General features: G+C 45.0%; 2 protein-coding genes across 3 annotated transcripts; one reads left to right on the forward strand and one right to left on the reverse strand.

Moving 5' to 3' along the window:
• Window positions 1-4,265: 4,265 nt before the first annotated feature.
• Window positions 4,266-40,574, forward strand: FAM234B (family with sequence similarity 234 member B). 2 transcript variants are annotated; one of them, XM_081249967.1, is made up of 13 exons: window positions 4,266-4,349; window positions 13,441-13,839; window positions 17,339-17,437; window positions 21,216-21,404; window positions 22,881-23,011; window positions 27,704-27,851; window positions 28,179-28,320; window positions 29,311-29,454; window positions 29,630-29,711; window positions 32,149-32,304; window positions 34,888-35,005; window positions 36,503-36,723; window positions 37,787-40,574. In XM_081249967.1, the coding sequence occupies exons 1-13, from the start codon at window positions 4,313-4,315 to the stop codon at window positions 37,790-37,792; spliced, it is 1,872 nt and encodes a 623-aa protein (XP_081106093.1). In that variant the 5' UTR covers window positions 4,266-4,312; the 3' UTR covers window positions 37,793-40,574. The 2 variants fall into 2 exon arrangements, with proteins under 2 accessions (XP_081106093.1, XP_081106092.1); XM_081249966.1 differs by lacking the exon at window positions 37,787-40,574 and having other exon boundaries at window positions 36,503-37,744.
• A 790-nt stretch (window positions 40,575-41,364) lies between these two features.
• GSG1 (germ cell associated 1) lies at window positions 41,365-57,521 on the reverse strand (the record flags this gene model as incomplete). The annotated part of the gene is given in 8 exon segments (XM_081248519.1): window positions 41,365-41,444; window positions 41,447-41,530; window positions 41,533-41,711; window positions 43,621-43,732; window positions 44,387-44,539; window positions 45,224-45,394; window positions 46,549-46,867; window positions 57,474-57,521. Coding segments are annotated over 8 exon segments (1,146 nt in total).
• Between the last annotated feature and the right edge of the window lie 86,658 nt (window positions 57,522-144,179).

Genomic DNA, 144,179 nt, shown 5'->3' on the forward strand with positions numbered 1-144,179 from the left:
TTTATGAGAGGATGCTCTGGGAACATAAACCCGTTTGTCTTCGTGATAAGCCACGCAACTCCTGGTGGTAGAGTCAGGTTCTCTGTGATGAGAAGTGAATATGCCTCTTGTACCTGCCCTTTTTGAACTTCCTGATCCAAATGCAAGGCTGATGTCATAGGATCCTTGACATCTGCATCTCACCCCCAAATCTTTGCTGAGCTCCTCTTTTGCTTTTCTCCATCTCCCTGCTGTCATTGCTATTTGCTACAGTATTTTCGTTTTGCTTTTTGATCTCATACGTAGTGCTTCCTGATTCAATCTCTTTGGCACCCCTGTAGCGGAGGGTACTGCTCTGAGCCTGAGGTGGGTCTACCAGTGAGTTCAGACTTGTCCAGGCCCTGCTGACTGATAGAGGAGTGGCCACCCTTGGAGGGGCTGAGGAGCCTCCCGGGAGAGCTTAACTTTAGACGCATGGCAAGTCCTAACTCAGGACAGCAAGCTCAGCTCAGGAGCTGAAAGGTCCCTAGAAGAGGAGGGCAGTTCCAAGTAGAGCCGAGCCTGAGGCCCCTCCCCTTCACCAAGAACTTAGGTCTGTATCCTATAAATATGTGGGGTGACTAGTGTAGCAGAGACTGGCTTGATGCTTACCAAACTTTTCCTTTTCTTCCTCGGCCCATACCTCCCTGGCACACATATTTTGTGTCTAAGTTCTGGCCAAATAAGTGTGGGTAGAAGTCACATATACCACCTCCAGGCCTGGCCCATAAAACTTCCTGCATGATCAGGAGATGCAATGATCCAGTGGGGGAGTTGAAGGCCCTGGGATGAAGAAGCGCCAGGCAGAAGGAGCTGGGCCCCTGAAGGAACTGGAGGAATAGAGGGTCTCAGGGCTGCCTGTCCCTGCCCTCGCCTTGACCGTGACATGAGCAGAAATGAACTCTTATTCTTTAAAACCACTGAACTTTTGAGGTTGTTAATAACAGCAATAACCTTGCCCCGATTGACTCACTGGGTAAAAATAAATAGCACTGTTTAATGAAAATACTGCATTTGACCTTGAAGAACAGGCAGCACAGCATTTATTTTTCTAATCAAGTGTCACTTAAAAAGAAGAAAGAGACAGTCTTCCCCAGTTGTCACTGCACTGAAGAGCTCTGACATTTCAACAGCACTCAAATAGGAAGTGGCAGTGACTGGTGGGAGATACAGGAAGAAGTAACGGTTTTTGAAAGGAGGCAGAAATGCCCATGAGGCTTGGCGGTTATGGCAGTGCTGGGAGGGAGGGGTGGCCGCTGTTGTGCACACAGTGGTACTTGTTCCAAGAGGAAGTGGTAAAAGCTAGTGGGAGGGGCCGGACCAGCAGAAGAGGCCATGGTGTCTGGGGAATGGGAAGTACCAGATGATCAGATTTGCTTATGAACTCATGTAGGACATTTGGAGATTTTTGAGCAATACTTGGGGCATCACAAAGGTCATAAGAACCAGCAAATATGGCTTCCCACCACAAAGCATCGGAAGCTTGGAAGGTTAGGGAAGAACCATCCCACTGCAGATCCTTGTAGGGAGAAGAGGCTCTTCTGGCTTCAGCTGTGATCTTCAGATATAGAGTTTCTTCTCTTCATGGCAGGCACAGCGGTCAGGCAGGGTAGGCTGTCCACAGGCTTGTCTCCCCAGCCCACCCTTGTTTCACTCCTCTGGGAGGTAAGCCAAGTTGGGAAGTCAGGAAGCCTGGGCGTCCTCAGCGGGTGTCTGTGCAGCAAGGCACTCAGTCAGCCAGGAGACTAGAGAGGATGTCACAGCTTTTCTTTAGGTTAAAGGCTAGGATTCTGATTTGTTGGGTGGCTGCTTTGAATTTTTTCCTTTAATTGAAGAAAAGGACATCAAATGTGAGAATCACTGTTTTAAGCTGTGGTCCCCGTGTTAAAATGGAAAAAAAAATGTGGAGGGGATGGGAGAGATTTCTGGAGGGGGCCAGGGTGTCAAAGAGGAGGAAAGGTCAGGGAGCCAGAGGGAGGGATTCCTGGCATCTGCTTCCCCCTGAAAATCATTTGGGCAAAACTGGGGTGATGATTGGGGGCGGGGAGAGGAAATGCCATAAAGATTAGGCATAAAAAGGGGCTAGAGATGTCACATCTAGGGGATGCATATACCCTTACACATGTTTATGTGCACACATGTAGGTGTGTGTACCCACACGGGTGCTTTGGGTGACGATACAGTTTGCAGCAAAGTTTTTTTGTTTTTTTTTTTTGCGGTACGCGGGCCTCTCACTGTTGTGGCCTCTCCCATTGCGGAGCACAGGTTCCAGACGCACAGGCCCAGCGGCCATGGCTCACAGGCCCAGCTGCTCCGCGGCATGTGGGACCTTCCCAGACCGGGGCACGAACCCGCGTCCCCTGCATTGGCAGGCGGACTCTCAACCACTGCGCCACCAGGGAAGCCCTGCAGCAAAGTTTTAAGCAGACTTTGTACAATTTTATTTTACTTTCGTCACATAAGAAGGGACTTTCCCTAAGAAAAGTGGACAGATTTTTCTCCTTTCCTTCTCTCCTGTGTAACCTGGCTGTTTCAGTCCACCTGCACCCTCTCCTAGAAACCCAAGTTCCTAGCCTACAGCAAAAACGGATCCTACTCACCTTAAAGGTTATTTTTCTCAGGCTTCATATCTCAAGAATGTGTTCCACTTAGCTAATCTGATTTCAGGCAAGCCTCTACTGGTTTATCGTGACCTGTAATGGTGCTTCTCTTAGATGACCCTCATAGATATAAAATGTGTTTTGTTTTTTTTTTTGAGGTACGCGGGCCTCTCCCTGTTGTGGCCTCTCCCGTTTCAGAGCACAGGCTCCGGACACGCAGGCTCAGTGGCCATGGCTCACGGGCGCACCGCTCTGCGGCATGTGGGATCTTCCCGGACCGGGGCACGAACCCGTGTCCCCTGCATCAGCAGGCGGACTCTCAACCACTGCGCCACCAGGGAAGCCCGTAAAATGTGTTTTTAATCATACCTCCAGAGAAGTGCAAAACAGCAGAAGCTTCAGGTATTGTAGTATGCAGAAAGAATAAACAAATAGAATATTAACCCATTAAAGTGTTATTAAATTTATTATTAAGTCATTAAATTGTCAAAAGTAATAAATTGTTAATAAAAAGAAGTGCTAACACTTAGAAAACACGAGGTGCCACACACTGTTCTAAGTGCTTTGCACGTGTCCATTTAATTCTCAAGACTGCTCGGTGGAATAGCAACTATTTCATCCCCAATTTGCAGATGAGGAAATCGAGGCAGACAGAGATTAAGCAACTAGCCCAGATCTAGCAGCTAGGAAATGGTGGAGTCCATTTGAACTCATGTGGCCTGGCTCCAGAAATCTGCGCTCAGTCGGAGTGAGTGACATTTTTGCGTGGGGAAAAGGGTGGTGAGGGTCGCTGTTAGAATCTCTGGGAGTGTAACTGCAGCACTGTCCTAGGACAGTTTCTCACGGGAATGAAGCGGTCCAAGTGACAGGTATCTTAAGTCACATCACCTTTATAGATCTCAGTTTTCTCTTTAGTAAAACAAGGAGCCTCTAAGGTCCGTTTCAGTTCTAAGATGAATAATATCTTCAGCATTCCTGGAGTAAAATGTCGATCGCCTGGTGCCTGCGGGGAAGAAGCAGGCCTGTTCTTGCTTCCTTAGACCCTTCAAGCTAGAAGCTGTGGGGTAGGGTGCTGTGTGGATTACCTGGAAAGAACTGGTAACCAGAAATGAGGCTTAGAGCTCCAGGAAACCTCGACTTTTACCTAAGAAACATAGAGAAACACATTTACTAGGTGCCTACTGTGTGCTGCGTGTTTTAAACAGATTATATAATATCATCCTCACAATACGCTCATGAAGTAGGTGGTACTGTCTCCATTTAAAAAATGAAGCGGAAGCTTAGCGATACCGAGTGACTTTCCCAAGATGGCCCAGCGAGTGATGGATGCAGGCAGGATTCAAATCCCGTCTGACTCCAAAGCCCACACGCATTTCACAACCCGGCCCTACTTTACTATCTATTATCTCATTCCATGCTCACTGCAAGCCTTTGCGATGTATTATTTCCCCATTTCACTGAGGAGGAGAGTGAGGCTCCGAGTGACCTGCCCAGTAAGGGGTCTGTCCCCGAGGAGGCTGAGGAAAGCGGAAGGAGTGCTCATGTGGGCGCGGATGCCGCAGCCCGGCCCCTCCTCCCGGCCCCGCCTCGCGGTCCGGCTCCCACCTTTCCAGGTCCTGACCCCGCGCACACCGACTGCGAACTACACTTCCCGGCAGGACGTGAGAGCGCGCACGCGCACCGGGGCCTCCGCCATGGCGACCGTGCTGTCCAGGGCGCTCAAGCTCCCGGGTAAGAAACCGCAGCCCCGCGACCACCCCGCCCCTGCCAGGCCTGGGGAGATGGGGCGGCGAGACTCTGGGGGCGAAGCCGATCGGGGTCTGGCCCCAACCCGGGCGCAGCTGCCGGCGCGGGGAGGCGAGGCGGTGCAGCCCCCGCGGGCTGGGGTCCACGCGCCACCAGGGGGCAAATGAGGCGTTCGGCGGGTTGGGGGTCGCCGGCGCTGGGCGAGCCTGGGAAACACGGAGGGAGGGACGCTGGAGGCGCGTGTGGATGGTGGCTCGGCGCTGCGGCGGCGGCGAATGTCAGGGCGCGCGTCGCCACTGTCCTCAGGGCAGGGCGGTGAGGTTAGCATCCTTTCCCGAGCTACGCGAAGGAGGTACCGCAGGGTCTCCAACTCCTTCCGTCTTGGGCTGGACCTGGGCGGGGTCAGGGAGCGGCAGGATGGCGAGTGACCCCTTGGAGCAGCCTCTCCACTTAATGACAACATTGATGCTGCCTTGAGGTAGGTGGGACAGGCATTTCCCCTCCTAAAAAATGAGTTATTTGGCAAATTGACCTGTCCAGGGTCGCACAAGCAGTGTTGGAAAAGCTTGGACTTGAACATGGGCGGGGGGGTCTTCTGACTCTAGATACTGGGCTTTTGGTTCCACTTGTTCGGCCTCTGGCTCTCGAGCCTGAGCATTTATGAGGGAAATTATTTGGCACCTGCAAGTTGCAGATAATGGATGGAATATTCTTTCAGGAGGCACTCATGGTGATGTCAACTTCCAGAGCTAATTCAGTACTTTGGGCAGCAGCTCCAAGTTTTTTGTTTTTGTTTTTCCTCTTAAACCTCCAGCATGGGACTGTGCTACTAGAAACGTGCTATTTTAATAAAAGTATATTTATTCTGCCCAAATAAATTTTAGACGTTAAGGCTTTAGAAAAATTTATGGTTTAACCTAAATAAGTTTTAAATATTAAGCTGTAAACATTTGTTTGTTGGTAACTTAAGATGTTAGTGGGAAAAACAGTTGTTTTCCCAGCTTGGGTAGAAAGTGCTAGTTGGGTTTCTGGCGGACATCCAGCATAAGGCTTCAGGGGGATTACCAGGTCCTGTTTCTCAAGGATTTCCCAGTCTGCTACATTGTGCCACGGATGACACTGGGTTGGCTATGAATTTGGTATGAATTTTCATTTCTGTTCCCAGATTTCATGACCTCAGACACCTTTTTTTTTTTTTTTCCACATGTGCTCATTAGAACATCGGAAGGAACACTGATAATATCTCGCTTGGAATGTGTATGTAACATTGGAATGGAATGGGGGACATGTCCCTCTGCCTGCAGGATTAACTTTGAAGAGAGTAGCCTTGTGTATCCTTAGTGTAGGATGATATCCTCCCAAGGGGTAATGGGATGTCAGACATATTTAGCTTTATTTCTTGTTTTCTTTTAGATTCCTTGCCCGCCTGCTTCCCCTCCAGCATAGGTAATTGTCATTCTCAAAGACTGGGAATGCAGACAGAATCCTGCTTTCGAAACTCTTGAGCTCTTTTGCATGCGGAGGCTTTGGTATGATTACTCCTGGAGTATTCAGTTGCAGTAACTTGGTCAGCCGACAGGGTAGGGGAAGCACAGTCTGGTCGTTGGGCCTGAGTTTTGGTGGCAGCAAGGCCCTGAGCACTCAGGAGCGTTTGATACTTTTAGGCCCAGGTACAAAGGCCATATGTTCTTTTATGTGATGTGGGGTTTTTTTTGTATTTTGCTTGTGCTTTTGCTTTTCTCCCTCTTGCCCTTTTCTCCCCTCCACCCCAAATACAATTTTTAGGTAGAAGTTGCTTTCTTATAGCTCTTTTTGGATCCCCTGTAATTGGGTCTGTGAAGCTACGGTCCTGTTTGGGCTACTGTATCATGTTACCTTCGTTAACATTCTCACTATTTTTTTTTTAATTGAGTATCATTGACATATAACATTATACTAGTTTCAGGTATACAGCCTCATGATTTGATATTTGTAGATATTGCAGAATGATCACCACAATGACATCCTCACTATTTTTACGTGTAGGGAAGCAGAGTAGAATGGTGGTGAAGAGCATGCGACAGACTCGGGTTAAATCCACTCTTATCAGATGAGTTACTTATTCTCTTTAACCTTTAGTTTCTTCATATGTAATAATGTTATTGTGGAACATTCACTGTATGCCACACAGTAGGGTTATTTGGCATAGTAAAAGAGATGGATGTCCTTAAGAAGTTTGTTGACACTTGACATGTGTTAAGTATTCAGTAAGTGTTAATTAACCATTCTTATCTTCGTCATTAGCACCATGATCTTTACAAATGTGTTACCTTGAGGAAGACCTGATGTAATGTGCATATGACAGATGTCCATCAACCTGGTGAAGAAAGAAAAGTTGCTGGGGACGTATTTCAGTCTCGTAGCCTTTCACCAAGCTCAAGATGGAAAGATGTTTGGTCCACATGCATAGAATGAGGTTAATTAGTAACAGAAGGGCAGTGTGACAGTCATAAAGCAGGGGGTGGGGTAGCTTATCTCTTAAGAATGTATATTTTTAGTCCATTTAAAAGTTTAACGGTCAGGGCTTCCCTGGTGGCGCAGTGGCTGAGAGTCCGCCTGCTGATGCAGGGGATGTGAGTTCGTGCCCCGGTCCGGGAGGATCCCACGTGCCGCGGAGCGGCTGGGCCCGTGGGCCATGGCCGCTGAGCCTGCGCGTCTGGAGACTGTGCTCCGCAATGGGAGAGGCCACAACAGGGAGAGGCCCGCGTACCGCAAAAAAAAAAAAAAAAAAAGTTTAAAGGTCAAACACTGAAGGGAGTATAAGAGCATAATGTTATTGTAATGGTTTGTTTCATTATATGTAACTTGGAAAGATTATGTGCCCTGGATAAACTAATTCATGATGCGAATGATTTACCTTTAGTTGCAGTAGAGTGTATAGGATAGTCTATGTAAGGTGTAGTGTCTTGGAATAGTATATATTATAGTATGTTTTCCTGAAAACACTTGGGGGTGGTACAGTTGCATGTCTTTCCTACTGATGTTTTCCTCTATCCCATTTTGGGAATGCTATTTACCTAGTAACCCCAGTCTTCCTATAAGGAAAAGTGACAACCATGGAAAGCTCATTTATGTTGATTTATTCTGAAATCAGTGTCCTCTCTTTATTCTTTGAAAACCTTTCATTGACTAAAAATGTGAGTGGTAGCTGAAATCAGCAGACAAGAGGGTGGGGAAGTTGAAGCAAGGATTTGGTGTCTACTCCTCAGCCTGAATATAATTTTAGGCAAGTCAGCGTACCGTATACCTCTTTTTCTGTGAATAGACAGAAAAAAAAAATTTACTTAGGACTTCTCTTATTAAAACTTGCAGTCTAATAATTAAGCTGAGGCTTGTCTTTGCAGTTTCTGGAAAAATATATATTAATAGTGTTAAAGTCAATATTTATCTTCCTCTGTAATTTGGGCACAAACACGTCACAATCTTCTGTGATCCCTTAAAGAAAGCCTCTGCGTTCTTGCACGCTTGCCTCTGTACTTCAGAAGTGTCGTGTGTGGGTCAGTTCTTGGACTTTGCGGCCCCCTGTTCTTTCTCTGAGGATTTTTCTATTTTGCCACAGTGTTGTTTAGAAAGGTATGTTACTGTGGAGAAGGCAGCCTGAGTTTTGTCCCATCATTAGTGACTTGATTCTTTTTCCCTTGGCCTGCCTGCTCATATGATTCCTTCTTTGTCCTTGAAGTTCAGTGCCTTTACTAGGATATGTTTCAATATTGATTATTCTGTATCAGTTTTTCTTGGGACTCAGTGGACCCCTTATTCTGCAATTTTAGGTCTTGCTTTACTGCAGAACCTTTTTGGTATATCTTTTAAATGTCATTTTTGGTTCCATTTTCTTTTCTGTTCTCTTCTTTAGTTATGCATATATTGGATCACTTTTGTTCTTTATATCTATCCCTTTCTCTCTAGTCCTTTTTTTTTTTTTTGTATTACGTGGGCTTCTCACTGCTGTGGCCTCTCCCGTTGCGGAGCACAGGCTCCGGACGCGCAGGCTCAGCGGCCATGGCTCACGGGCCCAGCTGCTCCGCGGCATGTGGGATCTTCCCAGACCGGGGCACGAACCCGTGTCCCCTGCATCGGCAGGCGGACTCTCAACCACTGCGCCACCAGGGAAGCCCCCTGTTCTCTTCTTTAGTTATGCATATATTGGATCACTTTTGTTCTTTATATCTATCCCTTTCTCTCTAGTCCTTTTTTTTTTTTTTGTATTACGTGGGCTTCTCACTGCTGTGGTTGCGGAGCACAGGCTCCGGACGTGCAGGCCCAGCAGCCATGGCTCACGGGCCTAGCCGCTCCGCAGCATGTGGGATCCTCCCAGACCGGGGCACAAACCCGTGTCCCCTGCATCGGCAGGCGGACTCTCAACCACTGTGCCACCAGGGAAGCCCCCTCTCTCTAGTCCTTTTAAAAGCTTTGATCTTTCCCATGGGAAGCACAGAGATGGTTAATCCAGGCTTCAGGCCAGACTGCCTGGGTTTGAATCCTTGTACTATCACTTACTTGCTGTTTAACTATGGGCCAGGTACTTAAACTTCCAAACCTCAGTTTCCTCATCTTTAAAATGGAGATAGTACTGTGTCTACCTTTAAGAGTTGCTATGAAGATTTACTGAGCTAAGACAGTAGAAGGGTTTGGAAGAGAGCATAGTAAGTGCTCAAAACTGCCAGCCACTGTTGTTATTTCCATTTCATCCTGCTTGATTTTCACAGTCTATCCTTTAAGTCTCTGACGCTGTTTTTAGCCATGTCGGTTCTTTTTGCTGACCCCAGTAAGGGTATCCTTTCTAAAATTGTTTTTTTTTTAATATTTATTTATTTATTTATTTAGGCTCTGCCACGTCTTAGTTGCGGCACACGGGACTTCGCTGTGGCCCGCATGTGGGATAGAGTTCCCCGACCAGGGATTGAACCCGGGCCCCCTGCATTGGGAGCGCGGAGTCTTACCCACTGGACCACTAGGGAAGTCCCTAAAATTGCTTTATTTTCTTCCATCGTTTTCCTGAGCTCTCCTTGTTTACTTTTCCTCTTCTCTATTGCATTGTCATTTCTTCTTAGAGCTACTATGTTTTTCTTATGAGCCCTTATTTCAGAGAAGACTATTTCTTGAATTTCTTGGATCCCAGGGGGAAGTATAGGTTCATGACCTCTTCCGTTTGGTGGTATAATTTGTCCAGCATTCATTCTGTAGCCGGTTTCGTTCACTAGGTTTTGTTGTAACTTCTTTCTTAGGTATTTGTAGAACTTTGCAGTAGCTTATGGACCAAGTACTTACTAGTGATGGCTCCTGTCTGATTTCTCTTCATGTGTAAATGGGTGGCTGTTTTACAGCCAGCCGTTGGCTGACCCGTGGGCAGAAGCTGAGGGAGCTGGGGCAGCTGGAGGCTGGAACCTAATTTAGGTTGTCAAGTCAGATCCCTTTCCCATCAGTGCTCTTCCTTTGCAGATGTTCCTCTCCTGGCTGGCGTTCGTCACAGGGCCTTAGAGTGCCGACTTAGTGTTTACTTCTCTTTGCTTCTTGTACCAGTTATCAATTTGTTGCCCCTGAGCTGCACATTCAGTTCTCTTGCCTGACCTGTGAAAGTGGATCTGGACCCTTTAAATACCACGTTTGTCCTTCCCGGGATACAGTCTCCCCATCCTAGGATCCCTTTTGGATTTCTCTTCCCATATTTGTATTTACTCTCCTATCACTGTCTAATAATTCTTTATATGAAACTGCCCTCTTTGAATGACTGCCTGCTTTCTGTCTCCCTGTCGGACCCACACTGTCCAAACAACCCTCCTCTCGAAAACTGACAGTGCTCCAGCGCTTTGTCTAACCTGCCGTGCTGCCAGCTGCTTCTTATAGAGACAGAAGCTTCTGCTTTTTCTCCTTCAGCCTTAACCTCGCTTTGACTCTGTGGTGTTGAATGGGGCTCACTGGTGCTTCTGGGACCCCAAACTTTGTCTTTCTGAGCAAGAGATTATTTGGTTTGGCTTTATATCCGTGGAACACGGGAAGCAGCGTAACTGATCGGTTAGGACTGTGGACTCTAATCAAATTGCCTGAGGTTGAATCCTGGCTTTTCTTGTTAATTCTGTGATCTCAGGCAACTTACCTCTCTAAATTGTCATCTTTTTGATGAAAATGGGAATAATAATAATACCTACCTCTTAGAGTTGCTGTGGGGATTAAATGAGCTAATCCCTGTAAATGCTTGGACCCGTGCCTGGCATAGTAGCTCTCAGTACATTTGCACTTGTCATCCGCGTCATCACCATTATTAATTCTGTGAACTCTGCTCTTTGCTGGAGACTTGAAATGTATGTCCCTATTCTTACTGTACTTACTCAGTTGGATACAAGTTTCACTGCCTTTGGCAACGGTTCTTCATAAATTCTAGTATGGGAAGGTGGCTGTTTCCCTTTTTCTTTTTTTCATCCCCCTAATTTTATTTTTTTTTATCCCCCCGCCCCCTGGTTTTAGGAAGAGACAGACAGAAAGGCCTTCCTTTGCCATCATTAACTAGAAGCACATAATTTTGTTAGAGGGGTCAGTTCAACAGTGGCTTTGTTTTTCAAAGAATGACAAAGTGAGAGAGTGGCATGGACATATATACACTACCAAATGTAAAATAGATAGCTAGTGGGAAGCAGCCGCATAGCACAGGGAGATCAGCTTGGTGCTTTGTGACCACCTAGAGGGGTGGGATAGGGAGGGTGGGAGGGAGGGAGACGCAAGAGGGAAGAGATATGGGAACATATGTATATGTATAACTGATTCACTTTGTTATAAAGCAGAAACTAACACACCATTGTAAAGCAATTATACTCCAATAAAGATGTTAAAAAAAAAGAAAGAAAAAAAGAATGCTTGCAATTTATTTTTATAGATTTATTCAAGAATTTACAGATTTCTGCAGCGTGTGCACTCGAGCTTTCTTCCTGCCTGTGATAGTATATCATATAATAAAAGTGCATTTCCTTTAAACCGTTTTGTTCGCCAGTGTTTCATTCATGATTTCACTTTGGCAAAGGGGCCGTTGTAGGCTGTGTTTGTTGCAGGGTGGAAGCTGACTAGCAAGATTGACTAGCAAGACTGAATTCAGTAAGTGTCGATGCTGAATTTTTCACTAAAAATTGTGCAATTATAGGACAGCTTGAGTGTGTGTAGAAAGTGCGTGGGAGTTTTAGTTGAGTCAGTTCTGTGATGGGGCTACCAAGGAAGCTGGCCTGATCCTAGGTTACAGGAATTGAACTGTAGTGTCCTCTCTGACTAGGGAGGACGCCGTGCTGCTCTTCTCTGCCCTGGTCACACTGCACCCTGGGGACTGTATTCACGTCTGGGAACCATCTTTTTTTTTTTTTTTTTTTTTTTGCGGTACTTGGGCCTCTCACTGCTGTGGCCTCTCCCGTTGCAGAGCACAGGCTCCGGACGCGCAGGCTCAGCGGCCATGGCTCACGGGCCCAGCCGCTGCACGGCATGTGGGATCTTCCCAGACTGGGGCACGAACCCGTGTCCCCTGCATCGGCAGGCGGACTCTCAACCACTGCACCATCAGGGAAACCCCTATATGTCTTCTTAGCAAAGGATTTAACAATAGAGTTTACATTAGTGATAGCTTACCAGGTAATTTCCAAAACCAGAAACTTTTTCTTGGTTTTTATTTGGCTATAGCCTAAAATAAAGGCATAAACTCATCCAGTCGCTGGCTGCAAGGGCCAGGGGTGGCTCAGGAAGAGGTGGGCTTAAGCCTCCCGTAATGTCCGCCTCTTGCCACCCCTGCAAAGATATGGTCTAAGTCAAACCATGGTGCTTGTTGTGTAAACCAGCCTCAAGACAAGTCCTCCACCTCCTTGTGCCGCTGGATCCCAGTCCTCTCGGCATGCAGGCTCAGAATAGCAATTTTAAGGTAACCACTGTTTACTGAAACATGTACTGAAAGGGCGATAGACTTGCAGGAAGTAAGTTTTTGGTAAGACATCTCCAGATGACTTTCAGCATTTGACTTTCTATGTGGTTTCCATAGCGACAACAGGGAAGCCACACATATTGGCCTGTGAGGAGCCATGTGCAGAGAACGGTTGTTCTAAAGGTTTAGTGGAGGGAATTACCTGGTGGTCCAGTGGTTAAGACTTCGCCTTCCAATGCAGGGGGTGTGGATTCAATCCTTGATCAGGGAGCTAAGATCCCACATGCCTGGGGGTCAAAAAACTGAAACATAAAACAGAAACAATATCGTAACAAATCAATAAAGACTTTAAAGAGGGACTTCCCTGGTGGCGCAGTGGTTGGGAGCCTGCCTGCCAATGCAGGGGGCACGGGTTGGAACTCTGGTCCGGGAAGATCCCATGTGCGACGGAGCAACTAAGCCCGTGCGCCACAACTACTGAGCCTGCGCCCTAGAGCCCGTGAGCCACAGTTACTGAGCCTACGTGCCACAACTACTGAAGCCCGCATGCTTAGAACCTGTTGTCTGCAACAAGAGAAGCCACCGCAATGAGAAGCCCGCGCACTGCAGCGAAGAGTAGTCCCTGCTCACCACAACTAGAGAAAGCCCATGCGCAACAATGAAGACCCAATGCAGCCAAAAATAAATAAATTCATTCATTTAAAAAAATGTTAAAAAAAAAGTTTAGAGGAGTCGCAGGAAAGATCGGCATATCACCAGTCTAAGGTAATCGAAGGAAATATGCACATCAGGTGTATGGAAGAGCTTTGATCTTTTTCGTTAGTGAGAGTCACACAAATTAAGAGAGGGCTTTTTTAAAAAAAACCAGCTAAAATGTATTTGAAATTTGCTACTTTCTCTGTTTCTTTTCCAATGTTCTTAAGCTCATGAAAGCAATAATTCTAGAGCACTGATTTTCTTTTTTTCCCCCATTCTTTCCCCCTTTTCGCTGGAATCTATTTTATAGACGGCTCCAGGGTTCAGGCTTGTCAACGTAGATTTGTTCCGTTCTGTTCTGTGTGTTCTCCTAGGTGTTTACTGTTGCTGTGGGTTTGCCGAAGGTCCCTCCTTCCAGGTTCTCCTTGACCGGCTGGCTTTCTGTGTTTTCAGGGAAGAAGAGCCTGGACTTGGGGGAGTATGACCCCCTCACGCAGGCCGACAGCGACGAGAGTGAAGATGATCTCGTACTTAATCTGCAGCAGAAGAACGGAGGGGTCAAGAACGGGAAAAGTCCGCTGGGAGAAGCACCAGAGCCCGACTCGGATGCTGAGGTCACAGGGGCTGGGAAGCCCCATCTCTCGGAGGTCACCACAGAGGGCTACCCCTTGGAGCCCCTGGGGGGCCTGGAGCAGAAGGCGGCCTCCTCCATCGTGTCCTACATGCGCACATCCGTCTTTCTGCTGATGCTGGTGATCTCCATGGTCCTGGTGCTCGTGTGTGCCTTCCTGATCCCCTGTCCCCCCCGAGACCTGCACAGCACGTGGAGCCGCCACTTGGGTCCCCAAGGAGGTGAGCTGCGGGATTTTTAGCTCTAAGTCTGTAAAACTTCATGATCGCATGTCATTCCGGCAAGCTTCTGATTATGTTGAAAATTTCCTCCAAGTCTTTACAAATTAACGTGTGTGTCATCTAGCATTTCTCCTCCTGTGTGTGGAGGTGGTTAGGAGGTTAGGATTTGAAATGAGACAGAAAGATGGGTCTGTATGGCTCCAAAAACTTGGGAGGATCGCTGCGCTGTGTGTCTCTGGGGAAGGTCTTAATTGGGCGCAGGGAGGAGAGAACCCTGGTTTGCTGAGTCCTGCTGTGCAGCCGAGGCTACATCAAGGGAGAGCAAAGCTGCGGGAAGGGCGGTTTACAGAGAAAAGTGAAGCTCCAATCCTGGCCAGGCCAGAGGCCACAGCTCCTGTAGGGCCCTTGGGGTTTTGTTGATTGTAGAAGCGTGATCTAAATTGAATTTTCAAATAATTTCTTTTTCTTTTTATTTTTTATCGAAGTATAGTTGATTTACAGTGTTGTGTTAGCTTCTGGTGTACAGCAAAGTGATTCAGTTCTGTACACATCTTCTTTTTCATATTCTTTTCCACTATGGAAAAGATTTATTACAGGATATTGAATATAGGTCCCTGTGCTAGACAGTGGGACCTTGTTGTTTATCAAATAATTTCTTTTCAAGGAAAAGAGAGTTGCTTCCTTGCTGCAACTTTTCTTTCTTGCTCCTAACGGTTGGGATGGTGCTACCCAAGTCATTTTGGCTATTTTGTCTCATTTTGGAGCAGGTTTCTTTATTTTTTATTACTATTCTTTTTACTGAATGAAAGAGTCTTTAAATTTTACCGTGCTTTCCAATTTTCAAAAGTTTCACACACGTAATTTCTTGTAAACCCCTTTTTTTTAATCCCCTACCCCAACATTGCCCCTCCTCCTTCCCTCTCCCCACTGGTAACCACTAGTTCTCTGTATCTGTGAGCCTGCTTCTTTTTGTTATATTCAGTAGTATGTTGTATTTTTGAGATTCCACATATAAGTGATGTACAGTATTTGTCTTTCTCTGTCTGAGTTAGTTCACTTCGGATAACACCCTCCAAATCCATCCATGTTGCTGCAAATGGCAAAATTTCTTTCTTTTTTATGGCTGAGTAATATTCCACTGTATATGTGTACTGTATCTTCTTTATCCATTCATCTGTTGATGGACATGTAGGTTGTGGAGCAGGTTTCTTTAAAACAGCTTGCTCTGGGTCAAGATAGGGGATCTCATCTAACTGTCGGTGCTGCACGGTCCTGTCCCTCGAAAACTGCACCAGGCTGAAGGGGCTCAGAACACACCAGCCCACCGTGGTGCTTTGGTGTATTGACTATTTTGAGTTAAAGGCATTTGACCAATAGCACGTGCAAGAGGGCCACTCTGACCTTCGATTCTTCCTGAAAGCAGGAGATGAAACTCCCAGGTGAAAGATGCCCTCCCTATTCCAGGAGGAAAGAACACTGTTATCACCAGAGACAGGGGGTTGAGGCAGAGAGACATTTGTACAAACAGACCTTGTTAGAATAACTCTTATCTTCCTGTAGTTCCCTCATACATTTTAGTTACTTTTCCAGTCTCCACTCTTCGTGCTATGCGGGATATAAACACTGCGGCCTAGCCACTTCTTTGGGTCTTCATTTAACTGTGGGAACTCCCATGCACATGCACAATTTTATTAAATAAAATTTGAGTGCTTTTCCCTTGTTCATCTGTCTTATGTCAGTCTCAGCTAGAAACCTGAAGAAGGCAGAGGAAAAATTTTCCCTTCCCTACAGTATGCCCACACCCCTGCATCATCTTGATCTAGAAACATTTTCTCTCTGACCCTTCTCTGATCCCAGCTGAATTAGCTTCTGATGAGTTCTTTGTTCTCATCTTTACTTTCTCTTAAGGCAGAACTGGGTGGATATGTCTTACGATATGTTCCTACACATAGAATGTCTCTCCCTCTCTTCCTTCCTTTTTTGTGTTTTCTAAGTTAGCTCTTGTAATATTTACATACAGCGTAAAGACTAGTAATGAATTCTTGGTGTATCCACCACCGAGTTTAAGAAATAAGACCTTGTAAAGATCTTTGCAATTCCCCATGTGTCGCTACTCACCGTATCTCCCTCTCCCCGCCAGAGGGTTCTCCTCTCCTGAGTTTTGTGTCGTTATTCCTTTACCTGTGTTTAAAGTTTTACCACATAGATATGCATCTCTAAATGATATATTCTTTAATTTTGCCTGTTTTTGAATTTCATATAAATATTGATATAATCATGTAGTTGTCTGTGACTTGCTCTTTTGTTCAGCATATTTAAATAATATGTCTGAGGCTTATCCGTATCAATGTACTGTCACTGGAGTTTATTTTCACCACTAACTTTCCATGGTATGAATGTCCTATGATTTATCGATCCACTTTACTGTCGATGAGCATTTAGGTGACTTCTGTTTTCTAAAAAACAAGTAATGCCACTAAGAAGATTCTTGTGCATGTTTCCTGTTGGAGTGTGTAAGGATTTCTCTAGGGCATAAACCTGGGGGTGAAATGGCTGGGTTACAGGGTATGTACACGTCCAGCCCTAGGAGTTTCTGTTCAATTATTTTCTGTGGTGGTTGTACCAGTTTACACTTCCACTAGCCACGTGTGAGTTCTCTCCAAATTTGGCAAGCATCCTCTGACTCCACACTGTTTGGACGTGTGTGGGGGCATGACACTACCTACCTTGTCACTGCCGGGTGGAGATGGAGGTCCAGGCTCCCATCAGGCCTCTGCTGACACCAGGGCTGGGCGGCTGCCCCGTTTATGCTTGGTGGAGATAGAACCGTAGGCTTCCCTCATGTGTGGAGGCCTGAGTGCTGCTAGGTGGGGATGGGAGTCCAGCCTCCCCACCCGGCCTTCTCTGACCTGACCCTGGTGGGGTGAGGGGGACCTTGTTACAGCCCGGCAAGGGTTTCCTCTTGGCCTTTGCTATGGGGCTGTCTGGGACCACAGTTTTATCTGTGGCGTTTGGTTGGACTAGAGCAGTTCTTGTGGAAAACTTTTCTGTCTTGCTAGGCTGTGCCTTTCCTGTCCTTTGGCTGGGGACCAGCTCTTCTGGGGCCTTCTGTGTGTCCCTGTTGTCTGGGTTGCCAGCTTCTGCAGCACCCTGTCTGGGATATGAGGCCAAAGAAAACCCAGGGGAGCCACCAGCTTGTCCTTCCTTGGGTCTCGCCATCCCCAGCCAGTCTGCCTTCTCTCTGCCTTCCAGAGTCTTCTCATGTTGGTTTTATGTTTAATGCCCAGGGATTCTAGCTGTCCTTGCACAGGCAGAAGTGGGTCTGTGTATCTTAGCTAGGACCCAGAAGTCTGCCTGGTTTTTATGGAGTGGGTCTGTGTATCTTGTCTAGGACCCAGAAGTCTGCCTGGTTTTTATGGATCATTCCCTTTCCAGCCTGGAGCAGGGGGCTGGTCTGTGTAACTTGCTGCGGACCCTGTGTTTCTCATGTGTCCATCAGGTGGGGACCTGTCTCCACTGGACCTGGCGGACGTGAACGGAGACGGCCTGCGTGACGTGCTTCTCTCCTTCGTGACGTCAGGGAACGGGAGCACTGCTGGTAAGAGGGTGTCTTGGGAGGCCTCGGCGGGAGAAGCTGGTTGACTGGAGGGTGTGAGCTCAGAGGATGCACTGGGGCTGCCTCCTGAGCGGGCTGCAGTGAGGAGAAAGCCCTCGGGGACCCGGCACACACGATGGGCCTCGTCGGGAGGCTCCTGCATGTCCATAACACCTGGTTCAGGGAATCACAGAGCACGAGAGCTGGAGGGCGCCCCGGTCCAGGGACCAACCTGAGACCCAGGGAGGAGGTTCCTTGGCCGCACGCCTGCCCTGAACAGCACCAGCACTTAGGTTGCTTGAGTTTTCTCTGAGTCGGTTCTCCCTGGCCTCTTAGATGATGATAAACATAGACTCTATTTACCTTCCCCTCCCTGGCAGAAAGCTTTTGCTCACGTTCTAACATATCTTTATACACATACCTCTTGGCTGGGTGTTTTCCTTTGACCCCGTCTGTTTGCTCTTCCATCTCCGCTCTCCATCCTGCTCCCCGCGGGACGGGAGGCTGACCCATACGCATCACGTCAGGTCCCAGGCCTGCAGACTTCCACTGGGTTTGGCCAATGGGGAGCACAGGCCAGAAGCTGGAGGAGAGGAAGAGAGTGACCAGAGGGTATTTATTCCCCTGGCTCCCCTCTGCCCGGGCCACCTCAGGATGGCTACATCCTTGATCAGAGGTCACAGCCTCTCTCAAGGTGGTCCTCTTACAGGACTTTCTTTTTCTGGATTCCAGGAAATGCTTCCTCCCCCTGTCTCTTTGGGCCTGGGCGTGGCAACAGTTCTGAGGGGCTGTACTATCTCTTGTGGTTTCCCTACACCTCGACCACATCTTTGTAAACAGTCTCTTTATTAAACCTCCACAGCTTACCCTAATTGAGTGAGCTGGGGTTTTTTGGGACCCCAGCCGATACATGTCAACTGCAAAAACAAACAGTTGCATTTTCATTATAGGTACATGGGGCTTTGGGTTTGTCCTTCAGCCTCCATGTCAGTGCATTCGAACTGAAGTCTGTAAACTGATACAGGAACTCTGGTTTGAGGCTGAGGATGGCCTACCAACTGTTTTTTAATCATTAAGGCCTTGGAATAAACATTTAGGTATGTTATAGAGAATTCTAGGCTGCATGCCTCTCTGACGTGATTAGAAATACCTTTCTGGGGCTTGTGCAATATGCAGAAGCAATTTGGGCATAGATTTGTTTATGGGAAGAACCTCCAGCCTAGAAATTGACTTTTATATGATTCAACCTTAATTATGTTTTTTTTCTGCCTAGGACTCATTAGCCTTTGAAGTAAAAATTTCCCCCGTCCACTTTTAGAGATTTTTTTTCAGTCATTTGGTATTTTACATGGTTTGCTACATATCAGGACTCACGATGGCAAGGCCATGAGTTTGGACACAATATGGACCAGCCTGATTTGGTTATAGATTATAAAAATAATAATAGTGCTAACTAAGTGTACTAACATGGTACTTTGTATGTGCTATGCACTGTTGTAAGTACATAACATATTATGAATGAATTTATCCCTCAATGTACCTATAATGTGGACTAATACTATTATCCCCTTTTGCAGTTGGGGAAACTAAGGGATAGTGAGGTTAAGGAACTTGATCAGTCTCACAGCTGGTAGCGGTAGAGCTGGGATCCAAATGGTATAGCCGGTAGACTCTGGAGTTCCTGCCCTTGACCCTTGTGTGAAATTGCTGTGCCCATAGCCCCAGCCAGTGGGTCCAAAGATCTGTGCCACTGAACATGAGGATTGTGTTTCTTATTTGTTTGTTCATTTGTTCATTCATCCAACAACCTGCTGTGCACCTTACATAGAGCTGCACTGGTTCTTTTGAGCTAAACCAGAGGAGTGTGGTCTCTGCCTCAAGGAGTCGTGGCGTGAAGGGAAAGGGATGACCCGTCACCACCGGGAAGAAGACGAGTCACGCAATTGATGTGGAGTCGATAGGGTCATGAAGGAGGAAGGACAGCACAGTCTATTAATCAGAACATCCCTGGGAAGTCCGGGGGGTAACATACATCGCTGAGATTTGTCATGTAAACCGCTGCTTCTGGCAACAAGGTCTGAAAGGGCAAACCAGTTTGTCACTTGTTTTTAGGTCGTATGTTTAATTAGCAGTTCTGAGGAATAGGTACAATGAAGCTCTAAAACCTACATGTCCTTATCCTTATTAGCTGTTGCTAGAAGTGAAAAGTGGAGGTGTGTGAGGTGGACCGTATCCCTATCCTGAAAGTGAATGTGAAACTGGCAAGAGAGAAAGTTATTATTCTGATAGGTTAATTGAGTGACATAAAGGATTGTTTGTTAAAGAGGTGAGCTGCTCGGATCCTTTGCCAGCTAGGTATTAAGTTTGCACAAGTATTCTTTCTTGACTGGTGCCAGATCAGCTGATTCTCTGGAACTCTAGACCAGGAGGACCTCCTGATCTTTGCTAAGTATAATCGTCAGGGTTTTTTGTTTGCTTGTTTCACTTTTTGGCTGTGCCACTCGGCTTGTGGGATCTTAATTCCCTGACTAGGGATCGAACCCATGCCCACTGCATTGGAAGTGTGGAGTCTTAACCTCTGGACCGCCAGGGAAGTCCTCAGGTTTATTTTATTTATTTATTTATTTATTTATTTTAACATCTTTATTGGAGTATAGTTTTACAATGGTGTGTTAGTTTCTGCAAAGTGAATCAGTTATACATGTACATACGTTCCCATATCTCTTCCCTGTTGCGTCTCCCTCCCTCCCACCCTCCCTATCCCACCCCTCCAGGTGGTCACAAAGCACCGATCTGATCTCCCTGTGCGATGCAGCTGCTTCCCACTAGCTAGCTATTTTACGTTTGGTAGTGTATATATGTCCATGCCACTCTCTCACTGCGTCCCAGCATACCCTTCCCCCTCCTCATGTCCTCAAGTCCATTCTCTAGTAGGTCTGTGTCTTTATTCCTTTCCTGCCCCTAGGTTCTTCATCACCTTTTTTATTCCCCAGGTTTATTTTTTAAAGAGATTGTTTTTTGCTCTCAGGGAGCATTTGCTAGTGATGATTAGAATTCAGGTACTTTGCTTCCTGCTCTATACATATTCTAGATCAGTGTCAATTTTCTGAACCTAGCTTTGCTTCCCGTTTTTTTTTGTTTGTTTGTTTCCAACCACTCCTTTTCCATATTCTTTTTTTTTTTTTTTTTTTTGCGGTACGCGGGCCTCTCACTGTTGTGGCCTCTCCCGTTGCGGAGCACAGGCTCAGCGGCCATGGCTCACGGGCCCGGCCGCTCCGCGGCATGTGGGATCTTCCCAGACCGGGGCACGAACCCGTGTCCCCTGCATCGGCAGGCGGACTCTCAACCACTACGCCACCAGGGAAGCCCTCCATATTTTTGATTTTGCTCCTTTTATTCAGAAGGCACTTGGCTGCTAGATGTGCTCGGCGCTTTGCAGAGCACGGAGGATGCAGAAGTGAACATGACAGGCTTTAGCCTGAAGGATGTCCCTGTTCAGCGGGGGCTAAGGTGACAGACACGGCAACAAGTGTGTTGGGAGAGTAGAGGTGCACACGGGTTGCCTGGAGGATGTCGTCCTACATGCGAGATGTGTTGAACAGGTGTGACAGGTACTCTGTTTGCAGACCTTGTTGCCAGAAATACAGGAGGGAGCTGAGCACACAGGTCTGAGCTGCTGCCTTACCTCTGTTTCCTTTTGGTTTTCTAGCCCCGCCCCCGCTCATCTCTCCCTCTTATCTCCTCTGCCTCCTGCCCTTTCTTGTCTCTTATGTGCTTTTAGGTGTCTCAAGGCCACCTGCTGTCCTCGTGTGCCTTTCGGGGATGAATGGCAGTACGCTCTGGTCTAGTCCCCTCCCCGAGGAGGCCCGAGATATTACCTGTCTGGATCTAATGCCAGGGAGAGTGGCCGAAACCATCTGCCTTGTGACGGGGACACACAAGATGTTCGGCGCATTCAACGCGACATCAGGTAAACATCACTGACTGCGGGGCTTCCCTGGTGGCACAGTGGTTGAGAATCCGCCTGCCAGTGTAGGGGACACGGGTTCGTGCCTGGTCCGGGAAGATCCCATGTGCCGCGGAGCAACTAAGCCCGTGTGCCACAACTAGTGAGCCTGTGCTCTAGAGCCCACGAGCCACAACTACTGAGTCCGTGTGCCACAGCTACTGAATCTGCGTGCCACAACTACTGAAGCCTGTGCGCCTGGAGCCCGTGCTCCGCAACAAGAGAAGCCACCGCAATGAGAAGCCCGCGCATTGCAACGAAGAGTAACCCCGCTCGCTGCAACTAGAGAAAAGCCCACGCGCAGCAACGAAGACCCAACACAGCCAAAAATAAATTTAAAAAAAAAAAAAAAAAAAAAAAAAGATCACTGACCACGAGAGGTCCCTGTTCCTGGGAGGCCTAATCTCAGGTTAGAACAGTCTGGTAGGGAAGGGACCGTTCCACTCTCCCATGGTGGGAGGTCTGATTTCCTCTCTGCAAGGTGGATATTAAGGGAAATAAGGAGAAAGGGTTTGAGCAGCGTGAGTAATAGATCCATGGTTCAACCTGCTTGGTGATAGGATGGGGCTAAACTCAGTTATCCAAACAGAACCTATCCCAAGGCTTTCAGTTTCTAAGTAATCTCCCTTCTCTGTTCTTTGCATGGAAGACCATGGAGCTTTTTCTCTTTGTATTCAATATTTGACACGCAAGGGTTCATATGTAAACTTGGGCGTTAACCACTGAAAAATATGCCAGTGAAGAAACTAAGGTTTGTGGAGGCATGTTGATTTGGCCTCTTTTATCTTTTTATCACATTCAGACATACGTGACAAAAGGAATGGTAGAGAATCAAATATAATGAAGGCTCCTTACAGAGTCTTATACTTCCAGTATGCTCATTAACCTTCGACTTGAGTGAAGCTGAGTAAAATAGCCTCCTTCCTAGTTGTAAAGGTTGGAATTTGGGAGTGGGGTTCTTCTGAGTGAAAAAAAATTGCGTGTGAGTTAACTCCAGCACTGAATTCATCTTGAAACCCTTTTATGATTTCTCTACTTATATGAACATATGGTAGAAGCAGCGAGTTGAGCTTCTGTTTGGCTGCCCAAACAGAACCCTGGATGGTTCCTTAGGAGTTGGAATCATCTCTAACAGATCAATTCCTCCACCCCAGACAAGTGGGCTCTTCTTTCTTAGAGAGTCTTCAGCATGTCCATGTTACCTAAAAAATTCAGGTGTGAAGTTATTACATGGGCTTGTTAGCCAGATACTTGAGGATTTCAGTTCATACTCCCTGCTCCATTTCTCCCCAGTAAGATAAAAATGAAAGGAAAAAGTATGTAGGAGTTGCTGTCTGTCATTCAGCCTGTTGAGTCTCTTTTCTGGCCTGGGAGCATTGCATCTGCCTTTTGCAGAGGCAGAAATCCCTAATTGTGATGAGTGTACTTATCTTTCCCCAGGGAAAGCCATTTGGACTTTAGACCCACACTACTTACCCAACGGTACCCTGGCTGCCCCAGGCGTGGTGCTGCCAGACCTGGATGAAGATGGCATTAGAGATCTCGCAGTTCTGGTCATTGGGGAATTGCAGGTATGCTCCATGTTAGGTGGTCCTTGTCTCTTACAGGGAAAGTGTCAACTTTGGTCATTTCCTAGTATCATCATTAGAAATGCTGCTTGAAACCTTCTCATTACAAGGGCTTAGGTTTAAATAAATTCTCTTTGTGAAATTAAGTGAATAAATTACCATTATGAACCCATTTTCCAGGTTCCATTGACCGGCATGGCAGAGCTTGGGAGCCAGATAGGTCTATGTTTGAATTCCTGCTCTACTGCCCTGTGGCCTTGGGCAAGCCATAGAGCCTACCCCAGCCCTGGTTACTTCGTATGTAAAGCAGGGATGTTATTCTACTTGCAGGATGGTTATGAAAATTAGAACTAACATATATGAAATGCCCAGAGTGGCGCCTGTTTTTCACCAAGTGTACACATTGTTGGTTTTACTATATATATTTAACTTTTATTGCAATTATAAAACAATGAGACAGACGGATAGAAAGCTCATAAGATATATATAGAAAAAAATATATAAGTCAAACAAGTAACAACTACAGCAACCAAAGAAAGAGTAGTCGTTTAAGCTGTGCCTGCAGATTTTGGTTCTGGTACAGTGGTCCCTAAATCATGCTTCTCAGTTAGGCTTTGCTGGAACTCCAGTGACCTGGAACTAGTTATTCTCTGCACAGATAAAATAATAGTAGGTTTTTTTTCCCCCCCATAAATCACAGGAAAGAATATATTAATGGACAGAATTATCTCAATTTTAAGTTTTTATTCCTGAAGCTTTCCTCAGAGCTTCTGTCAAACTTTCTCTTAGACTTTTTCTCAGACTGTCTAGTGTGAGTCTGCCAGGAAAGGCTCGTGGACAACAATCAGCCAGGAATATTTGTGGGAAAATGTGGCTCCCGATCGTTGTGCCTCATTTGATAGCTTATTTTAATGTTACTAGACCTTGTTGTGATGTTTGTAGTGTATATATGGAGTGGAGTTACAAAATCTGCAAGTAAAATTATTTAGAATGGAATTAAATCTATCAGTACTTTATGGTTTTCTGTCAAGAGCACCACCAGAGAGCTCCACCAGTCACAGGTGTCAGGAGCCCTGCTCTAGTACCTCAGACGCGGCTTTACGTTTGTGAGGTGAGAGAAAAGAAGATAGACAGTGAGCGACATTTCCGAAGGCTAGTCACCTTTAGGGGTCCTTTCTGTTTGTTTTTCTTCAACTGGTCTCAAAGTAGACCGAACCAAAATGTCAGGAATTCTTCACATAATCTTTTTGCATTCCAGTCACTGTGAATAAAGAGACCTGGGAGTAGGGAACATTTTAATGATGACATCCATCAGGGAGTGATTCTCAGAAGGTCCCAAAGTGGAAAGTATGGGGAGTTTCTTTTTTTTTTTAATTTAATTTTTATTTTATATTGGAGTATAGTTAATTTCCAATGTTGTGTTAGTTTCAGATGTACAGCAGAGTGATTCAGTTATACATATATATTATATCCATTCTTTTTCAGATTCTTTTCCCATATAGGTTATTATTATTATTTTTAATCTTTATTGGAGTATAATTGCTTTACAATGGTGTGTTAGTTTCTGCTGTATAACAAAGTGCATCAGCTATACATGTACATATATCCCCATATCTCCTCCCTCTTGCGTCTCCCTCCCACCCTCCCTATCCCACCCCTCTAGGTGGTCACAAAGCACCGAGCTGATCTCCCTGTGCTATGTGGCTGCTTCCCACTAGCTCCCTATTTTACATTTGGTAGTGTATATGTGTCCATGCCACTCTCTCACTTCGTCCCAGCTTACCCTTCCCCCTCCCCGTGTCCTCAAGTCCATTCTCTATGTCTGCGTCTTTATTTCTCTCCTGTCCCTAGGTTCTTCAGAACGTTTTTTTTTTTTTTTTTTTTTTTTTAAGATTCCATATCTATGTGTTAGCATACGGTATTTGTTTTTCTCTTTCTGACTTACTTCACTCTGCATGACAGACTCTAGGTTCATCCACCTCACTACAAATAGAGGAGTTTCTTTTTAAAGGAATTATGGTTGTTAGCAGAAGCATAGCAAGACAGTGAACAGGTTTATGTGTCCCGAACAAGTTTAAACATCTTGGCCTTGACATCACTCTGTCTTCTAGCCAGCGATGGTGGACGGGATGGCAGTTCAGGTCTGACTGAGGGACCCTCCCTAGCAAGGGGGCTCTGTTACAGGAATGGCTTCTCACCTGCTTCTACGCTGTGCCTTTTTTGGTGGTGGAGGGAGGGGATATGGTGGTGCAGGGAGGGGATATGGACTAGTCTCCATTCTGCCTGGAAAATGATAGGCAAGACTAGAAAAATCTTGGAGAAGTGGTGGGTTCAGAGCAGTAGCTTCACCTTCATACTGACTTTTCTGACCTCTATACCAGCAAAAAAGAACCTGAGGAACGTGTTTGCTCTGAGCTGCAGATGTGGAAGGAGGAATGAGATGTATTAGGTCTATGATATAGAGGGGCGGCATTCTTAGATCTGGGGCTGGAGTGAGGTGGGCTTGGGACACCTGGACATGGTTGGGGTTAGAGAACGGATCTGGGCTAGCATGTCGGTGGGAAGGGACCTTAGAGGCCGTGAAGTTAACCCTCTCACACTGCGCTACAGTCGCTGATACACTGTTCCAAATACATTGGCACCCATTCCCTCTGAGTCCTCAGGCTGATGGCAATAGTGCTCATTTGTGAGACAGTCCAGTTTGTTCTTGGCCCACTCTAGAAAATTCTTATTGGTGACAAATCTGCTTTCTCATAGCTTCCATTCATGGTGCCGGCTTCAGCTCCATAGAATACTCTGAATCGAATCCTCTTTCTACATGAAAGCCCTTTTGCTGGAAGCCTGGTCTCTCTAAAGCCTGCTATTCTCAAGGCTAAACAGTCCCAATTTCTCACACTGTTCCTCATGCAAAATGATCCAGACCCCTCTCTTTCTTGATTTCTTTTTTCACTACACTTTGTCTGTATCTCTTTTATAATATGGTACCCATAAATGAAAACAGTGTTCTATTTGTAATATAACCAGTTATATCAACATAAGGACATTGTTGCTTCTTTTGATATAGACTCTGTGTATCTATAAATGCAGCCAAAGGCTGTTATAGCCTTTCTAAGAATCAGTTTTTGTTTATAACCCGTTAAAATGCCGTCTTTTTTCCCTACTTCTTTCATTTTTTCCTTCCAGTTTTATTGAGATATAATTGGCATACAGCACTGTATAAGGTTAAGGTGTGCAGCATCATGATCTGACTTATGTACATCATGAAATGGTGACCACAGTAAGTTTAGTGAACATCCATCATCTCGTATTGATACAAAATTAAAGAAATAGAAAAACATTTTTCCTTGTGGTGAGAACTCTTAGGATTTACTCTCTTAACTTTTGTATATAATGTACAGCAGTGTTAATTATGTTTACCATGCTGTGCATTATATCTCTAGTACTTATTTATCTTATAAGTGGAAGTTTGTACCTTTTGGCTGCCTTCATCCCATCCTCTCTCCTACCATCCCTCCCTCTAGTAACCACAAATCTGATCTCTTTTTCTTTGAGTTTATTTGTTTTTGAAGTATAACTGACCTACAACACTGTGTTAGTTCCTGGCGAACAACTTACTGATTTGATATTTCTATACATTTCAAAATGACCACCACGATAAGTCTTGTTACCATAAAATACCCACGTCTTAATTAACGGCCTAATCTTTTCTTCCAGATTTTGACCCATCTTCCAGTCTAAGACTTTTGGGAATTTTGAGTTTGTCAAACAGCATATTACCTATCGCTCTCAGCTTTGTGATAAACTTGAATTCTGTTCATTCAGGTCTTTGATAAGAATGATTAATAGGAATGAGATAATAGCTGGGTGCTGTGACATTCCACTGAAACCTCCGTCTGGGTTGGCATTGGCCCTTTCTCAGGGTACACTGAGAACCACATTTCTTTATCTTGTCCATAAGAATTCGTGATGATAAACTCTGTCAAAAGCTTTACTGAAGTCAAGATATCGATGTAGTCCTTATATTTCCCAACCAGTGACTCTATTCCCAAGAGAAAATCCTCTAGTGCAGGGGTTGGCAAACTATGGCCTGCAGTTTGTTTTCATTAAGTTTTATTGGGACGCAGTCACGCCTGCTCATTCATGTATTATCTATGGCTGCTCTCACGCTAGAGTGGCAGAATAGAGTAACTGCTACGGAAACCATCTGGCTGGCAAAACATAAAATATTTACTGTCTGGCACTTCACAGAAGAGGTTTGCTGATCTCTGCTTGATAGTGAGGTTGATAGTGGCCGGGCCAGACGTGTGTGTCATGATGGGAGCACACTGCCTGCGCTGATTCTGCTGGGACCAAATGTTACTGGGGATTTCTGGGTATGGGGGTAGAGACCGGGGGTCGGCTGTACTCTGTTTAGCTCTAGGCTAGAGTTCTTTGCCTCAGGAGACTGCTTGTCAGCAACAACTGTGCTTTGGAGAACTTGCCCGAGCTACCATCTAACAAGGGAATTGGGGCATTTGCCCCACTTTCCAACTTCCAGGGAAATAGAACGAAGTGGGCTTGGCTTTGGGTTTTCCAGCTTTGGGAGGTGTTTCTGATCTCTTAGCTAATAAGGAAGCAATGACTATCTAGAGAAATGATTTGATTCGGAAACGATAAGGCTTCTATGGATTCAACACCCGTCTTTCACTTCGTCAGCCAGATCTGTGCTTTCTGCTGGTGTCTGGCCGGACAGGGAGTCCCATGGGCCGACCCGTGAAGTACAACATCGTCGGAGTGGGGAACCTGATCGGCCCTCAGGTTTACATCACCACCAGCGGGGCTGCCTACGTCCTGTTTGGCTTTGGTAAGAAGCAAGGCTCATTTTTGCTACTGTCCGCATGGGTGTATGGTGAGGCCTCCCGGTGTGACGTAGAGAAAGCCTGGAGTCACTGACACCGGCCCTCTGTCACCTTCTCTGCCCGGGCCCCCTGCCGCAGGGCATTCACTCTTCTCCAATGAGAAGCTCTGCCCAGCGTCCACTTAAGCACTTCCCCACTCGTCCCCTGCTGGGCCGGGCGGGCTGTGTTGGACCCATCCACCTGCCCAGGCTCTGGGTCTCTCGCTCCCATCCTCACCCTGGGAGAGTGCTGTAAAGTTCACCTTCTCCGTGTTGGTTCTTCTGTGCTGCTAGGAAATATCCAGGCTGTCGCCCTGCGGGACATTTTTGTTCAGGCCCAAAATCGAGACCGCTTACCACCTTCCCTGCAGATAGATGAGCCCGAGTGGGAGAGGCGGAGATCCACCAACCTGTCTGAGCTCATTGACATTTACAGGTGGGCAGCCGTCTGGCCCCGTCCCAGTGAGACCAAGTCATTGTCTGGTTGGGCTGGTGAACACGTGGGCAGAGGTTTGGGGGGAAAACAGTGCTGGCCTTCATATACCACCTTCTGATCTGGTTAAGGGGAGTTACTCTTCTCTTGGTGAGATAAAGCATTGACGTCTACGTGTGGGTGACCATGGCGTGTGATCACTTCGCACCTGGGCGGCAAAGAAGGATATTTGTTTGGCGTGGCAGTCAGAGCAGGGCAGGGTGAGACTGGGGAACCTCAGGTAGGGAGATAGATTTATTTAACACAGCTCCTTGTAAAACTGTGCTGAAGGATCGGCCTTACTTTTCTCTTAGTTGAAGAATCACTTTGGCAGAAGCAAGGGCAGCATCCATGAAATCTTATTTTTTTTTCTTGTTTATTTCTTAACTAAAAGCATGTTGTTTGTTATCTACCGTGGATTTTACTCATTTCACCCCGGGCCTGGGTAATAATTGTCTTCGTTCTTTTCCTCCCAGAAGCTTCAGATCATTTTCTAGCATTTTCTTAGGCAGTATCACATTGTGTCAGTGCATTTGACAGATGTTAAATAGAGTAGTCCCGGTTGTACAGAGGGAGAAGTGATTGGATGCAGTGTAGAGCGTGAGCAGCTGTCCGAGCTTAATGACAGTTTCAGGCATCCTGTCCCGACCTCCGTCTCCTTCCCTGCCCCTGTCCTCAGCTCTGTTATCTTTCCCAGAGCATCCAGTGTGAGATGCACTTCTCCTGTCAGTTCCTTCTGAACTTGCCTGAATTTTCTAGGGCTCCTTGGTTTCTAGAGAAACCAAGAAAAGCAGATTCAACCGGAATGACTGAGTGCCCTGCTTGACAAGACACGGGTGGAAGACACATGCAAGGGTCTATACAAACATGTACGCGGAGAGCAAAAGCCAGAATAAGCAGGGCAGGAATCTCATCCAAGCCTGAGACTAACTGTCGGGGTCTTGTTTAACTCAGTGATGGAGTGGAGCTCCTCCAGACGGTGAAGGTGCCGGATTCCAACAGCAGCAACCTCCTGATCACAACCAGACAAGGCCTTGTCCTGCTTCAGGGGCAAAATCTCACACCTTCCTGGACCTTGAGCCTCCAAGGCCTGCGCAGGTTGGCAGTGCGCTCCTCCTCATGTCTGCTTTTTGTTCCACTTGCCCACGTTTCGAAGTCACCCAGAATGCTTGCTTGATATCCGGGGCTAGTGCAAGGGAAGGGGGCGGGAAGGAGTTCGGTTCTCCTCTTTTCCTCCTTTGCTTCTGATCACTCACGTTGTTCTCACTTGCAGCCAGCCTACTCCTGGGTATTTCACGGATGATGAGACGTTAGACTTCCTGCTGCAGATACCGAATGGAGTTGGGCTGAAAAAGGTAAAACCTGGGGACTCAAGATCAGTCAAAACATATATCCAGTATAAACTTGGTGTCCAGCCCTGCGCTAGGCATCGTGAGAGATAAAAGGAACCTAAAATATGGTCTCTTCCTTCAAAGAGCTCCAAGTCTAGCTGAATGGATAAAATGAAAAGTCACAATGCAGTGCTAAACTCTACAGCATCAGAAGCTTTTCTAGTTGCCCTCCTTCCTATGCAGGCGTTCCTCCTGGATTCTCAATGTACAGGAGCCTTCTGAAGTCTCTTGATGGGGAAAGGCAGGTATAAATAAATGTACTACTTCAGTACACATACTCCTAGATTTCACAGAAGGTGGGCTAGCCGGGGTGGCTAGGCTGTTACAGAGGACTTCATAAAGGCAGGAAAGGTGAGCAGAGCCTTGCAGCTGAACTGCGTTTCTGGAGGAGGGTGGGCAGGCAGGCAGGCAGGCAGGGGCTCCAGCTTCCTGAGATAGACGGTAGGGTGTGTTCCAAGGACACAAGTAGGTCATTCTGATTTTATGTCAGGTTGTACATTGTGAAGATTTAATGACTGGATAGACAGTTTTCATTCCTTTAACATTACAGGCAGAATTCGAGTTTTTAAAATTTCTTTTTTTTTTATAATCGACTGAGCGTTTTGGTTCATCTTCAGCATGAAATATGTGTTTATATACGATCGTACCCTGTTCCCTGAGAGTGACTTCAACAAACTCTTAATCACTGCCTCTCACGTATGCGAGATTCTGTGCCAGGGGCGCAGATGATGGCTGTGGAGACACAGCATCAATGAGAACAAGCCACTGCCTCGTGTGGTTCAGTCACCGGGGTGCCTGTGCCGCATATGTTGTGGTAAGTGCTGGAACGGAAGTTCGCACGACGCCACAGGGATGTGGGGAGCAGGTGGAGGGAAGGGTGTCGAGAGATGCTTCCCGTCGGTTGGGCGCTAGATGTGCAGAGTCACGAGAGGAGAGAAGAGGTTTGCTGGATGGATATAGGAGGCTGGGCGGAGGGGCCTTCCTAACAGAGCGGTCAGGACGCGCTCAGCTGCTGGAGGGCCTGAAGGCCAGGCTGCGGAATTCAGATGAGGCGTAGAGCCTAGGGTTATTTAGTCCTGAGTAGGGGACAGATCTGAGGACACAAGTACCGCTTCGGGGAGAGCCTTCCAGCAGTGCTGGACAGGAGGGAAGCAGTGCCTGAGTGTGTTTCAAAGATAATTCAGGTAGAGACTGAAATGTCCGTTGGCTTTCCCAGCAGGATGAAGGAAGAAGGGTACATACGGGTTGGTTTAGAGCTGAGATGCTGAGGGTTCAGGCTTGGGTGTTAGTCCCTGATCCACTACTAATTGGTGACCTTGGGCAGATGACACAGTCTCACCCAGCTGTAGTTTCCACATCTGTGAAACGGGAGTAATAAGGGTTGTCTTGCCTTCATAGGGTTGTTGTGACAGTTAAATGGAATAATATGTGTCACTGGCTAAAGTGTTTTAGTGCAGTGTCTCTAGACTTCTTTTCTCCCCGAGACTAACGAAGGGAATCGTGGACTGCTGGCCTGCTTCCCCTCTGCTTGCTCGCGGCGAAGCGGGGTCTGATCCTGGGCAGAGAACGGCAGGCCCAGGACACTGGGGGCACAGGGAGGGGACTGTTGAAGGAGGTGCAAGGCAGAGACACTGAGGAGAGAGGCCGTGGAGATGCTGGGGCTGGAGGTGGTGGGGGAGTTTCTTGGGGAGTTTGGCAAAGGAGAGGCTGTTTTGTTCTAGAACTGTGCGGTGTGAGGTATTTGGAGTGACAGGAGATACAAGTGTTGCCAGGGATTATAAATCTAATCCCCTTAATTATCCCTTGAGAGGTGCAACTAAGGAGTGAATGTTTCTCTTAATTTTATGTTTTTGTGCCTGTTCAGACTACGCTCTTTTAAATTTGAGACTCCCTTTGGGCTGAGCTGCACCTGCCAGGACGCACACGACAGAGTCAAACTTGTAAATCTTTTAGCCCAGGGGACGGGACAGAGCTGTCACCGAATCATGTTCCCCGTAATCATAATCGTGGCAGCTGCATCGCTGGAGGGAAGGGATGAGGGTCGGGTTTCAGCCCCTCCACGGTGGGATGGCTGCTCCGTCCAGGACTGTCCCGAATGCAGAATAATCAGCGTCAATTCCTGTCCCTGAGTCTCCATCTCCTCATCTGAGGACACGAGGAGGCCTAGATGACTTATAATGTCCCTTCTCACCTGGGAAGGCTGCAGTCCTTTAGACTCTATCTAGGGTCCTGGGCTTAGCTGCTATTTAGCGCTCTCTGAACACCCCGTTGTTTGCATCTGGTAAGCTCCGCCTGTTAATATATGTGGTATTTGCATGTCCGTGGGTTTTTGTTTGGGTGCACCTGTGTTTTCCGCTGTCTCTCTGAGGATGGCCTGTGCTCACCGTCTTCTCTTCTGCAGGTGATGGTGGTGGATGGGGACTCTGGCATGGTCGCTTGGAGTTACAGCATTCCGTGTCACATGGAAGAAACCCCGGCCACCTCAGCCGCCGCTGTGGACCAGAAGTCTGTCTTCCTCTTCTGGGCTGAAGGGCTGTCGGGTGCATCGCCCAATCCTGTGAGTGAGCCTGGGAGGGTCCCTCTGTCACTTAATCAGATGGCAGCAACTCTCGGGGCTGACTGGGTCCGGAGGTGTTATTAGACCAGCCGCGCTTCCAAGCAGTTGTGGGTAGAGACGAAACAGCCCTCAGGTGGGCAGGGCAGGAACCTGCTTCCTTCTGAGCTGTGCTCCGTCTGCTTTGCCTTTCCGCTGAGCAGCGAAAGCTGACAACGGCTCCCAGCTACTGGCTCCTGACAGTGGGAGGCGTAGGTAGAGGGTGAAGTCTAGACTCATATTTACAGATGATTCCTATGTGCTGCAGCTGTTGAAGAGAAATCACCATGCCTGGTCCGCAGTGGGCAGGGAGGGTTTCATGGGGGCTGAGGCTGGGCTTTGAGGTGAATCAGCTGAGATTTCAGAAATGGGCGGGGCCGCAGGGTGGCAAAGCAGAGGTGGTGGGGGACGCTGGGCTGAAGGTGAGGGTTCACCTGGGGGATCACGGGAGAGAAGCTCCGATACACGGAAGGCAGGTTTGAGAATGTCTTAAATGCTGTCCTGCAGCACTTTAACGGGGTTGAGGAGGCACGGGGCCACCTCTACAAGGTGCCTGGGGATTTTGAGTAAGACTCATCCTGATTTAGTCCAGTTAAACACAGCTGACCAGCACCTACTGTGTACCAGGGACCTCGAAGTAAACTAGGAACAGTGCTGCCCTCTGCAGGAGAAGACGGTTGGTCCCTGGCGATCGGGTAGCCTGACAGAGGGAGAGTCCTGCGTTCATTAGCCCTGTGCTCGAGGACTTAGCTATTTTGAGTCTCATGCTCTTTATTCGTTAATGAAGATGCTAACATGGTCCCTTGCTTTCGGATCAGATTTCCATAAATGGTTGTCCTAACTCTGCGGTTCCCTGACATGTGAACGTGGGCAATCTACCTAACATTTAACTTCCCGGTTTCCTCCTTTAATAAAATGAGGGGCTCGGATCAGAGGACTGTCAAATGTAAGTGTCTATAAATGACCACAAAACAAAGGCATGGGGCTTCCCTGGTGGCGCAGTGGTAGAGAGTCCGCCTGCCAATGCAGGGGACACAGGTTCGTGCCCCGGTCCGGGAAGAACCCGCATGCCGTGGAGCGGCTGGGCCTGTGAGCCATAAAAAACAAACAAACAAAAAAAACAAACAAAGGCATGTTACCAGTGCTGTAATAGAGGTGCACATAGGAAGTTTAGATGGACGCACAAAGGGAGGGGGGTAGTCATTTTGTTGGGGGCGATTAGGGAGCTTTTCTTGAAAGAGGTGGCATCGAGTTGGGGACCTCCGGACAAGAAGTGTTTTCATGTGTGGAAATGGGCTCACGAGGAAGACGTCTAAGGGGGAATAAGATTGGCCAAGGTCAGGTAAAGTCAAGTGAAGCATGTGTTTGTTTCACAGACGTTCTTAGAGCGTGGGGTGCATAGGCGTATAATTGTAGGAGGCCAGGGAAGGCAGATTGGGGTTGAAAGGCATAAGACCTTGGTTTTCACGCTAAGGAGTTTGGGCTCCATGCCACGGGCAGTGAGGAGGGCGTTGGGCTATTTCCTTGTCGTGTTAGCTGAGCCGGTGCTGGGATCCTGAGGTGTGTGGGAAAGCCCTCTTCTGCTCTGTGACAGCGGTGGGAGCGCACCGCGAGCTTCCCGCACATGGGTCCCCTCCCCTGCTGACAGTGTGGAAGCAGGGCTGACACTCACTTCAGTTGTGTCGAGCAGGGGCTACTCTTCGTTGCGGTGCACGGGCTTCTCACTGTGGTGGCTTCTCTTGTTGCGGAGCACGGCCTCTAGGTGCGCGGGCTTCAGTAGCTGTGGCTCGTGGGCTCAGTAGTTGTGACTCACGGGCTCTAGAGCGCAGGCTCAGTAGTTGTGGTGCACGGGCTTAGTTACTCTGCGGCATGTGGGATCTTCCCGGACCAGGGCTCAAACCCATGTTCCCTGCATCGACAGGTGGATTCTTAACCACTGCACCACCAGGGGAGTCCCTGATGTGCATTTTTTTCTGCCGTCGGGGGTCAGGAGATTGACACTCAGGCCTTGGAATTTTTATTTTATGATTAGTGAGTTCTGTTTGGTCCATTCCTGTTTATTTCAGGAACAGATAAGATTTTTGTGATTTTTTTTAGCCTGACTCTTGCGATTGACTTCAATATCCAGTGAAAGCAAATGTCTTTGGCTCAATATATATATTTTAATATGCAGAGTTTGCCTCCACGAAGCCCCCCTGCCTGCTGTCAGGGAAGACCCTGTTCCTAACACTCCGTTGGCACCAGACTGCGAGGGCCCCCATCAGTTTCTCTCCTGGGGCATGCCCATCTTCTTTCTTCCTTTCTTTTTCTTATAAGCGAGAAAGCATTTTCTAGCTCTAGTGGTTTGGAGAAGTTAGTGCTTAATCGGTGTTTTCAGCTCTTGGAAATGACATGTCTCTGGTATGTGGGAGTTTCTCTCAAACACACCCTCCTAGCTGGGATCGCAGGGGATGAGTAATCACCACCGTCTCCACCACCCTTTCATCTGAGGGACATCGTACGCCGGTGTGTGGACTGACCTTTGCTCTCACTGTTGCTCGTTTTCAGGATGTCGTCCTAGGAACCGAGCCACCCAGCCTTCACCACCTGTACCTCCTGCATCCAGCCTTCCCCTCCATTCTTCTGGATCTGGCCAATGCCACCGGCACCGTGACGGCTTCAGAGGGTAAGTCCCGGGGACGGTGGGGTCTGTGTACACAGAGGAGGGGGCGGGGATGTGCTGGCCGTGGTGAGGGTGATACCATCGTCCCACCAAGGGGAGGGTGTGTGCCTGCAGGTGACAGCAGGATGAGTGTGCCGAGCTGCTCCCATGCATTTCCCCTGGTGGTCCTGGTTCCCCGGGGCCGTCGCCTGAGAGCGCCCTCTGCGGGGAGCACCCGGCTCACGGGGTGAGGGCCCGCAGCCTCCAAACATGCTGGAAGCTGCGGGGCAGTGTTATCCCATCCCCAAGGGGCCACGGAGCTAATGTTTCAGCAGATGTTTACCGAGCATCAGCCATACACCAGGCGCTGTGCCCGGTGCTGGGAATACAAATCAGACTAGTTTCTCGACCTTGTAGAAGCTTAGGACCTGGAATTCACTGCAAAGGATAAAGCAGAGGCAGGATGTTTCCTCAGGGCATTCGTTTAGGCTCAGTAGAGACTTTCTTTGGACTAAAGTGCACATGACCATCGCATAGAAACCGGCGCCAGGAGAAAAAGGGAAAAAGAAAAATCACCCATAATCTGATCACTCATAACCGCCGTTAACATTTGGAAGTGTTCTGCGTTATATGTGCATCTAAATAATATCACAGAGCAAAACTGGGATCACATATTAGAGACCTGTAATGCAAAGCCCTGGAGGGTCGGCCACCGCAGCTGGTCTGGGATCGTCCGATGGTCCCTTCCTTGGAGGGTCCCGTCCCACACTGGCCTCTGGGAGTCTGCAGTCCTGCTGGGGCCAGCCAGGCCGGCCATGGTTCCTTTCTTTACTTCTTTTCCGTATTTGCTTGCCATTCAGAGACTTGCTGTCTCCTTACAAACTCGTTTGCCTTGAAGGTGAGGTTGGTGCTGTGACTCTGGGCCCACTGGGCTACACTGGGAAGAACAGCTCATCTGGAACTTGCAAGTACTCCTGCCCACCGGCTTTGTGCTCAGCAGGGCCGCGGCGGGGAGGTGTGAGTTTGCAAAATCCTGTGACTGGATCTAAATGACCTCTTTTTCAATAGTAGCATAAATTGTTATTCAGTGAACGTTACGTAATGGTAATTAAGAATCAAGACCATTTTTATTACAATACCTGGTTTATAGATGAGGCACAATAAACACGGGCTATGTCCATAGCTTATGCCGCCAGGTACTGACAGTCTAGGAATTCTCAGAATTTCTAGTTTGTTGTGCTCACATTTCTACCAAATTGTCGCCACAGTTGGCCATTCCTCTCACTTCCTGATCTGGGGCTTTCTTAGAAGTAGCTTCAGAGAAGCACAGGTACAGAGGCTGAGAATTTGCTGCTTTGCACCCCTGGGCACCCATGGTCTAGTCAGTGCCTTGTGTTGATTAGGTGCTCAGTCAACTTCTTCTATGAATTAGCGAAGGAGGAAATGAGTGAATGGATCCAGTTGCCGAACCAAACCAGTCTCCTGTCCTTGTTAACTGCTCTTGCTTTTGTCTTTCCTCAGTTGGGATCAACGACCTCTGGAAAGATGCCTTTTATGTTACCAGGACAACAGGGCCAAGCTCTGAAGGGCATCCAGCACCCCTGGTGGTCAGCAAGCTTAGTCTGCGGTGGGCACTGATGGAGGGCCAAGTGGTCCAGCTAAAGGAGACGGCCCCCAAAATTGGCCGCGGGGAGCTGCGAAGATTCCTCTCTAGGATAAAGTTCGTTGACTCTCCCTACCAGGTGAAGAGCTTGTGAAAGAAATGTTTGGTTACTACTGAGGGTTGAAGGCAGATAATACCAACCCCGAGTCTGCTCTTTAGAAGATGTGGGGAGTGGGAGCCTTCTTGAGTAGCTGGGTATCAGGAAACAGTTATTTTCAACCAGTGTTATTTTGTAAGGGTACCTCATGACCATGAACTACTACTCAGTTGTTTTGAGCTGGAAATGGTACCGTCTCTCTTAGGAGACATTTGGAGGTGTGGGATCCTGGCTTTTACTGTTAACCCCTGGCCTTTTCCAGGTGAGGGCTCGTTGCGCCAGCATTGTGCAGGGCTTGTGACAGTTACATACCACGAAGAATTATCTTGCTCAAAATGTAGCGCTCCCCCCCACCCCTCTGAAAATACTACGGTCTAGTTCAGTGTTCAAGGGCGTATCATGGCAAAAGGTAAAGTCTCTGGGCCTCTCTGGAGGGACACTTACAAACCACTGGGGCTAGACAAAAGGACAGGAAAATAGAGGGATATTCTGACATTTAGGGTCCCTCCATGTCTCCTGTGAAAAAAATTAAAGTCATTGGATATGGGGAGGGGGAAGGGTAAGCTGTGACAAAGCGAGAGAGTGGCATGGACATATATACACTACCAAACGTAAGGTAGATAGCTAGTGGGAAGCAGCCGCATAGCACAGGGAGATCAGCTCGGTGCTTTGTGACCGCCTGGAGGGGTGGGATAGGGAGGGTGGGAGGGAGGGAGACGCAAGAGGGAAGAGATATGGGGACATATGTATATGTATAACTGATTCACTTTGTTATAAAGCAGAAACTAACACACCACTGTGAAGCAATTATACTCCAATAAAGTTGTAAAAAAAAAAAAAAGAAAACTTGGGTTAGGACACAGGTTCAGCCACCTACTGGTTATCCAAAGTTATACCTATCAACTTCCCTCTTAGTGCCAGCGTTTCCTCATCTATAACATGGAAAGTATACCTTTCTCTCATGGTGTGAAGATTAAATAAAAGTCCTACCACAAAGTCAAAAAAAAAAAATTAAGGTCATTGGTACTTGCACTCTTCTCCCTAGATCTAGGCTGCTGGACTCTGCAGTTTCAGAAGAAGTGAACTGAATGGTACCGTCTCTGTCCAGCCGGGGACGATGACTTCTGTCAGCCACTCCACCACATCTGCGTGAATGTTGCCGAGCACTTGGGAAGGCACGTGGAGGGTCTTGGATAACAACACGATCCGTTCGGCTGGGGTGCTGCCCTGCCAACCCCCCAATGAACCCCTTCTAGGTGTTCTGTGTGGATAGTTTGGAAATGTGAATCTTGTGTTATTTTTTGTGTGTCTAATTTATGAACCCTTGCTGGGAAATTCCAGTGAAGTCCTTCCCTGGAACATTTTGTCGTGCGTTACGCCCTGAGTGTGTATCTGTTGGTGTGGTGACGAAACCTTCTCTAGATAAGTATGTCCTAAGCTCCAGGGACCCAGGTTCTCATCCGTCCGAAACACATCTGGTTGGTTTGGGCCTCTTGAGACTCCCAGATAGCCTACCTCTGGCTTGGAGGGCCCCTCGGCATTTCTCCTGTTCGTCTCCCCCAACCTGTACCTTGGCTGCAGTAGCGAGAGAGGCTGACACGGGGATGGCGCGAGCCACCCAGAATCCGCCTCTCTTCCTTGCTTTGTGGCTCCTGTCTCCTCTCTCCTCACATGTTCCTTTGCTCTGTATTCAGTGACCATAACAACGACCCTGTTCCTATCAGAAGGGGAACAGGAGAAGTTTAAACGCCCCACCTCTGACAAGGTCCATAGGTTATGACGTGGTTCGGGTATTTCCTCCAGTCACGGCCATTTTACCGTGGTCACTTCGGACGTGCTCAGGTGTGCACCGTCCACAGCTTAGAGGAAAACTCAAGTCAGGAACGCTTGCGGCTGGCAGCCTCAGCCCCTTTATCTCTGCCCTGCTTTCTCAGCATCTTCTGGTGGGCCTCCTCCTTTCTGCCTCTCATTTTGCTCTTTTTATTCAGGGATGTTTTAGCTTTGATCGCATGAGAGCAAAGCTGTTTCTGGACTTTGGCTCCTTGAGTCCAGCATGCAGCCATTCTGCCCTGTAGCCCCCCTTCCTTGTAGAGCCTTTGAAGCAGAGTATTTTGAGAATATGGCTGTGTAAATACTATAGCTTTTATGAATGGAGAAGTTCTTTGCGATTATCCCCAGAGCTTGCTTCTTCCTTCTTCTGTGTGGATATGTTACTTTATCAGGTTCTCCCCTAAACTTCTAGGTCATTGTTTCTATTTTGAGAAAATGTCTGTGTAAATGCTGTAGCTTTTATAAGTGGAGAAGTTCTTTCGAATTATCTGCAGAGCTTATTTCTTCCTTCTTCTGTATGAACATGTTACTTTATCAGGTTCTCCCCTAAACTTCTAGGTCATTGTTTCTATTTTGAGAAAATGTCTATGTAAATACTATAGCTTTTATAAATGGAGAAGTTCTTTAGAATTACCTCCAGAGCTTATTTCTTCCTTCTTCTGTATGAATCTGTTACTTTATCAGGTTCTCCCCTAAACTTCTAGGTCATTGTTTATATAGCAGAGAATCCCACGTTAGCTGGGGGAGAACCGCTGTTCTTCTCGAACAGTTTTGATAGGTCATCCGAGTGCACTCGGTTTCTCTCCTTACTTGAGCCTGTGTCTTTTAAGCTTGTGTTACTAAAGAGATTCCAGAAAATCGGGATGCCAGATTTAAAGGGGTATGTCTGAATTGCCCACTGGTAGGCGTTGTGACGTAACCGAAGGTTGGTAGCCAGAGCTGTAAGCAGGCACGTTGCCTGGCCTGTAGATTGGCCTCGCCAGGTTTCTGCCCCCTTCCCGCCCCCCTCCCCGCCTGAAGTCCCTGAAAGCAAATTTGGTTTCAACACTTTGGAAGGCACGTGTGGGTCCAGCTTATTGTGAACTTGGGAGAACAATCAGGAGACACCCAAGAGTCTGGGATTGATTCCGGATTCACTCCTAGGGTTTGAATCTGCCTGGCTAGAAGGGCGTAGGATCTAGTTTAGTCTAATAGAGAATTCTAAGGACTGATTCACAGTCCACCGAATACCTGAAGCCTGAGTGGCGGCCTGGGCTGGGCCACCTCGTTCTCTACCACGTGGAGGCTTTCAGGGCTGCCAGCCACTTCAGGCAGGAGTCAAATGCAAAGTTGTTTACGGAAGATCTGGTTTCGGAGGACTGTTTGGGGCAGGAGACTATATTTATGCTGGGCGAGTCCCAGAAACACCTAAGCAGCAGCCAGGGAGAACAGCGGTGCTACATTCTTTGTGGTGTGTTTGCAGACTGACTTCACATAGGTTGTCTGGACTCTGATCAGTTTGAATCTCTCTTGCTAAACACAGGACACAAGCTCTAGGTTTTCCTTCTTCCTCCTGCAGCCAGTACAGGGGGAGTAAATGGTGGCTGAAGATCGAGGAAGCTTCACCGGATCGGTGTGCGTGCTGGTCTCTTGTCAAATGTGTCCCTAAACTTCCTTCTCCTCGCAGGCAACCCCCCCAGCCAGACTTCAGAGATAGGAAGTGCGCCTCTCTTTTGGGGTTGCCAGCAGAGCCAATCAAGCACTACTTAGAAAGCGTATTGACTTCAGTGAATGCCAGGGTCTTCCTTCTCCCAGTCTCTCCTCTCTCCTTCCCGTACAAGCCCTCTGCCCTAGATGACATCCTCCCCACCCCCAGAGGGACTTTGCTCCCCTTCTAGTGCGGTTCCCCCCACCTCGAATGTGAATGGCCGCCCTTACTGCCTGTGTTAAATAAGAGCCAGCTGGTACATTGTCAGGAAGCGCTGTTTAAAATGTGAATCGTTACAGAACAAATAAACACTGTATAGGAGCATACGTGTGTGCTGTTCTCATTCTTCTCAGCCATCAAGGATGGTGGGTTTTCCCTGACGGAAAAGAGAAAGGGCGAGTGGATGGATGCAAGGTGGGGCTCAGAGGGGAGGGTAGGCTGCAGCCTGGTCGCTGGGGAGCCGCCATCCTGTCCGCATGGCCTCAGTGGGCCGTTCTGGGGCTGGCCTGTCCCCGCAGGCTGCAGGAGCCTTCTCATGTGTCCTAGTCTCCTGATGGCTCTGAGGATAATGTGTAATTAACGTGATATGTTCCCTATCGCGGGGATGCAGGACACCGTGGTAGGCAGTGTGGAGGATGCCCGTTCTACAGGTCAGGACTCCTAGGAGAGACTTCCAGTGTGTGGCTTCCAGGAAAAGTCAAGTGCACCACGGAAAGCTGAGCCACCACCAGCCACCCACCTCCATTCTTCCAAATCCAGGGCAGATGAGCAAGTTGGTTGGCCTCTAAAGGGCAGGAACTATATTTTACTCCTCTTTTTATCTCCCAGAACCTGGCATATAACCGACAATCAGAAAGGCGAGAAGGGACTTCTGAATGAGTGACACGGGGGGTGGGGGTGGGAGGTGGGAGTGAGACCAAGCTGTGACAGAAAAAGGAGCGAGGGCACTGGGCACCCGGGCACACACCCCCTGGACTTGGACTTGAAATACCCTTGTTCTTAACCTCTGAAAATCATGCTCAAGAAACAGACTTTGGCTTAAGCACGTGTTGATAACAAAGCAACATGTAAGGTAAGGCTCAGCCTGTCTCCAAACCCACCAACCCCTAACACTGTTCTTCCTCTACAGATAACCCGGCCGCCTCTTCCTGAGGCTCCCAGCTGGTCCCGTGTTGAAATTCCTTGTGTGTAGCTCTGAGGAGAAGTCCACTCCTCCAGAGACGGAGCGGACGGGCTGATGGTGGTACTGGGGGTAGCTGGTCAAAGGCCCCTCGGGTGGGCTGTGCACGCCAGCTCCTGAAGGAAACATAGGTGGTGATGCAGTAGGCAGCTCAGCGGGGCTCCTCTGAAGCTCTTACTGTGCTTGCACTTGAACTGCAGCACCAGCTGGGTGTATGTGTTGAAGGTGGTGACAGCTGACGCCATGCAGCAGGTGAAGGAAACCCAGGCCGTGCTAGGGACAAACATACAAAAAAAAAACCTGGAATGTAAGACTCTGACTTTCTTACGGGTTTGAAAGAAAAATACCGGGATCCCTTCCTACTAGTCAGCTAGGCCGATGCCGCCTTAGGGATTTAAGGATCTCATGGTGTTGCCTTCCACCACGTTGCAGGTAAAGAGCTGTGGGCAAGAGGACTGAATTTGGTCTGTCTTAGGGTAGGTTCTGGATGTTTCCTAGTAAAAGACAATGACTCGTATAGTGTTAAAGTCAGGCTAGGAGTTTAACGGATTCATTTTCACTGCACTGATGAGTGTAAGTGCTGTGTTCTTTTATGCCTGGTGGCTTATTTTATGTGTTTGTGTACACACACACACACACACACACACTCCCGCCCTGCCACACAATTTTTTGGATGGTTGTTTCCCAAGCTACAGTTACCCTTGTATAATCTCCAAGATTCCATAGAGCTGTAGCTCAGCTGGACACAGTGGACACAGCCCAAGGCACGACATCCCTCCTTTCCCTGACACACATAATTCCTGCCAGGTACCTCTTCCATCTTCCTTGGCTTTGCACCTAGCTGTCTTAGGGCCCACAAAGTTGAGCCTCTAAGAGGCATTCAGGAAACACTGACCACACATCTCGAGGTATTATTATAGGCTGCTCTAGTGGAATTTGCCTACTATGGAAACAGTGTGGTTCTTGGCTTACGGGAGTTTGTAAAGGATGGAAGAGATGCTGGAGATGAAGAGAAGCTGGATGGATTCAACAAAGAGAAAAAGACACCAGGGAACTGTATCAAACACATTCCTAAAAACTGGGGAAGTCAAACCCCTAAGTCTTCCATGATCATGGGAAGCCCAGGACACCAGGAGTGGTGTAGGTTGTGTGTGGGGGGGTATTTCGCGAGGCCAAGTGATGCTTAGAGGCTACGTGCTGCTACTGCGTGTTCCTCTCTGCTGCCTCTGATGGACTAGACTCAGGCTGAGGATGCTTCTGATGGGAGTTTTGAAGTCTGAGCTCTGCAGTTGAAATGCCCAGAATGGCTTGAAAATGGATAAAAGGTGAGAAACGATGAGTCTGGAAAATGAGCTAAACTGATCGGGTGGCTGATGGAGAGATCAAAGACCCCTGAATCCAATAGCACATATTACACCATGAGGAAAGGGGAGGAGATCCTGTGACGGACATATATAGGCTTCCATATGCCTCTTCGGCACGGACCGTCTTTCCAGCGCTGTTAAGTGCTTAGCACTCAGCCCAGACGGTTCATGTAGGTTCAAGTCGGCACCTGTGCAGTGAGTGGAGAGCGTTCCTCAAGGGAGAAGGTAAGGAACCCAAACAAAGGGGGTGTTTCCCTTGAATGTGTGTGTTTCATCATGGTTGCTGCTTCCCTCTTTTTAAAGAGAAATCTAAACTAACTGAGCCCTTAGTTCTTTAAGGGTTAGAGAGAGACTGGTAGGGGAAGTTTCATTTCTAACACAGTTCGATGGAATAAGAATGGAAGCAGGATGAAGCCACTCTTCGTCCCAGGAGAAGAGTGAGCCCCTCACAGGAATGGACTCCAATCCAGATTGCAAGGCTAATTCTTCATTTCTCTGTCTCCCAATACCTTGAATCATATAAAACAGACAGCATCATTTCCGTAAGCCATGCAAAAGTAGTTTCATTTCCCAAGGGCGTCATACATACCAGGTGAAGAAGCACTTGTTACAGCTTTATCAGCAGAAAAAACAAGCCCGAGGAATCCACTCTGTACCTCCTCAGAAGGTGGGGAGAGAACGGGCGTGGCCTGCTGGTCCAGCCCTCTGGGTGACGAATGGACATCTGGGATGAGGGATGAAGAGAAAGCAGAAGGACACAGAGCCAGCATCTAGTGGAGGTGGACCAGGGAAGAGAAGAAAGGTGGAGGAGCACCTACTAAAAAGCCCAGCCATCATTCCAAGCATGGGACCTCCAGTCTTCTGGACCCAAGTTGGCCATTGCTTGGAAGACTTGTGAATACATCATATGGCCCACCATCCCCAGATGTCCTACAGAGGAAACAGGAAGGCAGTTCCCTTAGAGACAGGCTGGCATTGCCATGTACAGGGAATACGGTTTGGGAGCAACCTCCTCATCTGGCATCAGGTACAACCTGTGTCGAGGCGTTCCATTACCCCGATGCCACCACATTCCAGGGGGACTACTCTGCAATGGGGGCTTCTCCTTGAAGGCATATTTGCGACCGCTTCCCCAGATGTTTGGTTTCAAGCTGTGGGAACATTTCTGAGTCAATGCTGCACACAGGCTGCTGCTCCCTTTACTTCTTTCCCAGCTGTATCCCCAGTATGGGCCCTATCCTTCGTCTACACGCATCTCTCACTTTATCCAACAGAGTGTGGAAAAGCTGTGTGTATGTCACGACTCAAAAGTGAACCAAACCGTATTGTACATAATGAGAAAACTTGCAGATGAAAAGAACCTAGAGAGAAATCATTTAGCAAAGGACATAATGATCTAATATAACATTTCGCATGTTATTTCAATTTAAAATTAAGGACGCCTGTGCTGTTATCTCCTGGCTCCATTCTCTAGACTGCCTTGGGGCTCCTTCTTCCCTTGGGACAGAGACTCCAGCCTTCCCGCTAGTGCTTCAAAGGCAGCAGAGGACACCCACCCTCCTCTCCAGCTCTGGAGATGCTCACCTGACAAGACGGAGAAGATGGCGGTGAAGGTGCTCAGCTTGAGGCCACAGCCGGGGTTCCCCGTGAATAGCAAGTCCATCAGTAGGAGGAGGAGGCTGATGAGTTCAAGTCGGATGTAGGCGAATCGGACTCCCAGTGGTAACCTTAGGATCTCTGTCAGAAACCAGAGGAAGAAGAACCCTCACCCGGACAGTTAACTAACTGAACGGGCGGTGAACAAATGCCCATGAGAAGTGGAGAGCCTCGTAGTACCAGAGGAGAAGACAGAGCTGAAAGGAGCTGGGACAGCCCTTGACCTGGGGCTCTTTGTTCTCACTCTGCTCAGTACCCAATACATAGCCAAGTACACCTGACTGACTGTAAATACTCTTAGGGAGGTTTGAGAAGCAATCATCCAAGTTTCACCAAATCTTGCAGGGATATGACTTTGCTAGTGATCATTTTTGTTTCTCCTTTGTTTTAAAGTTTAATTTTGGAGCAATCCATTTTGTTTCTCTTCCCTCCATCCTTAACCCCGCCTTGCCCTCTTTGACTCCCTTCTTTCTATGTTACGATAAAATTATTGGGGGGGTGGGAAAAAAGGAAAAACCCAAGCTTTCTACATGGTTACTTGGCAACTGGAGTAGGTTAGAGCTGTTGGTGGATTTCTATTTGTGGACTTTATTTGTCCCTGCTGTTCCTTTTTTACATTCCTGCATAGGAATGAGAGTCAGCCCAGCAGGAGTTTGTGTCACCCTGTGGGGCTCAGAAGAAGAGAAAAGCAAGAGATCACAGTAGAGTTTAGATACTCAGAGGCCCAACTCAATGGCAACTAAATTTGTTATCGAAGCCACATACTTGCCCCAAGCCCCAAGGGAACGTGGGGGACGAAAGGCTTCTCCATCAACCGCTTCCCTCCAAATTGGAGAGAGGGGTGACATGGGCCTTGCAACGTGGCAAATTCCAGTAGTCCTTTCTCACCTCTCTCGGTTGGTGGTGTGAGTTCAGGGAAACTTTGGCACCTCTCCCCTGAAACAGACAAGGTACAAGGTGATGAGGTGCTGCCTTGGACGAGGGATGCAGGCTTTTCCCCAGTCCCATCCCAGCTACTGCTCCATTTGGTCCTACACAGGCCTGCCCCGCAGGTGGTAGGCAGGCAATAAATGTCTCTTTGGAAGCAGGGAAGGATGCATGGATGGATGAACAAAATAGGCCAGAGTCATCCAAGATTAATTTCTCTCTCAAGTCCTGAAAACGAAGAGTACACTTCCTGAGTCACCCCGGGGAATGTCCCCAGCATTGGTTCACCAGCACCTTTTGCTCCTGCTGTACCACTGGGCTGCAGGGCTCTGAACTGTTTCCGGGACTGGAGTTGCAGCAGTGCTAAGTGGCACAATAATAACTCAAGTATAAATGTAAATACACACGAATTATAATCCTGTCCCATCTCCTTTTCCCCTTAGCCTAAATCGGGAGAAGCAGCAGATTGCAAATTGTACGCAGTTCTGGGCTTTAGAAAAACTTCACGACCAGGGGAATCTTTGCATGCTTTGAGCAGGGAGGAGGGGGTGTCCTCAACCCCACTGCTCCCCACCCGAGGACGACCCTTACCTAACGGGCTGGCACAGCATCTGCTTTGCGAGTGTGAGACCCAGCGGCGTGAGACCTGGGAGGGTCTGTCTGGCTCCAACTTCCACAATCTAGTGGTCCTCTCTGGGCTTCAGTTCCCCTACCTTTTCAACTGTAGCAGGAACACTTAGAATGAGAACACCCTTTTGGGGTCTTATTTAAAGGCGATCTACTCTGATCCCTGCATCTCACACATGAGAAAATCAAAGTCTGTAGGAATGAAGTTCTTCCTATAAGGTCACAGCTGGGCAGAGCCCCGGCTTTTTCTATGATATTCTCCTCGTTTTGTCTAGGCAACTCTAGCTCGCTGGGATGGAAATTCTCATAATGTTAAAAGTCTGCATGGACACAGGGAAGTCTACTTCACTTTGCTGTACGGTAGAAACTAACACAACATTGTAAAACAACTCTACCCCAATTTAAAAAAAAGTCTGCATGAAACCCTTTAAGGGTAATGCTATTTGAAACCAGCGAGACTGGAGGTGAAACGCCAGATGGATGGACTTTGGACCTTATTGGGGAAAAGATATCAGGTGGGTGGGGTGAGGGGCCACCTGGGTCTTCCACGATTTCCTCATAGGAGAGCCACATGCCACTCCGGAAGGCGTGCAAGGTGAAGCGGTCATCCCCAGTCTCCCAGCTGTATTGCACCACGTCCAGGGATGATACATTTGTGCTGCTCCCATCCAAGGGCACCGGCACATCAAAGCACTTGGCTGGCAAACCTTTCCCGCACAGGGGCTTGGGCACCTTCTGTATGCCCACAAACCAGTAGCTGCTGAGCAGCGATGCTGTGGAAAGGCTGAGTGATAGCATGTTGAGGGAGGCAGATAGGCATGTCCATTGGTCAGAAAAGGCCTTCGGGAGCTCCATCTGTAACAGACAAACACAAGAGCGGAGCCTGATTTCAGAGCCTCCTCGGAGATCAGTGCCCTCCCCTGCAGCTCCCTAAGCTTGAGCCCCTTTCCTCCAACAAGACGGACATGACGACCCACTGGGGGTTTTCTCCAAGTAGCCGCGAGGAAGCTCGGGCTCCAGGAGCGGCCCAGAGTAGGCACCGTAGTGATGATGTTTATTTAAGCCGGACCTTATTATATTAAAACGCTTATTGGGGATAATCTGAATAAGCATCAGATAATAATGAGAGTAAGCCACTGAGCTAGTATATATCTGGTTGAGAAAAAGAATTGGGAGCTCTCCAAATGCTCCTGCTGGTAATTTTTGGCTTTGTCTTCCTTGAAAGGTAGCAGCACTGACTTGCGGAGGTATTTGTTACTGTGACAACGTAAGTTTTGGATGTCTTCCTCCCTGCATTCGATTCCTCTGAGAGGAGTAAAGGGGCATATATCCTATCAACGAATGTTAGAGTGGATCATCCCTGGGGGAGCAGATAGAGGCACTGGGCCCTTGAGGATAAGAGGGCAGTGGACCAACTGGGATGTGGGGATGCTGCAACCTTTGGAGAGGAGATGAAGCTATGGGTTCTCAGAGAGGTGGCGATATGGGTCCAGCTTCCATCCACTGCCCCTGAGATGACAATCTGAAATGCCAGGTGGCTGCATGGTACCCATGGAGGCTGGACGCTGAGTGCTGTGACCTTGGAGACACGGGAGGGAGCCCTTGGTGGGTGGACAAGGAACGTGCAGGGGCGGGCCCACAGCCTGATGCAGCCACAGTGCCTGACCCCCGGGGGTAACCAAGTGCATGGCTGCAGAATGAATGTGGCCCGGGTAGCTCTGGCTGGAGCCCCTGACCTCTTCATTTTTAGCCTAAGAGAAGGGCGAGCTGAAAAAGGCCACTGTTAGATATTTCAATGTTGGGGAGTGGTGGCTTGGAGCCAGATTTAAGCTGATTTAGAAAAATAAAGAAATCTGACAGGTCTCAGATTTTGAGACCTTTGCATTACGGAACAGTTTGTACTGTTATATTAATACATACTGAATGGAGAAGAAGCCCATACTTAGCTGCTGACAGACACTTCTTAAAGTAAAGCATCTTGAGCTTCCTAGGTGATCGCTCATATCAGAATTAATCAGACCCAAATCTGCTTAGCTTAAGAGACGTAAATAAAACCATAGCTAACTGAGACAGGCCCATCTCCTCTCATCATCTCCAGCTTAACGTTTTCTACATTAAACAGGGAACAAACATAACAGTTTGTTCTTCAGAATTTCCAGGCACTAAAACAGTGCATACCACAAAGTGCAGGTTTTCTTTTTTTTTAATGGCAATAAGAAATATACCAGATTCACATGTATATCAAAAGTCAGTAAGCAAAACGTATGATGAAACAGCTTCTGAAAAGCAATTTGCTAATATGGTCTTTTTTAAGCACTCGACAAATTAACTCCACCAAGAATTTTCTGGGTGACTCTGCTGAGGACTCAAAAGCCATGGCATCTGGAAGGGAGATGATCTTATATCGCCAGACATGGGAGTCATGATGAGGCCCCCTGCTTCCTGCAAAAGAATGTTTTATTCTTGTTTTTAGTTATGAAAATCCTATTGGTTTTTGTCATTGTTCTGTTACCATGAGTTAGTTATCCTTGCTATTTTTATATCCATTGCTTGACGAGGAAATAGACTTCAAGGTAACACATCTGCATCAATCACCCTGTGTAAAGGTAGAACTAAGGATTTATGCAATTCTACATTTTTGACGACTTTATTTTCAATCACTTACGGCCTGGAGATTTATCTACTATCATACCACATCAGATTTTAATTCTACCCTCAATCCATTTCAGATCATATATATTTGTAAGTTATTCTTCAGGTTATTCCGAAATAAGAATAGTGAACCCCTGGCCACAGTACAACCACTTTGGAGCAGCACTAAGGTGACAACCAAATTAAGGAATTGAGAAACAGAGAATGAAAAAGAGCTTAGAATGAAGCCCAGAGAGGTTGTTTCCAGGAGTGTCCACCAAGGACAGACTCAAGGAGCCTCACTGAAGAGTTATCTTGGGGCTTCCCTGGTGGCGCAGTGGTTGAGAGTCTGCCTGCCGATGCAGGGGACACGGGTTCGTGCCCCGGTCCGGGAAGATCCCACATGCTGCGGAGCGGCTGGGCCTGTGAGCCATGGCAGCTGAGCCTGCGCCTGCAGAGCCTGTGCTCTGCAATGGGAGAGGCCACAACAGTGAGAGGCCCGTGTACCGCCAAAAAAAAAAAAAAAAAAAAAAAGAATTATCTTGATCATCGAATGAGAATCCATCCAAAAGTATTTTCAAGAATTATCTTCAACACCCACAGTGCCATGCCCTTCATCACATATTTTATTCCTCGCCCCCCCAAATATACCTTTTCTCACTAGGATCCAGATACTTTTTGAATTGGAAGAACAATCTAATTTGGCAACGGTTTCCTTAAGGGGATCGTGGAGAAGTAGCAGCCAGAAGACAAGTTCTGTCTTTGCGTGTACTGATAAGCCCCAAGCCAAGGGGACTCTTGACTCTCTAGAAAAGGGATAGAGTGTGGCTTCCCTGCTCAGATCTCCTAGGAAGTACATAGATGTGAAAATGTCAGTAATTCTTCCATTGACGTTGGTTAACAGAAAACCCTCAGATTTAACACAGGCTAGTAAGGAGAGCAAATTGATGAGACTGGCATGTCTCTTAAAAGAATCAGGTGCAAAACAGCTATGGAATCTATGTCTGAGTAATGAGAGAGGGAAGCTGGTTACCTTGGCCATGGTCAGCCTCTTGTGGCTTGTCCAGAAGGACTGCAGATGCCATCTGTGCTCCAAATCCCTTTGGTTTAGTGTTGAAAGAAAGAAAACTCCCTTTCCACCCTCCTCCCTCCCCCTCCCACACCCCTCCCCTCTATCTCGTATGTTTTTGGAGTGCCTCATGATTAAATGCTGCCATGCAGGGAACTCGGGCATTTAATAATTGACAATGCAATCATGACCCAGCTGTTCTGGGAGATGACACAGGAGAGCTTGCCACTGGGGATCTGGGATTCAGCATGAGAAGCAAGGACCTGGACCTCTGCATGTGCAGAGGGAAATTTCTTTAAAGAGTACATGATCACTGAGTTTCCATCTCACTGCCATCCCCTAGGTAACTAGTGCGAATGGACTGGTCTTGATTTTATGGCAGACAAAATATTCCAGAGTCACCATTACTACAAAAGCTCCCACTCCCTCGTGTTGGGTTTTCCATCCCTTTAAGAAGCTCTATGACCTGCAGTGTCAGGGCCTCATGAGGCCATGGGTATGAAAAGGCTTTTTGGCATCGTGGGTGGTCTCCACCATCCAGTTAGCGATAAGGATTATTACAACATCCTGAGACCGTCAGAGTGTTAGGTAGGGTTGGGGGTGAGGATGCAGTTGGAGGAGGGTTGGAGAGAAATAAATCCCAGGGTCACCAATGCTATAGCCATCTACCATTTCTCTCCCAATCTTTGGGCAAAGGGATAAAATTTTTTATTTTTTTGAAAATGATTTCTAAAACTTAAAAAAAAAATGAATCTGGCAAATCAGTAAGGGTTTGATTGCATCTCTTCTTGCTGTCAGTCCCCTAGAAGTACAAGTTGTGCTTTCTGTACTCAAAACTTGTACCAGTTGGGATGAGAAGGCGGGAAGACTGCTGTGACTTCATCCTCCTCGTCTTGACAGATACCCTTTCTTCTTGGAATGTCTTCTCTTTTACCTGCTGATCTGCTTCTCATCAGGATGAATAAAAGTCACTCATTCTTTGAAAATGTTGCTTCCTAAGAACAGTTCCCTTTTCTTTGTCCTTGTCACACTGTACCCCTCCCATGACGCTTTCCATATTCCATTCTGATTATAAAGTCCTCAAAGGCTGCTGCCTGTTCAAGAGCCGTAGGTCTCAATTCTGACTGAGCATCAGAACAATCTTTGCAACTTTGGAAGATATGCAGATTCCTGGGCTCCATCCTGAGCTGCCATCATGGTTCTGGGGTGAGGCCCAGGAAGCTGTAATTTTAGAAAGATTTTGGTACCCAACCAGGGATGGACTTCTGGTTTCCGGTTCTGCATGTGAGGACCTTGGGAGCCGCCACTCTGACCAAAAAACAAGTAAAAAGCTGAACAGACTGAAAACTATATAGCCAGGGGATTCATGTACCATAAACTCACAGCTCTTTGATTCCCTTTGGGCTGACATTTCATGAAAGCCTCTCTACCCTGCCCTGCCGTTCTGCCACCGCGTCCAGATTTGCCACCAGCCAAGTCATGGTCTTCCCATCCTATGTTTGTGCAGTTGGTTTAGGGAATCGAAGGCAGGCTTCCCTCGGAGCATTTGAATTGGTCCACACTCCAGCCAAATGAGTCTGTCACCGGGCATGTTCTCTACTCTTTTTTTTTTTTTTTTTTTTTTGAGTCACTGTCAAAAACAGTGGAGTCTTACCAAGCATTGTAAATGTTTTTTTTTTTTTTTTTTTTTTTTTTTTTTTTTGCGGTACGCGGGCCTCTCAGTGCTGTGGCCTCTCCCGTTGCGGAGCACAGGCTCCGGACGCGCAGGCCCAGCGGCCATGGCTCACGGGCCCAGCCGCTCTGCGGCACGTGGGATCCTCCCGGACCGGGGCACGAACCTGTGTCCCCTGCATCGGCAGGCGGACTCTCAACCACTGCGCCACCAGGGAAGCCCTGTTCTCTGCTCTTAACAGGCGTGATGTCTGTATCACCCAAATGGCCCTTTCTTCACGGTGACAGAACTCCCTCTCCTTTGGGAGAAGGGAGCAGGGATGCTCGTGGTCACTTTTTACCCCTGAATTGGCTGTTGGTCTCTAGGCTGCAGTTTTCATCTCAACGCTGGGTGGCACTGTCTCCCCATATTTTCCCTCTTCGGACACAAGCTTCGCCCACCAGTTGGCAAAGGTGGGTGGAGGTGGCTGCCCGCTGGGCAGGCTGGCGCTCTTGCTCTTTGTTCTTCCCTTGGCCTCCTCCCCACACACGAATCTATAGAAGCCGTGTGTCAGCCTTCTGGAATTCAGGGCTCAGAACGAACTCTGGGGCCATCCAGCTGCTCCCTTGAGGGCATCTTGTAAGACTGTGTGCTGTGGCACATTTTTTTGGTGGCCAGTTTTAGTTTTCGGTAACTCAATAGGTCCCCCTATACTTCCCATGGGAAATACAACTCCGCAGGAACAGAAAACACAGTTAGCCAATGTTTCCTGATGAGTTTTGCGCACATTTTTCTCTACTTAATCGTATCCTCATTCCCTCTCCACCCCAGAACAGTGAGCAATTCTTTTCCCTTCTCTCTGCTTCCACCCCTCAAATACTTGGAGACACTTCTCATATCCCGCTTGAGTCACCGTTTGGCACGTGCTCTGTCTTTGGGTTTTTATTGCCTCTGCTCATAAACCGTGCCCTCTGTGTCTTAATAGCCCGAAGTGTGCCTTCTCCAGGGAAAAGGGGGTGGGAGTGGCAGAGTCTCAGGTGGGTCACATGAGGAGGTCTACAGGTGGATTTCGAGAGTGTAGCTGGTGAAACTTCAGCTTTGTGGTCCCCCACTGACTCAGGCCCCTTCCAAGATGCTGTTACCTAATTTGTACTTGTCATTTTGTGTTCTTTTTCTTAAAGAGGGCCTCTCAAATTATATTATTTTACCCCTTCCCAAAGCCTGAATCTACCCCTTAGGAGGCTGTGCATTTAGTGTGTGTGCTTGGCTGGCTGCCTCCTCGCTGTGCTCAGTGCTGAGACCACCCCCCCTTCCCTCCCCAAGGACCCTGGGACACAAGGTCTAATTTCCTCTTTTTGACAAAACATGAGTTTCTCTGCCTGGCCACAAAAATCAGAGCCCAGCATCCTACTCACTTCCTTTCATTGTAATTTGGGCATGTTAATATATTGTTTTTCTTCTCTTTCTTCTCTTAGGACAGAAAAAGTAATCACTAGTCCATGCCACATAAATATAATTTGGTTAGGCTCAGAAGCTCATGATTCAAGACAGACGAGAAGAGTCCACGTCTCAAAACAATATTGAAGGGCTTCCCTGGCGGCGCAGTGGTTGAGAGTCCGCCTGCCGATGCAGGGGACACGGGTTCGCGCCCCGGTCTAGGAAGATCCCACATGCCGCGGAGCGGCTGGACCCATGAGCCATGGCCGCTGAGCCTGCATGTCCGGAGCCTATGCTCCACAACGGGAGAGGCCACAACAGTGAGAGGCCCGCGTACCGCAAAAAAAAAAAAAAAAACCCACAAAAAACAGAAAACAATATTGAATTTTGGTGTGCTGGACTTTTACCATCTCAGGATTGACCTCACAGGGATGTATGTGCAACTGAACATTTATGACATCACAAAGCCAAGGGCTGGGACTAACCTAGTCTTGCTAAGGTCTTAAGTCACCACGCCCTGCACTGTGCAAAATGACATTTACTAGGTATGAATGAAGAGAAACTGGTCTTGGGACGGGCACACTTACTTTGTAAACAGGAATTCAATTTGCTTTGTGACCACACTGAAGATTAGAAGTGATTAAAACAATGGGTAAGAATGCTGAGATGCTGAGCAGTGGAAGATTGTATAGCATACCACTTCCCTCAGGTCCAAGCCTGGGGCTACAGGATCCCCCATTTTTATTTATTTTTTAAATATACCCATTCTGGCATTTTGTCCCAAGAGAGGTTTGTTTGGGACAGATAGTAGTATCTCTGTCCTTCTTCCAGGACTACTGTTACTCAGTAGACAAAAGGCTGGAATGGAGAGTAAATGTTTCTCGGTTGTCACTGGCTCTGATCTACACCACCCTGTTCTCTGTTCCTGTGCGTGTTCTACTGCGTGCCTCTCTCATGTAACTCATCATATGGTTTACTTGGCTGTTCTGCCCACTTGGCTAAGTTTCTAGATACAGTAGCAACTATGCTTTATTCATTGTTAATCCTCAGAGCCTAGCCCTAACAGCCACAAATGAATGGAATGAATGAATTAAGTGTGAAATGGAAACCAGGCTCATGAATACAATTAGAATACAATTAGGAAGACTATGGGTGAAGATAAGATAATGAAGAAAAGTGTCCAAACAGCCTTCTATTGTAGAGGAAACATGAATCCTCCTGCTTCACATACAGAAGAGCAGTGAGAAGCTAAAAAGAGGGTCCACAGGTCCACAGAAACACCCTATGCCTTTCTACACAGATGCACCCAGAGTTTCATCACACAGACCCTCTGCCAATACATTTCCTCCCACCTGTGGAAACATTCCTGCTGTTTGACCAGCCAAGCCCAGAAAACAGCAATGATCTCATGAACCAGTATTATCTTCAGTCCACAGACACCAGGGTACAATCAGATTGCTCACAAGCCAGTGACAGATTGGAAATGTTATGTCCTTTCCCAAGCTCGGTGATTCCCCACCGATAGGAGCCCTTTCGGCTGACACATCTTGAACCGTCCCAGCTTTCGAAGCTCTAAATTACAATTTTTACTTCAATGCCTGACCTGTGACTCATTTATTAACGAAGATAAAGAAGGTTCACACTGGACATTTTTGATATCTGCCTCCCAGCCCTAAAGGGAAGACTAATGCCACTAAAATGCCCATGCCGAGTATCCAAAATACTAACACCACTCTAGGACACTGAGCTCTGGGATTTCCTAGCGCCAGGTTAATTCTCATGGAACCACATGACCCTATGATCTCACAGAATAAAAAACGACTCCTGTCTTCCTAACATGGGTCCCGGAGTTTTGGGAACACCTACTTATGTGCAGTAGGAAGGCCCAAAGAAAAGCATCTGGGGGCCTCTCCCCTCTGTGCCTTTTCCCTTTCCGCTTTTTAATGGAATTGTTTGAGGGCTTTTGCTAATGCAGTCATTTCCAGGAGAGGAAGCCGCCCTCCTTCCATGCCGCAAGCAGCTGGAGTGAATCAGGGGGGCAGCCCATCTGCACATCCTGTGGGGCAATCGCTCACGCTGGGGTGACAGAGCCCTCGTGGCCTGCTTGGGGCGGGGGTGAGGGTGGTGGTGGTGGGTTGGGTCTCGGGGACCGACGGGTGGGGCGGGGGTCTAGCGCGAGAGGCCTCTCGAGGGGTGCTTAGGGCGCGGCCCCGGGCGGGCAGCACTGGGCTGCCCCGTTTCCATCCCGCCTGCGCCCCCCTCGTCCCTTCCTCTCCTGGCCTCTCCTCCTCCGCCCCGGCAGGCGCGAGGCCCGAGCGTAGGCGAGTCCCCGCCGCCACCCCGCAGCCCCCTCCCTCCCGGAGTAACACCCCAGCCCAAGGTTTACTACACCTCCCGGTCGCCTAGCAGCGGGCGCGCGTTGCCATGGCGACGCGCGGGAGCGTGCTTTGGATTGTTTGGCTAGGCTCCGCCCAGCGGCCGATCCCCGGAAGGTCCCGAGCGGGTGGGGCGCCCCGCCAGGGCCCTTCGGGCTCTCCATCTTACTGCGGGGACGGGAGTGGCGTCCCGGGGGCCCTCCCAGGCGGGGCGGGCGGAGGGAGTGCGGAGACCCTGCCCATCCCATGAATTCCGAACACCGGCTGGTGGGCCGAGGGTCGGGAGGAGCCGGGTGACGTGGAATCCAGAGTCAAGGCTTTCCCCGCCCCCTGCCCTTCCCCTGAACTTACTCTCCCGGCTCCAGTTCTGCAGGAAGGCCGTGCCTTTGCCTCATTTCGTGGGTCCAAGAGGCTGAACTTCGGGGCCACGAACCGTCAGCAGATCTGAGTTCTAGTCACTGCTCCACCCACGACCCCAGGACGGGGCTAAAGATTTTGGCCAAGTTCCCTAATCTCCCCGAGCGACTGTCTTCTCAGAGGCGAATTAGAAAGAGTTTGACCTTCACGGTTCTGCTGTGAAGATCAAAAGCGGTGGAGTGAACGTGGAAAGGAAGAGGAAGGACCCCGTCCGTGTCCTGGACGGCTTACCAGTCCCTTCACAGACATTTAATCCTCACAACCAGCCCGAAGGAGAGGCGGCCGCTCCGTTCTAGACGCGAGTCAGATTCCCAGAGTCTGACTCGCTCAAGGCCACACTGCTCGTAAATATTGGAAACGTCCTGAGCCATGGCCTGGCCGCCCCGCAGCAAAGGGGAGGCCCAGTCACCTTAACCAGTGCCCAGACTGAGGCCCAGTTATGAGAACGCACACAGAATGAGGCGATGGATTGTGTACTTTCAACTTCACGGATTTATACCGATAAACAGACTCTCCCATATTTCCTCTGTATCTCTCCTCATAAACCAACAACATGTTTTTTCACTGTGGCTGGCTTTCCTGTCCTATGCCTGTCCACTTCTGAGGGTTCTCTTATTTGTGATCTATTCACTTAGGGAGCTTCTGAACCAGGCAAGCGGGCTGAGCCCACCATGAGCTCTTCTCCACGGCCCCAGAAGGGTCTCTTTCCTAGAACCCGTCCTATCCTTTCTTCTGAGATAGCTAAATTCCAGCCCATGAACAGCACACCACAGTGCTCTGTGTGTTTTATTTCTCCGGCTAATTGTAAGCTTCATTTTTCTTTCCTGAGAAAGGCAAGATATAGGAGAATGAACGTTGCCTTTTTTTTTTTAGTAACCCTGAGAGCTGCAATTTGGTAGTTCCCAACTTTCTCAAAATGGGAGGCAAGTCTCTTCCAGATATGGGTTCTACCCTAAACAAGTCAAGACATCTTTGCGGGCTGTGAGTGTCTTTCTGGGTCTGCAAGCATCTCTGCAGATTCTTTGAGACCAGAAAGAACCTAAGGTCATGCTGTCCTCCTTACAGAGCTGGCTTTCAGTGGGCCCATAGGGCTACCTCATCATCTCTTTCTGTTCACTGGAGTGATACACATCTTTCTTGCTGCCAAGGTCATTGGGCCTTCTACCGGGGACCAGATTTTGTAACAGGAATCCTACAGATGGAGAGGAAAAAAGAAGAGCTAGAAGACACTAAGCTGGGCTTCCCTGGTGGCGCAGTGGTTGAGAATCTGCCTGCCGATGCAGGGGACACGGGTTCAAGCCCTGGTCTGGGAGGATCCCGCATGCCGTGGAGCAACTAGGCCCGTGAGCCACAACTACTGAGCCTGCGCGTCTGGAGCTTGTGCTCCGCAACAAGAGAGGCCGCGACAGTGAGGGGCCCGCACACCGCGATGAAGAGTGGTCCCCGCTTGCCACAACTAGGGGAAGCCCTCGCACAGAAACGAAGACCCAACACAGCAAAAGTGAATAAATTAATTAATAAAAGAAAGTTGTTGTATGTAGAAAACTTAAAAAAAAAAAAAAAAGAAGAAGACACTAAGCTGCCCTGGGAGCAGAGAGGGAAAGTGTGATAAGAGTCAAAGGAGGAAGAAATGGAAGTTTTAATGGAAGATGAGGAGAAAACAAGAGGCCAAGGTAGGGACATCACCAGGTTTATCAATAGAAACTGGGCTTGAGTAACAAATTTTTACTGCATTTCAGATAATCCTACCATGTGTTCTCAAGCTCCTTACCTTGAGCATGTGAAATAAATTGATGAATTTGTATAACACCTATTACCAATCCAACAGTAAGAGTACTATACATGAGATAGTCCTGAGATTTCAGAATTCAAGGTACCTACCTTCTGGGTGGGACAAACATTTTGAGTCAGCTGAGAGGAATTGCTCATTCACTTTTGAAGTTCTGAGGCAAAGGGGTTTCAGTGTTTCTTCTGCTCTGTCTTGATCGGTTGCATGGGATGAGTATGGAGTTGAAGATGAATCAAGGCCCCTCTTGCCCCCAGACGGGTCAGGTGGTGTGAGGTGGGCTGGAGATGATGAAGAGGATATCCTGTGGCCAGGACACCCATTAGGTGGGGCTGGCTGACACAGGAGGCTGCCTCTGTGACATCACAGTGGCAGCAGGGGTCTCCCTGCTGCCCCCTCTGCCTCATCCCCCCACTCTCAGAAGGACTGGCGCCACTCCGGGGGTACCTGTTGGAGGCCTGGGTGTCTTCTCTGTCATCTGGATCAGTGCTTTGATTACTATGCATAAGAATCACCTGGGCATCTTAGTAAACGATCAGATTCTGAAGGTTGGGGATGGCTCCCACGTGAAAGTGACCAGACCACATGGGGTTGTAAGAACCTAGACCAGTGCTGGCAAAGAGAAATGAGATATGACATAACTAACAATTTTCAATGGACACACACCCTGCAATACAACAATGATATCTTATGCAGTGCTGTCGTCAAAGTCAAGTGCAGTCCTCCCCCAAACGATAAAGTTGGGTTCAATGGAAAAATAATTTACACTGTTTCCATTTTTATTTATTTATTTATATTTATTTATTTACTATTTTTGGCTGCACCTTGCGGCATGCAAGATTTAGTTCCCTGACCAAGGATTGAACCCATGCCCCCTGCACTGGAAGTTTGGAGTCTTAACCACTGGACTGCCAGGGCAATCCTGCTTCCATTTTTAAAATTTAAATTAAAATGAAATAAAATTAGCAATCCAGTGCCTCAGTTGAACTCCGCCGAGGGCTTTGAGGACTGCGTAGCTGCATGTGGCTAAACTGGGCTACTGGACAGCTCAGCTCTAGACCATTCCCAGAAAAGATAGTGATGTACAGAAATTAGCACTCTAAAGGACTAGTATCTGGAAACTAGTAGATGTTCACTAATATTATTTTAATAAGTACATAATGAGGATTTGGGGGCTGTTAACACTGAGACGTAACTCTGAGGCTTGAAGAGAGTTTTCCAGCCAAGGGTCTGGCTGGGGACTTTCTGCCCTGTGAAGTGTCATGCTCAGTCCACCTCTGAGCTTTTACTTGGGTGCCCCTCGCTGGGACTCCTTTTTCTTCCTTGTCACCCCACGTAAATCCTACATGACCTTCAGGGCACACAGTTCCAGCCTCAATTCAGCCAAAAGTCTTGCCTTTTTATTCTAGCCCTCATTTCTCTCCCTTTCCTTTGAGCTTGCATAGCATGGATGGTCCAGCTGCACACTATGGTCCAGCTTCTTTCCATGGGCTCTTGCGCTGCTTGCTACACCTCAGGTGTGTTACCTGTCTCTCTCATGAGATTCTAAGCTGCTGGCGGACAGACCTACTTCTTTACTTTTATTGTGCTTAATATAGTGTTAAGGGTGTAATAGCTGCTCAATAAATATTATTTGATTTAATGAGCTAAGATACCTGAGTAAATGTCCGAGAGAGAACATCAGATCTCAAAGTACCAATAACTTGAACAAAAGGAATAGCATGCCTCGTTCTCAGAACGTCTCAATTTGATCAAGATGTCAGTTCTCCTTAAGTTAATTTATAAATGTAATGGAACCCTAATACAAATACCAATGAGCATTTAAAAAGAGACAGATTGATATTAAAGTTCCTGTGAAAAAACAAATGCCCAAGACTAGCTAGGAAAACACTGGAAAGAAGGAGCTCTGAGGGGGGATTAGCCCTAACATATTAAAACATGCTAAGCCTCTGTAACTAAAACAATATGGTATTTACCGGTGCATGGCTAGACAAACAGACCAGTGGAATAGAAGAGAAAGTCCAGAAATAAACACAGCTACAAGTAGACATCCAGTATCTGACAAGGGTGATATCTATAATCACTGGGGCAAAGATGATCTTTTAACAAATGGTGTTGGCACAAACTGATAGCCATTTAGAAAAATATAAATTGGATTCATTTTTATACCCTATATAAGCGCAAACTCTAAATGAACTAGAGATCTGAATGCAAAAATGAAATTATACAAGTACCAGAAGAAAGCATGGGTAAATTCCTCTACAACTTGGGTGTAAATAAAGGCTTCCTAATGATCTAAAAATCCAGATACTAGATAAGAAAAGATTGATAAGTTTGACTACACTAAAAAACCAAACAAACAAAACAAACTGGGAGAAAATATTTGTAATATGTATGACAGATAAAAGACTAATATCCCTAATATAGAGAGTAATTTTAAAAATTAAGGGGGGGGGCCTCCCTGGTGGCGCAGTGGTTGAGAGTCCGCCTGCCGATGCAGGGGATACGGGTTCGTGCCCCGGTCTGGGAGGATCCCATATGCCGCGGAGCGGCTGGGCCCGTGAGCCATGGCCGCTGGGCCTGCGCATCCGGAGCCTGTGCTCCACAACGGGAGAGGCCACAACAGTGAGAGGCCCGCATACCGCAAAAAGAAAAAAAAAAAAAAAAATTAAGGGGGGAAAAGGGCCAAAATTCCTATAGAAAAGCGCAAAATTCAGAAATAGGTGGTTCACAAAAAGAGAAATATAAATGGTCCTAAACATATGAAAAGATGTTCAACTTCATTTAAGAGCCATGCAAATTAAAACTATAAAGAAATCATTTCTTATCTGTCAGATTGGCAAAACTATAAAGCTTGACAATATACTCTGTTGATGAGGCTGTGAGGAAACAGGTCCTTTCATTCATGGCTGGCAGGAATCCAAAATGGTACCACCCCTGTGGAGGAGAATTTGGCAGTATTTAACAAAATTGCATGTGCTTTATCCCTTGACCACAGAAATCCACCTTCTAGGAATTCACCCTGAAGGTGCACCTCCAACAGTATGAAAAAATATATGCACAAAGTTATTCACTGCAGCATTTTTTATAATTGTAAAATATTGGAAACTACCTATATTTCCAAGCATAGGAGATGGGTTGAATAAAATATGGTCTATACATGCAGTGGAGTACTGTGCAGCTGTATGAAGAAAACCCAAAAAACAAAATAAGGGAGTTTTCTCTGAACTAGTATCAAATGATTTCCAGGAAATACTAACTGAAAAAATGCGAAGTACAGAAGAAGATATATCCATCTTTTGTGTAAAAAAGGGAATGGAAATGAAACATACATATATCTTATTGTTACCAAAAGAAGCACAGGAAAGATAAATCAGAAAACAATAAACTTGATTACTTACCAGAGGGAGGGGATGGAAGTGATTCAGGAGGGAGTGACCCTTCTATGTGAATAATACTTTTTGTATAGTTTGACTTTTGGAAGCATGTTAATCTTCCACATATTCAAAAATAAAATTAAAACAAGATGGGAAGGGAAAGAAAAGCCTAAAACGAAACAAACTTAAACGAATGAATCCAATTGTATTTCAACCACACTGAAGGAGAAAAAGCAAAAGAAAGAACAAATCTAAGTAATTCATGAACACGTTGTTTGACTGTTTATCTTCTGTCTTGGCTGAGGTTGAGTGGAGGAGAATTGTAATCAACTCCCGAACTCTTCTTAGTATATAATCTTATTCATCTCATGGTAAGATGTGTCAAGAAATTTGGAAACTATTTTAGATGTACTGTGGCATTGGGCAAATGAAGGAATGTGTTGATGCTATTGGGAGTGAGAAGTCCCATATGGGAAATGGACATCAAAATGTGGAATGGGGAAGGCAAGAAGGAACCCTGTGGGGCTGGATTGGAATTAGAGGCATCAATGTGAACTCATGATTTCGTGTATACATACACACATATGCGTATGTATGTATACATATACAATACACACATATGCATATGTATGTATACATATACATGTGCACATAAATACGTATACATGTATATGTACTGTGCATGTGTATGTATATATAATATAATATGTATATGGTATTATGTATGTATGTATATAAATACATGTATATTTTTTCTAGCTTTGTCTACTGAAAGGGCCTAGAAGCAGAGACATGCCAGTAGCAATGAACACCTACAGCTCAAATCTTGGCCTCTAATTCCAAGAGCTCCTCAAAGAAATGGCCAGTTCCAGAGCTGGGACAAGGTAGGTACATGATGAGCTTGGAACATTTGGCCAGAAAGTAAAGAAATGCATGAAAAAAAAATGATGAGGGGCATTCACAAGGACACAGGAACCACCTTGAAGGGATTTCTACTGGTTAAATCTGGTACAGTTTGAGCACCAGAATAATTAAGAATAGCATTGAATAATAAGCCATTGAAAAAAGTAGGAATTAATAAGTCCCTACTAATAAATACGTAGGTAGATAGATAAACAAATAAATATATAACATTCTACTTAAAAAAGTTGAACTGTGTTCCTAAAAAATGTCAATGTCACAAAAATCAAAGAAAAGCTAGGGAAATATTTCAGATGAAAGGAATTAGACACATGACATTGCAGCTCTATTTACAATAGCCAGGACATGGAAGCAGCCTAAGTGTCCATCGACAGATGAATAGATAAAGAAGATGTGGCACATATATACAATGGACTATTACTCAGCCATAAAAAGAAACGAAATTGAATTATTTGTAGTGAGGTGGATGGACCTAGAGTCTGTCATACAGAGTGAAGTAAGTCAGAAAGAGAAAAACAAATACCATATGCTAACACATATATATGGAATCTAAAAAAAAAAGGTGGTTATGAAGAACCTAGGGGCAGGATAGGAGTAAAGACTCAGATGTAGAGAATGGACTTGAGGACACGGGGAGGGGGAAGGGTAAGCTGGGACGAAGTGAGAGAGTGGCATGGACATATATACACTACCAAATGTAAAACAGATAGCTAGTGGGAAGCAGCCGCATAGCACAGGGAGATCAGCTGGTGCTTTGTGACCACCTAGAGGGGTGGGATAGGGAGGGTGGGAGGGAGACGCAAGAGGGATATATGTATATGTATAGCTGATTCACTTCGTTATAAAGCAGAAACTAACACACCATTGTAAAGCAATTATACTCTAATAAAGATGTTAAAAAAAAAAAACACATGACAACTAAATGAAATACCTGATCCTAGGCTGGATTCTGTACGGAGGGAGGAAAAAAACTAAAGATAAAGGATTTTATTGAGTCAATTTATACCAATTGACTAAATAAAAGTATTGTATTAGTGCTAACTGTTTACTAAAGTTGATAATTGCATTATGATTGTGTGAGAAAATATCCCTATTCTTACTAAATAAACAATAAAGTGTTTAGGAGCAACGGGCCCTGATGTAAGCAATTTATTATCAGCAGGTTCAGAAAAATTTATCTATCTATGAGAGAGAGAATGGGAGAGGGCACAAATGATACAGCAAATGACGTAAAGTTGTAACAATAGATAAATTTGGGGAAGGATAATAGTTCTTTGTATTATTTGTATTGCAATTTTCCCATGAATTTTAAATTATTTCTGTCCCCTGCCCTCACCCCTCCAAACAATACTAAAAGTGTCTAGAGACTCCTAAACAGTTCTCAGCTATGCTTACAGAATAGTTGTGAACACATCCAGAGCTGGCATTAAGTCCTTTCGGGACCAGGGCTTTTGTCCCAGTGTGGCTCCTGGTCTTCGTTCTTATCTATCTCACGTTTACTGTTTTAGTGTTCATAAAGCAAAGTGGAACCGCAGTTTCTTCTAATTCACCTGGTTCATTCCTAGGGGCAAAGAACAAACCTTACTCATCTCTGAAATCCCCACAGTGTACTTGCTCAGTTATCATTTGCAGACTTGAAATGGATTGAACAAACCCAGCTTGTCGTAGTATCTGAGACTTTTGTGTGGTGGTCTGGAGAAAAACCTCTTCAAGTCAAGGAGGATACTCTAGTCTGCAGCAGCTCCAAGATCTGGCGAAAGTGGTGTAAACAGTGCTGGGGGCAGTGTTCAGCAGATAAAGTGGTTGTGATTGCCTCAACATGCACTCCTCCCCCCAGAAGAGGATATTAGATATCCTAATCTCTGGAACCTGTGAATGTTACCTAATATGCTAAAAAAGAACTTTTCAGGTATGATGAAGTTAAGGACCTTGAGATAGGGAGATGACCTTGGATCATCAGGGGGGCCCTAAATGCAATCACATGTATCCTTATAAGAGGGAATAGAGGGAGATTGGACACAAAGAGAAGAGGAGACAATGTGACCGTGGATACAGAGACTGGAGTGACGTCCCACAAGCCAAGGAATGCTGGCAGTCACACCAGGAGTTGGAAGAGGCGGGGGAGGATTCTCCCCTGAGCCTCCAGAAGGAACGTGGGCCCCTGACATCCTGATTTTGGCCTAGTGAAACAACCTTCAGGCTTGTGGCCTCCAGAAATCTGGGCAAGTAAATCCCTGCTGTTTTAAGCTCTCAAGTTTCGTGTTAACGTGTTAGAGGCGTCTTAGGAAACTAACACAGTGGTAGAAACGGAACTTTCTTCAACTTCTCTCCTCACCCTCCAGCCCATTACATATTCTTTCAGGAAGGTGTGTCCTGCCTGAGCCTTATTGCTTTTAATTTACAACAGAGAAAAATAGGATAGGTGGGGATACTGAGAGTAAAGGAGCAAAGGTCTGCAAAATACAACCTCATCCTGCAAGCCTTTCCTCCCTCTAATACAGAAAGGTAGGTTATTCCCAGCCTTGCCATCTGTCTCTGATCCATCCAGATATCACAGGCACAAGGTGCTCCAAATTGACGATATGAATAATCCTACCTCTTGTCTTTTTCTTTCTTAAGTCATTATTTGGCTGAGAAAGGATCTAATTCAGAATTTAAAAAGAAATCCAATTGCATGTACTTATTAGTCATACTCCCCTTAATAAAATTTAATGCACTTAAACTCCTCATCATTAATTTGGTTCATTGTCTCATTTAATCCCCATAATGCAACCAGGTAGGTTCATTAATATTATTTTACTGATGAGGATGACCTTGAGGATGTGACTTTACAGACGATGATTCATGACTTTCTGATAAGTTATGGTAGGATGGCAGATCTAAAGGGAGTTCTATGCAAGCATGTCCTGGACACACATTTTGCCCAACTTACTGGGGTGATTAGCAAATATGGCAGAAGTTCAGAGAATGTGAATCTCCATGGAGGCAAACAGAATTGACAGGGCTTGCAGACAGGAATTCTGGTGGAATTTGGAGTTGGTGGAGTCATCAGTGATTCCAACATAACTAAGTCTGCTTAGGTTTCCAACTGTCTCTGGTATCATGTGACTTTGAGAGAGTCCAGGACAGGAGTTTTCTTGAATGTAGGTCATTTCTATCTTGGCTGTGAAGATTCTAAACCATCTGCATTCTCTGCTGGGTAACGGGTAGAATTTGAACATTTGGAGGTGATATTACCCATGTGGCAAAGAACAGTTTAAAAAATGCAACTGATACTTCAGTCTCCAAGCCAATTATAATATTCTGGCTTTCTCTCTTGATATAAGTAGTTGCTGGCACTATATAAAGATGACGGGATGGATGGTAGGTAGAATGGAATTGCAGGGTTAGTGCCAAAACTCTTAGGTTAAGTCATTGAAACTTTGAAGAAATCTGTTTCCTCATCTCTAGAATGGGGTTAATCAAATCTTTCCTAGTTATTTCATGAGGATGTCGTAAAGCTAAAATGAGGAAATGTGAACTTCTTAAGAGCTTTGGATTTAGACAGATCTTGGTTCTAATCTACTTTTTCCACTTAGAGAACTTTGAACTAGTTTATTCAAAATCTCTCTAGTTTCTATGTCTGAACTGTGGAGATAGCAGCTACTTCATAGGGTCTTAGAGGAAATTAAACGAGGTAACAAGTACAAAGCATTTAATAGTGCCAGGCATAGAGTAAACATCTCATTCATAGAAGCTCTGATTATTAAGAGTCATAATTGACATACAAGTGATTTAAAAGGATAAAAGGAACTGTGCATCATCTTACTGATAGTTGCAGTAGTAGTTGGTACAAGGCTCGCAAAATCTAAGCATGCCTGTGAAATATGCAAATACGTTTTTATTTATTAATGACGGTGAGCAAGGCAAATATGCTTGTTCGGACAATTAGCTTTAGACATAGAAGTACGACCAAGCCCTAATGATTTTTCCCCAGTTGAGACATTGTCCACCAATATTTCGATTTCAGGTATTCCTACTAATCCTGGCATTTTGTGAAGCCTTTTGCTCCATGTGTAACTTGATATGCATCTTCTACTTCCTAAGACTGTAAATTCCTTGAGAATAAAGACAGCATTTTCTCGGTGGCCATTGAGCTGGGTGGGCCTTGGTGAGGACGGCGTGGGTGTTCAGTACATTAAGTACTAATCGGTGTTGGGGCAGGAATGGTTCACATTTCCACCCAGTGTGATTCTGGGGCATTGTGCATAGGGGACGTGGAGCAGGGGAGATGCTAATGATTTGCCAGGATTGGGAACCTCTTATTCAGGAGAGCCCACATGCTTTTCTCCCTGGGGCTTACATCCACAGCAGTATGAATGAAAGTAAATTCTGAAGCAAAGCCCAGAGGACTGGTTATGGCTCCTTTCTTTCTCTTTTGAAGCAGTGGCTTACATTAATTTAGACACCAAAGTGTAGGCTCTGATACTTCCTAGCTGTGGGAGCTGGAGTGTGTCATTAGGTCACTTTGAGCCTCAATTTTCTTATTTTTAAAACAGGGGTTGAGAAGCTACTGTATAGCACAGGGAACTCTACTCAGTGCTCTGTGGTGACCTAAATGGAAAGGAAATCCAAAAAAGAGGGGATATATGTATACATAGAGCTGATTCACTTTGCTGTACAGCAGAAACTGACACAACACTGTAAAGCCACTATACTCCAATAAAAATTAATTTTAAAAAATTTAAAAGCAGGTAAAATGGGGTGATAATATCAGTTCTATTTGCTTCACGGGGTTGTCCTAAGCACCGACAAGAAGGCATACATAAAAGCTATGAACACTGATGCACGGGATTGGGTGCACACAGGTACTATTATGATGTCACCCCTCCCCTACGGGCATGGGTCTTTTTGGTGGCTTCTTGCCCAGAGATGACAATCAGCTACATCTGAAGCACCGAGTACTCCACTGCCTTCCAGGAGAGGTCATTGGCCAGGTCAGGTGTCCAGAGCACTTCAGGGGCTGTGCCCCCTTAGTGGCTCTTAGTGGCTCTCGGCCTCCAGCTCACAGACTGTGCTGTCAATTTCTCCAAAGCAACCAGGGCCCAAACCTGGCTCTCCAGAAGCAGGAGGTGTGCATGAATCTGTTCCCCCAGCTCCAGCGCTCATTTGTCAGCACTGACCAGTCACTGTTCCGCCCAGAGTTGCCTGTGGCCACGAGCAGACATTTAGGCAGCAACTGGCTGTATTTGGTGTGCAGTCGAGGACCCCAGAACAGAATTTCTTTGTGGGAGGGTAACCATTCCCCCACTGTTCCGGCTTCCTGGTGCGTCCAGAGTCTTCTATAAGTATTTCCACATTTTGCCAGACTTCTCCTTCCAGAGTCTTTGCTTTAACTCTTGTGGGTTGAGTGACCCACTTGTACACCTCGTCCTTGGAGTATGACACCTGACCTGGCCAATGACGAAATCCTTGGCTGATGCATCATAGGTCAATTATGTCTCCTCAGGTCCCTCAGGAGAAGGGACATTATCAGTTGTGACCATTACTACCCATCACCTCATTTTTTGAGGAAATTGCCAAAAGAGAGGCGTATATCTGAGGTTGCTTTTGCCCCTCGCATTGGTAATCATCAGACGTGAGTAGATGGAGGTAATTGACCCTCTGGAAAAGTCTAGAGGCTTCCCTGCTTACATTTCTCATTGGCTCTGTTCCTTTTTACAAATACTCCAAGACGCTCGTGGACAAATTCCCTGCCTGCTACTCCCTCTACTTCTCACTTTACCTGGAGAAAGACATTTCCAGGGCAATTATAACTTCCTTTACAATTTAATCACAGAATCACCGAACTTCAGAGTCAGTAGAGGCCTTGGAAACCGTTGTCCTAAGAGTTTCATGTGGACACACGTGGACCTGGGGGCTCAAAGGGATGAGGGGCTTTAAGGGACAAGGTGGCTCCAGCTACATGCTCCCTGCTCTCTCACACTGCATGGGGCTGAAATTCCTCTTTGCAATAAACAAAGTATCATAACCTAGAAGGAAACTTGAGCGAGCTTCTGCTCTAGCCCCCTGATTGAGGCAGCATTGACCTGGCACCCAGACTGTACGCAAATCTCTTTACTTCATCTTCCTACCATTTATTTACTTCATTTTCCTACATGATGTTCTTTCCCTGAGGTCTCTTATAAGTCTGTCTTTCACTGTCTTTTGTGCTTGTTTTTTCTCTTAATTCCTCCCTCCCTATACACTATAATTAAATATTACTATTTTAGTCCCTAGGCTTGTGATGTATTTTCTTTTTTTTAAAAAAAGGCACAGGGGCTTCCCTGGTGGCGCAGTGGTTGAGAGTCCGCCTGCCGAGGCAGGGGACACGGGTTCGTGCCCCGGTCCGGGAAGATCCCACATGCCGTGGAGCGGCTGGGCCTTTGCGCCATGGCCGCTGAGCCTGCGCGTCCGGAGCCTGTGCTCCGCAACGGGAGAGGCCACAAGAGTGAGAGGCCCTAGTACTGCAAAAAAAAAAAAAAAAAAAGGCACAAAGGGAAACAAAGCAGGGCTGCCACGTGGCAAGGCAACTGTATCCCAAACGTTGTTTTCCGCCAGGCACATCGGGACACCAGGCTGGTCCCTGCTCATCCCTTCTGCTCTTCCCTCCCATTTGTTTTGAACTTAGAGTTTTTCACCAAGTTCCCTAGACCCCAAAGAACACCCTGTTCAGCAAGCCCAGTCTGTCCTCTACCCTGTCTGCCGCATGTTATGGAATTCCAAGTCAAACAGTGCTTTCCTGCCTTTTCCATTCAGCACAACATTCCAGGACTGTTTTCTCTGCTGGCAGGGGACTCACAAAAAGAGGAAAATGGAGCGAGCCTGTGAAGGAATAGGCTCAATTACCACGATGGAAACGCTGGAAAAGTAGATACGAAGGATAATCCTTGTCGTTACAAATCATTCATAGGATTATTATCTCAAAAAATTATGTATGTGCAAATTTAAAAATGACAGCTTGGAAATGTTTTGGAACCTGCCCAAGTTATCTGGGAGCCAAAGGGCTGTGTTCCCTCCTTCTGGTGACCAGTAATTTTGTTAGGGAACCATTGACCGAAACTGCCTGCCTTGGCCAGGCACGATAATAACTGCTTTCATGAGCTGTCTCACAACAGAAGGTCCTGATAAAGAACATGATGCTACTGCTGGGAAACTAGCCAGGAGAATTCAGGAGGGGCCCAAAGGAGGGAGGAGACGCCAGCCCATAATATGTCCTGCCAACCTTCCAGAAACCCTTGCGCTGGAAACCATCTTGACTGAGGGATGTGTGCACCAACAGGAAGGGTCTTGAATTGGACCAAATATGGGCATGGGCAAGATGGTTGGCCAGAGACAACCAGGAAAACTAACTGCATTACCATAAACCCTGAGACCGTGAGCCACGTGCCAGAGCAGTTCTCCTGGGTTCTCTTACCCCACTGCTCTCTGCCTGGGTGCCGCTTCCCAATAAAGTCTTTTGCTTTGTCAGTACATGTGTCTCCTCAGATAATTCACTTCCGAGTGTTAGACAAGACCCCACTCTTGGGCCCTGGAAGGGATTCCTCTTTCTGGTAACAATTAGACCCAAACCAGGACTCATTTGAGAGTGAAAGGATGCATTACTAACAAGGATGCCAGTGGTCTTCTAGTTTGTACTTAAATACCTTTACTAAGACTAGGCAGTGTTGTTGAATGCAAGTTTGTGTGCTTGACGCATGGTGAGGCCAAGCAAACCAAAATGTCAGAGTTTGGAGCAGAGAAAGTTTTATTGCAGGGCCAAGCAAGCAGAATGGGCAGCTGGTGCTCAAAAAAACCTGAACTCCGCAATGGTTTTTGGAGAAGAGTTTTTACAGGCAACATTTGGAGTGAGGGCTGCAGGGTGTGTGACTTTCTTCTGATTGGTTGGTGGTGAGGTAACAGGGTGGTACTCTAGGGATCGTGCACTTGTGCTCAGCCTGAAGTGACTACCCTCCACCAGGGCGGGGACCTTAGTTCCTGCAGAAGGACTCAAAGGTATCATTATGTATATCCCTTGAGTAGGGCCTGGATCCTTTCCCATCATTGCACTGTTGTTTCTTGACTGCTTCTCCTTTGTTTCTATACTCCCTTACTTCCATAATTAGTAACTGCTTGAATTTGCCCTTTGGAACTCAGAGAAGGTAGGAGGCTGAAGCCTTTCCCCTACAAACAAGAAACTGAGACATGGAAAGTCTTTTGTACCCAGGAGGGCCCCACAGGGTCCTGCTCGGTTTCAGCAGTGCATTAGTCTCTGGACAGCTCTGAGCATTAGCTGAAATCAGCTTCTTTGCCTTTGTGTGGATTCTCTCCATTGAGCCATCAGGCAGGACCTCATCTTCTTCCCACAAGAACAGACTGATGTTTGAAGATAGTTCTCCTGTCTACTGAGTCTTTTCTTCCGCAGGCTAAATCTCTCTAGTTCCTTCAGCAATTCCTTATTTGGTGTAGTCTCTTGGTCTTTTGCCCTCCGAGCTGCTCTTCTGAAAGAGCTCCACTTTGTCTGTATTTGAAAGTGTCTGCCCGGAGCCAAAAGCAGTCCTCCTCTGCCCGAAGCTATTAGATCTCTCAATCCGGCCTGACACAGCAGCTTCTTAGACAGACCGGAGGAACAGATGCTCAGCAGATACCCTCTTATTTTCTTGAGCTTCTTTCCACAAACTTTCTTGGACATGGTGGGCAAGGATTGGCAGGCATCAGTGATGAGACCACAGGTGCAGAAGGAGGAACAGGGGCCAAAAGTCACCTGAGCTGGTCAAGCCTTTTACGAAATGGACAGGATTAAATAGTTTTGGCTGACTTTCTGTCAAGGCTTAGTTTCCAGACGCAGACTACTTAGATTCAAATCCTGTCTTGTACCACTTATAAGATGTCTAAACTCGAGCAAGTTACTTAATCTCTGTGCCTCAGTTTCCTCATCTGGAAAGTGTAAAATCATATTGCTGTTGTCAGGATGGAATTAAAGGTGCTGGGGACAGCCCCTGGTGACAAGTAAGTCTCACACATGCTATTATTTTTATAAGTGTTGTTACTCTCTCTGCTGTCCTTTTTTCTTGGTGCTGCTGGTCACTCCTGGAGAACTTTTCTGAAGCAGCAAAAACTACAACTCACCTGAGTGCTTCAGGCTGGAGACTCACATTTGCCTTCCAGATTGCAGATGTCTCTGTGGGAGGATAATAACATGGAAAGCCTGTCATTAATCCCTTTCAGGCTCCTGGGGCCTTTCCTGCTAAAGAATTCCAAGGCCCTTGAATAAATGAAGCCAAAACAATCATTAAAACTCTGGACATTTGTATGGCAAGTACAAGAAGTCATTCTGATACAGCACATTATCTGTAGTAATTGCTCATTATCTGAAGTTTGGGCTTTAAAGGCTTATTCTAAGTAAACTTTAAATGTCAAAGCTCAACCCAGAGTCTCCTTTCCATTCTTTTTTTCCTTCCCTTCTGGCAAACCAGAGGCAAAGGCTCTGAGCACTCCTTCCAGCTCCATTTCCTCAGACGGGAGAAGAGGAAGGCACAGGCCAAAAGAGGAAAAAGGCAGTAACATGGGATTCCTGCAAAATCACATCACAAACAGCAAGGAGAATTGGACCTTTCATCTTAAGATCTCACAGCTATTTATACTTGGCATTTCTGTATCTGCAGTCAGACATAATTGTACTTAATTTATGTAGAGAGTGTTTTGACTTGCCCATAGTTAGAATTTCACCTCTTAGGCATAAGCAAAAACAACAACGATATATTGGTTTGTGAGATCAGTCCCATTGTTTCTGATTTTTAATTAACTCTGCAAAGTTCCTTAATTAAGGAGGTGCTGGAGGTTGTTCTGGTCCCAGCTCTGGGCAGCATGGTTGGCCTGGCTGCCTGCATGGGCGTGACTGCATTGTTGGCGAGGAAGTTTTCCTCCACCCTTCTAGGTTCTTCTGCCTGGTCTAAGAATGAAATTGACATGGAACAGATTAGCAGGAGAAAATCAAACAAAAGTTTAATAACAAGTATACATGGGAGAGACCCAGGAAAATGGGGTAACTCACCACAATGTTGGCCAAAGCCCTCCCCTTAAATACTACCTTCAGCTAAAGACGAAAGAAAATGTTGGGGATAGGGGTTTGGGATTTGGAAGGGGAGGAAAGCAGTTCACATGGAGTTAATAAAGTGAACGTTTGGTACATGAATGTTTGCTGGACCATCCAGAGACAGTGGGATACAGAGTGGACTCTGATCCCCAGGCCCTGCTGAGCTTCCCCACTACACTCAGCCCATAGTCTTTGCAGAGATCTCTGGTGACAGCTCTATTCCAGGAACAGTCCTTCGATCTAAATTCTTTTAGGAAATTATGGGGAAGGTCAAAGTTCCTGAGTCTTCTGTTTCTTAAAAATAATCAGCCTAGGGCTTCCCTGGTGGCGCAGTGGTTGAGAGTCCGCCTGCCAATGCAGGGGACATGGGTTCGTGCCCCGGTCCGGGAAGATCCCACATGCTGCAGCGGCTGGGCCCGTGAGCCATGGCCGCTGGGCCTGCGCATCCGGAGCCTGTGCTCCGCAACGGGAGAGGCCACAACAGTAAGAGGCCCGCGTACCAAAAAAAAAAAAAAAAAAAAAAAAAATCAGCCTAAATTAATCCTCAGGCCCAAAAGGCATATTTTGGGGTGTGGCAAATTTTGCTTCCCTACAGCATACATAGTGGGTGATTTAGAGATTGTCACACGCGCAACCGTGAAGGGTCAAAGGCTGCATTCAATCACATGACAAATCCCTCATGCTCTGGTGACAGAAAGAGATGCTAACATTCCGTTTCCTGATGGCCACACGAACACTCTCAATAGGGTGTGACATCTGCCCAGGGATGACCTGAACCTTGGTACAGCTGTCACAGTTGCAGGAACTCCCGACAGGGACCTGCCTACCAAGAGCTTTGTGCTGTCCTTCCTTCTACGAAGGCTACTCTGAAGGCCTAGGTGGGCTTCAGATATCCTCTCCTGTAACATCTCCTCCCATGTGCTTGTATGACCATGTCCAGTGTGTTTTGTTTCTGGGTCATCGTCCAGTTGCTTACTTGATTTCATTCCAGTGGGAGAGGGAGGAGGTGATGGGGAGATCGAAGATGAAGAATATGAGCAGAGTGCTGCCGGGGGATGGCAATACTGGGCCAGCCCGGAGGCCAGTCTGATTAGAGCCAAGGGGAAGAGTGGCACAGAAGAGACTCTGAATGCCAGGCTGAAGAATCCTGATGGAGCAACCGCTAAATCATAGAGCATCGTAAAACTTGATGGTAGTGTGCTCGGTTTGATGGAGAGAGCATGGATTTGGGAATCAAACAGAACTGGGTTTGAATCCTGGATCTGCTGTGTACTCGAGCATGACCTTGGAACTTTTGCTCTCTGTCTCACAGTTTCTCATCTGTAAAATGGTAGTAATAACACCTATTTCATGGGGCTGTGATAAGGATTGTTGATAACACACATGCAACACTTACCAACATGACCTCAATTTTCAAAGGCTATTCTGCATTTATCATTATGGAATATTTGCCCAGGGTAGACCTTAGAGCTTATTCAATCCAACGCTCTTATTTAATTAAATTAATTACTTTATTTATTGAAGTATAGTTGATTTACAATATTGTGTTAGTTTCAGCTGTACAGCATAGTGATTCAGTATTTTTGCAGATTATACTCCATTTTAGGTTATTACAAGATAATGGGTATAATTCCCTGTGCTCAACAGTATGTCCTTGTTGCTTATCTATTTTATATATAGTAGTTTGTACAGTCTAACCCTCTTATTTTACACACAAGAAAAAACGAAGCGCAGATTGGTCAGAAAAATGACCTGTTTGCCCAGCCTTGCCAACTAGTAACAGCATCTTATTCATTGGACACTTATTATCTCTCAAACAGAGCGTGAGAGTGTGCAGTCCCACATTTATAACTTGACTTTGCTGCAAGAAGTTAGGAGCATCTTCTGGAGACACGGTGCATGGGTTTGATTCTGGCTTACCCTGTGCAGGGGAACTTTCCTTTCTTAGCCATAGACTATCTACATGTAAACCAGTAAAGTGCTCCTGTGGCATGGCCAGTCACCTAGCACTTGAGCCTCACTCCCTTTCCCCCATTCCTCAAAAATACCTCATCCTTTGCTGCCACTCAGGGTCACTTCAACCAGCTAATTCCTACTCATCCTGCAGGGCTCAGCCTAAGTGCCATTTTCTCAACGAAGCCTTCCCAGAGCTCCAGTGAGGCAAGTTTGCCTGTCATATGCTCCTGTAACACCCTGTGATCTCCTTCACAGTATTCCTTCTGCTCCTTAGGACATCACCAGCACCCTCCTTTTCCGCTGGGTGAGCTCTGTGAGAGCAGCAGTTGGTTGATCTTGTTTTCCGGGACATCCCCAGAGCTCGGCAGACAGTAGATATTTAATGAATGTTGGTTAAATGATTAAACAAGGTTTGCTAACTGCAATAGTTGTTCCAGAATCTTGGCGTTGCTGCTTGGAGTGTAAAAAATACTCTCAAAGTTGGAAGATAATAGTCTCAGAAGAAAGGAGAGTTCTTCCCAAGGAAGGCAATTGGAAAAGTTATGCAGACATGGATACATTTATGTAATCTACATAGTATACGTCTCCGCATACACAAGCATATTGCATTGCCCTTATTTTTCCCATTTCATCTTGCCGTGACACTTCATCGTGGACTTACTTGGCCCAAGGACTGGCATTTGGAAACTGCTATGCTAAAAGTCACAGCCATTAATTAACTGTAGCAATTTTCGTTGCTCCACATAGCTGAGGAAAGCAAATTTCACAGTCCCAAAGGTTTTCATTACAAAGGCACCAGATATACATCCATCTTTTATTTCTTCTTGGTCCAATTTTTACCCCTAGTTATACTTTTTTTTTTTTTTTAAATAAAAACCTCACTTTATCGCCAGGGCTTATTTAGTTCCCAGGACAGTGCATCCCATCCAGACAAGGGAAATAGCAGTATGTGCAGAAAAGGAGCACTCCTCTGGGAAGTGTCATTTAACCAGAGTGAAACATGACCCTTATAGCTGCTGAAATGTCTTCATGGATTTATGGTGTCCTCAGATGGGCCCTATCCTGCCCCAGGGTGACAGCAAGGGAACCGTGCTTAGGAAATGAAGCACAGGGACCCCATGTTCAGCTGTGCAGGTTGCACCATGCCCAGGGGTCCCCAGCTAAAGGGAGGGAGCTCTCTCTCCTAGCTATGCATCCAGATGGGGACTGGCTCTGCTAGGAAGACAAGACCATGTGTCTCTAGGTCACACAGAGGAGAAAGGGCCAGAGGTGATGTTGATTCACCGCGTCCGTGGTGTATTTTGGTTTAGGGCATGTGGGTTTTGCAGTCAAGGAGACAGGGGTGTAGATCTCTGCTCCACCACTTACTGTGTGACTTTAGGCAAGTTTGTAAGCCTCAGTTTCCTCCTCTGTAAAAAAAAAGGATAATGACAATATCTCTTTCATAAAGTTGCTGGAAGGATTAAATGGGATGATGCAGGCAGAAGCCTCGCAGAGTCAGGGCCACGTTCAGTGCTTCCTGAATCCTGCCTCTGTCCATCATCGGTGGTGCCAGGACGGCCACGGCCATCCAGCAAGTGCTCAAGAGCAGAGAACTCTTATGCCCTTTGCTCACTTCCCCCCATCTCACTGCCCGGTCCCAACCCGTGCCTCCCCTTACGGACCCCATCATTCTTGTTCACTAAAACCAGAAACCCAAGACCGTCCTAGCTGCCTCTCCTTCTCCCTCACCTCTAACACCTAAGCGGTCTCAGAAGTCTATCAGCGCTACCACTTCAGCCTCCGTTCCCACTGCTCTCACCCCTGCCGCTTGGCCCAGAAGAGCATAATTCCTCTCTTAGACCATGGCAGCAGCCCCGGGGCTGGCTCCCCTTGCCAATCTTCCAGAAATGCACATCTGATCTCATGGACTCTCTTGCTGAAGACTCTCCCTGTTTAGGTTCAGGATGAAGCTCCAAGTTCTTTGGGGATAATTATGGCTCGGCAAGACCTGGGTGGTCTCCTCCAGCTCTTGCCCCCATTCGGGTGTACCAGAGACGTGACACGGTTTGTGAACTCCCAACAGCTTTGTGTGGTTTTCTGTCTCTGTGCCTTAAACACATTCCCCCTTTCTGGAATGCTGTTAATAATGAGGAGGAGGACGGCGAAGCAGAGGAGGATGGTAATAACAGCCAACGTGTACTGGGAATTTACAATGTACTATTCTCAAGGCTCAGTGCTTTACATTCATAATCTGCCTTTCCCCAACTCATCAAATATAATTATCATTTTTGTTGTTGTTGTTGAAATCTCAGGACATTTATCTATTTATTCCTTTTTTTAAAAAAAACTTTTATATTGGAGTACAGTTGATTAACAATGTTGTGTTAATTTCAGGTGTGCAGCAAACTGATTCAGTTATACATACACATTAATCTATTCTTTTTCACATTCTTCTCCCAAGTAGGTTGTTACAGAATATTGAGCAGAGTTCCCTGTGCTATGCAGTAGGTCCTTGTTGGTTATCCATTTTAGTTTATTTTATTTTAGAAAAAATTATTTATTTATTTATTCAATTTATTTATTTTGGGCTGTGTTGGGCCTTCATTGCTGTGCACGGGCTTTCTCTAGTTGCAGTGAGCGGGGGCTCCTCTTGGTTGTGGTCCACGAGCTTCTCATTGTGGTGGCCTCTCGTTGGGGAGCACGGGCTCTAGAGCGCAGGCTCAGTAGTTGTGGCTCGCGGGCTCTAGAGCGCAGGTTCAGTAGCTGTGGTGCACGGGCTTAGTTGCTCCGTGGCATGTGGGATCTTCCTGGACCAGGGCTCGAACGCACGTCGCTGCATTGGCAGGCGGATTCTTAACCGCTGTGCCCCCAGGGAAACCCTGGTTATCCATTTGAAATGTAGCAGTGTGTACATGTCAATCCCAAACTCCCTAACTGTCCCTCGCCCCGCCCCCCACCGAAACCATAAGTTGGTTCTCTAAGTCTGTGAGTCAGTTTCTGTTTTGTAAATAAGTATCATTTTTCTTGATTCTACCTATAAGCCATATCATACAATATTTCTATTATAATTATCATCTTTTAAAATCAATCTTTGTATTTAGTCACAAGAGTGCTTCATGTGTAATCCAGAGGGCTTGACTTTGCCTGGGTCTCTCACATACTGGAGGAGCTCAAGTTGGCACGTGTAGTAACCAGTGCTGCACCTCCTGCTCGTGTTTTTATCCTTTTATTTACTTATTTTAAAAATATTTATTCATTTAGGCTGAACCAGGTGTTAGTTGCAGCATGCGGGATCTTTAGTTGAGTCATGCGAACTCTTAGTTGCGGCAGGCATGTGGGATCTAGTTCCCTGACCAGGGATCAAACCTGGGCCCCCTGCATTGGGAGTGTGGAGTCTTATCCACTGGACCACCAGGAAGTCCCATTTTTTTCCTTTTAAATAGACTTTATTTTTTAGAGCAGTTTTAGATTCACAGCAAAATGGAGTGGAAGTTATAGAGAGTTCCCATATACTCCATGCTTTCCCTTCCCAGCCTCCTCCAGTATCAATGCCCCACACCAGCATGGTACATTAATGATAACTGATGAACCAACATTGATATATCATTATCACCCAAGGTCCATAGTGTACATTAGGGTTCATTCTTGGTGTTGTACAATCTATGAGTTTTGGCAAATGTCTAATGACATGGATCCACCACTGTAGAATCATACAGTGTAGTTTCACAGCCCCAAAAAATCCTCTGTGGGCTTCCCTGGTGGCGCAGTGGTTGAGAGTCTGCCTGCCGAGGCAGGGGACACAGGTTCGTGCCCCGGTCCGGGGAGATCCCACATGCCGCGGAGCGGCTGGGCCCGTGAGCCATGGCCGCTGAGCCTGCGCGTCCGGAGCCTGTGCTCCGCAGCGGGAGAGGCCACAACAGTGAGAGGCCCGCGTACCGCAAAGAAAAAAAAATCCTCTGTGCTTTGCCTATTCATCCTTCTCTTCCACCAAACCCAGGCAACCACTGATCTTTTTACTGTCTCTAGTTTTACCGTTTCCAGTATATCATATTGTTGGAATCACACAGTATGTAGGATTTTCAGATGGGCTTCTTTCATTTACTAATATGCATTTAAAGTTCCTCAATGTCTTTTCATGGCTTGATGGCTCATTTCTTTTTAGTGCTGACTAATATTCCATTTTCTGGATGTACCACAGTTCGTCTCTCCCTTCACCTTCTGAAGGACATCTTGGTGGTTTCCTGGTTTGGGCAATTATGAATAAAGCTGCTGTAAACATCTGTGTGCAGGTTCCTGGGTGGACATGTATTTTCACCTCCTTTTGGTAAACACCAAAGACTGTGATTGCTGGATTATTTGGTGAAAGTATGTTTAGTTTTATAAGGAACGGCCTAACTGTCATCCAAAGTGGCTCTACCTGTGGGCTGTGGTGTAGTGGTGACAGGCTGGGAGAAAGGCCCTCTCCTCAGTTCTGCTATACTTGCACCAAGTTTCACAAAGGCTTTCATGAACACAGCTAAAAACCTCAATAAATGAAGCAAAGTACAAGTAACAAAACAAAACAACAAAATAACAAGGTGGCTGTACCATTTTGAATTCCCACCAGCAATGAATGAGGGTTCTTTTAGCTCCATATCTTTGTAAGCATTTGGTGTCAGTTTTTGATTTGAGCCATTCTAATAGGTGTGTAGTGGTATCTCATTGTTGTTTTAACTTGCATTGCCCTGATGACATATGATGTGGAGCGTCTTTTCACGTGCTTATTTGCCATCTGTATATCTTCTTTGGGGAGGTGTCAGGTAAGATTTTTTGCCCATTTTTTAATCAGGTTGTTCTTTTCTTATTCTTGTTTTAAGAGTTCTTGGTGTATTTTGGATAACAGTCCTTCATCAGATATGTCTTCTGCAAATATTTTCTCCCAGTCTTTGGCTTATCTTCTCATTCTCTTGAGCGTCTACTCATTTTTAAAGTGCAGCTCAGTGCTCACTTTCTGTGACATTGGGCTTGTCTCTTCCCTTCCCCAGCAGCTGATCTCTGTTGACTTTGTACCGGCACGGTACCTTTTACAAACATCCATTGTATTGTAAGTATTTACCCAGCAGACTGTGAGATTCTTGGGGAGAGGGTCGTGTCACTCATTTTTGCATTTCCACAGCAAAGAGCAGTGTCTGGCATTAATTAAGTCCCCAATACATGTATGTTGAGTGAGTGAACTGAGGTTTAACATGAGGACATACTGACCAGGGCACCTCTGCCTCCCTCAAAAGTACAGGGGGAGTTTTTCCTTCAGCAGAGATAATGAGACATGTGCTCTGGGAATGGCATTCTGGTACCGGTTACATTACCTCTTCACCTGGACACAGGTATTTTTGCCAGATTCCGATGCAAGCCATCTAGTCTGCTCCAGAGAAGTCACAGAGGGGCAAGAAGCTGAATGTCCTCCCTACTCATGACAAAATATTTGTGGAAAGCTCTGAGGCTCTTCGTGGGCAGGGAGCCTGTTCGTCGTGGGCACGTAATCTTTCAGAGAGTGTGTCCCAACTCAGCTCAGGTGCTCCTCTACCCATGTCTGCGTATCTGCAGAGCTAGAACCTTCACTTAAATGATTTACCATTCTGTCTGCCTCCAGAAAGTCTCTTCTGGTTTCCTGAATGGAGCCATATGTGCAAATACACATGCGAGCCTAGGTGGTGAAATTCCTCTTGAATTTTTTCACAGATCAGAATGTTTCAACCTTTAAAATCAAAACCCTTTCCTCACTCTCTTCTCTCTCTACTTCCATCTTCTTTCTGTTTCTTCTCACATATCATCTTTGCCTCTCTTTCCTTTGGCTTGCAGTGTTTTTGTAAAATTCCCCCTCCCTGACCCATCTACTCATTGACATTTAGCTCAGAATACGTTCCATTATGTTTAAGAACCCTTTTCTCTCAACGGAGCTTCTATTGGGATCAGGCTCTGTGTCCAGGGTTGGGTTAAACCCTCGGGCAAAGTAATTGGGAGAAGAAAGAACTTTCACATGGTTTATAAGCTTGTGACCATTTGGCTTAATAGACTATGAATGCTAAAACATTCAGAGGAAAAGAAAAGAAAAATCCCTTAAAAGATCACCAGATGTTTTGTCTGAAAGACTTCAGGCTTTTGATGTTAGACAGGAAAAATATGTGGCTTCTTGACCGAATTTTGCAACTTCCACAGGGTGTTTTAGGAATATTTAGATAATAGTCATTACTAGCATCTTGGATCAATTTAGGTAATTAAAAAAGTTACCAAAGTATTGCTTACTTGTTGTAAAAAGTCCAGGTAAGATGGGAGTCTACAGGGTAGAAGCTTAAATATCCTTCTAATGTCTTTTCCCCTCCCTCCAATTTCACTGTTTCCTAAGATGAATCAGAGATTGACCATCTTTTGGGACATTTTTTTTTCTGTGCATCTTCATATATTCATAGTTCTATTTTTTTAAATGTAAATGGTCATGTTATACAATTCTCTCTGTGATGTTCATTTCTCCGATGAACAATAGACATTGGAGATCTCATGTCAGTACACCGTAAGCTACCTCACTCTTCTGTGCTGCTGCCTAAGGTTCTGTACCATGGACACATTGTCATTAATTTAAACATTTCCCCAGGGAGGGGTGTTCAGCTTGTTTCTTTTCTTTTTTTCCCTTTCTTTTAAAAAAATTTTCTATATTAAACAAAAAATCAATAAATGTCCTTACACATATATTTTTTCCATATGTGTATATTTCTGTTGCATGTTATCAAGCTTTATAAGTTGTTGCCGATTCCAAGTGAGATTGAACATCCTTTTTTATTTGTCCATTTGTTTTTCTTTATTTCAAAGAAATTATTTCTGTAAATTTCCTTGTTTACTCTTCTTAGGAGTTACATGTATTTTCTTATTCCTTTTTAAGGACTTTCCCCCAACATTTTATTATGAAAAATTTCAAGCATACAGACATGTTGAAAGAATTGTGTAGTAGACATCCACACACCCACCATCTAGACTTGATAATTAACATTTTGCTATATTTACTATATTTATCTTTCCATCTATCCATCCCTTTATTCATTTATCAAGCCACCTTATTTTTGTGCATTTCAAAATTAAGTTGTTGATATCTATACACTAAATACTCCAGACGTTTATCAATAACAGACTTTGATGTTCATTTACAGTCCTTTCTGTTTTTTTTTTTTGCGGTACGTGAGCCTCTCACTGTTGTGGCCTCTACCGTTGCGGAGCACAGGTTCCGGATGCGCAGGCTCAGCAGCCATGGCTCATGGGCCTAGCCGCTCCGCGGCATGTGGGATTTTCCTGGACCAGGGCACGAACCCGTGTCCCCTGCATCGGCAGGTGGACTCTCAACCACTGCACCACCAGGGAAGCCCGTACAGTCCTTTCTATTTTTTGAAGTAAAATTTACATACAGTAAAATGCACAAATCTTAAGGGTACAATTCAATGTAGGGAGCTTTTTATATATTAAGAGTAGCAATCTGGGACTTCCCTGGTGGTGCAATGGTTAAGAATCCGCCTGCCAATGCAGTGGACATGGGTTCGATACCTGGTCTGGGAAGGTCCCATATGCCGCGGAGCAACCAAGCCCGTGAACCACAGGTACTGAAACCGACGTGCCTTAGAGCCCGCGGGCCACAACTACTGAGCTCACGTGCCACAACTACGGAAGCCTGAGCACCTAGAGCCCATGATCTTCAACAAGACAAGCCACTGCAATGAGAAGCCCACTCACCACAACAAAACATAGCCCCTGCTCGCTGCAACTAGACAAAGCCCACGTGCAGTAACAAAGACCCAACGCAGCCAAAAATAAAGTAAATTAAAGGTGCTGCATGTTTCATTGTTTAAAAAAGAAAAGAGTAACAATCTTTCCCCTTATATATATATATTGCAAGTATTCTCTCCCAAGCTGCCTCTTAATTTTTAACTTTGTTATATCTTTCACATACAGAAATGGAAAATTTACATAGTCAATCTATCAATAATTTTCTTTTTTCATTCTAAGTGTTATGTTTGCTTAGGAAGACATCTCCCAACCTAATATTACCTCATTTTCTTAAGCAGAAATATTTTCACTTAAAAAAAAAATTATTTATTTATTTGGCCGTGTTGGGTCTTTGTTGCTGTGCGCAGCTTTCTCTAGTTGAGGTGAGCGAGGGCTACTCTTCATTGCAGTGCAAGGGCTTCTCATTGGGGTGGCTTCTTTTGTTGTGGAGCATGGGCTTTAGGCGTGCAGGCTTCAGTAGTTGTGGCATGCAGGCTCAGTAGTTGTGGCTTGTGGGCTCTAGAGCGCAGGCTCAGTAGTTGTGGCACACGGGTTCAGCTGCTCTGCAGCATGTGGGATCTGCCCCGAGCAGGGCTCGAACTCATGTCCCCTGAATTGGCAGGCAGATTCTTAACCACTGTGCCACCAGGGAAGTCCCCTAATATTACTTTTTGAATTCCATATTTTCAGTGCTTTGGTAGTTCTATTTAAAAATTTTAAAATCCACATTAAATTATATTTTTGTGTAGGGAGGATTATAATATAGCTTTTGCAGTGGGGAAACCAGTTGTCCCAAAGCCAAACACTCTTTTTAGAATTCTCTCCTATAGTCTTTGAGTTTTCTCCAAACCTTAGAAGAAATTGGAAGAGTGAAGAGAGAAAAGGCAGCAAAAAAGCAGAAGGTAGGGCAGAAGGGGATGGAGAGAGAGTGGATGAGATTGTTGGAGTGATGATTCTAAAGGTGTCACTAAAATTTTCTACAACAATTGAGTGGAATGATTTCTAGCATAAAACAGTGAACATGCAAGGCTAGTTTTTGACAGCATCTCCCAAATAATACTATTTTCTAACTTAAACAACATGGTAAGATGATTCAGGGTTTGGGAATTGCAGTTTCTGTATCTTCTTAGTAGAGATATCTGTGAATGAGTTAGAGTCCAGATATGAAGTTTGTAAGATAAAAAACTGTAGCATTAGTGATTGATGAGTCTCTACAGACATGGAAATGAGAGAGATAGAGAAGACAGCAGCCAAGAGCAGGCATATGGGGGATCCGGTCTACATCTTGCTGGTTCACTTTTGAGTTGGGGACAATGTAGCCTTTGGTAAGGGGGCATGACCTAAGGTTTGAGAAAAAAGGGAGCAAAAGCAATTTGAGGGCTTCCCTGGTGGCGCAGTGGTAGAGAGTCCGCCTGCCGATGCAAGGGACACGGGTTCATGCCCCCGTCCGGGAAGATCCCACATGCCGCGGAGAGGCTGGGCCCGTGAGCCATGGCCGCTGAGCCTGTGCATCCGGAGCCTGTGCTCCGCAACGGGAGAGGCCACAACAGTGAGAGGCCCGCGTACCGCCAAAAAAAAAAAAAAAAAAAAAGCAATCTGAGCATGTAGTTCTTTTTTTTTTTTTAAACTTTTTATTATGTATTCGGGTATAGCCGATTATCAATGTTGTGATAGTTTTAGGTGCACAGCAAAGCGACTTAGTCATAGGAACATGTAGTTCTTTTGAGAACACGTCTAGAATATTTTATTCAGCCTTGGAGATGTTACTGTTGTGTAGGGAGAGATAATCAATTGGAGTGAATCAGAGAAACAGAAGAAGAAATTATTTGTTAAGAGAATATGTTAAGATAATATATGCAAAGGTATTTTGTAAATTCTCTTTTTTTTGGTTCCATGATAAACATTTACAAGCATCAAGAGACCTATATGTAGGGGTTCACATATATCATGCTTTTCTCCAAACACAATCTCTATTTATTTAGGATCTACTCAGAAGATAATATTGTACCATATGACCTAGCCATTCTCCACCTCGGTATTTGCCCAAGAGAAGTGAAAAGATATATCCAGACAACGACTTGTACATGAATGTCCATAACAGCTTTATTCATAATAGCCCCAAAGTAGAAACAACCCAAACGTCCATCAATATGTGAAGAGATAAACAAATGTGTTATATGCATACAATGGAATACTGTTCAGCAATAAAAAGGAATGAACTATGGTAGACCCAACAGCATGGAATAAATTTCAAAATAGTTACACTGAATGAAAGAATCCAGGCAAAAGAGAGCACATGCTTTTTGATTCTATTCATATAAAATTCTAGAAAATGCAAACTATGGGGGAAGGGGAGAGACTGAGGGATTACAAAAGGGCACAAGGAAAGTTTGGAGGTTGATGGGTATGTTCATTATCTTGATTGGGGTGATGGTTTCACAGACGTATATCCTTGTTAAAACTTTTCAAATTGTACAGTTTAAACAGTGTACTTTATTGCATGTCATTTATACCTTAATAAAGCTGTTAAAAAAAGAGAATATCAGAAGGTAGCTATTCACTTTGAAAAACATAATCATTTCTAAAAGATTCAAAATTAAAAATTTTTAGCAAGCACAATTTACTCCTGCATTCAATCCACGATTTGATTTAGAAAAATCCAGTTTATACCACATATTTTTAGAATTAAAATCTTTTAAAGAATTTTTCTTAGAGTTTAAGGAGTTTGTGTTGATCAGTTATGAGATGAAAAATGAGTCCGAGGGAAACATAAGAGGTTTGTAAATGCATCTGTTCACCATGACACTCTTAGGGTTATAGAATTAGTTCTCCAGAGGGAAATTATAGAAGTCCCATTTACCATAGTCAAGAAAATCCAACTGTACAGAGACTCAGCTAAGAACAGAGCTCAAAACTTGTAAATGCTTTCATCCAATGACATAAGCTTTTCCAAACACCAATTAACAAAGTCTCACACCATCCTGGGATCAGAGTGGTACAATCATCACTCCCTTTATAGACTGAGAATTGGACTCCAAAAGCGCTAAGACAGCCAGCTCAGGGTCCCCTGGTGGGGCAGCTGCTGACACAGGGCAGAAGCTTGAATTCTGCCTCCTGGCCCTTCCCTTGCATTCTCCAAACAACAAGACATTCTCTGGCCCTAAACCAGACCATGGAGGGGGAAGAAAACTCATGCCTTGACCAGTTTGCTTTGGAACCAAGACGGTATTTGAGGCACAACAAGGCTGTGATCTACAACAAGTGTGATGCTAATCTCACTTCCTCCCTCACTATTTTGGACCAGTTCTCTTCTGTCTTCATTGAACTCTTTGTGAGTGAAAGAATGTGTTATTGAAAGCTAAATGATTTCTTGGTAAACTCAAAATCAGGATTTTCACCCATTTGCTTTTCATCTGTTTTGTGTTTTCACACAAAGCAGAGATTCTCTCAATTCTGTGGAAACTCTGGGAAATGCTCAATCCTGCTGGATTGATGACACAATAAATTTGGAATCTCCAGGACCCAGGGAGGGAAAGCCTGGTAGACTCAAAGCACCAGCAAATGGAAGATTTGGTTTACTTCTGAATTTTGAGGAATTATGTAGCCTGATACCCCTCGTTGTCTGGGGTGTGAATTCTGTTGGCTTTGGTTCACAAAGGTGGAGGAACCAGTTAATTTAAATGTCAGATCCTATGATCAGAAGCATTCTTTTCCTGGATGACAAGGTTTGAGGTTCTAGCCCATGTAAGACTAATTTACCATGAGTTTCTATCGTAGCTCTTCTGGTAATGCTTGACTTACCTGGGAGTCACTCATACAGCAGACGCAGCCTTCTGAAACACAGCTGAGAAAACAGAAGGGAGCAAAAAAGCCCTTTGGGTGGCCAACATGGGCATCAAAAGTCCACAGAGTGATGCCTTCTGTCTTAGAGACTACTTCCTTTTATTTCTGGCATGACCTAATAAGTTTAATTCTACTCTACAGCAGATTAGAATCAGTGCATTAATGGGGCATGGAGGAACTTTTGGAAACAGAAGCAAGAAGCTGGCATCTTTATGGTGAGGGAGCAGAAAGAAGAATTATAAAAGCACAAATAAAAATGCAAGAAACATAGTCTGAAGTAAGGGCAAATAACTCTCTACAATTCCAAGGCCCAAGAGTTCATTACTTTTCGACATCAAAGTTCAGTATTGGAGGTTATAATTATTTATTTGTTCTACAAATGTATATTGGGAGCCTGAGTACACCACCAGGTACTGGGTATGTAATGACAGAAATGGTTCTGTTCTTATGGAGGGTAAATAAATTATGTTGGGTCAGTTCTGTTTAGAAAAGTAGAGAATGCTCCACATATTTAGAAAGAGTTCCATACCAATGAAAAATGTTTAAATGATTTGATTCCCCAAATTTTAGGCTCCAGGAATCTGGGAGAATCCATTATGTAAAACAGTTCATTTCCCTCTGGACCTAATAAATGAGGCATTAATCATATCACCATGACATTGTTATTAGTTTGAAATTAAGAGCAGTATGCATATGTATTATTTTCTGAAGACACAGATGTCTGCTTTATCCTTTAATTATTGCCAACGCCTGTGACATTATACACATTATACATTTCAGCTCAATTAAGGCAGCCTACTACTCCTGGGGGTGTGGAGACCCGGGCACAAGCTTGCTCTTTGATGAGAGGCAATGACACATTCCAGAAAGGAGAAAGTAAAGAGACAGCACAGGGTACAAGGGATCCCCAGTTTTCATTTGTTTATGGAGGACCCTCTTTTTTTTAGCTTCTCTCCCTACCTTTCTCCCAAGCTCCCCTTTTATTTTTTTTTAATATCTTTATTGGAGTATAATTGCTTTACAATTGTGTGTTAGTTTCTGCTTTATAACAAAGTGAATCAGGGACCCTGAACCAAGGTGGTGGAGTAGAAGGACGTGCTTTCACTCCCTCTTGTGAGAACACCAGAATCACAACTAGCTGCTGGACAATCATTGACAGGAAGACACTGGAACTCACCAAAAAAGATACCCCACATACAAAGACAAAGGAGAAGCCACAATGAGACGGTAGGAGGGGCACAATCACAGTAAAATCAAATCCCATAACTGCTGGATGGGTGACCCACAGACTGGAGAACACTTATACCACAGAATTCCACCCACTGGAGTGAAGGTTCTGAGCCCCACATCAGGCTTCCCAACCTGGGGGTCCGGCAACAGGAGGAGGAATTCCTAAAGAATCAGACTTTGAAAGCTAGTGGGATTTGATTGCAGGACTTTGACAGGACTGGGGGAAACAGAGACTCCACTCTTGGAGGGCACACACAAAGTAATGTGTGCATCGGGACCCAGAGGAAGGAGCAGTGACCTCAGGGGAGACTGAACCAGACTTACTTGCTAGTGTTGGAGTGCCTCCTGCAGAGGTGGGGGGTGGCTGTGGCTCACCATGGGGACAAGGACACTGGCAGCAGAAGTTCTGGGAAGTACTCCTTGGCATGAGCCCTCCCAGAGTCCGCCATTAGCCCCACCAAAGAGCCCAGGTAGGCTCCAGTGTTGGGTTGCCTCAGGCCAAACAACCAACAGGGAGGGAACCCAGCCCCACCCATCAGCAGTCAAGCGGATTAAAGTTTTACTGAGCTCTGCCCACCAGAGCAACAGTCATCTCTACCCACCACCAGTCCCTCCCATCAGAAAACTAGCACAAGCCTCTTAGATAGCCTTATCCAACAGAGGGCAGACAGCAGAAGCAGGAAGAACTACATTCCTGCAGCCTGTGGAACAAAAACCACATTCACAGAAAGATAGACAAGATGAAAAGGCAGAGGGCTATGTCCCAGATGAAGGAACAAGATAAAACCCCAGAAAAACAACCAAATGAAGTGGAGATAGGCAATCTTCCAGAAAATGAATTCAGAATAATGATAGAGAAGATGATCCAGGACCTGGGAAAAAGAATGGAGGCAAAGATGGAGAAGATGAAACAAATGTTTAACAAAGACCTAGAAGAATTAAAGAACAAACAAACAGAAATGAACAATACAATAATTGAAATGAAAGCTACACTAGAAGGAATCAATAGCAGAATAACTGAGGCAGAAGAACAGATAAGTGACCTGGAAGACAGAATGGTGGAATTCACTGCTGCAGAACAGAATAAAGAAAAAAGAATGAAAAGAAATGAAGACAGCCTAAGAGACATCTGGGACAACATTAAACACAACAACATTCGCATTATAGGGGTCCCAGAAGGAGAAGAGAGAGAGAAAGGATCAGAGAAAATATTTGAAGAGATTATAGTCAAAAACTTCCCTAACATGGGAAAGGAAATAGCCTCCCAAGTCCAGGAAGTGCAGAGAGTCCCATACAGGATAAACCCAAGGAGAAACACTCTGAGACACATAGTAATCAAATTGGCAAAAATTAAAGACAAAGAAAAATTATTGAAAGCAGCAAGGGAAAAATGACAAATAACATACAAGGGAACTCCCATAAGGTTAACAGCTGATTACTCAGCAGAAACTCTACAAGTCAGAAGGGAGTGGCATGATATACTTAAAGTGATGAAAGGGAAGAAACTACAACCAAGGTTACTCGACCAAGCAAGGATCTCATTTAGATTCGATGGAGAAATTAAAAGCTTTCCAGACAAGCAAAAGCTAAGAGAATTCAGCACCACCAAACCAGCTCTACAACAAATGCTAAAGGAACTTCTCTAAGTGGGAAACACAAGAGAAGAAAAGGATCTACAAAAACAAACCGAAAGCAATTAAGAAAATGGTCATAGGAACATACATATCGATAATTACCTTAAATGTGAATGGATTAAATGCTCCAACCAAAAGACACAGGCTTGCCAAATGGATACAAAAACAAGACCCATATATATGCTGTCTACAAGAGACCCACTTCAGACCTAGGGACACATTCAGACTGAAAGTGAGGGGATGGAAAAAGATATTCCATGCAAATGGAAATCAAAAGAAAGCTGGAGTAGCAATACTCATATCAGATAAAATAGACTTTAAAATAAAGAATGTTACAAGAGGCAAGGAAGAACACTACATAATGATCAAGGGATCAATCCAAGAAGAAGATATAACAATTATAAATATATATGCACCCAACATAGGAGCACCTCAATACATAAGGCAACTGCTAACAGCTATAAAAGAGGAAATTGACAGTAACACAATAATAGTGGGGGACTTTAACACCTCACTTACCCCAATGGACAGATCATCTAAAATGAAAATAAATAAGGAAACAGAAGCTTTAAATGACATAATAGACCAGATAGATTTAATTGATATTTATAGGACATTCCATGCAAAAACAGCAGATTACACTTTCTTCTCAAGTGCATATGGAACATTCTCCAGGATAGATCATATCTTGGGTCACAAATCAAGCCTTGGTAAATTTAAGAAAACTGAAATCATATCAAGCATCTTTTCTGACCACAACGCTATGAGATTAGAAATTAATTACAGGGAAAAAAAAGTAAAAAACACAGACACATGGAGGCTAAACAGTACATTACTAAATAACCAAGAGATCACTGAAGAAATCAAAGAGGAAATAAAAAAATACATAGAGACAAATGACAATGAAAACACAATGATCCAAAAACCTATGGGATGCAGCAAAAGAAGTTCTAAGAGGTAAGTTTATTGCTATAGAAGCCTACCTCAAGAAACAAGAAAAATCTCAAATGAACAATCTAACCTTACACCTAAAGGAACTAGAGAAAGAAAAACAAACAAAACTCAAAGTTAGCAGAAGGAAAGAAATCATAAAGATGAGAGCAGAAATAAATGAAATAGAAACAAAGAAAATGAGAGCAAAGATCAATAAAAGTAAAAGCTGGTTCTTTGAGAAGATAAACAAAATTGATAAACCATTAGCCAGACTCATCAAGAAAAAGAGGGAGAGGACTCAAATCAATAAAATTAGAAATGAAAAAGGAGAAGTTACAACAGACACCACAGAAATACAAAGCATCCTAAGAGACTACTACAAGCAACTCTATGCCAATAAAATGGAAAAACTGGACAAACTGGAAGAAATGGACAAATTCTTAGAAAGGTATAACCTTCCAAGGCTGAACCAGGAAGAAATAGAAAATATGAACAGACGAATCACAAGTAATGAAATTGAAACTGTGATTAAAAATCTTCCAGCAAACAAAAGTCCAGGACCAGATGGCTTCACAGGTGAATTCTGTCAAACATTTAGATAAGAGCTAACACCCATCCTTCTGAAACTCTTCCAAAAAATTGCAGAGGAAGGAACACTCCCAAACTCATTCTATGAGGCCACCATCACCCTGATACCAAAACCAGACAAAGATACTACAAAAAAAGAAAATTACAGACCAATATCACTGATGAATATAGATGCAAAAATCCCTAACAAAATACTAGCGGGCTTCCCTGGTGGCACAGTGGTTGAGAGTCCGCCTGCCGATGCAGGGGACATGGGTTCGTGCCCCGGTCTGGGAAGATCCCACATGCCACGGAGCGGCTGGGCCCATGAGCCATGGCCGCTGAGCCTGCGCATCCGGAGCCTGTGCTCCGCAACAGGAGAGGCCACAACAGTGAGAGGCCCGCGTACTGCAAAAAAAAAAAAAAAAAAATACTAGCAAACAGAATCCAACAACACATTAACAGGATCATACACCATGATCAAGTGGGATTTATCCCAGGGATGCAAGGATTCTTCAATATATGCAAATAAATCAATGTGATACACCATGTTAACAAACTGAAGAATAAAAACAATATGATCACATCAACTAATGCAGAAAAAGCTTCTGACAAAATTCAACACCCATTTATGATAAAAACTCTCCAGAAAGTGGGCATAGAGGGAACCTACCTCAACATAATAAAGGCCATATATGACAAACCCACAGCAAACATCATTCTCAGTGGTGAAAAACTGAAAGCATTTCCTCTAAGATCAGGAACAAGACAAGGATGTTCACTCTCACCACTATTATTCAACATAGTTTTGGAAGTCCTAGCCATGGCAATCAGAGAAGAAAAAGAAATAAAAGGAATACAAATTGGAAAAGAAGAGGTAAAATTGTCACTGTTTGCAGGTGACATGATACTATACATAGAGAATCCTAAAGATGCCACCAGAAAACTACTAGAGCTAATCAATGAATTTGGTAAAGTTGCAGGGTACACAATTAATGCACAGAAATCTCTTGCATTCCTATACACTAATGATGAAAAATCTGAAAGAGAAATTAAGGAAACGTTCCCATTTACCATTGCAACAAAAATAATAAAATACCTAGGAATAAACCTACCTAGGGAGACAAAAGACTTGTATGCAGAAAACTATAAGACACTGATGAAAGAAATTAGAGATGATACCAACAGATGGAGAGATATACCATGTTCTTGGATTAGAAGAAACAATATTGTGAAAATGACTATACTACCCAAAGCAATCTACAGATTCAACGCAATCCCTATCAAATTACCAATGGCATTTTTTACAGAACTAGAACAAAATATCCTAAGATTTCTGTGGAGACACAAAAGACCCCTAATAGCCAAAGTCTTGAGGGGAAAATACGGAGCTGGAGGAATCAGACTCCCTAACTTCAGACTATACTACAAAGCTACAGTAATCAAGACAATATGGTAATCGCACAAAAACAGAAACATAGTTCAATGGAACAAGATAGAAAGCTCAGAGATAAACCCACGCACCTATGGTCAACTAATCTATGACAAAGGAGGCAAGGATATACAATGGAGAAAAGACAGTCTCTTCAATAAGTGGTGCTGGGAAAACTGTACAGCTACATGTAAAAGAATGAAATTAGAACATTCCCTAACACCATACACAAAAATAAACTCAGAATGGATTAGAGACCTAAATGTAAGACCAGACACTATAAAACTCTTAGAGGAAAACATAGGAAGAACACTCTTTGACATAAATCACAGCAAGATATTTTTTGATCCACCTCCTAGAGTAATGGAAATAAAAACAAAAATAAACAAATGGGACCTAATGAAACTTAAAAGCTTTTGCACTGCAAAGGAAACCATAAACAAGACAAAAAGACAACCCTCAGAATGGGAGAAAATATTTGCAAACAAATCAACGGACAAAGGATTAATCTCCAAAATATATAAACAGCTCACGCAGCTCAATACTAAAAAAACAAACAATCCAATCCAAAAATGGGCAGAAGACCTAAATAGACATTTCTCCAAAGAAGACGTACAAATGACCAAGAAGCACGTGAAAAGCTGTTCAACATCACTGATTATTGGAGAAATGCAAATCAGAACTATAAGAGGTATCACCTCACACCAGTTAAAATGGGCATCATCAGAAAATCTACAAACAACAAATGCTGGAGAGGGTTTGAAGAAAAGGCAACCCTCTTGCACTGTTGGTGGGAATGTAGATTGATACAGCCACTATGGAGAACAGTATGGAGGTTCCTTAAAAAACTAAAAATAGAATTACAATATGAGCCAGCAATCCCACTACTGAGCATATACCCAGAGAAAACCATAATTCAAAAAGACACACACACCGCAATGTTCACTGCAGCACTATTTACAATAGCCAGGTCATGGAAGCAACCTAAATGCCCATCGACAGACGAATGGATAAAGAAGATGTACACATATATACAATGGAATATTACTCAGCCATAAAAAGGAACAAAATTGGGTCATTTGTTGAGACGTGGATGGATCTAGAGACTGTCATACAGAGTGAAGTAAGTCAGAAAGAGAAAAACAAATATCGTGTATTAACGCATATATGTGGAACCTAGAAAAATGGTACAGATGAACTGGTTCGCAGGGCAGAAATTGAGACACAGTTGTAGAGAACAAACGCATGGACACCAAGGGGGGAAAGTGGTGGAGGGGTGGTGGTGGTGGTATGATGAATTGGGAGATTGGGATTGACATGTATACACTGATGTGCATAAAACTTATGACTAATAAGAACCTGCTGTAGAAAAAAATAAGTAATATAAAATTCAAGAATTAAAAAAACCCAAAGTGAATCAGCTATACATATACATATATCCCCATATCTCTTCCCTCTTGTGTCTCCCTCCCACCCTCCCTATCCCACCCCTCTAGGTGGTCACAAAGCACCGAGCTGATCTCCCTGTGCTATGCAGCTGCTTCCCACTAGCTATCTAAGCCCCCTTTCTAATGTACGAAAATAAAGAGCCAAAAGGAATCGACTGAATGGAATTAGAACAGAGGTTAGGGGGGCCTGGGGATGTACCATGCATTTAAAATGAAACGAAACTTAATGCCTCTTGGTTGCCAAGGCAGGAAATTTCTGCCCAGCTGGAAGGGCTGGTTGCTGGAATGCTGGAATCCTTGAGGTGCCTTTCTGGAAGGGCTGAAGGAGGCGAGGTTGTGGGACAGACCCTTTGGGCATCCACACCCTGCTGCAGTCTGGCTGGGGGAATGAGTCAAGTACACCAGGGGTGTCAGGGCAGCTAGATGAGTCTGGCCCAGCAGAGAGATCATTCCAGAATGGGACAGCAATCTGGCGGGATCATTTCTGTGTCAGGGAACCCTGGGCCCAGCAGGCCAGAGATGGTTGAATTGAACAGCTAGCATGGAGCCAGCATTAGAACCAGAGCCAGAATCAATCTAAACTATATTTCTGAAACTACTTGCCATTCCTGATTTAACACACACACACACACACACACACACACACACACACACCAAAAAACAAAGCAAACAACACCCCACCTGTTCTAGAACTCCTCACACAGTCAAATCCAAGAAATCAATTAGATACTAAAATTGGGGGAAACTGGGCAAATTATCCCCATATTATTATTATTGGCCATCACTTCACAAAAGTTTCCATAGAATAAAAATAAATATTTTTTTCCTAGTAAGGAGTTTGGTGGTTTCCTGTCATTAACTTATTTACCCTTAGTAATGAAGTATACACTCAGAAGTTTATGGTTAGACAAGTTTTACCCTGAGGAGTTAGCAGTCTAATTATAATGAAGACAGACAAGCATAAATACATATAAGTGCTCCTCTCATCAAAATAACCTCCAGGTAGGGTCTCTGCTCTGTGGCTTCTGAACACCCCAATCTTTTAAATATGGCGTCTAGGATGGCAGGGTGTTCTGGGTGTCTGTAGTGCTGGGTGACTGCATTTATGGGGTTAAAATAGTGTTCTGCCTCCTTGGAGCCTCAGCTTTGAACCCGCACATGGACAGTAGCGGCCCTTGCCCACTGCTCAGTTGACGGCACTTCTCAAAGCATCCACAGTGGCCAGTCCACATAACCTTAGTGGTCTAGGTCTACCACCAGTGAAGGAGCTTTCACCAAAACATCGACCACCCATGCCACTAAGCACACTGTTAGGTTCTACTGCCATTTTAAAACAAGACCTCTAGATCAAAGGTTGGCCAGCTTTCTCTGTAAAGGGCCAGATAGAAAATATTCTAGGCTTTGCTGGACAGTCTCTATCACAACTAGTCAATGCTGCTGTTTGGTAGCACTAAAAGAGCCATAGACAACACACCTCGAATGGGTGTGACTGTGTTCTAATACAACTTAAAAAAAAAAATTGTATTTATTTATTTATTTATGGCTGTGTTGGGTCTTCGTTGCTGTGCACGGGCTTTCTCTAGTTGCAGTGAGCTGGGGCTCCTCTTGGTTGCGGTGCCCGGGTTTCTCACTGCGGTGGCTTCTCTTGTTGCGGAGCAGGAGCTCTAGGCTCACAGGCTTCAGTAGTTGTGGCACGCGGGCTTCAGCAGTTGTGGCTCATGGGCTCTAGAGCGCAAGCTCAGTAGTTGTGGTGCATGGGCTCGGTTGCTCCATGGCATGTGGGATCTTCCCAGACCAGGGCTCGAACCCCTGTCCCCTGCACTGGCAGGTAGATTCTTAACCACTGTACCACCAGGGAAGTCCCAACTGTTTTTTCTTAAAACAAAAATTGGGGGACTTCCCTGGCGGTCCAGTGGTTAGGACTTCGCCTTCCAATATAGGGGGTGCTGATTCAATCCCTGTTCAGGGAGCTAAGATCCCACATGCCTTGTGGCCAAAAAACCAAAACATAAAACAGAAGGCATATTGTAACAAATTCAATAAAGACTTTAAAAAAAATGGGTGATTAAAAAAATAAATGAAAATAAACAAAAACTGGCACAAGCAGGAAGTGACCAGTGCGTTGGATGTGGCTTGGGGGTGGAGGAGGGGCTGCAGCTGGCCAACCTCTGCTCTAGACGAAGGAGGCTGTTCGTGATTACATTCTGGTGTGAGTTCCTCACCTTGAATACTGCTGGACTAGACAACATATGGAGGCCACACGAGGCAGGATCCCAGGGCCCATCCACCTGTTGCTGGGGAGACCACAGACAAAGATGTTCTCTCCTTGGATAATGATTTGATCAGAGGAAACATCTACCCTTTGGCCACCCTGCCTTTTCTCCAAACTCATCCATGGCTTTAGCACCACTGCCAGTTCTTATAACTTCTCTTAGTAAATGCCCACCCCCTTTCCCCCAGTCTCCTTCTCAGTCTCCTTCCGCACTACTCCCCACCTTCTTGCCTCTCTCACTTCTAGTTCTCTGCTCTGGTTAACCTAGTTTGGGGCCAGTTATCCCAAGTTCCACCCTCTGCCACCAACAGTGCTGCTTCTACGAATGTCTAGTAAGGCAGATCCTCCTTTTCCCACTTGTAGTCGCAAAATGATCAAGGCCAGGCTTTTTGGGTCATATTTCTTCTTGTCTAGATGTCCAGATCCTCCCTCTGGAGTTCTATGCTATTAAGTCTTCTACCTCTTGCTTCCCTGGACGCTAGTTCTTAAAGACTTCCTTGCATTTGTCATCAATAAGACCCTACGCTCCAAGAGTAGGTTTCCGTGCTATGCTGCTTTTTTTTTTTTTTTTTTTTTTTTGCGGTACGCAGGCCTCTTACTGTTATGGCCTCTCCCCTTGCGGAGCACAGGCTCCGGACGCGCAGGCTCAGCGGCCATGGCTCACGGGCCCAGCCGCTCCGCGGCATGTGGGATCTTCCCGGACTGGGGCACGAACCCATGTCCCCTGCATCGGCAGGCGGACTCTCAATCACTGCGCCACCAGGGAAGCCTGGGTCTCCTAATCTTGATGAGCTTCTCTGGTCCCTTCAATCTTGCCTCAGGAGGTTTCTTGGCTTCTCCTCCCTTGATTAGCAACTGTTCACATCTGCCCTTTGGAACTCAGGGAAGGTCATGGAAGCTGGAGTCTTGCCTACAAGAAACGGGGGACAAAAAGGCCTCCGTGCCCCGGAGCCCCACAGGGCCCTCTCGGTTTCAACCATGAAGGACCAAAACACACCATGTGGCTGGCGTAGCCAGAGGGAACACTGTTTTCACTCCCTAGCAGCCCCGCAGTCTCCACCCTCCCTTCTCATCACTGGCCACTTCCCTCCAGTGTTAACTACTTCCTGAAGTGACCAGAGAGACCATTCTAGGCCTCAGTCCTGCTGTGCCAGTTCTCACTCACAGAGTGTTGTTTTCTAGCTGAAAAGGATGTGTTTCTATTTCCTAAGCCTCTTGTCATCTAAGGATCATCAAGTCTTCTGGAGACTTTGCATCACTACTGAGCTCACTCATGACCCTAAATGTAGGTGGGTGTTGTGTGCTTATTTAGTAGTTAGACTGTGGCACAGCTGCTCTCGGGGAATCCATGGACTAGACTTTGGCCTGGATGGAAGCCTAGATGATACACTACTTTCCACTTTGTCATTCAGACCGTGAGATGGGCATCTTGTGGAATCATGGAAATATTGACTTTTTCATTTCCCTGGAAAGAAAGGGAAGTGAGTTTCATATTTAGAGCCTCTGGAGAAATTAAGAAAACAACAATGGAATTTTTGGACTAGAATTTATTCAAGATAACTTAGGTGTTCTAGCTAAAGCCTGGAGGGAGGCTTTATCAATTAGAATCAGATCAGGTCACATATAACAAAGAAACCAAAATAACAGTGTTTTAAACAAAATAGAAATTTATTTTCTGTATTTTCTTCTATATAAGAAGTCTAGGGGTAAGCTGTCTAAGGTTGGTACAATCATGCACAGTGTCAGGGACTCAGACTTCAGTGTTCATACTCTGTTATCCTCTGCATGTGGTTTTCCTCTCAAGGCCCTGAGTGGCTGCTCAAGCTCCAGCTATCACATCCATACTCCCAACAGCAGAAATAAGGAAGGGACAATTAAGAAGGGGGTTAAGTGGCACCTGACAACTGTCCTATATAGAGATTTCCTGGAAGCTGTCACACATCACTTCTGCTTATAACACGTGGGCCAGAACTTAGTGGAGCCTGGGAAATGTCATTTCTCTAGTTGACAAGGTGAGAATAGACGCTACAGTAGGCAACTAGCAGCCTCTGCCACAAATCCCACAAGCAAGAAACCAGCACTGTACATGTGATCAGAGAGTGAACACACCCTTGCCTCTCCCCTCTGCTTCTTAACAAAGAGGCCTGTGCCTCAGAGAATCATGTAACAGCTGTAGGGGCCCTCCAGAAAGTCACTAAGCCTCACATCTGTGTGATATATTTAGCACTGGTCTTAATTAAGTGCCAGGGAAAGGCAGGGTCACCCCATTTGCTACCACCCTAGCCCTCCAAGTTTCTTAAGAACATCAGTATGGATGTTCCTAACTTTTCCCCAGACCTTCAGCTGTTTGAATGCTACACAAGAGGTACCCAGCCTCCTTCTGAGCAACCGTGAACGTGCACTTCCTCTGTCACCTAGACAATACATATATGAGTGGCGACCGAGGGCACAGGAGGGAAGAGGAAGTAGCGGTTCAAGCGGAGAAGGGATGGTGGGTGAAGAGGAGGAAGGGAAGGGTGGGCCAGCCCAGCCCTGTACAAACATGTGAATGAATCCAGTTTCTTTCCAGGGTCCGTCCCTCTCTTTGGACACGATTCCCTTCCTTTGTTCTCCATGTCCTCACTCCCCTCTAGTCACCCACCCTCAGGTCCTCCTTTGCTCTGCCTTGACCAGTCTCTCCCTCCCTTTGTCCCACTCCAAAGCTGCACTACGTCATAAGGGAGTCCCATAAGCGATAGCACTTAAATAATGGCTAATAAATCACAGGCTCTCAAAATACGTTATATTTATTCACTCTCTCCTGTAAGTCTGATAAGCTTGTTCACTGCCAGAATGGTCACAATAAGAGTGTGCTCCTCCCAGAAGCCATATTTACCTTGTCAGAGAGATTTCTAAGCCTGAACTCAAAGATACCTTTATCACCTTCCTAAGAATCCTAGTAAAGCGAAAGGAATTAGGGGGTGACCCTGTGGGACTAGGGCTGGGGCTCCGGGGCCTTAACAGGAAGGAGGGAGAGGTAAAGTAGGGCTCACTTCCAGCACCAAACTGGGGTGTGCCTAGCAGTGTCAGTCCACGTGACTGATCCATAATGAATAAATACGCAAGCAGAGATTTCGTGAACGGACAATTTGCAAAGCTGTGGGATCACATCGAGAGGACCACAAGGATGAACACGGTGGAAAACCCACGCAACCTCTCAGCCTGATGGCACAGGGGAAAAGGGTGGCTAGCCGCCCTGGAGAGAGTCATGACTCTCAGAGAAGCCAGGAGTTTGACGGGAGTTGTGGCGTTGGGTAGAAGACCACGGCCACTGCCTGAACATGGCTCGGCAGGAGGGAATGAATCCCCAGACCTCTCTCTTCCCACCCCCCAATCTCTTACCTGCGCCTCCCATTGGCCAAACCCACTGGAAGGCAAAGGTGCAACGGAGTCTGGGTAATAGTCTGAAGAGTTCAGCCTCTCAAGGGCAGGGTGGAGAAAAATGGAAAGTGGACCTGGAGGGGCAGATAGAAAATGTTTTAGCACATCAGCCTCTGGAAGCTTATACTTTAGTGCAGGAGACTGGTGTGCACATAATTCTAATTAGACAGATCTGACCTGGTGACTGCTGGGGAAGAGGGTTCCCTGTAGGAGCTAAGGAAGATAAAGTTGGATTGTTATTAGGACCACTTGGTGGAGAATTTCTAGACTTAAGGCTGAAGAAAGAAAACAGTACAGAGCAGCCATCAAGGTCATAAATAGAATGTATTCTTTGACTCGTTTTATACTTTACAGGGGTTTCTCTCATTCCCTTAGTACAGTCTGGAAATCCTCAAATCAGCTCTAAGTATTAATCAGAATAACCCGTCTTTCCTCCCTCCCTCCCTCCCTCCCTTCCTTCTTTCCTTCCTTCCTTCCAACAAATGTTGAGTTCTTTGCACATGGCAGGCACCATGTTAGCCATCTGCTTCTGCTTGGTATCAGTTCTGGGGTGGCTCTTTGTCATCATGGACCCTTTCTCTCTCTCCTGCAGACTAGTTTTCCAGACCCTTTTCTTTTCTTTCTTTCTTTCTTTTTTTTTTTTTTTTTTTGCGGTACGCGGGCCTCTCACTGTTGTGGCCTCTCCCACTGCGGAGCACAGGCTCTGGACGCGCAGGCTCAGCGGCCATGGCTCACGGGCCCAGCCGCTCCACAGCATGTGGGATCTTCCTGGACCGGGGCACGAACCCGTGTCCCCTGCATTGGCAGGCGGACTCTCAACCGCTGCGCCACCAGGGAAGCCCTCCAGACCCTTTTTCAGAGGCAGTGATGCTTCATTGTTGCTAAGGTTGGAAAGAAGCAAGAGGTGAAGGTTTTTCATGAGGAATAAGCCATGTGGACTGTGTATTTAAGTTCAAGCATGGACAGAGGAGTAGAGGGAAAGAATGGGATTCCGGAAACTCTGGGCTAGAAGGTGAAGGCTATGGGGCAACAGGGAAGGGAATGTCTTGGAAATTCAGTCTTATAGAGGGAACGTCTTGGAAATTCAGTCTTATAGAGGGAATGTCTTGGAAATTCAGTCTTATAGAGGCAACGTCTTTAAATGCGAACTCATGTCACTTTCCTTTCTCCCTCTCCACAAGAAATCAGCACAAATGTGGAGGAAAAGCTACCTTAGCAGGTGAAGAGAGAGCCCTCTCTCAGCTCACTTGATCCAGAACTGACCCTGTTTTAGATCTCAACCGGGAATTCAGTAGTGTACAAGTTCCATTCAAATAGTCCTAGAACCATTAGGCAATGCAGACAGACTCTTGGCCACTTGGTGTGAATTTCTGGCAATTCCCCTTGCCAACATGCCTCCCTCACCCTGTCTGCCGGCACCTGCCTATTTATCTTTCTCTCATTCTGCCAATAGTCAGTGACCTGATTTCATCATTTCCCTGGAGAACTCCTTTTCAGTCTGTCTCTCCTCTGTTGCTTGGAGCCACTGCTCCTTAATAACTCAGTATGTCTGGCCAGCCTATACTGAAGTATCTCTGAGGCATCCCCCCAAGGATCCCAATTTTTACTGAGAATCAATTTTTTTTTTTTTGCTGTACGCGGGCCTCTCGCTGTTGTGGCCTCTCCCATTGCAGAGCACAGGTTCCGGACACGCAGGCTCAGCGCCCATGGCTCACGGGCCCAGCCGCTCCGTGGCATGTGGGATCTTCCCGGACCGGGGCACGAACCCATGTCCCCTGCATCGGCAGGCAGACTCTCAACCACTGCGCCACCAGGGAAGCCCCCTGAGAATCAATTTTTATTGATTATTTTATTTATTTTATTTCTTTGCTAGAAAATGTATTTCATTGCTTTCACAATGTCTCCTCCCTTCTCTGATGAGTCTTCAAATGTCAACAGGGTCTCCATCTTGGTTTCCACTTTGAACAGCACAGTTGTCAAGAGCACTGATATCAGACTGCCTGGCGTTGAAGTCTGCTCCTGCTGTTAGCATCAATGTGATCTTGGGTAAGCCACTTAACCACTCGGAGCCTTAGTTGTCTCATCTGTAAAATGGGAATGCGAATTGCCCTAATTTTGTAGGACTGTTGTGGCGATTAAAGGAGTCAATATGTATAAGATTCTGGGCCCCATGTTTGACCCATTATGTATTCTCAATAACAGTATGCTTATATCATTACCATGTTGGGGTTATTTTCATGGCCCAGGGTACAGTATAGTGCTCTTTAGGGTACAGTGTGCTGATTCCATCTGTAAACTGAGTTCTGTGCTCAGTTACAGGGGTCTTCTAAGCAAAGAGATGACTTAGTTCTCAGGCTTATCTCCATATAAAACTCCATCTTCTCAAGAAGAGGAGACTAGGGTAGGGTTCCAGCTCTGGTAGTTAAAGGCAACTGTCGGCTTCTTCTAGAGCTTCCTTGCAATCAGGGAATCAACTCATGTTGGAGCTGAAGGTCCTTAGAGAAATTTTAGCCCACATTGGGCATTTCTCAGTTGAAAAACTGATGAGACTTAGAAGTTATGATCACTTGCCTAAGGTCAATAGGGACTTAGTGGCAGCCTGGGCTAGAAGCCTGGTCTCTTAACTCCCAATGCAGTGTTCTCTCTACACAAGAGGGCTTTTCATGTTTTATAGATTTCATCTATATCTATCTATCTACCTATCCATCCATCCATTTCATTTATCTGAATCGTTTCCTCTTAAATTACATCTTTTCCTGAGCGCACGTTTATGAAGAGGGAAAGCTGTGTGCTCTGGCTGAAGGGAGATGTAGGACCTGGACCCTGCACACTGCCTTTTCCTTTGCCTTCTGCAGCAGCCTTGAGTCTGCCCCCATCTCTATCTTATCAGTACTTGTGCATCTGTTTCTTTGACATGGTGTCACATTCCATTTTTCAAACCAGTTTTTCTGGTATATGGAGTTATGGAACCTATTCTGTCTTAAAAGGGGGTTGTTAGCTAATACTCTCCATATAATATATTGTAAATGGAGAAGTTTGGGGGCAGATTACCTTGAACTTTGGTCGTTGCAAGGAACCTGGAAGCCAGCCTGACTCCATTAACATTGGCCAAAGTTCTAGAGGATGGGAAGGACCCTAAAGAAAACAAGCCTACACCCCACTTTCATCAACCTGAATATTTTTGTCCTTAGCTTGCAGCACACCCAGTCTCGAGTTCCAAAAATTCCATTTAATTTTTTGGCTTCTATATTCACTCAGTTACAAGTGGACCAGAAGGAGTCTTGGCACTAAAAGTCTGCAAGGAAAAGGCTGTTTCTTTTAACTTCGTTGCCCAACTCTGCAGACATTTTAGGTTCAGATAAGGTTTTGGGTGGCCAGTCAGTTCTTTCTACATGTTGTTCTGAAATGAACCCAAACTCTGCCACTTTCTGAGAATCCCTGGTCAAATCGTGGCAGTAAGAAGCGGACACTCCTGATTACGAAGCCAAGTTTTCCTAAAGGTTGTTTCTCCTCTGTGGCCTTTCTCTCAGCCTTCTTTTTACCTTCAGGTCATGGGAGGTGGGGGTGGGGGGTGGGTATAGTCTGAGCCTTTCCCTCTGACCCTGTGAATGGCTGCTTGGCAGCCTCTGTGTGTATGGTCTGGTTGTTCACTTGAGAAGTAAGAGGAAGATTTTTTGGAAGCATTATCTCAGCTTTCTGGGCTATTGCTTATTTTTAAACCATCAGTGTCTGCCCTAGTCAATTGAGCCTTCCACTGTAGGGGTTATAAGGAGAGTTAAGTGTGTAGTTTCTCACTACTTGGTTAGCCGTGTGTGTGTGTGTGTGTGTGTGTGTGTGCATGTGTGTTTCAGTGAAAAGGGGAAAGGGCAAGTTCAAGGGGCCCCATTATCTTCTAAGGTCCGGGAGGGCAGGGAACATATCTGCCTTGGTTGATGCTGTTTCTTCCACCCCTGCCACATACTTGGTACATAGTAAACACTCAATAAATTGGTTAAAAGAATGAATGAGCATCTGTCTTCCTGTATCAGTAGGTCTTCTCTTCTGTTTCAGACTTAAAAAGTTCATTAGCCTCTGAGATCCAGGATATGGACTTCAGTGGATTGTCTGGATCTGTGGAAACTGGTCAGTAGGGCAAACTTCAAGTCAAGGAGGTAACTTATGTGGTATGTTTTGAAGGGTGTTGTGAGTTCTTAATGCCCAAAACAATCCTATAATTCAATGCTCGACAGTCTACCATTTAGGATGAATTTATTTGAGTTTTGAGTGTTAATTTATTCAGCAGAAGTTCTCTATGAGAATTTTAGTATTCCTGGTGGGACACCTCCTTTATATTTCTTTGTAAATTTGTGGACCCGCAAGCTGTGTGGGTGGATCATGGGTTCTGGAGCCAGAAGAGCCTGAGTTCTAACTTCATTGCCACCATTTACCATCTGTGGGACTTGGATACATTATTTGACCTCTCTCAGGCTTTCCTTATCTGTAAAATGGGGATAATAATATCTTCCTCTCATAATTATGAACACTAAATGATATTGAATATAGAAGGTGACCAGCCACATGTTGGCTCACAGGAGATACTCAGATAATATGAGGTCTTTTTCCTGTGCTTCTCCTTCCTAAATGCCAGGTCCTAGGGTAGAGATTTTGGTGGGGAAGGGAGTAAGAGAGGCTGGTGAGTACAAATCTTGTCACAGATTTAAAAAATTTGTCTGGCACCAGTCCCATTGACTAATATTGCCTAATTGGCATGCAGAACTAGTAAACAGGGAAATATGAAACTTTTGCCAGTTATATAAATTTTATTGGAACAAACTAACAGGCTTGTACAATACCTTTGTGCAAATTAGAAAAAAGTGCCAACATGTGGGTATCAACCCTCTGGGCATGAGGCTTGACAACCAGACTATATGCCTCCAGACACATTTGAAAAGGGGCCATTTCCTCTGGGCAGATGCAGCCCTGAGTCGGGGTGCACAGCTTGGTAGAAAAAGCACAGGCCAGATATTAGTCCCCATCTGCCCCTCAGCCAGTTGCCCCTTTGCAGTGAACTACCTGCTCGATCATATGAAATGGGCTTGCCAACGAGAGACAGCACTCTGCCGTAAGCTGGGTCTCGGTCACCAAACATAGTAGAACTTTGTGCAGGAAGCCCTGTTATTTGAAGCAGAAGACTTGGTTCAAATCACTTCTAATTCTGTAACCCAGGCCAGAAATATGAAGCAGACAAACACTCCAAACCTCAGTTTCTTCATTTATAAAATAGTTATAACTATATTGTATTAGTTATCAATTGCTGCATGACAAATTATCCCACAGCTTTGCAGCTTAGAAAAGAATTAACATTTATTATCTCATACAGTTTCTGTGTGTTGGGAATTCAGGAGCAGATTAGCTGGTTCTTGCCTAGGACCTCTAGTGAGGTCTTGGTCAAGATTTTGGTAGGTCAATCAACATAATATGTTATATCAATAGAATGAAGAACAAAACGCACATGATCATGTTTATGGATACAGAAAAAGCATTTGACAAATCTAACACCCTTTCATGATAAAAACACTCAATAAAGGAGGAATAGAGGGAACTTCTTTAACTTGGTAAAAGAAATCTATGAAAAACTCATAGCTAACATCTACTTAATGCTGAAAGACTAGATGATTTTCCCTGCAAATTGGGAACAAGATAAGGATGTCACTCACACCACTTCTATTCAACATTTTATTAGAGAATATAGCCAGGGCAGTTAGGCAAGAAAAAGAACTAAAGAGTCATCCAGATTGGAAAGAAAGAAGTAAAACCATCTGTATTTTTAGATGACATGATCTTGTATATAGATAATTCTAAGGAATCCACAAGAACTATTAGAACTAATAAATGAGCTCAGCTAGGTTGCAGGATATATTTGCAATGAAAATGAAATTAAGATATCAATTCTATTTACAATAGTATCAAAAAATAAACAAAAATACATTTAACAAAAGAAGTTTATACTGTGAAAACTAAAACTTGAAATCAATTAAATAAAGTTCAGATAAATAGAAATCATTCTATGTTCATGGGTCATACTGATGAGTACGTACAGAAATCAGAATCTTCATGTACTGCTGTTCGGGACATAAACTGGTTCGGCTACTTTGGAAAACACTCTGTCTGTTCCCCAAATGGTTAAACACAAAGTTACTATATGACCCAAGAATTCTACTCCTAGGTATATACCAAAAAGAAATGAAAACATATGTCCACAGGAAGAGTTGTATATGAATATTTATAGCAGCATTATTCATAGTAGACAAAAGTTGAAAATAACCCAAATGTCCATGAACTGAGGGATGGATAAACAAATGTGGTATATCCATACAATGGAATATTATTTGTCCATAAAAATGAATGGTGTAATGGTACCTGCTACAACATGGATGAACCTTGAAAACATTATGTTAAGTGAAGAAAGCCAGTCACAAAAGACCACATACTAGATGATTACATTTATGTAAAATGTCCAGAAGAGGCAAATTTATAGAAACTGAAAGTAGATTAGAAGTTGCTTAGGGCCGGGGAGTATGGGGTCATAGGGAGTTAACAGCTAAAAGATACGAGATTTCTTTTGAGGTGATGAAAACGTTCTAAAACTGACAGTGGTGATGGTTACACATTTATGTGAATACACTTAAAAAAACACTTGTACACTTTAAATGAATTGTACACTTTAAATGGGTGAGTTGTATGATATGTAAATTATATTTCAATATAGCTGTTATTTAAAAAAAGATGTTGGGAGAGGCTGCAATTATCTGAATTCTTGATGGGGACTGGAAAATCCAGTTCCAAGTTGCTTCTGGCTGTTGTCAGAAGGCCTCCGTTCCCCATTATGTAGACTTCTGCATTGGGCTGCTGAATTAGCCAGCATTCTCCAGAGAAACAGAACCAATAGGATATATAGATATAGATATAGATAGGTAGATAATTTATTTTAATACAGGAACTGACTCATGCATTTATGGAAACTGAGAAGTCCCAATATCTGCTGCCTGCAAGCTGGAAAACCAAGAAAGCCCATGATGTAATTCAGAGTCGGAAGACTTGAGAATTCGGGGAGGCAACCATGTAAGTCCCAGTCTAAGCCTGAAAACCCAAAAACCAGGAGTGCCAATGGCCACAGGCAGGAGAAGCTGGGTGTCTCAGCTTAAGCAGAAAAAGCAAATTTGCACTTCCTCTACTTTTTTCTTTTATTTGGGCCCTTGATGGATTGGTTGATGCCCACCTGCATTGGTGAGGGCAATCTTCTCTCCTCAGTCTGTTGATTCAAATGCTGATCTCCTTCACTCTTACAGATACACCCAGAAATAATGTTTTACTGGCTATCTGGGCATCCCTTAGCCACGTCAAGTTAACAACATAAAATTAGCCATCAGAGCCATTGAGTGTCATCGCAAGATGGCAGCTGGCTCCTCCCAGAGAGAGTGACCCATGAGTGGAGTAAGGTGAAAGCTGTAATGTCTTGCTGAAGTGTGACACTCCATCATTTCTGCAATATTCTAACAGCTATGCAGGTCAGCCCTGTTCCATATGGAAGTGGCTATAGAAAGGCATGAATACTAGGAGGCCAGAATCACTTGGAGCCATCTGGGGGTACCTACCACAAATACATGCCTCACCTGGGGAGCTTTCATCAAATGAGACAATGGGGGACTTCCCTGGTGGCACAGTGGTTAAGAATCCACCTGCTAATGCAGGGGACAAGGGTTCGAGCCCTGGTCCGGGAAGATCCCACATGCCATGGAGCAACTAAACCCGTGCGCCACATCTACTGAGCTTGCGCTCTAGAGCCCGTGAGCCACAGCTACTGAAGCCCACGCACCTAGAGCCCGTGCTCCGCAACAAGAGAAGCCACTGCAATGAGAAGCCCATGCACCGCAACGAAGAGTAGGCCCTGCTCACTGCAACTAGAGAAAGCCCACGCACAGCAAAAAAAGACCCAATGTAGCCAAAAATAAATAAGTTAGTTAATTTTTTTAAATGAGACAATGGATGTAAAAGATTTTGTAAACTTTAACCTGCTATTTATTTATTTAATTTATAGTGTATTTTATTTAACTCTATGTATCCAACTTGTGATCAGTATTTTTAAATTATTAATAAGTTTTACCTTATTTCTGTACCAAGTTTTCAAAGTCTGCTGTGTGTTTGCCCTTGGAGCACATTTTAATTAGGACTGGCCACACTTCCAGTGCTCATAGCCACAGCATGCCTGGGGGCTTCTGGATCAGACATCGTGGGCTGGAAGATAGTCTTAATGCTGCAGGATGGGTGGAGGGAGTGATGAGGTTCTGGGGTCCAGAGATGCCCGGGGAACATAAGTACCACAGTTTGGCTCAAGTCTTTGGACTTAACATGGAGAATTTAACCTGCTATTTAAATATTAAATAGTACCACTTTATTATTGACCTGAATTAATTGTCCAAAGCTAATTGCAGTTTGCTTATTAACGATTCCTGCTTTAGTTGTTCAAAATTCTTACAGTGTTTTGGAATTCTGCAGCTGTCTGCAAAATAGTAGTAAGTTTTTTGAGACTATGTGTCCTTGTTGGCATTTAGTTGACAGGAGGAAACAGATGTAAGGGAAAAGCTGGTCATTCTAGGATTTACCAGGAGTGAGATTCAAAGGACAATTTTAGCTCAGTTCTGCAGCCCTCTTTGTCAGTTCAGCACTGGTTTCCTCACAGCTTTTATTGTGTGGACTCAAAAGATGCAACAGGGTAAAAGGCAAAATTAAACAAAGACAAGGGGGAAAGAAACCCAGGACTGGGAACCAAGAAGTAACACCAAGTCTCCCTGGATTCTCCAGGGAAAGGCACTTTGCATCCCAATTTACTTGGAATCTGGTCCAGCTTCAGGCTGGCCCCAGGAGGGCAGTTTCAGACAGGATGGAGATGACGGTGTGGTGGGACTATAGCCAGGTTGCTGTCAGTGGCCAGCTCTCTTCCGCCCATGTTCAGGGCTTCTAGAACACAACACTCCCCAACCTCTAAAGTCCTTGATAGTGGTGGATTTTAGGCTGCCTTCTGATGTTCTTTGCTTATAATTCTCACAGACAGTATGTAGAGTTTAGGCTCGGTATGATTATACAGATATAATCCCAGGTTCCCAAATTACAGAGCAGAGTCTGATTATTTGGATAGCTTCTGTCATGGATGCATCAAGCCAGATGCTTCCTTCCAGCTTTCTGAATCTAGTCCTTTCTTTGTCTCCAGAGGCTCTCTTTGAAGTCTGGTCCCTCAAGTTCACTTCCCCTGCTGTTAAGAAACTGATTCTTTCACCTATTCAGATATCTCTCTCATAATTTTATAAATGTTAATTACCATCTGTGTTAGACATTTGCAGAATGTTCAAGTCTCTTATCTCATTTAATCATCAATATGACCCTGTGACATAGGTAATATTGTCATCATTTGGAGTTTGAGAAAACAAAGACATGAAAAGTTGAATAATTTATTTAGTAGTGAGTGCACAGATAGTGACTGGCTCCCAAACCCGGGGTCCCTAGCTTTCCCCAGATCCTATGCCTCCTTTCTTCAGCCCCAGGCACTATGATTTCCCTTAACTTACAGCACCTTTATTCTTTCTTGGGGAAGAGAGTAACCTGCCACAAGTAACCCACCTAGACATAAATAACGCTTTGTACATTCTCCCTAAACATTCTGTTCTGGTTTGAGTCATTTCCCAAAGCTCCTATCTAGCTGGTTTAGAAGTTAGTGAGAAGACAGAGCGAATTGTGAGAATGGCCAGAGACCACTTTTAGAGTGGACAATAACTCAAGATTAAGGTCGACTCTGAAAGACCCAGATGAATTCTGGAATCATTCCTCCCTTCTGAGGCTCCCCTGGATTGGTCTTGCTCAAAGGGAACTGGCATTGGTTTGGGCTCCATCCTGCTGTGGATTCCTGCCTTGTGATGGGGTAAAATCGGGACCATCCTTTGTGAGCATGTGACAGTGGGAGGAAGACATGGTCATCTCTTATGTAGAGATCTACTCACTCAGGTTATCTCGTGACACTCCTTGGCACCTAGCACGAGTAAGCACAGAGCAAGTACTCAATAAATGTTTTTTTGAATTTAATCAAATGGTAACCAATATTTTGTCTTGTTATTTTCCCCCCTCCAGGAAACTGATTCTACAAATGAAATACACTTAACTGAAATTCCTTCCTGTCTTTCTCCTTTCCCTCCCCCCTCTCTTTCTTTTTTCTTTTTTTTTGTACCTTCTTCTAAACATTGATGCATATAGAATGTTACTATTTTCAGAGTGACTACCAGTCTCCTCAAGCCCTAGACAGAGAGGGGCAGAAGACAATGTGCCTCCCTCAGATAACCTCATGTGATCTGTCCGTTTCACCACTTTTACCCATAATGCATAGGAAATATAAATTATCATTAATTCATTCCACCCCAAATCCAAGCATTTGTTCTATTTTATTTTTCCATTTCCTGCATTAAGAAGCTATTATTCGGGCTTCCCTGGTGGCGCAGTGGTTGAGAGTCCGCCTGCCGATGCAGGGGACACAGGTTCGTGCCCCGGTCCGGGAGGATCCCACATGCTGCGGAGCGGCTGGGCCCGTGAGCCATGGCCGCTGAGCCTGTGCGTCCGGAGCCTGTGCTCCGCAGTGGGAGAGGCCACAACAGTGAGAGGCCCGCATACAAAAAGAAAAAAAAAAGAAGCTATTATTCATAGTCTTCCTCCCCCACCCCTGAGGGGAGAAAAAAGGACGCTCTTGTTTTTTGTGGGTGGCCTGTGAGCTTTCCTGAGCAGATGTTCAGAGAGTTAGATTTCATCTGTAAATTTGTGTCTGAATCGCTTTGGTAAGCTGTTAGTATTCAGTAGTATTCGTTAGTATTCAGTAGGCTGCTACCTGAGTACCTCCCCCCAGCACCTCTATTACTTTTTCCCTTTCTGTTTATTTCTATTATTTAAATGAACTCTTCTATTTCCTGAGTGTGTCGCGTCTTACAGTAATGATATGTAAGGAATATATCATTCCTGATATACAATCTATTATATTGTATATATTATATGAATATATATATATCTCCTAATATATAAGGAAGATTTCAACATTATTTAGCTTATACATATATTGACAGTTCTTTTCTCACCTAACTCAGGGCTTTTAAGGACATCAAAAAAGTGAAATTTAGCAGTTACACTCAAGAAAAGGATACACCATCTCTTGACCAAACTCCATTTTTCTTTGTACAACTTAGCCCAAAATGTTCAATACAGAATGCAGTAGTGTAGCCCAACAATTTCTGCGTCTCCCTCTGTGAAAGGAGATAGCAGGGAAGTGATGCAAAATAAGTTCTTGGGCTGTTTTTTTTTTTTTTTTTTTTAACACTTTTCCATCCACTGACCACCACCTTTGTTTTTCTTTTTTTTGTTTGTTTTTAAAAAATATTTTATTTTTTATTTTATTTTATTTATTTATTTATTTTGGCTGCGTTGGGTCTTCGTTGCTGCGTGCAGGCTTTCTCTAGGTGTGGTGAGTGGGGGCTACTCTTCGTTGTGGTGCGCGGGCTTCTCATTGCGGTGGCTTCTCTTGTTGCGGAGCACGGGCTCTAGGTGCACGGGCTCAGTAGTTGTGGCGTGCAGGCTCCGTAGCTGTGACTTGCGGGCTCTAGAGTGCAGACTCAGTAGTTGTAGTGCACGGGCTTAGTTGCTCCGTGGCACGTGGGATCTTCCTGGACCAGGGATCGAACATGCACCCCCTGCATTGGCAGGCAGATTCTTAACCACTGAGCCACCAGGGAAGTCCCTCTCCGGCTCTTTTAAGGAGAAATAGGCTTTTATGGCAAGAGATGGAGAAGTTAAAGCACTGGATTGAAAACAGAACTTGATGTGATACTCATGTTCAGGGAAAAATTATTTCAGATTTTAAATTTAGCAACCTGGTTGAAAGTGACCAGGCATTTATACATTCTAAAATGTATGGTTCTGAAGGACAGAAGGGAGTAAACCTGCAAGGAATAAAGAATGAAAATCAACGAAGTGGATTACAGTAGCTTAAAGAGTCTGTTGGGAAGGGTCTTTTTAAAGACAAAGAAGTCTAAGAGGGACTTCCCTGGCGGTCCAGTGGTTAAGACTTTGCCTTCCAATGCAGGGGGTGCAGGTTTGATCCCTGGTTGGGGAGCTAAGATCCCACATACCTCAGGGCCCAAACCCAAAACATAAAACAGAAGCAATATTGTAACAAATTCAATAAAGACTTCAAAAATGGTCCACATTAAAAAAAAAAAAAGAAGTCTAAGAGACCTGCTTGTTTCATAAGAAAACAATATGGTTTCAATAACATATGAAAAAACTATCTTGACCCATGAGAAAGAAGGGAAGGGTAGAAAGAAATTAACTTGGCAGGGCTAAGGGTTGTTTTAAAATGATCTCAGAAGTGGAAGTTTGCCAAGCCACTAGAGAAAAAGATGGAAAAAATATAAATAATTTGTTCAGAAAACCAGAAAAGCCAAAGCAGGAAAAAAAATGCAAGTAGCAAAGAAGAGAAGAAAAAAATAAGGGAAAAATGTATTATTTAAATACTGACCCATAAATGAGAGATACAGAAAAAATATTATCCTTTGTAAGTGAAAAAAGAAAGCTAAAAATATGTGATACTTGAAGCCAAAATTAATAAAAATGTTAATTAAGAAAATATTTTCTCACATGTAATCCCTCCATTTATACATAATCATTTTGTGTGCATTTTCTTCTAGACCTGAGCTATATAATGCTTGGCATAAGGTTTGTTCCCACTGAGATGCTCTTAAGTGTCAAATACACACTAGATTTTGAAGATTTAGTAAAAAAAAAAACCCATTAATAATTTTATATTGATTATATGTAGAAATTATAATATTTTGGATAATTGTGTTAAACACAATATATTATTAAATCAATTTCACTGAAATCACACAAGTGGGTTGCTTTGTATTTCTATCTGATGGTACTGTCTACTTTTTATTTTCTGTACATAATAATCAGGAAGTCTTTGTTAACTAGGAATCATCTGAAGTTACCAACAAATAAAATGGCAGGAGAGGGGATGGGGGATAATTTTTCCCAAGAAAATGAAAGTTAATTTAATACTACATGTTTCGCTTCATATTGGATTATTTTGTAACACAGTCATAAAGAGGACCAATTTTGCAAAAACATTTGAAGAGTTCATCAGTTTCCTCAATGGCCTCTCGGAATACTTTACTAGTCAGTTTATTCTCTTCTGCATGGTCTGTCTTATCATCACCCTTGCCAACTTTACCTTCAATTTTTTATGGATCTAACTCTGAATTATTTGCTAGTGGCTTCACACGTGATTTGTGCAGCTCTCCAGACTCCCTCTCATTTCATTAAATCTTGCAACTCTGGAGACTTGGATAATGAGTATGTAGATAACGAGGACCCCTGCATATGTTTACATAGTGGGGATAACACTGTAATACAGGTCTATACCCTATATTGCTACTTAACCCTACAGCACACTTATTTCACAATGCCTTTAAGAATTCTTTATAAACATCATTGTAAGTGAATGACTGCTAATAGCCTATCTTATAAATAAATTATAATCTATAATTTATTTAAACATTTCCTTATTTTGGACAGTTATGCTGTTTCTTTCTTTCTTTTCTTTCTCTTATAAACAATGCAATAAATAACATCTCTGAACACAAATCTTTATCACATTCCTGTTTTTCCTCCTGATGGTTAACTAGAAGTATAATAACAAGGTGAAAAATTATGGACATTTTTATCCGAATTGCCAAATCGTTTTTCTGAATATTAGCTGTAATTTATACTTTTACCAGCAGCATATCAATGTTCATGGAATCATACTTTTGCCAATATTAAGTATTACCAAGAAAAATATTTTTGAGAACCTAATATGTGAAAATATCTTCTTACTTTTTATTTGAATTTCTTTGATAATGGGTTTTAAGATGTTTATGAATGATTTATATTTTATTTTCTGCAATTCTCCCAATTTTCTTCTAAAAGTTGTGAAGTTTTCTTTTCAAATTTATGTTTTAATTCACTTGGAGTTTATTTCTGTGGTTGGTGGAAGACAGAGACATAATTTTATGGGTAATTAATCATATGAGGATCATTGATTGATTAAATATGCCATCTTTTCTTTAAAAATCTCCATTGATTATTTTTAAGGTCATTTCTCTCATTTATCAAGTTTTAATTTATATGCGAGTCCATTTCTGAGTTCTCTATTCTCTTCTATTGGCTTTTTTGTCCATCCCCTACTAATACACTCTCAATAATTCGACTTTATAGTTAAGTCTTGATTTCTGGTAGGGCAAGCCTTGTCTTTTCATTTTATTTATCAGGAGTGTCTTGGATATTTTTAGCCCCTTTCACTTACTTGTGAATTTTAGGATCCAATAAATACTTGAATGGAGTTGCATCTCTTTTATAGACTTATTCAGGGAAAATTAACCTCTTTTCAATATTGAATCTTTCATTCACAGACATGTTTTATATCTCCATTCATTCAGGTCTTTTCTTATGTACTTCAATATTGTAATTTTCTAAATAAAGATTTTGTGCAACATTTATTCATTTTCCAGATTCTGTTGATTTTATGGATGAGATTTTTTTTCCATTAAGTTTTCCAATTGTTTATTCCTTATAGACATCTTTTGGCTTTTTAGCAGCTTTATTGAGATGTAATTCATGTATCATACAATTCATCCACTTAAAGTATACAATTTAATGTTTTTTAGACTATTCAAAGATATGGGCAACCATCACAGCAGTCAATTTTAGAAGGTTTTCATGACCTTAGCAAGAAGCCCAGCATCTTTTAGCTAGCCTTCTACTTTTCCATCCCTCCTCCAATCCCCCACAGGGGGGTTTGGACATGTCTTTAGAATGAAACAAACATCCATCTAAGAGAGTGAAGGAAATTAATAAGGGAAAGAGAATAAACAGAATAGCAGAGGCCCTGAGAACAAATGTCCATATTAGGAGACAGTAAAAGGAAGAGGAGTTGACCAGGGGGACGTGGGATCTGGCACAGAAACAGAGATGAAGGTCGTTCACAGGAGCCATGGGGTGAATGAATCCCACTGACTGGAACATCAACATTGCAGAGGAAGTCTGAGGCCTGAAAGTCAGTCACTGACCTTTAGACAACTCCTTGGTGACCTTTGGGAGAAAAGTTTCTATGGGGCATGAGGTGGAGCAAAATTTCAGGAAAAGAAGGCACTGCTCCTATAGATCACTGATTCGAGAAGTGTGGCAATGGAAGGAAAATAAGAATAGGATTGAAAATAGTGGAGGAAGCATCAAGGAACACTTCTCAAGTTGTTAGAAGCCTGAATATCCTCATAGGCAGAGGGTAAAAATTCTGTGGAAAGGAGATATTGAAGGTGGGGTCTGCTATGCTCATTGAGAGAGGGGTGTTCAGGAAGTGACGAAACAGGTGTTGTAGTTAACTTGTATAAAAGAGGATGCTCTTTTCTTTCTTTAAAAAATTTTTCAATTTAATTTTTATTTTATATTGGAGTATAGTTGAGTTACAATGTTGTGTTAGTTTCAGGTGTACAGCAAAGTGATTCAGTTATACATGTATCTATCCCTTTTCAGATTCTTTTCCCATATAGTTTATTACAGAGTAGAGTTCCCTGTGCTATACAGTAGATCCTTGTTGGTTGTTTTATACATAGTAGTATGTGTATGTTAATCCCAAACTCCTAATTTATCCCTCCCCCCACCTTCCCCCTTTGGTAAAAAAAGGCTGCTCTGAATCCCCATCATCGTCATGGGTAAATCTATAACATTGCTTCCAAGTTAAAAAAAAAAAAAAAGGGATGCTCTTTTTCTTGAAGGAACAAAGTCTTTGCAGATGAAGAAGTGGTGAGACATTCATGTTAGTTAGGTAGGAGACATTCTTGTCAAGACTGCTGAAGATAGTGGAGTGGGAGGGAGAAATCACTGCTTGAAGGACGTGAAGTAAGAGGGAAGAGGCATCCACAACCCTGATATTCTCCACTTGCACAAGCTCAGCCTGGGAAAAAAAATGAGCTGTTGCCTTAGAGCAAGCTGCCTGTCTGCCAGGCCAGCAGTGACACAGCCTCTTTAAAATGCTCCAGAAGCCATGAGAACCAAACACACACACACACACACACACACACACACATGCACGCACACACACACAGAAGCTTCAGGGGCAGACAGGAGAGCAGCCCCAGTGCATTCTGGGCTCCAGCCGCCCTGTGCCCCTGCTACGTCTCCTCTGAGGACGGTGGGAAGCGGCTCTTTCCTGGGTACACAGGTTGGGGAGACCACATTCCCAATCTCCAGGCCAGCCTCTGGCCCAGCCCAACTGCTGACACCCTTCCTCTGGGCTGTGAACTGTACTCGCGTGATCAGGCTGGGGACAGCTTGGAGGTAGTGATGAAAATCCCTTACGCTTCCTCTTATAACCATTTCAAAAGGGCTTTCCCAAAATATGATGTCATTTCATTCTCATGCACCACGGCATTGCTGTTGCCAGTTTAAAATGTCAATCATTAAATGTCTTGAGTGAGGCCATGCAGCTGATACTAGTGTCTAGGCCTTTTGATTTGAAAACCCCGGCTCTTTCAACCACCCTCATTGTCTACACTCAAATGATCCACTTGAGTGCTGAGGAGGTGGGTTCTGGGAATTGGGAGGCAAGAATAAAAAAAAAAAAAAAAAAGGTGAATGACAAGACTGATGAGACAAAACCTGCCACACAGCCTGAGCTTGCTGAGGATGGCACCTCCCTCTGTGGTCAGGAAGCCATTCCCATTTCTGCTGGAAGGACACGATGGTGCCTATATATTTAAAATTTGGAAATGAAAGACTCAGTGATTTCTTAGAAGCAGCAGGGCAGGCAACGTAGGTGTGTGTGTTTGGTGATGGTGGTGGTGTTTGGGACACGGACAGGTGAAGGGTATGGTGTTACTTGAAACACAAGCGGGAAAGGGCCTCTTTCCTCCTCCTTCACCTTGGATGTGGGCTGGTCCACTCCCAGGTGAACGGCATTGGCCAGATGTGTGACCTGGGCGAGTTCCTCCATCTCTCCTGGGTTGGGCTTCCTTTCCTGGAGAACGAGATTGGGCTAGATGCTTCCTAAGGTCTGACTAAACCTAAATTGTCTCTGAGTCCATCACTCATAGGAAAACAGAAATCATAGAGCAGGAGGAAAGGTTCTTCAGGTGGACTTCCTGTTCAAGGCCTTTTCTGATTTCCCACAGGGGCAGTGAAATCATGAACGAGTCTGTGGAACAACATCATTTTCTTGGAGGTGGTTTGTGCCCTTGTGCTATTTACAAATAAACAAACTAACCAATCAATTAACCAACTAACCACACGACTAAATCAACTGACCAACACACACCTGAACAGGTAGGAATGGAAACATCCTCTTCTGTGAAAAACAGTGAATGACGCTGCAACAGGGAGTGATGCTGAGCTCTCCCCAGCAATCCCGGGCCTGCAGGGTCCAGCAGACGCCAAATGTGAACGACAGTAAAATACGTGACTGACTAGACTGGTCTTGCAGCCAGGCCAGTGTGCCTTGGGATGAAGTATTTCCAAGGATGGTTTTTCTCTAAAGCTCCGATGGCTGGATGGCAGCCCCGGGGTGTTTCCTGACATGAACCTGTAAGTGTCTGGTGCTCCCTGGCTCACAGGGCACTGGCTATTTTGGTTTCATGTGGCCCTGCCAACAGTGGAGAGGCACCGTGTGCACTTTCAGTCATGTGACCCGGTGACTCAGGCCCTTTCTAGTTCATGTTTGTTGGAGTATGGGAACCAGGGAGGAAGGGTGAAAAGCTCCTGCACCAGCTCTCTGGGAGGGTCTGGGCTTGAACAATAGTTTATTGTTACGTGGCTCCCCCTGAACCCTTTTTATGCCAGTGTTATAAAGTTATCTTATAGCTGCAGAATTGTCATTTTCAGATGAGGTTTCCAGAGCTCATGTATCCTAGCTCCTGTCTCCAAACAGAGTAAGCCAAAATCATCCGAGGGAAAAAAAAAATCTACATTTCACCACTTCCTTTAATGAAATGATTTGGTATTTAACCACCTCGTCACCAGAAATATCTCTATGCTCTTGACCTGAATTTACCCTGCCACGTTTCAGCGTGATTCCAGTTACTCAGGGAGACAGACTGGAAAATTCATTTCATAGCAGTAGGAGTGTCTAAGTAACCTTAAGGGAAAGTGCTTATTGCAACTTTATTTTCTCTTCCCTTTCAAACTAGATTTCAAAGGTTGAACCCCCTTTCCGAGTCTTTCACTGCTGAACCCCTCTCATCCAGAGAGACCAGAACACACAAGCTTGGGGTTTATTTTTTCACACACTTGTTCTTGTTGACAAGCTCTTTTGCAAATATTCTGAGTCTATTTCAGGTCACAGCGCTCTGTATTTGCAAGTAGGATGGATTCTCTTTAATGCAACTCTGGTGCTGTGAAAAATGCCTGGGCTTGGAGTCAGAAGTCCTGGACTTGTCACTCACCAGCTGTTATTTGAGACACATTCCTCAGCCTCAGAGAGGTTCCGTTTACTCATCTGGAAATCAGAGAAAATGGGGCTTCAACTGCTGCAGTCATTGTGAAGATAAATCAAGGAAAAATGTATGCAAGTGGTGAGGATAATGGCTCACATTTAACGGGTGACCCGCAGGCACTAATTCACATTTTTTAAGGGCAGCGCCTATAACTTCTATTGCTATAGTTTTCCTTGTTAAGGGCTCAGGGTGCTGCTTTGCCCACTGGAGAAGCTTCATGAGGACTGCTGACTGGCCAGCTTATTTGGTAGCTCAGGACACATAATCAGAAAAAGATTTAGGGTCATTTTGTGGTCTGAAGTCTGGTGAAGTCCCAGATTGAGGGTGCCCACACCAGGTGGGTTGCAGGAGATGGAACCATGGGGCAGTACGTGTCTGCCGGGAAACCAGGTGAGGCAAGATCCATAGAATAAGAATCTAGGGGAAACATAACTGAGGATTTGCTCTGAAAGAGAAGTCTGATGCAGGCATATGGGCAAGAAATGGTCCCATTAAAAACTCTGTCTCTTGTAACTTCTCCAGCTCTTATAGTTCACCTTTGTGCTGCCTTTCTGTATTACCGCGTCACTTCAACAAGTCCATTCTGATCCTTATCTGTGAGAGGTGGGGCTTCTGTATCCAGGTGCTCAGGTTGATTGCCTAGGAAGTTGCAGAAGTAATTGCTGAGAAAATAACTTATTTTCCCCAGAAAACACAGGATCTGTCCTCCATCTAGTTCCTTAGGGCTTCTTCTGCACAAGGGTCCGAGACCCCATGATATGGCTGCAGCGAGGCTCTGGTGAGTGCAGGGGACAAATGTGGACCCTGCTCTGATGTGAGTCCAGGTGAAGTGGGCAGGGTTACTCAGGGGTTGTGCAGACCATTCCACAAATGTTCTAAGGAAGGAAATGAGATTTGGGTGGGAAACCCTAAGCCTGGAGATTACTGAGGCCTGGGGGGGGAGGTTTGTTTGTAGAGTGTGAGGCCAGCTGAATGGATGGGGGGAGGGAGACTGTTGGAAGGTCGAGGAAAGGGTAGGTCACGTCCATTGCACAGCTCACCTATTTGGTCAAAGCAAATGAAGAAGTCAGGGGGCAGCTACTCATTTATTTTTCTACCACAAGTGCCTTGACCCATGATAGGATCCTCCGATGCAGAGTTGAACACATTCCTCCGTTCATTAACAGGCTGTGCAAGGTCACAGTCTGGCTTTACCTTGGTTGCTTTTCCCTTTTATCCCTGATTATCATTCCTATTTCTCTTCTGCCCCCTTCCTCATTTCCCACTCCCCCCAGCTGCCAATCACTGACTCACATAGGACAGTCTCTAATCATAGGACAAGTACCCTTGGACCTGTGTTCCTACAACTTCTGCAAGAGCCTCCCTGGGCACATACCCAGCATGGGGGATGGCTGGGCATAAGGTATATGAATACTTCATTTCCACTAAATAATACTTGGTTGCTTTCCAGAATGGTTGTGCCTGTTTAATGCTGCTCCAGAAATGCACAAACAAGTCTATTTCCCAGAGTCTTCTCCATCACTTGGTATTACCCAGCTTTCTAATCTTTGTATATGGTGTAAGTGTATAAAGTAGTATATTGCTGTTTAAAAGTTTGCGTTTTGCTGATTTCTAGGTCTTCCTAGAAATGCATATCTCACCTCATCCTTGGTATCCATTTTCTAAATTGCGTATTGCAAGTCTTGCTCATTTTTCTTTGGGGTTTCTTATCTTTTTCATGTTGATTTGCAAGAGTTTCTTGTATGTGTTAGATATATAATTATCTATGTATGTAGATACTATAATTTGTGCTGTTCTTATCCAGTTTTGGAATCAAGGTTATATATATTATTAACCTCATAAAGTGATTGACGTTTTAACTTCTATAACGGTTATTTATCTATGCAAGTTTTAAATTTATTCTTTGCCAACTTGTCTCTTTATTTTATTTTTAAAGACTATTTGTTTATTTTTTAATTTTAAATTATTTTTTAGTTAAGTCATGTAAAATGCCATTGTATTAAATTGTATTTTTTCACATTCTTCTTTTTAAAAAATTTTTTTATTGAAATATAGTTGATTTACAATGTTGTGCTAGTTTCAGGTATATAGCCAAGTGATTCAGTTATACATATACATGTATATCTATTCTTTTTTAGATTCTTTTACATTATAGGTTATTACAAGACATTGAGTATAGTTCCCTGTGGTACACTGTAGGTCCTTATTGTTTATCTATTTTATATATAGTAGAGAGTCTATTTTAATCCCAAACTCCTAATTTATCCCTCCCTGCCTTTTCCCCTTTGGTAACCATAAGTTTGTTTTCTATGTCTGTGAGTCCCTTTCAGTTTTGTAAATAAGTTCATTTGTATCACTTTTTGTCTTTTAGATTCCACATACAATTTAGCACTTTTTAAATTTACTATAATGTATCTAGGTATGGATCCCCCTGCTTATTTAATCTATGTTTTATAACACTCCATAAGTGTTTTTTTTTTTTTTTTTGCAGTACATGGGCCTCTCACTGTCGTGGCCTCTCCTGTTGCGGAGCACAGGCTCCGGACGCGCAGGCTCAGAGGCCATGGCTCACGGGCCTAGCCACTCCGCGACATGTGGGATCTTCCCGGACTAGGGCACGAACCCGTGTCCCCTGCATTGGCAGGCGGACTCTCAACCACTGCATCACCAGGGAAGCTCCACTCCGTAAGTTTTTTTTCAATTCTATTTCTCTGCTCCATAAAAGCAAATGAGGCCTGGGGAGGGGTCAAAGCAAATGGTCAAAGCCTGTTCAAGGCCTTTTCTGATTTCCCACAGGGACAGTGAAATCATGAACGAGTCTTTGAAACGACATCATTTTCTTCTCAATACTTTCTTAACTTTCATTTTTTTGCTTCTTTCTTTTTTAGAAAAAAATAAAAATTTATATGGTGTTTATTTGTTTATTCTTAATTAACATAAGTCTTATAGTGTCCTCTTGTATTAATTTTCTTCCTAGTGGAGTACTTCTTCCAAGAGAATATTAAGAGAAGTTTTATGTATGCCTGATATATCATTAATTTTGTCCCCAATTTTAAACAGTTTAATTGGTGTTAAAATTCTAGGTTGAAGGTTCTTGTCTTTCAATGCTGAAAAAGTTATTTTCTTGGCCAGCATTTATTATAGATATTAAGAATTCCCATTTCTTTTCAGGGGACCTATACCTTCTCTCTGGAAACTTTTAGAATTGTCATTTTTGTTTTTGGTTTCCTGGAACATATTTATTTTCTTTACCTTCTGAGCCCCATGACATGACAGCAAAGGAGTAAAAACTGGTATAAACTTCCAATAATGTAGAGAACATGGAGAGAAGATAGGCAATTATGTGATGTGTGGATTATAAGAAGTAGGACGGTCACCAAATGGAACTTGGGTCCACTCATCCGATGTGCAGCAAAGCCAATCTGCTGACACAGGGCTAATGTGAAGGAAAGTGTAGCATTTATTACAGGGCACCAAGCAAGGAGATAGCTCCTCCTCAAGGGATATATTGATACATAACAATCTGATACAAATCTTTGAGTTTTTCTATAGGAACTAAGGTCCTCACCCAGGTAACTTCAGGCTGAGCACAAGATTCCTGGAGCACTGCCTTGTTACCTCACCACTAACCAATCAGAAGAAAGTCATGCACCTCACAGCCCTCACCCCAAATTTTGCTTTTAAAAACTCTCCTCTGAAAACCAGCAGGGAGTTTGGGTCTTTTGAGCATGACCTGCCTGTTCTCCCTGCTTGGCCTTTGGAATAAACCTTTCTCTGCTCCAAACTTTGATGTTTCCATTTGTTTGGCCTTACTATGAGTAGGGCACATGAACTTGGGTTCAACACAGTTTCGTTCCTGTCTAAAGAAATCAAACAACCTGTTTTTAGTGTGGGGAATAATGCCACATCTGGGATCCATTTCTATTCACCCTGAAACGGAGCCCAATAGTCAACAGTGGCACACTGAGTTCACAGTCAGCTTTAATAATCCCACCAGTGACTATGTACTTGAGGGAATTGTGATACATGAAAAAGAAACGTCATGGAATAGAGAAATAATCTCATAGGAATACAAGAGATAATTCAGGGTAAATAAGGAGCCTGAGAGAAACTAATTTGTATCCCCAGAGACATTTATGAAGACACCATATCAATTAAACAAGAAGAAGAGGCTATGAAAATGCTAATTAAAAAGCTGGAAGATAAAATAGAGAAAATTAAAAGATAAAGAGTATAAAATGATCAACAACAACAATAAAAACATTTAGAATAACCCAGGGGCTCAACATCCAGCTGATAGGAGATTAAAAAAAAAAAAAGTGAGAAGGAATTACGAAAAAATATTACAAGAGAATTTCCCAGAGTGTAAGGATACAAAAGTTAAGAAAGAAGTGTTCATCTACTTTCCATCATAATGAATAAAAGACAACAAATGCAACATTTAAAAATTCAGAACACTAATATTAAAAGAGAGATCTTAAATCTTTCCAGAGAGAGAGAGGGGAATGAAGAAAAAATAATGATAAACCACAAATAAATGGGCACCAAAGGCTTGAAAAAGCAACTCTAGATGATAGACTGTAATAAAATACTTCAAATTATGAAGGAAAACTTTTCACTAGACTTCTATGTCCAGCAAAAAATTGTGAATTTTGAAGGCAGAAGAAGAGACATTTTCAGACAGTGAAGTGTTGAAAAAGCTTAATTCCACACATCTTTTGAAGGAAGTCATTTGAGGACACACTCCCACAATAAAATGAGGGACTAAAGCAAGCCAGGAGGAGACATAGGATTCTGGAAGCAGTACGTGCAACCCTGGACAGGAGTGATGAGAAATGCATATGACAGTTTTGCTGCAGGTCTAAGGAGAGATCAGTACAGATTTTACAGCTGAAGGAAACACGAATGTGTATCTTCTGCCATTTATAAAGACATCATAAGCACAGAAAGTTAAGTCAGCTGAAGTTAGTGATCTGGACCCAGTTAGACTAACTTCAGAGTCTGAACTCTTAATTTTTATCTTACATTGTTTCTTCTTGTAACTTAAAGTGATTTATGGTTTCCACCAGGAAAATAAAAATTTTAGTATGTTTCATGTGCGCTAAACATGCATTTATTAGAGTCAGAATGCAAAAAAAAGAAAAAAAGCTATGCAAAATTGCTAAATTAAGAACTAACTTTCTAGGGCTTCCCTGGTGGTGCAGTGGTGAGAATCTGCCTGCCAATGCAGGGGACATGGGTTCAAGCCCTGGTCTGGGAAGATCCCACATGCCGCAGAGCAACTAGGCCCATGAGCCACAACTACTGAGCCCGCGCGACTAAAGCCTGTGCTCCTCAACAAGAGAGGCTGCGATAGTGAGAGGCCCGCGCGCCGCGATGAGTGGCCCCCGCTCGCCGCAGCTAGAGAAAGCCCTCGCACAGAAATGAAGACCCAACATAGCCAAAAATAAATAAATATTTTAAAAAAAGAAATAACTTTCCAGAAATCCAGAAGGAGCTCCTAGAGAAATGAATGTACCATGAGGAGATACAATTTTAAAAAGAGTGAAAGGGGTTTAAATTGAGGGAGAGGTCATGGGCAGGGGGAAGAGGAGGGCAAGAGATTTTTGTTTACATTTTAAGTCTTCTGCACCTGAAGAACTTAAATTGTGTGCCCGTATTCCTTTGCAAATTTAAAATTTTATTTCTGTGTATTTTAAAAAGGGTAAATAGGGCTTCTTTGGACGATAAGCCAAATGAAGAATTACGGCAACATGCAAAGGCATGGAAGAGCAAAACGTTCATGGCTTTGGGGAGAATGGTATGGTTTAAGTGACTGGACTGGAGGGTCGTTGGGGGCTGGTAGGAGAAGATGGAGATGACTCTGGAAAAGTAGACCAGGGTAAGGCAGTGGAAAGCATCGAATGCCCACGCTAAGTAGATTGGAATTTCCTTTGTTGGCAACGGAATGTTGACAAGTTTTAAGCAGCATGATTCCATCTGTGTTCTAGGGGGCTCATCCTTATTGCAGTGTGAAGCGGGCTCTGAGTGTGGGAAGGCAGGAAGCCGGAGGACCAGAGCAGGGATGGCTATAACCATCCACGACTTAACGGGTCTGAACTAAGGCTTTCGACCTGGGAGGAAACTGAAGCTCCATACCTGTGACTGGAATCAAAAATCCTCCTGCCACTCTAGCTGCCGCCCTGGCCTGCAGTCTGCCGTCCAGCACCCTCTCTCTGGCTGGGTGGCCCCTGACCAGAGATGTGCTGATGGGCGGCATGTTGGGGGGCAGTGGGTGGGCCTCGTGGAATTGCAGCCCCTCCTCGCTTGGGAGCTGCTAGAAGCCTACGCCTGGGCGGTGTCTCCGTGCAGCTTTTTAGACCTTCCTATAAACTATTTTTTGGCCCCTTTTAAAGCCATGGTTTAGTTTTTAGGATGGGACTTCTACCAACTTCTCCCCACACTCCCCATACCCTTTAATGGTTCCCTTGGTTTTTATAAACAGTTTTTCAGTTTTTTCCTCCTGCCTTGCTAACTCATCTAAGAAGTAGGATTTTTTCCCCTTTTTCTTTTATTTTTAATACCTTTCAAATAATCAAATGGAAAGAATGAGTGTTTGTAAACTTCTGGTCTCCTGCTTTCTAGGTTCACACCCAGGGTGCCCTCCCTCTGAGGCTAATTAACATTCCACGTGCTGGGTGTGGGTGTCTGTGTGACTAGAAGCCCTCAGATGGCTTCAGCCCTGTCTCTCCAGGTACCGTGATTCCCTCCCTGCCCTCTTATCAACCTACATCCCTGCTTTTCTCCTGCCCTCTGGTTGCCAGGCAACGTAGCTCAGGGGCAATAGTCTGGCTGGAAGTGCCCAGCTGAAGGAGCTCTGGTGTTTCTCCTTGTGGCAGCCTGGCTGGGAGTTGGGCAACTTGCTGAAGGTCAAAGGCAGCCATCCATAGCTGTGGCGTTCTCTCCACCAGAAGTGAACCTGACTCAGGAGGGGAAATATTCGAAGGCAGGGAGTGGGGTAAAGTAGTTGGTTTTCCCTTCACATTCAAAAAGCCACATGGCTCCTCCCTTCCGTGGCCGGATTGGATCAAAGTCGAGCTGAACAGGTCTTTGTGCATTTCAGGAATGTGGAGTTCATTTCCCTTCAGGCCTCACCTCCCACTGACTCTGCCTGACACTGCAAAAGTGACAAACTGATTTGTGAGCAGAAGTTGAATTTGAGGGTTAGGGATCCACCTCCGTAGTACCACATCACTCAAAATATGATCTGGGGACTGGTAGCATAGGCATCACCTGGGAGCGTGTTAGGAATGCAAACCTCAGCCGAACCCCAGACGCGTGAACCAGAATCTGCATTTTGTCCGAATGGCTGGGTCACTTGAATACACATTAAGTCTGAGACTCTGATCAGATACTCTACTGTCAATTTGGTTAGAATGAGGGTACATGGCTCACAGCGGGACTCGAGTTCCAGAGAATTCTGCCTTTCCCTGCTCAGCAGAGCATCACAGAGCCATAGCCTTGGGGTATTCCATGGATTTATGGAGAAGGGGGTGTGCAAATGCACAGACCATCTCTCCTGATGGGAGCCCTCCCCTTTCTCCATCCACCATGATCTTACCCAGGTTCCCACGGCCACGCACTCTCAGATTCATGATCCCAGCTCCTCCTCACAGAATCCTGGGAGTTAACAAAGCGGGGTTATTAATCCCATGTGAAACAAGAACCCCCAGTTTTATCTGTAAGGAAATGACTATCTTGTTCAAGGTCACAGAGCTATGAACTGGACTTACGCTTGTGATGCCCACTTTCCTTTTGTATGTGACCTAGACGAGATTTCCAGCCTTTTTCAACACAAAGCTCAGAAAAGTAATTATGGAGGAAAAAAAGCAGTCAGAAGCATCATGTTGGGTTGGGTTTGACTCATAAATTCCACCACGTAGGGCTGAACCTGAAGACTTCTTCCTGAGACTCTGCAAATGATTCCAGTAGTTCAGAGGCCCTTTGAACAAGAGGTTACATGGATTGAGTTTCAAAGAAAAGAATGTTGAAAGAAATCTCCCAGATGAGGATGGCCTCCAGATGTGAACATGGCTCTTCCAGATGTGTGGGAGAGTGGGGCGGAGGAGTGAGAGGCCTCACATGTCTGCAAGATGAAATGGAAAAACTGCTCGCAGCCACGGCGGCAAGGAAAATAAGGGGAAGAGGAATGAGACGGGAGGAACAGAACCCAAGTTCAATTCTTCAGTGCGGGGGCCAGACGAACTCGAAGCGCTCATTCCCAGGCGGGCTGACATTTAAAATCTGTGGTCCACGGGGAAGCCACACCTCAGACTGTGCTGCTGAAGAGAAAACTGAGAAGGGGTTGTGCCTGCAGGTCTCTGAACAGATCGGACCCAGCCCCATCAAGGAGTTTCCCAGGCGCTGCTGCAGGGCAGCCCGGGCGCCCGGAGTCTTACTCAGGGCAGCAGGGAACCGAGGCCGGAAGCAGAAGAAGGAGCCGGAAACGGCCCAGTCCTCCCTTCCTTCAGCTTCTGAATCAGCAGCTCCTTCTCTCGGGCCTCACCTGGTTTGTTCTTTCACCAGGGCTGGGAAGTTCCCTGTTTCTCAGGTGAGTAAATCTGCATGGAAAACGGAGGCCTTGTGGCCAAGTCATTGTGGTTCGTCACATCTCTGAAAGTCAGAGCTATTGTCCAACTCCTGGCTACAGGGAATAAAACACCTTTATTTCCCTCAGCCAACATCTTCCCTGTCTCCGGGAAGACCTGCCAAATCCCTGCTCCTGGTGTACGTGTCTCTCCACGTCCCCACTTTCCCAAGCCTTCCTTTCCTTCCATGTAAAGATTGTCCCCGAGCCCCTGTGTCTATGTCACTCTGGACATGTGATTTGCATTCCCTTTTACCTGTCCAGTATTTTTTAGCAACACAAATAACTCACTCTGCTCTGGCCCCACTGGTGAAGTCCACATTTTTATTTCCCTCTAAGTGTTCACAGAATCTGAAGAACACATTCCAACAAAATGAGTACATTTAAGTTGTTTATTATTATTATTTTTTGGCCGCTCTGTGTAGCTTGGGCCCTTCACAGTGAAAGCGCGGAGTCCTAACCCCTGCAACACCAGAGAATTCCCTGTTAACTTATATTATTAAAACATGTGTCACAAGAGGGAAGAGATATGGGAACATATGTATATGTATAACTGATTCACTTTGTTATAAAGCAGAAACTAACTCACCATTGTAAAGCAATTATACTCCAATAAAGATGTTAAAAAACAAAACAAAACAAAACAAAACAAAAAACCCATGTGCACATGTAACAGTGCTTACATACTGATCACACACACACACAGAAGCACAGTCTCTGGCCAATAGGCTAATAACACAATACTCAGTTGAAAAGGTTAATTAACATATACACACTACTATATGTAAAATATTTAGATAATCAACAAGGACCTACTGTATAGCACAGGGAACTCTACTCAATATTACTATAATAACCTATATGGGAAAAGAATCTGAAGAAGAATGGATACATGTATATGTATAACTGAATCCCTTTGCTGTACACCTGAAACTAACACAACATTGTAAATCAACCATACTCCAATATAAAATAAAAATTATGTTAAAAAAATAATAAAATAAAATATTCAAAGAGGTAAAAAGAAAAAAGAAAAAGTTAATTAGCCATCTTCTATTTCCCCATGAGGGACCTAATCTTCCCCTGTGATCTGCAGCCTAACACATTTTTCAAAGCCCACACCAGTCACGGGGTAGATTATGCAATTAGAAGGTACTCAGATCATTGAAGAGTGAAGTCAGGATCAGTGCACCCTAGGTACAGAGATATGTCATTACTCTGGGAATCAAGTACCAGGAAGTATAGTACTATAACTGAGAATAGGCTCCCACCAATGACTGCCGTCTGCCTGCCTTTTGTCTGTAGAAAAACTTTAGTCAAAGAATAAATTTAATCAGAGGAGTGAGAAAATGCAGAAAGAAAGGAAAACAGTCAAGCAAGACAAAATAATAATAGTTTAGCCATTAAACAACATCAAGAACCTTTAGTTCTTCCTCAAGGACTATAGATAATATTCTGAGCCATGTCCTTTGAGCTGTTTTGCAGATACTGAAACCCCTACCAGGTGGAAGAAGTTAAGTATATGCTGCATGTAGACCCCAGACGGGTTGGAACCAGAAGATTGATGATGCTGAGCCCCATTTATGCCACCACCAACCAATTGGAAGAATGTCCACAGACTGATCACACACCGCACAAACCCCCTCCTTCACCCTGCCTTTATAAACCTTTCTCTGAGAGCCTTTGGGGAGTTTGGCTCTTTTAAGCACTAGCTGCCTGGACTCCTTGCTTGGTGCCTGCCATAAACGCTACACTTTCTTTCACCACAACCCAGGGTCAGTAGATTGGCTTTACTGTGCGTGTGCAGGTGGACCCAAGTTTGGTTTGGTAACAATATCATTATCATGATCACCATCATCATCACTACTGGCTAATTGTGAATTCTTTATTTCCTTTGTTTTAATCTAATTGGAGTTGAATTCTCAAGCTATTGTTTGTTTTACGTTTGAGTCTAAGCATATTTTGATATTCCAATTAGTATCTGATTCAGTTTTATAAAATTGACTCTGTCCTGGCTCACTGGAATGTAGATCTTTAAATTTTTATACTTAAACCCACTTAGAATTGGCTTCAGGCGTAGGAAATTAAGTAAGTTAGTCTAAGTTCAGTATGTGGTTCAGAAAATATCTATACTTCATTCTGGCTTTTAGCTACAAACTTGGTGTATTTCATGCTTCTAGATTTTGATTTGGCATTTTTGGTGGCAAAGTTTATTTTGTTCTTGTAATTGGTTGTATTCACTGTTATTTTTAAAAGATTCCAGAGAGCCTGGTGTTACAAGAAGCCTACCTTGCCCCAAACGCTAGGCCTTTAATCATTGCATTCTGCACAAGCTTCTGGATTATAAAGATTCTCCACCTTCTATTTCTAGGCTTTTCCCAGAGTCATACATCTGCTCAGGGGCAATGGTATTTTGGTTCACTCGCTTCTCTTGTTTGAGCAGCTCTGTCCAGAAGGAAGGGAAATGCCCTTTCTTCTATCAGAACTCCCATCCCTGCTGGAGAGAGGATCCCAGCCTAGGACTCCTCAGCAGTGACAGAGGCTCAAAAGCCCAGCCCTTGTCCTTGGATTCCACCTGTGTAGTTTCATTTGGAATGTACCTTTCTGTTGACTTGATCTCTGCCTTTCTTTTCATCTGTCTGTTTTGCTTAATTCTACCCTCATGCACATGTTAATTCTAATCCTTTGGTGACCTAAGCTAGAGAAAATGCTTCAGGAATAAACTGTTCTCCATCTATGAGTTTTCTCCCTCCCATGCTGTGGCATCGATTCCTCTAATATTAATGCACTGGTGTTACCGAACGCAAGTTCATGTGCCTGATGCACAGTGAGGCCTAACATACTGAAACGCTGGAGTTTGGAGCAGAGAAAGGTTTACTGCAGGACCATGCAAGTAGACCAGTGGCTCATGCCCCCCAAAACCCTGAACTCCCTGAAGGGTTTCAGCAAAGCGTTATTAAAGGCCAGGTGAGGGAGGGGCCTGGTTGGTTGTTACAAACTTCTTGGTGTCAGAATCCTTTGTTCTTACAGCTGTCCATGTAGGTCAGGTCATGATGTTTCTGTAAACCTCCAACAAAACAAATGTTATTCTCTGTTCTGCAACTTTGAATCTCTATGGAAAAGTGTTATCCCCTTAAATGTCAGTGCCTTGAGAATGGGCTATCCTGTACATTTCAGGCTAAGGCAACATTCTTAACTCTAAGCAAAAGCCATGGAATACGAAGGTTAAAGTAAAAAAACCAGATCCAATTTGGAGTCAGATTTGTTCTTCCCTATTACATTGGATTAAATCTACCATTTATTATATGCCTATGTGCCAAACAATTGACTTCTATTTATCACATTTATTGTTACTAACAACTCAACCAGCTAGGTGGTGTTATCCCCATTTTACACATGAGGAAACTGAGGCTCAGAGAGGCTGAATGCCTTGCCCAAGACCCTGCAGCTGGAAATCAGATAAAACCTGGTCCACCTGACTCCAGAACCTCTAGAAGTTCTGGTTCAGGTTACCCCATGAGGCCTTCTGTGATTTCAAGAAATTCTCAAATTCATTTTCTTAATAAAAATAATAATGCCTATAGGTCTCATAGCAATAAAGTGAAAGGAAGGAGAAGAGTGTTATAGCCTGAAAAGTTGGAAATTACCTCCTCTACACTGGAAAAAAGACTTCAGGTTACAAATTAGATGTTCCATCAGAATGACTTTGGCTATAAGTATGTGAACCCGCCACTGCCCTTTCATTTGGTGGGTGGATTTACATATGTAGCTGAACCTGATGGAGGAGATTCCTTCCAGGTTCATGACCCTGCTCTTGGGGGTGCAGAATCTTGAGCTGGCCGGCCCTAAGTGATGGAAAAAAGAGCTGGAGATGGGCTTCCCTGGTGGCGCAGTGGTTGAGAGCCTGCCTGTCGATGCAGGGGACACAGGTTCGAGCCCTGGTCCGGGAAGATCCCACATGCCACAGAGCAACTAAGTCCAGGAGCCACAACTACCGAGCCTGCACTCTAGAGCCTGTATGCCACAACTACTGAGTCCATGTGCCATGACTACTGAAGCCCGCGCGCAGCAGCAAGAGAAGCCACCGCAATGAGAAGCCCTCGCACCACAATGAAGAGTAGCCCCTGCTCACCGCAACTAGAGAAAGCCCACGCGCAGCAATGAAGACCCAACGCAGCCAAAAATAAATGAATAAAATAAATAACTAAAAAAAGAAGAAAGCAGGCTTGAGGGATGAAGAATTTGGGGGAGGGGATCCTAGAATAGCGCCAGTTCCCCGCAAATTAAAAAAAAAAAAAAAGAAAGTAGCAGACTGGACCTATAAGGCCATGTTGTGCTGAAACAGGTGATGATGGGGTTGTAGGAGGGGGTGGGCCTGGAAGAGTAAGGAACCGTACACAGGTCCCGAGTCAGGTATGAAATGTTTTTGAAGCTAGTTATTCTCACCAGCAACATGTGGTATCACTTAACATAAAAAAAATCGAAACCAAGGAAATCCCTAAGAAGACAGCTCTAATAGTCTAGCAATGAGAAGCTTAAAAGGGGAACCAGTGTTAATACCTTTGGAATGGAGAAAAAGATCTCAAAACAAGAAGTAAGGCAGAGGAACAGACAACAGGACTCAGGAAAAAAAAAGAAAAAAAAAGGCTATGGGATTGAAGGAATGATATTGAGTGTGTTTTGGTTGAATCTTTTTCTGAATTTTTTGAATTTTTGAGTTGGAAGAACACCCTTAGTTCAATATTCTTATTTTATAAACGAGGAAACCAAAGCCCAGTCAGGTCTGTAAAGAAGTTGTACCTACAGAATTCAAGTGGGCCAGTGAAGTTCAACTAGGCCCTTATTTTATTTAGAAAATAACAAATAATTTTAAGGTTCAGACACAGAAACTTCTTCAAAATGATTGGGAGATCAGAGGAAACAAAATACTAGGTTTGGACTCATGACTTCTGCATTCTGATTCTAGGAAGCTCTGACCCTTGGAAACCTTTGGTGGATGGACAGATACTTTGCACTGGGCTAACCTGGATGGAGAGATTCAGGTCATCAAAAAGCCATTGGGAAATGTAGTAGGCAGAGGACTGGGCGGGGGCAGGGGAGGATCCTGGACCCACACCCTGCTCCTGGGGGCTCCAAGATCTGAGGACCTCAGGCTAGAGTGAGTGACTGGATCTTTTCCAGGGAGCCCCAGTCTGGTTGGGGTCTCCTGGTTCCTATTCAGACTGACATCAACTTCACACCCTGTGATTCTCTGTGACACTCAAGCCAGCATCACCTTTCCACACCATATTATATCAAAAAAGAAAAAAAATTTAATATCTTTCTCACGGACTAGGAATACATTTCATCTAGCTTCATTTAAAATACATTGTTAGACTGGTGTTCCACAAATCTGCCAAATACTATAAATAGGTACGAAGTCGCAGGGGCCTCCCACACCCATGAAGAGGCCAGTTTTTGGATGGATAACAGACAGGGAGAATTTTAAGTACATCCTGTTCCACTAAAGCTTACTTTTTTCCCATTCTGCTCTCCATCCTCTTTTTCTCCCTCCTTCTTTTTCTCCCTCTTGCTCATCAACCTCCCTACCCCCGGCAACAGAAGAAATAATTGCTATGAGGGCTGAGCCTGGACAGAGCTGATGATTTCTTCTTTCTCTTCCTTTAAAGCATTGCAAAACTTTAAAACTATGAGGGAATAACAGCCCTGCCTACACACCCAAACACACCTCTCCTCTGGCAAATAGGAAACTTATGCCTGGGCTTGGTCTTTGCAGCTACCTTCCCCTCAGGTTCTTCCTGGCCATTCAACATGCTTAAAATAGTAACTACCCAAACCAGAAGAAGAGATGATTTCATTGTCTGCACACTGCCACTGGTGACCTGATTTGGGTGGTGGCAGATGGAGCTAGTCTTCTGACTCGGCACCTTGGGAATTCTCATAGGGTCAAGGCTGGTCCCTCCCACAGGATTTCAACACCCTGGTGCTCTCCCAGGGGCCAGCCTATCTCGGGAGGGCAGTGAATCAGGCAGAGCTGGCTTGCCACGCATGTGCGCACACAGACACATAGCAGGCAAGACGGCCATGGACATCCACCACCCTCCCTGGCACAGCCTGTGCACAGGCAGACCTCCTGGCTTGTGAAGGCAAGGCCAGGGCAAAACCTCTCTGCCCTCTGAGCCAGTCCCTTCTGCTATTATCTGGGGAAAATCCACCCTACCCGGACCTGTCAGGTCAAGAATTTGTACAATTTGCTGAATTCTACTCTTTTTTGTGTGTGTGTGGTACACGGGCCCCTCACTGCTGTGGCCTCTCCCATTGCGGAGCACAGGCTCCGGACACGCAGGCTCAGCGGCCATGGCTCACGGGCCCAGCCGCTCCACAGCATGTGGGATCCTCCTGGACCGGGGCACGAACCCGTGTCCCCTGCATCGGCAGGCGGACTCTCAACAAGTGCGCCACCAGGGAAGCCCTGAATTCTACTCTTGACATTAGGGAGCTGTCAGAGTGACAGGTACAGAAGGGACCCAATGGTCTTCCAAGGATGGGAAGAGAGAAAACTAGTTTGAGAAGGAACAAAGGATTGCTAGCAGTTAATCTTGGGGAATAAAGGAGAAATCATTTTTTACCATAAAACACCCCACCTCTACCCACTGCCGTGGGGATTAAAATCTTCCCAACAGAGGTAAATTCACAATGATGAAAAAGATCCTCATCTTATGGCCCCCCCTTTTACTTAATTTGCTACTCAATTATCAGGCAAGTGGGTGTTGAAATAACTTCTGTGTGTCCGGCATCTCCCACAGTGTTGTGGACATTTAGAAGATTTATAAGACCTATTTGCTCTCTTTGGGGACTTTATAGTTATTTAAAGAGAAAGAACTGGGACTTCCCTGGTGGTCCAGTGGTTAAGACTTTGCCTTCCAATGCAGGGGGTCAGGGTTCCATCCCTGGTCGGGAAGCTGAGATCACACATGCCTCCGTCCAAAAAAACCAAAACATAAAACAGAAGCAATATTATAACAAATTTAATAAAGAGTTTAAAAATGGTCTACATTAAAAAAATCTTTAAAAAAAAAAAAGAAAAGAAAGAACTAACTCAGCTGAAGTCAACTGGAAACAAAACATGCCAAGCATTCAACCTTGGCATTCCCTGGAGAATGTAGCTGTGAAAAAAAATCATAATAAGTGCCTGCTCTCAGGAGGCTTATGCTCTAATAAAGAGGCAGCAAATAACTAAGAGAAAGAAGTAAGGATATATAGCATGCTGGATCATGTAAGTGCTTAGGAGAAAAATAAAGCAGTGACGAAAGATAGGAAGTGCTGAAGAGAAACTGAAATTTTAGAATAGTGACCAGAAAATTTCTTCCTGAGAAGATGACATTTGAGTAAAAACATCAAAGATGTAAATACTGAAATCGCATCTTCCTGGCAGGTGCAGTACTTTAGCAGAAGGGCAGATCAGTGAGTAGTCAGAGGAAATTCATGCAGGGGGGTGAGCCTCAGTCTAAACCTTTGAAAGTCGAACAGCTTTATCTAGTCAGAAGGAGGAAGGAGAGGACAAAGTTGATATCATTATCCTGAAATTCCGTGCACTGCAATAAATGACTTCTCTTATCTGTGTCTCATATGTTACATCCTTTAAAGAAAAACGATTATATTGCCTAATTAGACCCTTTGGGTAGCTACTTCAGGATCTAGAAATTTACCAGGGATGCCTGGGGGGTGCCCATCATGGCGGACTGGGAAGCAGTGCGGGTGAGGGGTGTCCCTTGCTCTAGCAGGTCCTCGCTGGGGAGGTGGCATGGGCAGGAGAGCACAAGCTTTGTCCTCAGCCAGAGGGACGTGGGTTCAAGTCTTGCTTGGCAACTTCCTATTCCAGACACAATACTTCCTTCTCTGAGCCTGTTTCCTCATCTCTAAGTTGGGAATACTAACTATTTTTCTAAAAAAAACAGGGCTGTTATAATAGATATCTATAAAGCACACGAGAAGTCATACCCACTATTATCATCATGAAATTGCATAACTATGTGAAATAAAGCGATGGCCTCCCTCTGGTTGTTGTGGAATCTTGTCCTAAGTCTGAGGGATGCTAACAGTAGTCAAAGGCATATTTCACTGCTGAGCTCTCAGCATGGGGCGAGAGACTAAGTGGGGGACAAAGAGAGGTTAAGTGATGCACAGTTGTCACTAGACGCAGGGGGTGTGGTTGGATCAAACTGAACACTCTGACCTGGACCCTCAGGGCAGAGAGCACTTTGAGGGCCTTGATGCAGCTGCTGGGAAAGGGGAGTCAAGAAAAGGCAGGGAGAAGGTAGATGGGGCATCAGCCAAGGGGCTTGAGCTCCTGGAAGCCTTCCCACCAGCAGGTGCTGGTTCACCAGCATTGCAGATGCTGATTGCCTGTCAGTCCTTCCCCGGGAAGGTCCCTCAGGATGAGACCTGGTGAGAGCTGGCCTTGGCACTTCCGGCCTCACCAGGCACTATTTTTTTTTTTTTTTTACTAAATTTATTTATTTATTTATTATTTCTTTTTGGCTGCATTGGGTCTTCATTGCTGCGCGTGGACTTTCTCTAGTTGAGGCAAGCAGGGATTGCTCTTCATTGTGGTGCGCGGGCTTCTCATTGCAGTGGCTTCTCGTTGTGGAGCACGGGCTCTAGGTGAGCAGGCTTCAGTAGATGTGGCACACAGGTTCAGTAGTTGTGGCTCACGGGCTCTACAACACAGACTCAGTAGTTATGGTGCACGGGCTTATTTGCTCCGCGGCATGTGGGATCTTCCCGGACCAGGGCTCAACCCCGTGTCCCCTGCATTTCGCCAGGCACTATTGTTTCCTCTCTCTTACCTATCTTGACAGTTCACCTATGTGAGTGTCCAAAAGGCATATGATAAAAACCTGATAAACCCAACTAGGACACGCTGCAAAGTTTCAGGTACTTAAAACTGGCCTGGAAGAGGCCTGAGGGAAATGATAGAGAGTGAGTTAAGAAGGGCAGAGGGACTTCCCTGGCAGTCCAGTGGTTAAGACTTGGTGCTTCCACTGCAGGGGACACGGGTTCGATCCCTTGTCGGGGAACTAGGATCCTGCATGCCTCACAGTGTGGCCAAAATAATAATAATAATAATAATAATAATAATGATAATAATGAAGATGGGCAGAAGGCCCTGGGAAGTTTGGTAAATAAAGCTCAGGGCCGAGAGAGCTGAGTGTTTCACAGCAAATGACAAGTCCATGGAGTGTGATAGAGGCTAACTCTCTGGGTGGTAGGAAGACTTCCCAGACTGGGCTTCCTGAGTGCTTAAGCTGCTTTGCCAATGAGCATGCTCACCACTGAGCCCCAGTCTCCCTTTCAGCACAGGGGACAGGCATTTCTGCGGCTTTGTACGCTGTCCCGCCCATGCACTATCTAGATTCTGTATCATCATGGTGCCCCGGGCCTCTCTTGGCTTCCTACAGGTCTGTCAGACAGGCATTCAACTGCTTGCTGATTCATTGATCAACAAAGCCATTACTAGGATTGCTTAACCCTTAATTTCTTTTTAACATTTATTGAGCACTTATAAGCATTGTGCTTTGCCACACCATCTTGTCTTATTCTCATAAAAGCTTTATGAAGCATGTACTCCTATTGTATTTGTTTTGCAGAGAAGGAAACTGAGCTTTAGAGAGGTGACACAATATGCGTAGGCCTGACACGTCGTAGGGCCAAAATTTAAACTCAGCCTCAGACGCCAACATCTGTGTGCTTGAACACAATGCTATACAGCCTTACCATCCACCATCACTTAAGTTTCGACTTCTTTATGTCTGTAAAAGTGAGTTCCTAGAGACAGAAGATGAGTGATTTTTTTTTTTTTGAGAAGGCAGGGAGATTAACGTATCCATAGTACATTTTCAATCTTCCATTCACTTTTAAATGTGTTTTGTTCAATAAAAATAATAGAGCACTGGGTGAGGGGGAGAGATAAATTCGGAGTTTGGGATTAACATATGCACACTACTGTATATAAAATAGGTAAACAACAAAGACCTACTGTATAGCACAGGGAACTAAACTCAAAATTATGTAATAATCTATAATGGAAAAGAATCTGAAAAAGAATAGATCCATATATGTATAACTGAATCACTTTGCTGTACACTTGAAACTAACACAACATTGTAAATTAACCATACTTCAATTTAAACATGCAAAAAAAAAAAAGATCACCCACTATACTTAGGCATGATTGATAATTAGTGAGGATTCAAACACAAAAGACCATTCTTGCCATCCAGGATCTTGGAAAGGAGGAGACAGACCAGGAAATGGATATATTGTGTTTCCTTGCAATGAGTGTTAAGATAGGTGTGCCCACTGGAGCTCCCATGAGGGGCACCAAATCCTCACCGGGGAAAGGGGTGTTTTCCTGGGAAAGTTGAGTCTTGAAGATCAGGTCAGACAAAAAGGGTATTTCATCCAGGTGGGACATTGAAGGCTTGGAGGTGAGCTAGAACCATGTGGCTGGGATGTGAGGCTTGAGCTTTGAGGTATGATGAGGCATGAAAGGCCTTGTGTGCTGCATGAGTAGTGGGTTTGTATCCTAATAGGAATGGGGTGCCATTGTATGCCTTTCTGTAGAGGAGAGACATGGTGGTTCTGGAAAGTCACTCACAGAAGAGCCGAGAAGAATCAGGACAACACACCTTGAGTGGGGAGACAAGATAGGGAGTGATTGCAGAGATCCAGGTGAGTGACTGGGATCAGGGCTGTGCAAGGCTTTGATTTGGGTAGAGGGCCTTAAACACTCAAGTCCTCTCCATCCCAAATCCGAAAACACATACTATACCTTCCTTCTAGTGTTATTAACATCATCCTTAAATTCAAATGGGTATTTCTACCTTTCTTATATCGAATGCCCTTTGATCATCACCAATAGAGTTTACAGACATTATTGAGAGCCTTAGTGGCAGGTACTGTTCAAAGTTTCCATGTAGGTCATGTCATTTCATCTTCCTCTCAACCTTCTGGGATGGCTTTGATTCTCTTCATTTTAGAAGTGAAGCAACTGAGGCTCAGAAAGCTGAAGAACTTGCTCAGGATCCTCCAGAGTGACAAAGCTGACTTCAAACCAAGCCCAGTGTTCTTGGTGAAGTCCCATGGTGGATTTTTTGGTATTTGTTTTGGGGGTTAATTCTTCCCTTTCCCACCCACGCCCACACTTTAGGACTGTTGGTTAATAATCCAGGTCCTTTAAGAAATTCATTTTTGTACCCTCCCATTCTTGTCATTGAATAAGGGTACAGGTTGTGTCAGGCACTGGATGGAAGGGTTTGTAATGTGCAAAATGTTTTCACCTATGTTACCCTTATTAGATCCTCATCCACTCTAGTGAGGTGGGAAAGGCATTATCTCCATCTTACAGATGAGAAAATCGAGGCTCAGAGGAGCAAAAGTCATACAACTAAGTGACATAGCTTACTGTTAATGTTCTGAATTTATCTTTTTCCTTTTTTTTTTTTTTTTTTTTTTTTGCGGTACGCGGGCCTCTCACTTCTGTGGCCTCTCCCGTTGCAGAGCACAGGCTCTGGCCGCGCAGGCTCAGGGGCCATGGCTCACGGGCCCAGCCGCTCTGCGGCATGTGGGATCTTCCCGGACCAGGGCACGAACCCGTGTCCCCTGCATCGGCAGGCGGACTCTCAACCACTGCGCCACCAGGGAAGCCTGCCTTTTTATTGTCTTTTATGGACTGCATTTATGTGGTGAGTGGCGTCACGTGACGGTCTTTGGGTATACAGAACTCTGGGGAATAAATTGTTTGACCCTCTGGCTGTTTCTTTGTTCATATCCAACCCAACTCGTTCAGGAAACACTGAGTACCTACAAGGTCCAGGCACTGGGTGCTTGAATATGCCCATCTTGTCCTTAGGGAGTGAGTGGTACCCAGAGGAGATGGATACAGTACAGCCAAAGGTGAGACGGCGTGGCCCATGCCATCCTAGATGTATGTGCAGAACCTCCTGGCTCATGGGCAGGGATTACTCACACTGTCTAGGGTGGGATAGATGGATGGGGAAGGCTTCACTGAGAAATTGGCATTTGAACTGCCTATGGAGGTGAAACAGCATTTCTTCAGGGTGAGAAGGGCTGGACAGCAACACCACCACCACCACGGGTATCACTTGCTAAGCCCTTGCTATGCGCCAGGCCCTGGGTTAAGAGCTTTGCAGGTATTATTTCTTTGCTCCTCCCAATGACTCCATGAAGTGTCAACTAGTATTATCTTCATTTGAGGAAGTGAAGGCTTAGAGATGGTTTGCACTTAAGCAGTCTCACGCTAGCACATTCTCTCTAGCACATTCTCTCGATCACTGCAACACAGGGGCAGGGCAGGTACTCAAGTTGAAGAACAGAGCTTGAGCAAAGCGTCAGAGATGAGAACGTGCCCAGCACCCTCGGGGGTGGGGGCTGGGGGGCGGGTGTGAGGAGGGCCCAGGCTTGAAAGTTGGGCAGGGCCAGTGTGTGATGGGCCTCACATGCATGATCTTATCTTGGAAGCAAAGTTAGATTGCAATCACTTGATCTGATCTGATCCGGTGTGTGTTCCACACAGATAACTCTGATGGCAGAACAGAGCAGGGGCCGTAAACGTCCATGCCTTCAGGGGACCAGCCCCCTAAAACCAAGGGATCAGGCCCAGTGTGGGGGAGGGGGATGTCCCCACTGAGGGTGGCAGGCTTCACACTTCCAGCTCTTCCCAGCTCATCTAGGCCTTTAGTTGCCAGTCCCTGTGATTTTTAAAGAAACTTTGGAAAACCAGCATTTTATTAGACATCCTGGTTTTAAAAGGTAGGATGAGTTTTAGAACATTTTCAGGGCCAATCAAATTATGTATGTGGGCTGTTAGTTTGCCACCTCTGGTGTGGACGGTGGCTTGGAACAGAGATTGTTGTAGAGACAAGGAAACCAGTATTGGGAGGCCATGGTGATAGTCTAGACAGAAGAAGAGGCCTGAGCAAAGGCTGTGGCCCTGGCTGTGAAGAGGAGGGGGAAGACCGGAAATACTTTAAAATGGGTTAAGTAGAACCTGGTGACTTTGGACATGGAAGCTGGAAGGAGGAGTCCGGGTTGACTGGGAGGATGATGGAGCCATTAATTCATTTAATTTGGGGGCAATTATATATTGAGAATCTACTAGATGCAAGGTATTATGTTGGGAGCTGAGATACAGCAACAAATAAGACACAGGACCACGGTGAGAGGAGCTGGGAATTTATCGAGGAGGCTGCTGGAGGGTAGATGCACCAGAGACGTGCACGTGTGAGAGAGAAGGTCAGGAGACTGATTTGCAACGTGTGGAGCTGAACCTCAACTTCAGCCTAATCAGTGATCTGATCCCCTCTCTGTTGTTTTTAGCTCTGTGACAGTTAAAAGTCCAGACACACAACACATTCCTTTCTTGCTTCATGTTTTCTCTTTGCCCTTTATTAAAATGGTCAGCACAGGTGGGTACACGGCTGAAAGTGCCACAGATGCTGGTGTGACGGCTGTTATCCGTGTCTTCCCTGGTTCCCTTCCCCCTAGCTGTTCATCTTAGGCATTGCAATGTTTGTAAAAGGAACCTGGGCTTGTTTTTCTTTAGCTTACTCATTGCTGTTGTGGTGAATGACCTGGTTTCTTATAGGTATTATTATTGTTGCATGGTGGATTATTTAAGGGGGACATTCTCTGTGCTGTTAATCACTCTTCCTCCTTCCTGAGAGCGCCCCACATTCTTTTTCAAATACAGGCGAGGTTTCGCTTCATTCATTCAGCACATAATTATTGGGCACCTGCTGTGTTCCAAGAACTGTCCTAGGTGCTTGGGATGCATCCCCGAACAAAGAAGGACTCCTGTGCTCATGCAGACTTACTTCCCTGCAGCCTAAATGATTTAGCTCTTGTTGATTTCTCTGTTGCTCCCTGGGGATGTGCACAGCTGGATGGGCTCCCCCCAGCCAGGAGAATGTTCTCTCCAGCCCACTCTCAAGTGGGGCTGTGCTCTCCATCATCTAAGACTCTCCATTCCCCAACTATGGATTATCCACAGCATGGCAGCTCCTTACCCAGGCAATTGGAGTGCCACTGTCCCCAAAAGAACCTTAAATGCTTTGCCCAAGTTCTAAATATCACGGTTACTGCCTTTTCTCTGACCATAACTTTGTTTCATAATCCCATAGAAGGCAACTCCCGTACATACTCTGAAAACAATTATGCTCCTTTTTTTTTTTTTTTGCGGTACGCGGGCCTCTCACTGCTGTGGCCTCTCCCCTTGCAGAGCACAGGCTCCGGACGCGCAGGCTCAGCGGCCATGGCTCACAGGCCCAGCTGCTCCGCGGCATGTGGGATCTTCCCGGACCGGGGCACGAACCCGTGTCCCCTGCATCGGCAGGTGGACTGTCAACCACTGCGCCACCAGGGAAGCCCAACAATTATGCTCTCTTGAGAAGACAATTTAACTGTGTCTTTAAATCCTCCCATAAATCAATCCACCACATGTACCTTCTGTCATAAAGTCCTTAAAATCTTTAATTCTTTGCCCCCAGCGAAGAGTCCTTTCTGCGGGAAAGTCTCCAGATTGTCCAAAGGGTGCCTGGGACCCAAGCTTGAGCTGGTTCATTGATGTGAATTTGGTAAAGCAGGATACTCAAGCAAAGGTCCCTGGGGAGGCTGGTTCCCACCAGATCACGGGGCATGCAAGATAAGCCTAGGATCATCAAGATAAGCCTTGCAGGGGTCACTTGCGCTGAGGGATTTCCTCACTCAGAGAACATGGATACAGGTATCTCTTGGAGTCATGGCTGCTCTGTGAGTGTCTAGAAACCTCTGATTTGGACAGCATCCAACTGGAGTAGCTCAAAACCATCTGGAAATTCTCCACCCTTCTTAGATCATCCTGGATCTATAGCAGACCTTTTCTAGCTTCCACGAGCCACAAAACGGTCAGCAACATAGACACACCCCTAAGAGACCTAAATGCTATTCCTTAATAGTTCTGTGGGCTTAGCCAAGGAATTGGGTCTCTCTGAACCTCCATTTTACCCTTCCAATCATGTGAAAAAAGAAAGATATTAAATGCAAGGAAGGTGGGTCTAGAAGGTGCTATGCAAATGTGAAGTTTTTGCTTTTGCTGTTATTATTTTTAGCAGGCCTCCTTCTGGAGTCCACACTGTTCTGGACTTGAATCCTCAGAGTTGCACGAGGGCTTTCCCTCCTGCAGGCCTAGGACAGCCCAACAACCACTGCCCAGCAAGCCACCCTCTGCCCTGCCCATCAGTCTGCCAGCACTGGGCTGAGGGGTCTCGGATCTTGCATTTTATTACTTCTGAGCTAAGGCTGGAAATTCCTTAGCAAGGGCTCCAGCAGCACAGACTGGTCTGTCTCCCTGCCCCCAGTTTGCTGAGGGCATCCCATGGCACCAGGAGACAAAGAGCTAGAAGCCGATCAGAGATAGATCACTGGCTCACCTCCGGCAGCCCCTCTGAGTGCTATGTAGGCTCTAGCCTGTGCAACTGACAAGGATCACACCCTGAGATGTGGGACGGAGGCATAAAATGGGCGAAATGATGCCATGAGCCTGGAATTTTGGGAAATGGGTATCCTCCAGCTGAGAACATGAATGGGGTAGTCCACGGAGATTTAGCCAGAATGACAGAATCTTTTAAATCTCAAATTCTTGGCAACAACCCAGCACTATATCTTTAGGGTTGGGCAGTCTCATTTGGCTCCATTTTCTTAGATGAAAGATCAGAAAGACAGCAATTTGAATGGTCCATCTTTGTGTATGAGATAAAAAGAGAAGGTAGAGGCCAGAGAGAGCTGGTTGACATCCATTTGTACATGCTTTGCATGAGCTTTAGAGTTGGGAAAGTGACCATAAAATGTTAAGCCTAGAAGGCACCCTCCCAATCACGAGGAATAGGATCCAGAGGGCTTAAGGCAGTTTTCTAAGACTGCACATCTTTGAGGGATGAAATCAGTACTACACGCCAGTCCAGTGAATAGGGGACAGAATATTTAATAAGATGGCAAATATGTCATTCCATGTAGAGACATGCTATGTACAGAGAGTTTCACCACAGTACTGTTTATAGTGACAAAAAATCAAAGCAACACAAATATCCATTATCCATTAATAAGGAATCATTTAAATACTTTGATAGATGCACATGAGGGGATACTTTGTAGCCATTACAAGTAATGATGTGTCGCCTTGTAAATTAACTATAGTTCAATTTAAAAAATAATGATGTGGATCTACATTTATTGACACGGGGAGCTGTGGGGCTTAGCTAGAGGGATTGTATGACAATAGCGGGTGTCAATGCACCATGTGTCTCATCCTGGGTAAAATTTTATATATGTACGTGTATACACAGCTATGAAAGAGTGTTTACATTAATTATCTCAGAGGTGAGGTTTTGGATGATTTTTAACTTTCTTATTTACATTTTCACACACTGTTGGAATTTTGTTCAAAAATCATGTTTTTTATAATCAGAAAAGCAAAGGGTAAATGACATCCTCCTTTCTGTCTGGATCCCGTGTGCAGTTTCAGAGGACTGCAAGATGCTGGGAGTGAATTTCCCCATGTCCGGCTGGTTTAGAGTTGCTTACCCTTCAAAAATCAGCAAGTGCTTCCCAGCACACAATCCAGAAAGAAGCACATTAGGGACGGCATGAAGCCTTGGATCTTCAAAGGGAAGTTGTTACTACAGGGGGTAGATTAAGATGTTCCCAGAGCATTGAGATAAATCTCCATTTAAGAGTAAAAATTAGGAAGAATGGAATGGTTGGTTTGAGTCTCTGTGGATGTGACCACCCTAAAAAGAGTCACCAATGGGTGGCAAAGGAGATGTAGTGTCCTCCAGCTGTAATTAAGATGCTGGGGTGTAGTCACAGGCAAGCATGGCTAAAGTGAATTTATTTATTTATTTAATGGTGTGAAATTTTAAAATAATTAATTAATTAATTCTTGGCTGTGTTGGGTCTTCGTTGCTGCGCGTGGGCTTTCTCTAGGTGCGACGAGCCGGGGCTACTCTTCGTTGTAGTGCCAGGCTTCTCATTGCGGTGGCTTCTCTTGTTGCAGAGCACAGGCTCTAGGTGAGTGGGCTTCAGTCATTGTGGCACGTGGGCTCAGTAGTTGTGGCTCACGGGCTTAGTTGCTCCGCGGCGTGTGGGATCTTCCCGGACCAGGGCTGGAACCCCTGTCCCCTGCATTGGCAGGCGGATTCTCAACCACTGCGCCACCAGGGAAGTCCTAAAGTGAATTTATAAGTAGAAAGATGAAACGGAATAAATTGCACTGGATAGCCCTGGAATTTGCCTGAAGCATAGTTGAAACCAAAGGAGGATGATCAGTACAGGGTCTGGAAAAGGAGCTTTGTGTGTTCGTCAGCAGTTACCCAGTCCTGCTAGGGAAGAATGGCTGTGAATCCTATGGCCACAAGCTCTGCCAGGTTCCAGAGCCTTGAGACACCGCTCTACATACCACCCACAAAGAGTCAGGTGGATCTGGCATCCGTGTGTTTGGAGGAGCACATCACCTGTGTGTATGTGTGCCTGTGTGAGAGTCGTGAGGATTTGAAAGAGGTCTGTTTAGTCCTGCAAGACTTAAGGGTTAAAAAATAGTCAAGCAATTATCCTAAAAGTTAACCAGAAAGAATTTCCAATGGGGCTGAATTTTTGACTCACTCTACTTAGTGCTTGTTTGTTTTCACCAAGAAACAGTGTGTCTCTGAAAGTGTTATATCTTGCCCTCAAAGCTCACTTCGAGAGGGTCCCTATGTCTTGTGGGCTCTGCTGACCACATGGCCCCAGTAGGAAACACATTCTAAGACCCCCCCCGGCTGGCTGTCCAGCTCTGTGCCCCCTTCCCTGACAATTTTCCTCAGGCAAATTTAAAGATATGTCTTAAATACTTTTCTCACAGCTGCGGGGGCTTAGTGAGCAGGGTGCTCTGAGCAACCCCTGAGTTCAAGGCGAAAATCTTGAAGGAGGACGTGAGATTCCCTTACTTGGGGAACACAGGGTATGTAGTTAGCATCCATCCCCTGGGCTTGCTGCCTTCTAGGCAAAGGGAGGGATAGTCAGTCTTTAATTCCTTATAACTATTTAGCCCTTTACCTGACATGGTCCATTAAGCGGTAGGAATAATGTATTCATGAGAGGTCAAGTGGAGAAGGTGACATACCTTTAATAGCTGCCTTCCAGAACGGACTACAGCTGGCATTAGTTGGAAGAAGGCAGTATCTTTTCACTTTTTTATTTTGGTCACAACTGCTTATTTGTTTCTTTGTTATTCTTCTCTGGTTATGAATCTGTAACCAAGGGGACATGGATCAGGAGGTCTGTTCTCTTAGCCATTCTGACCATCCTTACACATCCAACTGCCTGAAGAACTGATCACAGCGATTAGTAGCAGTCTGGTAACTGTCCAAGGTGGCAGGGATGGCTCACTTCTCCCTCCAAGTTCAGATGTCACTGTCAGTGCAGCCCTCCCTCTTGTGTAACTACACGCATCACACTGCTCTGCTAGTGAGACTTTCCACTCAGATGGGAAATAGCCAACAGCCCGTATTCTTGGAAGCTCTTGGAGTTTCATCAGTGTTGTCTTTCAAAAGCAGTTTCAGGACAAGCTCGCTCAGAGACAAGAAAGGGGAAGATGC

Source organism: Mesoplodon bidens (genome assembly GCF_964165515.1).
Source record: "Mesoplodon bidens genome assembly, chromosome: 11".
Classification (NCBI taxonomy): domain Eukaryota; kingdom Metazoa; phylum Chordata; class Mammalia; order Artiodactyla; family Ziphiidae; genus Mesoplodon; species Mesoplodon bidens.

Excerpts from the sequence above, each read along its gene's own strand:
- FAM234B (XM_081249966.1), top strand. The coding sequence starts at position 4,313 with ATGGCGACCGTGCTGTCCAGGGCGCTCAAGCTCCCGG. Across the intron at positions 27,852-28,178 it reads CTACGTCCTGTTTGGCTTTG|GAAATATCCAGGCTGTCGCC; the intron begins GTAAGAAGCAAG and ends CTGTGCTGCTAG. Across the intron at positions 29,712-32,148 it reads ATGGAGTTGGGCTGAAAAAG|GTGATGGTGGTGGATGGGGA; the intron begins GTAAAACCTGGG and ends TCTCTTCTGCAG.